Consider the following 143,320-nt stretch of genomic DNA (forward strand, 5'->3'; position numbering starts at 1 on the left):
ACACCACCTGGCACAATCCCAATATTGTTGGGCACAGTAAATTAAATGGAGAAGGGATAGCTTATGCCAGAGCACCGCTCAACATCATTAGATTACCGCCTGACACCACCTTAAACATCGACATTTGCCAGGACCATCGCTTGTTGTTGTTTATCCACCACCCTGACGCTAACAGCCACTGCCTGATGTCGCCAACCCCCTTCTTCATGTCTCGACTAGCGATAAGCTCCTCCGCCCATCAAGAAAGGTGGCACCCAACATGGTTATTTTCCTCAGATTTATTATTGAGTTGTCCAATCAAACTTCCTTAAATTCGAGTTTGTTTTCCTCCACCATAATTGTTTTATATTCACTTATTTTATAAACTTAAATGGAAATTAGATATAAAACTAGCACAAAGTAACTAAACATAACAAAATGCAAAAATAAAATAAACTTAAGAGAATTGATTTTATTCACGAAATTAGACAATCATAAAAGGTATAATTAACGTTCTCAGAACAATGAAAAGTTTTTGTTTTCTTTATAATGAAACAAAATATGTAAGAAATGAGAGCAGAAAAATAAGTTTATGTTTAACATCTTTTTTCTGTAAAACAATATGTGAAGGAGTAAAAAATGAAAAGAAAGCGATAAATAAATCAAGAGACAAATAAAAAATATAAAAAAAAATCTTAATAAATTTTTTATTCTTTTTTATATTTAATTTATATTTTATTACTCAATTTACTTTCCATAAATTCTCATTATACATATACAAAACTCTAAAAGTTTGAAAAGAAGACAACAAGTTCAAGAAGATCTCCTCTTGTATATAGATATTAAAAATTAAGATATATGTAATAAAAGAAGTTCGATTACCAAATGAGAAGATGGTTATAATCATATTAATTATCCTCAAATATAGACGTAGATGTCATAATTAAATCATGATGCTGTCATATTTTCTGAAGAGTTATTACAACTATCTATTATAGATTTTAGTATAATAATAAATGTTTGATTAACAATTTTATTGACTTGCTTCAAGATATCATTTTAAATAACCATACTTAATAATTTAAAGAGAGATCTAAATCAACATCTTTGTACTTTTTAAACTGTTTGTCAAATCCTTATAATTGCATCAAATTGTTGGTATTAATAGTGAGAGTTTTATAATGTACAAATAAATAAGAATAATATATAAAAATAAATTCACAAATTTACTCTTTATCTTCAACCCATAACAACTATAGTGTTTTTACCCATTTAGTAATTTTCAAATAAAAATTACATGAAAGTGGTAAAACTTTCCCATTTCAAAAGTAGTTTACTATTCCCAATGAAAATGAATTTCAAGTTATTCAGTCCAAGAAAACAATTATATTTTTGTTTGTAATTTGGTAACGTTGTTTTCTTATATGTTATTTTCTGTCTCTGTAAGGTTGTATAAAAATGACAAAATTATTTTCTGTAGCAAAATTAGCACTAGCGGTCCATGCAATTTGAACGCATGACAAGTGTCCAATTTGAAGTTATGAGTTTATAATTATATATACTTGCCCTTTGCCCTACTCCATTCAATTTCATCACCTACCTCTCCTTCGCATCAGAAAATTAGATCTCCATAATAAAATTAAGTATTCAAATCCTACACAATTTTAACATAATTAAACAAGCCCACGAAGTTGTTATACAGTTATTAATATTGTTGATAAACATAAATTATAATAATAATAATAATAATAATAATAATAATTAAATATATTTTTTAATATAAACTTTTTCGTCAAATTAAAATTTGTTTTTATCCAAAATCTCAATATATTTTGATGAACAAATTTTAAAAGTATATAAATATAATTCTTTAATCCATTTAGGTTAGATTTTTTTATGTATCAAATTCGTTCTATATTATAATTTAAGTTGTTTATATTATCTAACACTTTCTCACCCTAATATCACATATTTAATACATCAATAAAATTTAACGTAATTGAGTTAAAAAAAATTATATTTATTCATTTTTAAAGTTTAACACAAAAATACATCAAAATTTTAATAAAAAATAAATTTAATTTTATATTAAAATTTAAGAATTAAAATCATTTTAACATAGTAATAATTTATATTATTTCGATACATTAAAAGGTTAAGACAAAAAAATAATTCAGAGAACTTAAAACGAAACCCTTTATTTATTCAAACACGACCAAAAGTGCCAGAGTCTATAAACTAGTGTACCTACATATCACGCGAGCATTTATAATCTTATAACAAAGTACTCATTCTTATTTTCTATTAATCTCTACATTTTCTTTTTTAGAAACGCCTCACTTACAAGTAAAAACAACATCAATAATAATAATAATAATAAACATAATACAATATAAAAGTAATACACTGAAATATAAATAGAGACAGAGAGAAAATAACAAGTACGTCTGTTCCTGCCAACAGAGAATGAAAGTGTTTTCATATGACAAATAAACTAGTTTTTAATTTATGATTTCTTCTTTCATAACTCGTTCATTAGTTTATGATATCTTGTGAAAGAAAGTTAAGTTACTTCAAATGATTGTTTGACGAACTCAGTCATTTGAGCTTATTCTAACACATATCAGAATATAAACACATATTTAATGAAAAAGCAGAAAGAGAAAAATGATGTAAAGTGGAAGAAAGAGGTAGCTGGTTGATGGAAGGTTTAAATCTGCAGTTGTAGAATTGCACATGGAGCATGCCCATGCTACAATCAGTGACCATTTGAAATTGAAAAGGCTGCACTCTACACCACTCTTGTGGTCCATTGAACCTATCTTTGAACATAGACCTAGTGTGGCCATAGCCACATTTTCTATGCAGCTCAAAGCAAGCACAGGGAAAGGGAAAAGGACTGTGTAGTGAGTGGTCCTGGATTCAAAATTAGGACATAATAATAAGCTATTATGCATTAAAAGCAACACTGCTAAGTCAGGTCAAAAATATAAACACTACCATTCTAATTCTGCATCTACTTTTGTCTCAGATGGGGAAGCTATACACATATACATATACAAACGTAAATTCTGTAATTTGTAGGACCTTCAAATGTTGTAAAATTGTACTGCATAAACCTTGAAATAATTAACTTGTCCACGGTTAAAAGATAGAATGAGTGGTGACAGCTAATTCCTGTGCTCTTGCATGTGACTACCACTGCCTTGTGGGGACTCATCCCATAAAGATAAAGCTAGCTCTGTCTCACTTCTGAGAATTCTCTTCTACATCATGCATCAACAAATCATTTAACCTTTTCACCTACCATTTATTATTGCACCATTTCAATGTCTATCTACTCCTACAGTTCAACAATTTACCTCTTTGAGAAACATGTAAGGTTTTTTACTCCATCAACATCTTTCACATACATCACTGGAACAAACACAGTCTCCATTTTGTATTTATTTTCACTTTATTACTATTACACTATACTATGAACTAAACTTGTTAGCAGAGTTCAACAAGTTTTCTCACACAAGTTCTGTTACAAGATTTTCCTATAATGTGAAGTGTCTAATCACTAATCACTACAACAGCAACAAGAACAACAACCATCGACCCTTTCGCTGAGAACTTTTGAAGTGCAGACTCTGTTTTGAATTCAGACACTATCATCTGTTGAGAAAGAAAAAAGTGAAGGCTTTTCAAATACATCTCCTTTTTGGTGTATGTCCGATGTGGACTCTGCAGCATCCAACTAAAACCGTTTCCAAAATGCACCAAACCGAAATTCAAAGAGTTAAGCTACGCAGAATAGCAGTGAAAGTAGCTAGAGTCTATCTTTTACTATATATATATATAGATATATAACCTTGGATATCGGAAAGAGGAAAAGGTACAAAACTCTAAGGATGCATGAATGAATATTGTTGTGAAGGAATGAATAATCCGGAAAAGGGGATCAGAGATACGTGTGCAAAGTGCTACCACCCCTTAATGCAGATAACAAAAAGATGAGTTGGTGATCATTGCCATCGTACTCTTCTTCTTCTTGTACCTGATTTTGAAGGAGGTTGTAGTTGGCGACAACATGATCTGGCAAAACCTTGTGTCTGCAGAGTGGGCAAGTAGCACAGTATTGCTGCAACCACTGGTCCAAGCAATCCTTGTGAAAAGTGTGTCTGCAGTTGAGGTTCCTCACCTTCTCCCCTTCCTGGAACTCAGAGAGACACACTCTGCAGTCTATGTGCTCTGCTTTGAGTCTGGTGGTGCAACGAATTGCGGGGTTCTTCTCTTCGATGAAACTGAGGTATTGGGTGGTCGATATTGCAGGTGTGTTTGACTTAAGGTAGCGAATGATAAGGATAAGTTGTATTAGCATGTATGTTACAAGGACTATGGTCTTGGCATAAAGCTCATACAAGAACTCACACACAGACCTTGTCATGGCTTCTTCTACTTCTTCCTAAGTTCCACCACACAAATTTTCTGTCTCTCTGGGAAATAAAACAGCAATCAATGCACCCACCCGCGCAATAATTTCACTTATCCATTATAACATGCCTTCCATTTTTTTTTTTCCTACATACCCAAACTATAACTTTTTTATCCAAACACGCTTTTAAACTAAATTGAATATTATCGTGCAGGGTAAAACTCTTTTAGTGAAAGATTTAGTGTAGTTAATGCTGGCAACTACTTCTCCACATCACTACTCGTATTAGAATAAACTCGTGTCTACTCATCCCAAACTTAGATAATCAATATTACAAGAAATTAAACCGTCTTTGGTAGAGTTATTAGTGAAGTAGAACATCTAATCTCTTCATTTCCGTATCTCTGTGGACAAGAATATGAAATAAGCTCCGGAGGCCCACGTAGGAATAATGCTTCAATATACAGGTGTTTGTGGCCCAAACCAGGGTCCAACTTTTTCAGCAATTATATCGGGTCTATATCGGATCTATATCGGGTTTATATCGGATCTATATCGGGTTTGTTGTACTGTAACAAGGTCGTATACAAAGGAATTTAGTAACTAGATCAATAGTCTATAATACTTTTCACATGCTAGACAAAGATGTGGAACATTTAGTTATTCATAACATCAAAATCTTTATCATTAATGCGATCTTATAATAAAAGTTGCTAAACATAAATTTTTATTAGAGTTTAGACTTGTTGCTAAGATATTATAACTTGTTATAAAATGTGCTAATACTAGAGAATATATTAGAAGTACATTGTTTAGTGCTTTTACTTTGAATTGAATCATGAAACTCAATTCCAGTGAAGTCTTTATCATATATTGTTGCACTTTGATAAAAAAGAAAAAAAAGAGTTTTATTATTGTTTTTGTGAAATTTGTTGTCTAATTGAGTTATGAATTGCAAGAATTATCTAGTGTTGCACAAGTTTCTTGGAAAAGTGTTGTCAAGAATTATTTATATAATTATAGTGAAAAAATTACATGTATGATAATGAGTTAGAAAATAAAATAATTATATAAAAAATATAAAAGTAGTATTTTACATGATAAAAATAAACAACAAATGAAAATATTAAGAAAATAATCAAATGTGTTTTAGAAACAATTTGAGAGACTATTGAATGAAATCACACAAAGGAAAACAAATGTATAATTAAAGGTATGATAAGATGAAAAACACCTTAGAGATCAAAGAAAACTTGTCAAATATCAACCAAGTCAATGTTAAGAGAACGAAATTATTTTAGTGAAAATAAATAGTTCTTCAAATAATGAAACAAAAATTAATAGTAATAAAATAAAGAAGATAATATAACATAGTAAATGAAAGGTTGGTGCTATTGAACCTTTAAATTTAGAGTATTAAACATTCTAATGCGAAAAGAAAATATAATAAATAAAAGTATTTAAAAAAGTAGAAATATTCAAATGTGAGATATTAAAAATATTTAATTGACATACATCATTTGAACAAAATTACATAAATACTATGATAAGAAGAAAAATATCTTGGAGATACAAATAAGTTTCAAGACAAGTCAAACAATTAAAAGCAATAAAAATAGAGAGTATGTAATGTTTTAATAATTTAAATGGAGATGAGTATTATGGCGGGTACAGAAACAAGGAGGAGAGGAATATATACTTTTTCATCTCATCTTAATACCCAATTGAAAAAATTGGATATTCCTCATATTCATATCCAGTCAACGGAGATAAGTTTAGACAATACCTACAACAACAAATTTATTTATCATCCCTAGTTTGAACATTAAAATTTGACTATTTAAAAATAATTTATATATACTATAAGTGTAATTTCAAATTGTATAGAAATAAAAAATAACAATTAAAAAAAAACAAAACTTTCAAGGATTAAGGAGTATATTATTATTTTATGAATTACTTTGTAATAAAAAGATAGAATATAATACAAAGTTTGTCGTAATGAAACTTCATGGATTAATTGAAAATATTTGAGTCCAATACGTGACTTTATTACCAATAACGTGTTGTGGGACGCGCGCACACACTGATTCAATAAATTCCAACATATGCTAACATTTCATGATATAAATTGAAATGTCAAGTTGCCATGGAACCTGTCTTTCTTCTATTTTTTAGAATATATTTTCTAGACGTATACACTGATTTTTTATTATTAAATTTTAACAACTTTTTCTTATAATTTTAAATATTATTTTCTAATTATTTTTTATTTTTTATTTTCTTTCTCAATATTCCAAAACCATTTAAGAGATTGTATTTCATGAGATTGTATTTCATGTTGTAAGAGAAAATTGTGAAAATTTAGTTATCAAAATATCATTATCCATTTATCTAATACTCCAAACCAAACTTAACGTAAAACAAATGAGACAATTATAAAAAACAAGGTCTTTGGATTTCACGATATGTGTAAACTTGTTATCAAGCATTGGTAGAGCTTTCTCCCGTGCCTATGATCAGCACAAATTTAAGACATGGATTTGTTCTGAGTTTCATCTTAAATTTCATTTTAAAATATAGATTTTATAGTTAATTATTCAACGTTATAAAACTGAATTGAAAAGTGAGATTAATAATAATTATATATTATAAATTTGTTTTATGTTCGGTTGATATATAATTTTCAACATTTTAGGATTATTTATTAGTATCCAAAATCATACAAAAACGGATAAAAGGTTTGAGGAGACAAAGGTGTGAAAAATAAATGCAAAGTCAATCATAATGAATGCATTTGCAAACCTATCATGGTAACACGTAGGACAAATTTGGTGATTAGGATTGCAAAAAAGGTAAGATGATGATGACGGCTTCCAATAATATCCGTAAGAGTTTTAAAGTGTGATGTTGATTTCTGAACCGCTGATTTTTATTTACATATCTTTTATTGCTTTTTGTTGCTTTGTTCATCACAATTTTACACACCTTAAATTTGATGAGATAAATTTGAGATATTATTATTCAGCTTGAATCTACAACTTTTGTTTGTTTTTAGAAAACATCTTAGAGAATCGGAAAAAAAGTGTATTTATATTTAGAGATGGGAAATAAATTCATCCTGTAGATATTGTTTGAATCTATTTCGTTTTGACAAGAAATCTCTACATTGAATAGGAATGGATATGAATATAGAAAATTTTTGATTTTTTCAATTGGATATGAGAATGAGTATGAGGATGTACATATCTCTGCCATAATACATGTCCCCGCTATATATATATATATATATATATATATATATTTATTGTAATTTTTTCACTATAATTGTATAAATAACTTTTATTTACTACAATATAAAAATTTAATGTAATTGTCATAAATATATTTTTTTATCATCATCCAACATATATTGGAGTTCAAAAGATACAAGATCTATGTCAAAATTTTATTATTATATTTATTATTTTTGATCAAGGGATGTATTATAACTTTTATTAATATATTAAAAAGAGGTTCATTAGAATTTAAAAAATTGAAGTAAACAAACATTTAAAATATATTTTAATTTGAATATTTATTTTTCTTTTATATTATTTTAAAAATAATTTTAAATTTTATCAACTCAGTTTCATTAATGTTTGCAAATTTAATAAATGTTTTGATTCTCATGAAGTTTTATTTGGTATTTTAATGTAAAATGTAAACAATTATAATTTATTTTAAAGTATTTGATATTGAAGAAACAACTATCCTCCTAATATTAAATATTTGATAATATTATATTTCTTTTACTGTAATTTTTATTATTTTATAAAATTTTATTAAAATTAATATTGAAATAATAAGAAAACTTGGCCCATTATCCGGTAGAGATGAGGATAAAGATAGAAGAAAAGTTTAATACTTGTTGAATTTAAATAAAAAAATAAAAGAATAAATTTTTTTTATAAAGATGAGTATGAAATAGCCATTCCTACTCTAATCTCTATTTATATTTATCTTTAATGATAGAGGACTATATCCAGGGAAAAAGATATAACGCCTAATAAACAATGGAAAATATGAAAATTCTACGCTATTAAAAGATTGTAATGTCTTAATATATAAAAAGAAAATGAATTAGCATTGTTTTTGCTGCATGTAACTCAACTCACATGAAAAGTTGGGTAACCATATGATATCATTCAAAACTCAATAAAACAACAATAATAATTTGGTTAAAATTATTCTTTTAAGACAAGAAGAAAACTATATTATCTCTTGCATGTAAATGTAATATTATATATTTCGAGTTAAATCACAATCAATAATGATATATGAGTAAAACTTTTGAGTATTCTTTTATGACTTAATTGTACTGCTCTTAATATATTTATAAAAATTGATAAATTGTAACCTTTTACTTATTTATAAATATGATAGAAATTTAAATAACAATAATTGTACAGACGTATAATATTTTATTTGACAATTTTTCATAATAAAATGTTTAACAATTTCATGGTAACTATTATAAAGAAATGATTTTACATAATAAAATTCAAAATGAATCCAAACCAAATTGTAAATCATTGATTTAGTTTATTTTGAATTTTATATTAAATTAAAACTAAATTGAATCAAACTATATTAAACTGTATATTTAATTTAGGTAAACTTAAATAAAAATTAAAGTAAACTGATAAACAGGCCTAATGGTTATTATATATTTACTAAATAACAGTATTTAACAGGAGGAACAAGAGATGAAGAGTAACGAGGAATAAGACTTGTCATAAATGTATTGAATGTAAATTTTTTGAAGGATAAAAGAGTGAGAGTGATTAAAAAATTAAAGAGTTGGAAATGAATTTTATGAAAAAACAAAAAACTATAATCATTATTAGATCACGTATTATTAGATCTTTATTTAACATATTGACATCAAAATTTAATATATCAACAGAACAAATATACATAACTTTTATGTAAGAACTAAAGTGAATTAAAAACGAATTTAAGGTTAAAAATACATTATACCCAAATGGAATTTATCTCATCAAGTCAAACTATAAACTTTTATAATATTTGGTTTTTATTTTCAAACATTTTATGAAAATAAAGTACTTATTTTCCTTATACATAAATTCTCAAACTTGACTTGGTTTGTATGTCATCACTTTTTATTTAATGATGTAAAAGATTTTTATGTTGTGAAATGGTATAAAAATTGTCATATATATATATATATATATATATATATATATATATATATATATATATATTTGTAATAATTTTCTTTAAAATATCACCAAAAAAGATTTATTTTATTATTAAAAATGTAAATTTGTTCGCACGTTCATAGAAATAAAGCAATAAATAAAATTAGTTACAACTTCTATTTTATTTATTACGATTTATTGTTCATCGACATTTTGGACTTATAATTTATAACGTTTTGATCTACTCACGAGAGGACCTAAATATATGTGACGCTAATATATTAATTACTAACATTTATTGATAAATATTAGTGTTGTTATCATTATTATTATTTATTGAAAAAACACTTTTGTATATAGATATATTTTCTTATTGAATCTTCACTTGTTATTTTATAGTTTCTAATAAACTGTAACTAAAAATATTAGAAATATATATATTAAAAGATATGTTACTATTTTTCCTCGAGTGTAGATTCTTTCTATTGTAGTGGCTTGATTCCATTTCATTTATCCATCTTTTCTCACTGAATTGCTGCTAACTTGTGTGTACGTTCTACAGTAGTACCTTCAACCAATGTTGTACTGACACATTCTGGATTTGGCATTTCAATTTTGGTAGATCCCTTAATTGTGATGAGGAATATCACCTTCCAATCTGTATTTTTGACTTAATATCTTTCGATTCATACCTTCTTTTGTGCCTGTAGTTATTTTATTCGAATTTTATATCTTGATATTTAGCATTATCATATTTTTATTTTATTTGTTTTTATGTCTTATTTAATAAAAAATAAAAAATAAATATGTGAATTATATTTATCAAATAAGGGAAAATATCATATATTTGAAAAAACTATCAATTGAATGAGTGAAATATTGAATAGCTAAACATTATCAATAATATTAGATATCACAAAGTTAGTTATTGAAATTACAAGTCAAAACAATTAAAAAATAATTCAAAGATATAAAATCTCTAAAGATTAAAATATATATATATATATATATCTATATATATATATATATATATATATATTCTTACAATTTATTCAAGTATCAAATCAAGTCTAAATTTAATTATGAAGGTCTCACATAGGTTAAAAAACACACATGGAGAGAAAGAAACTTAATATATTTACACTTGAAGCTTGAAGGTAGGAGGACATTGCATGATAATTATTGATTACATATTTATGAATATCTTGGACACAATATTAGAATAGATAATTAATTGATTGTGCATGTAGATATAGTACATCATTGCATTCATAAATCAAAATTTTGATTATTAATGCGAACTCCTAACAAGAAAAAGTCTAAAATATTAGAATTTTTATTAAAGTTTAGACTTGTCGCTAAGACATTAGAACTTGTTACCTAAAATGTAAATACTAGAATAGGACTTACGTGTGAATACTAGAATAAAAATTTGAAGAATATTGTTTTGCATTTTTAGTTTAAATTGGATCATGAACTCAATTTAAAGAAAAAAAATTCAAATATTTTTCTAAATAAGTTATTTATTTCCATTATCAATTCCTTCTAGTCTTTACAATTTAATTCTAAATTCATACCTTCGTTTGTTCTTATATTTATTCTTCCATTATATCCGAATTTCATAATACAATTGTGTAGACCACGATGAAGCATCATCAAACACCATAATCATTAATTCATAAAAATTTACATCACAGCATGCTCACCTCTTATTACTGTAACAGACAAATATGTAAAAAGATCTACTAATCAATTTCCTTTCTCTGAAAGATCGGAAAGAAATTCACCTTTTTAAAAAAAATTAATCACAATAAACAACGAAAAGCACTACTTGTAAGCATACGTGGACCCCCATAGACGCTATCATCAATTATATTCATAATTCAAAATTTCAAAGTAAACCGTAAATTAGTGTGTGCGTTGATTCAGTAATTCTTGTAATTGTTAAGTGAACAATCAAACACAATGAAGATTCATACTATTGAACCTTACCGTGCATGATAATCTGTCCCTTATGAAATGCTTGGCTGAGCTTCCATGGTGAACAGCACAGCACAGGAGAGAGGCATAAGAAATATTGCTAACGGATGTAAAATTGTGACAGTTGCTCCAATCAACCAAACACAAAATTATAGGTGGCAGATGGGAAAGACACTGCCTCAGTTTCCTTTATCTAATATAATCCAATAATTATTCAATCAACTAAGTATATATAGTACAGATACAATATCGTCAAAAAATTTCTGTCAAAATATGATGAGCAAAAACCACTAACTTTGCTCAAGAGAACTTACTGCACAGTCAGTCTAAAACGAATTTGTTTAAAGCATTTAGTATCTTGACAAGTGACACTTTCCTTTTACATCCCAGGGACCAGGGTGCTACCCTGGCTTCCATGTATTTTGCCATCTCAACCCCAGCGACCATACCATAGGGCGAAAAATTAAATAATCTCTGGATTTTGGTTGTTTTAAACAGGTCATTTTGACTAAAATCAACTACTGCATGCAGGGGTATCATATAGAATACTGATGATTGCCATAGTACACCATTCCCGGCGGTTGAAGAGGTCGAAAACTCGGAGGTGCTGGGGCTTGCTGGGTCAATTTTATTGGTTGATGTGGGGGTATCGGTGCTGGCTGCTGCTGACTTATTTGCATTGTCTGATGGGTGAGAGGCACCATTGGACCCACCATATGAGGTGGGGGTGGTCCCAGTGGTAGAGGAGGGACGCTACCATAACCATATGGAGAAATGACCCCTCCAGTCGATTGCAAATAATGGTGCGAGGATGAATTACCAAGCAATTGATATTGACTCTGTGAAGTTGCGGTTGGATTCTGCAAGGTGGGTTGAGGTACCATAACCGGTGGATATGAATGATTTGATGTGGCAATTAACTGTTGTGAAGACATAAAAACATTTGGATCTGATATAGGTATTGACTGCTCAGGTTTTGACATGGACTCAGAAGTTAGACAAACATTTTTTGCCTCTTCTGCTGCAAATGAAGAAAGAACAGAAGTCATGATCAACTGAGATGATGAAGAAGCAGCTAGCTTATCAGCAACCTCAGCTGCAATTGCTGCGGCTGACTTTTTAGTCGCCGGTTCAGATTTTATTTTCACATCAGTAACAGAAGACGTTGCAGTTGAAGCTTGATATGAAGAATCTTCATCAAGTCGCTTCCGCATGTTGCTAGCCTCTTCTACTTGTGCTTGTGCTACCTCCATACCATCAAACTCAAATTAGTTAGCAACATAAGCAGCAAAAGCGTATCAAAGTTCCTGAAAGAAAGCATAATAAAACGCATACATATAATATTAATGCTCAGCACGAACTTAGGTTACTTCGTATTTGTGAGATAGTGCACTAAGTTGTTGCTATTTCAAAACTCAGTTTATTACATCAAACGCCTTTGCGGTTCCTAAAAGGCATTCCTAAAAGGCATGTCATACACTCACTACGTTCAGAAAGGGTTAAATATTTTTTTGTCCTTAGAAGATTTCATATTTCTCATTTTAGCTTCTATAAAAATTTGTCCATATTTGATCCTTCAATCAATTTCAGTCTCAGGGAGGTACTAAAACAAAATTAAAATCAGAAATCTAAACCTTCATAAGGAACAAAAACATGATTCCTTTCAGAAATAACACCGAATTCCCCATTCTCCTTCACAGTTTAAGCTCTAAAAAAGAACAGTAGAGTTTGCGTACACCATGTACACCTCGGGGAAGGAGGGTCTAATTTACTCTCTAAAATGTTTTACGACTGAAAACACTATTTATGAACATTTTACAAACTATACCAAAATATGGTCCAATTATCTTTTATAGATATATACTAATAAGAGACACATAAGAAAGGTAATTAAATAATGGAAAACCTAGATACACGAAAAATGTATATCACATTTTCATCTCATAAGATACTACTCAAAATAGGACAATCTTCTGATAAAAAGAATCACAATAATAAATACCTGAATCTGCGTCCGAACATTCTCCAGCTCGGATTCCTGATACATAAAACACAACTAATTAGAAGATAGCATTGGGGCTCAAATATCAAACAAATATGAAACCTAATAACTGCTGAACTTGAAATATAAAATCTTATGGAGCACATAGAAACCTAATAACTGCTGAACTTGAAATATAAAATCTTATGGAGCACATAGAAACAAATACTTGCCTGCTCATGCAAAGCTTGCTTTAACTGCGTTACAAGTTCTGCTCTACTTGCTTCAACTACTTTGAGATTTTCTATGCATTTTTTCAAAATATTTTCTTCCTCCACTAATTCCTTAGACAAAGTTTTTCGCTTAGGGTCCTTTACTGAAAAAAAAAAGGAAGTATAAGAATCGTATTTCCAAAAATCATGCGTTAATTTCGTTATAATGATAGCTTACCAATAGAACATGCAATATCAACATTTTTTTCCATCTTCCTCACACGTTGAACAGCTGACTTGCATTTACTCATCTCTAAATCTTCATTGGAATGTTCATTAAGCACTGTATGGAAGGCTGAGACTATTTTTTCTGCTGTACCTCCAATGGACAATTTCTGGATTACATAAAATTAATATGGTTAGCTGTGCAAGAAGATTTGCAAACTGTTTTGAAGGGTGTAAGAATTTAAAAAGAATAGAAATGTCGGACAACAACATTGGGGAGGGGAGAGGCACAAAGGCTCCCATCTCACCGTTTTAATGGAACGAGAATCCTTTTTCACAATTCTGACAGATCGTGATCGCTTTTTGTTGAATTCCAACTGTGGAGGTGCTTCTTCTCCAAATATAGAATTTAAAAGGTTCTTGGTGTGAGATTCAAACACTTTCCTCTCTTTCCATATACTAACCTAAAGTAAGATAAGCACCGAGTTAGATCAAACTGCCTACATTGAAATCAAATATCATGGAATGCAAATCATTTCTCAACATTTATATGCCATAGGTATCAGTTTTTGCATGAAGAAATAAGTCTGCAACAACTTCATATCCAAATCTCAAACCATCCAAAAGCCCCTTTTACCACATTTCTAAGGAATGATTTGAATAGTTGTATTCACTTGTAATTGCTTTAGACCCTGGAAAAGAGCTTACCAGTCTAGAAGATGCAAGCTTTTCTTCATCATCACCATTCTCAAAAACATCCTTAAGTGCTGCGGGAAGAACGCTCAAAAACTCAGTCATAAAATCTTCTCCTTTAGATTTGCTGTTCTGAACGATATCATTTGCAAGATACAGAAGGGGGACTCGATGAACCTTTTCTGAATTTTGAAATTGCTTATTCCATGTTTCCACTACCAGCTTTGCCTCGCTCGAGTGAAATATACACCAATGTGATAACGCTATTAAAAAAGTTAAAGATAGCAGAGTATATATGGCACAAACAATCAATCCATGCACTTCAAAAGATCAACTTAGTACTAGGCAGTAATATTTAGTGTATAATGCTTTGCACTGAGAGCGCAAAACAACTTTACATCTTTATCCAATCACAAATCACCATTAATCTAACTTTTAAGGTAATTATTGTAAAAGTCAACAAAATTACCTATACGGTGATTTGTGATTAGATAACAATGTAAATATTTTATACCATATGAACAGAACCCTTTTTCTTTAAAATTAAACCACTTTTAAAGTAAGAAAAATCAATGCAAAAATACTATTTCAGAACAGAAACTCACTTCAATTTATATTGACGAAGCCCTTACAAATACAGCTTTAAACATACCATAACAACAATATTTTTATCCATAAAACATATGGCTTAGTTAAACTATGGATATGTCAGAGGTAAATAAGTTCTCCAAAACTAGGCTGTCAGAGCACTAGGCAAATCCTTTTAAAGATGGACATTGCTATGGTCAATAATGGGTTTAGGGTCTCAAAATATACAAAAATTAAAATAGATGACAGAAGGATGGCAGTAAAAAGTTCAAGATCCAATTCTTCGTGGGCCTAAAAGCAATAGACTTATGTATAAAGCAAAATAGTGAACTTTATTATTACTATAAACCAAAGAAACAACGGATAAACTTGTAGAATTAGAACCTTAGCATAAAGTCAATTTTACATGGACATTAATTTATTCATCTCCTTGGTATATGGATCACATGAAACAAACACATCTGCGTTCACATACTACTCTGATACCTTTAGCATGATTCAAACAGATAGCCCACAAAGTTCCTTTTCAGTACAACATGTGACTTCACAGATAAACTCCCTGTAGTTGCGTAGCAAGTCTAGTTCTACCTACACACATGACAACTTTATCTTTGTACATTGCTTATCCAAAAAACAATAATAACTTTCTTAAACTTTCACAAAGACAACATTGGAAAGATATTCAAGCCATTCAAACACCAAAAAGAGTCAACAACATACAAATCTAGGGCAACAATTCATATGCCCTTCACAGAATCATTAATCAAAAGTAATAATTCAATAGCTTTCTTATTCTTCCCACATAAACTGAAAATATTGACCAGGTCACAATTACCATGAAACCTAAAGACACCTTTACGAACTAACATGGTAATTCAATTACACCAAAAGCTATTTATGCAGGAACCAATTTCCAATTTAACAAGCCCAAAGCATCTCAACTACATCACGCTGTCTATTCAAGAATGTCATTCTTCCTCTCAGCAGAAACTCTACCACAGATCATTTCTCGTATACTAATCAGTTTCACTGACTTGCAACATATATGTATACAAAAAGAGAGAAACACTTCTAACCCATAACCACCAGTATATGCCCCAATTCGGCGAAGTAATTATACAAAATAAGCACATTTATTCGATAAAATAAAGTAATAAACATTTTTTTCTATAAAAGAAGGATACTTTCAATGCACTTCTGGGTTTTATTGAGCTTGGACAGCTTGTCCGCGAGTATCTCGGAGAAGACTTTACTCATACCAGCAAACCTGCGCGAGAAATTCCATGAGTGAAACCCTAAGAGCCAATAGCCCCAATTGATTAAAGAAAAATGCAAGAACTTGTTAGAAAACTAAAACCCTAGAACCTAATGAAAACATAAAGGAAGAAAGACGTAAGGTACTTGAGAAGTAAGGAGTAAATGAGGATAATTAACCAAAAGCATAGAATGAAGGAGGGAATAGGAAATTGAAGAAGCAGCGGCAATACCAGATGTTGAAGAAGAGCGAAAAACGACTGCGTTCTGGGGGAGAAGGTATGTGTATGAAGAAAAGAAAGAGAAAGAAAGATGTTTGTGAATGTTATAGAAGAAGAAAAGGAGAGAAGAGGATGAAGGACAGCACTAGTAGTTAAAGTTTAAGGTTTGGGATTTGGTTTGTCCAATTGCCGCAAACTCTGTCACTTTGTCTACAATCCCCACACACATGTCATCAACATTTGTTTTCTAGGTTTGCTAATATTCCTTTTATCCGGTTTTCAAACTAAAAGAAATAAATATTTTGCTTGATGACAGTTTAAGAAAAAAAATATAATAAAAACAAATTGTCCATTTAGTTAAAAATAAAAATTTATTTATTTAATTCTATTTATAAAAACTTAATTAAGTTTATTCCAAAAATTTCTTAAAAAATATGTTTGAAACGTAAGTAAAAATTTAACGTAATTAAGTTAAAAAATTATATCAATTAATTTTTTAAGTTTAAAATCAAATATGTTCACTAAAGTTCAAACACTAAAAAAATATTTAATCTTTTTTTATTTTTTATCTTTTATGTATCTTTATACATGATAGAAATGTGCCTCAATGCAATTTATAATGAGGAAAGAAATAATAGATAAATATCACAATTGACTTAATACTTTACTGTTAACTTATAAAAAATTAGTGAGAATGAGTTGATTTACACATTAATGATGGACTTAAAGTCGTGGTCAGTCCTCCATTCTAATTGACTTTATAAGTTACCAAAATAAATGAAAAAAAAAATCTTATTACACAAAATTAATAAATTTAGTTGAAGAAACTCTATGTTAATATCTTATCATAGATTTGAATATATAGTCTTCTATTAATGCTAAAAGATTTGACTTTTTTAAATGAACTATCACAAAAAAATTTGAAGAATATTGAAACCTAAAAATATATATATATACAAAATAATTCTAAACCAACTTATTTTAATCTATCAAGAAAATAAGAAAAATAACTTTAACAAATTAGACTAATAAATTAAATTAAATCATCTCCAAGAAGAAAGTTACAATTTAAACTCTTGTTATATTGGCTTAAACATTGTTTTGATCCTTATTTTTGTCCGTTCAATTTGTGTAATGTGATCATTTCTTTTGTGTGTGTTCAAAAAGATCGTAATTTTTATTATTTTTTGTCAATTTGGTTTTTTTTAGTAATAATGTTTAAATCGTTAACAAAATGTGAACAATGTATGTCACGTGTTAAATGGTTACTTTTTTTTTAATTTTTAATTTAAAAAAAAAGTGTCCACATGTGAAGTCAACATCGTACCACATTATGACAGTGTCATTGTCACGTGTCAAGTTAGTATTAATGTCATGTGTCGTATCTTATATTCAATTCAGTCTTATTTTTCGTTAATTTTGTTCAATTCAATCTCTCTCCAACTTCATACCACTTGTAGGGGTAGTCATGGATTGAATTTTTAATGATCCAATACACATCCATTTTAGATCCAAATAATTGGATCAGATTTTCGATCCAAATCTATTTTTTCAATAAAACTAGTTTGGATTTTTTTAAAATTTATATCTAAATATTTGGATCAAGATTTAAATTCAGTTTAAATATTTGCATCAAATTCAAAATCTATAATCCATTTAAAAAAAATTAAATTAATTTTTTTAAACTTATGTCCTTAATGTCCAACCCACAGGTCTAGGTCCTAGCTCACGTGGACTAGGGCCAAAAAGCCCATAGGGCAAAAAAGCCCCGTTCAGGTTGTTAGACCAGGTCAAGCCGACCCGTTTAAGTCATCAGACCGGCTCGGTCTGGTCTGACTCATCGTGCTGACCTGACACAATTTAGTCGTTGTGCCGGCCTGACCTCACACGGTCTGGTCGGGCTTGCCTGATCTATATAAGTCATCTAACTCGATCCGTCCGAGTTGTCGGGCCGACTTAGCCTGTCGAGTCAGGATAGTCGGGCATGCCCAGACCTACAACATTTATTTGTAGAAGGACCCGTGAAGAAGTTCAAGCTAATGTTACTAAGCAACCACAAGGAAGCATCACCACACACCTCTCCAAGGAAGCCGTGCCAAAACCCTACCTGTACATCACACTCTCTCATATTATATACCTTGAAGGAGGGGTATTTTTGGGATAGTAATAAGTATAGGGTGCAAGAAGAAATTATGAGGGTGCAGAAAGAAATAGCCATTAATTTATTGTAAATTTTTCTCTTGATAACTGATCTAATGAGCCTAAGAATTAGATTGAAGGAACAAAATGAGCCTAAGAATTAGATTGAAGGAACAAAAGACAATCATTTACTTTTGTAATTTGCTTTTTCAGTTACAATTATATTAATTTATTAATTATTTTTGTTCTATTAGCAAAAATAATATGATATTATTTTAACTATCCAAAATTATTAGTAAAAATCCGTACACAGTAACCAGAAGGGTGTATAAAATTCCCTGATGATACTCAATCACATTTTCTTATTTAAATCTTATAAAATAGAAATAAAGAACTAGGGGAGCTATGCGCCACAACATCGACAATAATACACATCTCTTTTTGTAACCAGAGTTTTGCAACTACCAGATTCTGCTTCTGCATCGAACATATCTTCAAATTACTTCCAGTATTGCAACATGCTTCTGAAAAGTATATAGCATAGGAGATATAAGATGTATGCATCTACTCGCTCTCTTCATCGCTGTTGCCTATACTCAAATGATTCATGTTCTTTTCAAGAGGTGGAAGCCCATCTTCAGAATCAGAAGAGTTCTGACTTATATCCTCACCTTCTAGTGTCGCAACTGTTCACGTAACGGCACAAATACAAAACAAATTAGGATGAAATTCCCAAATAACATATTAAATGTATCCACACATAATTTTTCTTTCGTGACAGTAAAACAACAGCTCCTAAAAATTTCTTAAGAGCATTAAAAGCACATTCAAGGGTTCATGTATCACTTTCCAAGAACCAGTATAAAAAACACGTTCACAAATGACGAAGAGCTTTCTGCTCAATCTGCCTTTAAAAAGTTGATGTAATGCAATGCACATGCAGAACAAATTCAGAAAATTATATTTATTGCATTTGGATCAACAGAGCCAGAATCAAGAAATACCTTCTCTGCAGAACATACATAAACTAGATAGAGAGTATGTTCAAACAGATAGGTGTAAAAGGCTAAATAGAACAACCAAAAGGAAGGGGGAAAAGAATAGCCCAATGCACAAGGCTTCGTGATGGAATCCAGGGTTATCCCCAGAATTAGGGAAGGTGTTTCCGAAAAGGGCAGACCAGGTCACAAGCCAGCAAGCTTACTATGGCACTAAAGCAGCAAACAATGTGGAAAGATAGAATACCCAGAAAAAAATATATATTAATATTGAACCCCAATGAGAGACACCCAATTGCTGCACAAGGCTCCTGCTATGATATGGTATGGAGAATTACATGTATACAGCCTTATGGAGTTCGGTGGAGAAAATGTTTTCACTTGCACCATGACCTTGACAAGGTCGTCAGGCAGCAAGAATACCATGCATCAAGGTTTACTCTCACTTGTAGATTACTTGGTTATGGCCACCATTTTGAAAAAAAGATATTACATTTACAAGCAATACATACCTTCCCCATCAGTAGGAGCTCTTGGAACTTGTCTCTCCTGTGATAGCCAAGCATTTTGAAAAGAAATAATTTCAGCACTATTTTGGCATTTGGAGTAGGCCCTCAGTAATTCCCTGCGTTAATGCAGAATAGTCTATGAAATAACGTGCAATTGAGAAATTAGTCGATTGTGTTAGTAATGTATGTGGAAATAAAACAAAATTTGTAATTGTATTTCCTTACAACAATAAGAATGAATTTGTATTTCCATACAAATCCTTGAATTCACCGTAGCATTATATACAATTAGATAAATTGAATTGTGTTAGTACACACTTGATCTCCTAATTATAGCCTGAATACAATCATTCAATCATAAGAAAATTAAAGGACTAATTAGAGGCAATTTAGAAGCTAATGGCATGCTGGATTGCAGCCTAATAATCACAGCAAATTAGTATATCATTAGGAACCTAGATTAGAAAATAGAAAAAGACAAAATATTTCTTGATTGCAATTGCAAAAGAACAGAACACAGAACATAGTTCCATCCAAGAGATAATCCCTTCACAAGTGGTCCGGACCAAAGTCAAGCCAAGCCGGTCTAGGCCCAAGTTGAGTTAAGCCAACCCGGGCCCAAGTCAAGCCAAGTCAGCCTGGACCTAAGTCGAGCCAAGTAGGCTTGTGCCTAAGTCAAGTCAGGTCGCTCGAGCCCATGAATAGAAAAGTTGGCATGGGCCGAGGCCAAAATTGAGTTTGAGACTAGTTGGTTGGACTTGAGTCGAGCTGAGTCGGTTTGAGTCAAGGTCAAGCAAAAGGTTAAGTTGAACTTGCTCAAACTCATGTTGAGTCGAGTCAGCTTAGATCAAGTTGAGGCAAGTTGGCCCAAACCTAGGTTGAGGCCCCAGACCCAAGTCAAGTTGAGTCAACTCGGAACCATGTCAAGTTGAGTTGTCCTATGAATAGGTTGAGCCAAGTCGCCTTGGGCTAAGGTTCAGCCAAGTCGGCCCAGACCCAAGTCAAGCTGGGTCCTATCAAAATAAAGTTGGGTCAGGTTCAAATCAAGTTGAGTGTGGTCAGGCCAAGTCAAGTTGGGTATGTATTTGGCCAATACATCAACATTAAATTAGGTAGGCACCATATCAACTTTAGTACGGTTTATCCCACATCAGGTCTATTAGATCGATCTCGCACATGATTTAATCTAACTGACAAAGTGGATTTAATCTATATTTAATCCAATTTAAATTGAATTGAAAAAATCCAAATCAAGATGATCTAACTAAAATGGATCTCAATTATAGATCCAATTTATTTTATTGGTTCTGATCTGGATTTTGAAAAATCCAATTCATGATCACCCTTACAATTCACAATTGATGCAAAACAGAAAACCCCCTTTTTCATATCCTCCTATTTATTCCAAATTAACCCCTCTAACTAACAGCTGTAAGAGTTGTGAGCTAAATTTCCTCCTCTCCAAACTCTTAACAAGTACCTAGTTATTTACACACGCCTAATCAATTCTAGCATTTTACATTGTTGAAAGAATTGACAACTCAGATATCCCAACTTAATTTTTACAAAAACAGTCTGTCCAAGGTTACATACAAAGAGAGGTTTTACAGCAGTATTCATTCGCAAGTCATGCTTACTTAAGTGATACACTCAACTGAAAGGATCCAATAAACATCAGAAAGGACAAAGAGATAACATTGTAAATTAAGTTCTATTTTATAATCATAAATTCCAAGAGGGGCCTAGAGTGCCCTGTTGCTTTGTTCATTTAACAGGCAGGGATAAATAAATACCCCAAATGTATCAGAAGTGAGAAAAATATAAATAACAAAGTTACATCAACGAATTAGATCATATTCATACCCATTTAGAGACATAAATGCATGACCCCATTTGAACTTCCCGAGCAATAAATTTGCTGTTTTTTCCTCCCCACTGCAAGACCACAGTAAAGAACTTCAACCATATAGAATAGAGAAATGGATAATCTTTAATAATAAATATTAATTCAAATTAAAAAAAAAAAAACTATAACGCACGTTACATTTTTTATCTGCAAACTGCAAAGTAAGTTCACACCTAACCTAAGTCTTTTATCTGGAAAGTTCATAATTTTACAAGTAATGAACAATTGGGATAGAATGATCCCGCACATTTCTAGCAATGATAGTCTAGTATGGTAGCAAATTAGCCCTTCCAAAGACCAAACTATTCAGTTAACTTTTTTGGTTTGGGGCAGTGGAGTGAAAAAATTATAGAGCACATCAGCAAAAAGAAAAAAGATATCATCTAGTCAGAAGCCAGAGACAAAGCCATCGTGGTACCATATTGTCAAAGCAGCAGATAAGGCCTCCACACAGGATAGTTGACACGGACGACCATAATTTACTGGATTTGCTGCTACAAGCCATGGCACTGCAATCGAATTAAAATATGAGAAAGTATTATTACATTCCATGTCAATATAGGCAACCTTAAACATGAAAAAAAAAAAAGCCTAAATACAATGCCACCAGAAGGATTTTTTAAGCATCACAGGTAACTACAACAGTACCCGACTCCAGCATGGATATTTTCATTCAGAAGGTGTATACACAAGTAAACATGTAATATGAAGTATAGAAAACAAATTTTGAATATATTCTTTTCAGCAGTTAAGTCCTTACAGAGACGAGGAGCAGCACAGCGTAGTCTCACAAAAGGCACATCATCTAAGCGGGCCCATGAACAATCCACAACAGCCAAACCCTTCTTCTGGATTATAGCATAATCTTCTCTTGAGACACATTGATTTCCAGCAGGACTGTCAAAAACAGAATCACAGTAAATCAGTAATCACAAATCAGAGAACAAAGGAACTAGCAATATATATCACTACTAAACAGTCAAAAGAGAATGCATTGGTTTAGAAGTTGGACACCATAAGGCCAATTTGATCTTGTTGAGAAATTTTTGCTTTTTCAAGAATTAGGAATTCAAAAATCATGAACTTGTTGACATGTTACATAATGATAAACCACATTCTAGCAAAAAGTATCATTCTTCATGATATAGTGAGAAAAAAGAAAAGTTCCAACAAGATACCTTAAGACAACGCCTCCAAAACCATTACTCACTCGTAACTCCTGTACAAAGTCAACTAAAATCAGTACTGCTAACATATTGAGCATATTTAGATCATGCAAACAGAGTACACTTAATCATGTGATAAATGCTAATCAGATAACGAAGAAAAAAAGATAACAGATACTTGCCTTTAGCATGCCCAGTCTTGAAAGCTTGCGACCAGTGCACCTTTTGGCATCGCATTGCCCAAAATCCTGAGTCAACATAACAAAAAACCAATTACATTCAAAATTCAAAGATACATTACATGGCGTATGAATATAAGATTAGAACGCAGTGACGACATATATAGTAGTATAGCAATACTAAACAAAATTGAAGGAACATTACCAAAATAATTTCTAGCGTTCAGAACTATGAGGCAGCACAGAAATCAATAAAAATATTTCTAAACTTATTTCAAAATGTCAACTTATTAGTTATCATAAAATGTAAGCATAAAATCATCAGTGTAACAGTATCGCCCTGGAATGTGCACCAAGGCAATGCCATCCTTCAAACAATCATTAATTTACATTTGTGTTTACAAAAAAAATAAAAATAAAATATTTAGCACAATAAAAACCATGCAGTAGCCATTGTCCTGTTCTTACCTAGAAAAATAAACTAATAATGAAAAGCTAATAATCTCAGCTAAATTAAAATTACTAAAACGGTTATATGCATACCCACATTGCAAGCTTTATTTTGGGTTCCTTGAGCTCCTCCTCCTCCTCTTCCTCACCCTCAGCATTTTCAACTGTTACAGAAAATATCAAGCGGCGAACACAAACCATGCTATGTTTAAAAAAAAAGATGGAATCGGGAAGTACCTGGCAAAGAGCTTTGACAATCGTCCTCTCTGAAGCAGAGTTAAGTGAATGAATAAGCAAAAAGCGCGTAAATCGGAATAAAAAAAAAAAGAAGGAATCACATGCAATGGGAAAGAACTTACACTAAGAGTTGTTGGTGTCGACTTGATTGACCGCGATGAGTTCTGAATCTCCTTTGTCTGTTATTCCCCATTTCTGCTGAAGAACGCGAACCGGAAATTTGTCACACGCAGCGTATTTTGCTCGTGACACTGATCGCTGCTCTTGTTTTGGTGTTTAGGTTAATATATGTTCTTGTTTTGGGGTGGTGCTCTCAAACAAATTATTCACTTTAGGGTGAAAATTATCAATGTTGATGAATGTATAACGAAGGGTAAAATATGTTAATTCATGATTTAAGGGATCGCGTGTGATATTAAATATTGATATTTTTATTTAGGGTTGAAATTTTTTATTATTTCTGTAAATAAATAATTCATTTGAAAATAGTTTAATATTTAAAATATTTATAACAATATATAAAGGGGATTCTCCTTTTTGTGTTCACTTTTCAAAATACCGATTTTACCCTTTAAATATAATAATTTATTAAATTTTTAAAAATTGACCTTTATTTTTACAAACTTTTTATAAAATCAGATGTTTCTACTTTTTCTCTTCTTTTTTATTTATCAATGGTTATTCTTTTATTTGTTCTGATATATTTCACTTTATTTTTAATAAATATAATTTATATATATATATATATATATATATATATTTAAAAAATACATATACACATGCGCGATAGCGCCTGTGTTACGCTAGTATTCGTAATGTAAAAGCACTGTTATTTATTTGAATATATGTGTAAACTATGGTTTTTGTTTTCTAAAATTATGGGACATTACGATAATAGCTATTTTTGTGATTATAAAATAGATAAACAAATCTATTAAATGGAATTATACCAATCAAATTGCTTCATATTATTCACATAGTTAGTTGTTCATTAAATATAAACAAGTTATGTCATCATATTAAGAAGTATAATTTAATTTAAGATATTTATTTATTATTATTTTTTTATGGTAAGGATTGGTATGAAAATGTAACTTTTAGGATTAAAATGTTCTTTCTTAGTGACAAAGTTTTCTTTAAGAAAAAATATTATTTTTGTATTATATTATTATTTTCTTTATTTTTTATCTTTTAGTTGTGTTAATGTTAGTTTTGTGGTTTATATTAAAGGTGTTTACATAATTGCAAAGAAAAAATGTTGAAGAAAATGAAGACATGTGTGAGCCTCTTTTCAAACTTATTGATACCAGGCAAATAATGCATATTGAGAGAAATATAAGATCTAGAACTAATTTGCATTTTTTTAAATTTTGATTACTTTTTTTTAAATATCAAATTATTTATTTACTTTTTGTTAATCTTAATTTAATTATAATTTTTAAAAAATTGATACAATTTGATTATTTTCAATAAATTTATTTAAATAGATCGAGAATTTTTCATTAAAATTATACCAGTTAAAATATTAAAATTAATTTTGATGAAAAAATTTTGATTTTTTTTAAGAAATTTAACTAAATTAACCAAATTATATTAATTTTTCAAATACTATAATCAAATTAATGTTTAAAGAAATTAAATCACCAATTTGATATTTGATATTTTTAAACGAAATAATTGAGAAAAAAATAATTAAACCTTTATTAAAATTTTAAATAGTTTCTTAAAAGTTTTAAAAGGTTAATTCTTAGTCACCGAAGTCGTTTTTAAGTTTCCAAAAATCTTATCACCCGTTTATTTTTATTTAAAAGACATTTTAAAAAGAAAAAAGAAAAAGTATATATTTAAATTATTTTTAATATTAATTCTTAAACTATACATAATTATTGAATATATTTAAACTTGATAATAATAAAATTATATAAAAACAAGGTTGAGAAAAATATTAATTGAACATTAAATCATTTGTGTCATATATTTACTTTAACTTGGTTAATGTTAATAGTAACGGGAGCACGATAAAAAAAAAAAAAAAAATACTACTACATGTGTAATTTCTCTTATAACTTTAAACTTTGTTAAGTTTTTAATAGTTACTAATATGAAACCTATAAGAGTAGAAATATGGTCTAGTCTGGCAGGTCGATTCACATGTCTACCAAAAAAATGTGGGATAGACCACGACATTGAGTCCGTTGGTCTGCAGGAGCCCAACATGCATGCGTCTGACTTATAGAAGCCCGCAACCTACACAAAAAAAAAAAGTTGTACTTGTGTATATCAGGTACTTCCCTTCTAAACTTCTGCATGAATAACGTTTCAAATTCTTGTATGATTAAAAATGACAAGTATTATGTATTTTGAATGTGTTAAAATTTGAATAATACATGGTGTATGTCAAATTACAAATATGAATATGATGAAAATGTTTAAATATCAATTTATCATTCAACCTCCCAAAGTCTTTGTTTAATTTTGTGAACTTGTTAAAGTTTCCCAATTTAGTGATCATTGAAAGATTTATCATAAGATTTTTTTATTAAAAAAAAGGCAGGCAGGCCCGCTAGCCCACAAATCTGCATTTATGCGGAACGGGTAAGAATTTTCAACCCGCGGAACAAGTCAAGTGCAAGTCGACCTAAACAAGTCGGAGTGACCATATTGTCATCTCTACTTTGTACATTGTTACAATTATTGCTTTCACTTAACTTTTGTATAGAAGTCTATTCTTATTTGCTTGTTTTTTTCAAATACAAACATGAATTATCCTTGCAAACTAAGTTCAATGTCACATGACATCCAGTGCATTTGTGTATGACGTACTTGATCACATAATTCTACTAGATGATGAATAATTATCTCTAAAACATTGATAATAATACATTTGGATTAATATCCAGGGACGAGAAACACAGAGTAATTATGCAATATCAATTTGTTATTAGTTAAATACCATAGAGAAATGAGTTTTAGAAATATATATATATATATATATATATATATATAATATTAAGAGAAAAACTCAATTAATGATAATAAATTAAGGTAATTTTCTTTATAAAATATATTACTAACATTATTTGTTTATAAAAGAATGTCTAATTGTTATAAATCAATCTTATGTAAAAATTTCATATAAAGGGTTTGTTTAAATATAAAATAAATATTGTTTTTACAAGACTAGACAAACCATGTAAGATCGTTAGTGTTCAAGATCTTTCACCTCATTGATATGTCATTTTTTATAGTCACTCTTAAACAATGTATTTACAAAAATATCTAAACTTTCAAGTCGATGTTTAGTTATGCTCATATTTAGACGAATAATTATAGTATTTAAAAAGTCAATTTATCTTGAAGGACTTGCTTATTTATATTATTTCTTATTGAGTTTGGTACTGTTTATGCAACTAAGGGAAATCTAAGTATGAATTAATCATAATTTATATTGTGTTTATCTTTATTCTTTGCTTGGTCATATGTCTTCTCTCCCAATTACCTAGTATAGAATCAAACATGGGCTAATGTAGAGAGGGTGAGGTTGAAAGATCAAGAAAGCACTCAAGGATGATCACTCATGCCAAAAGACATATAGAAACACAAAAACATGTGGTACATTTGGAAACTCGTGTTGAGAAATTAATAAGTCATGTAAAACATATAGTACACTTGGTCGCTAATGCCAAAGACTCATGGACCAAGTAAGTGTATAATGCAAATATTTTAAAAAGCATGTTTTAAAATAATCACTTATTTTAAATATTGATAAGATTTTCCTATTAAAATAAATAAAAGTTTAATTATTTGTAAAGAACAATAAATACATTTTTTTTAATTACATGTTAAATCCTTGATAGATGTGAGATTTTCAATAGAGTCTGTACTAACATTTTGTACTATATTGAGTACTTAATATATTTAATTTATTTTTAATTGAGTATTATTGTTAACTTTTTTAAGTAATTAGGTGATGTGATTGTCAGGTGGTTATCAATTCACCTTATTAATTTATACAATTATAAAATCATAAAAATATAAATTATAATTTTTTAAAACAATTAAATAAAAAAATGACATGTAATATTATGACATGGCAAAATAATAATCACGTTAACCACTCAACATTTACATTAATTAATTAACAGAAAATTTCAAAAATAATTTTGTTGAGTATTCAATAGACCACAAAAGAAATTTACCAGTGACTCAACTAAAAATTTTCGAAACTTCAAACATATTTAAAGTTTATTTTTCAAACATAATAAATTTTATTGTTTTTTAAGGTACAATTTAGACTCAAAGAGTTTGTATGTTTTAATACTATTATTAAATACCACTAGTAAAGAATATCATATAGTTACTGTTTCAATACTATTAAATACCACTTGTAACAATTAATGTACAAGATGTGAGTACCCCATGTGATATTTATCATAACATAAACAAAAACTCTACATATTTGCATAGATTAGTGATATCGTTAAGGTATTCGCTTAAATATTAAGATTAAATAGCTGAAATGTATAAAAACATGTTATTGTACCTCTTATTGTTTAATTAAAACCTTTAACGTCCTCATGGCATTTTTATTTTCATGCTATGTCCTCATTTTATTTCAATTCTACCTTTAAAGTTAAAAATGCAAAAAAGATAAACACTATGACAATGTCTGTATTCTGCTAGTATTATTAACTATTATTAATAATCAACAACCATTTTCCATTAATAAATTGAGTTAATTTGGTTTCGGGTCAAATTTTGGGGTCGGAGTTAAAACAAACGGGTCATATGTCGTATCATCGTTTCTGAACGCAGAAAATTATCAAAATCACAGAACAGAACATACCTGAAAAATTGATGCGTTCATCTGTGTAGCCAAATTAAGCGTGAGTTGCACCACTCTTGCGGAAACGTTCCCTCCACACTCTCACTCACTGGATCCATTCAACTTCTTCACTCTCAATTTCACCTTTTTCCTACTGCCATGTTGCGCAGGTGGGTACCTTACGACTATCCTATATGAACCAACGCGATTTTTTCCTCTTTTATTTTCCATCTCTGGGTTCCTGCTAAATCGTGTTTTTTTCATTCCAATGATTTGATTTTTCTGACCGCTCTTTTTGTTTTTCTGTGACTTCAATTCTTAGGTCCATTTTGCAAATATATTCTCGCCCAGCTCTAAGAACGAACCCCAGACGTTTTGTTTATCAGGTTCTTCTACATTTTATTTTCAATGCAGTTGATGGAATATGGTCTTTATGGTTACCCATATGTTTTATTATTTTCAAAAGCATATTTTTTTGCTTCTTACTTTTCGACCATTTTGTTATCTGCCATTCATTCCAAATGCATCTGGTATACAGAAAGGCGTACATTGGGGGCTATCTAACTTTGGATTCAGATCTTTATGTGTATAATGGGAAATTAGAAAAAGGATAGTAAGGTTGAAAGTAAGAAGAAGATTAATCTAGCGACCTCACTTGTGGTTGTGTCACATGAACAAACACAAAGCTGAAGGCCAAAATAAACTTTAAGAGCTAGGTAAGACTTGGGAATTACGTAGTCCTAAAGTTGAACCCAAACTAAATAGCCTACCATTAGTGGGCAAAGATCATAGAGGCCTCAAGTAACAGAAACAAATTAAGAAACTGAAGCCCCAAAAATTACCAAGATGACCAAAATGTATATATGATGGAAAACATAGTATTAAATAAATAAGTTTACAAGTCTCAAGGTTAATCCTAATTTTTGCTGCTGCATGGACGACCCTCCTTGGTTGGAGAAAACTGATGTTTGAAGCTATTTGCCGCTGAATATGGCTTTTTTCGAGCTATATAGAGACCAATGTTTTTGTTACTCACTAGGTTAGACTTTTCAAGAGTGACAAAGCATTGACAGAGTGTTCATTATATTCTATAATTGAATCATGAATCGTATCGTGTATCAGAGAGCCTAAATTTTGAATCGTGAATCGTACGATTCATAAACATTTTTAAACATTATAAAAATGTAACATATACTTAAATATATAAGATATATAAATGTGCAAAGAGACAATTAAGAACAAAATAACCTCACAGTGAAATAGAGTGATTGTATACATGTGTATATACCACATTATTTCACAATTTCAGCAACATAGCCTTCAAAAAACAATGTGGTTGCTGGATAAGTTTCCTTTAACTATGGCTATATGCTTCTACAAAAAATCTACATTATAGCAATCCAAAAAATAAGTTGCTTCATCAAGATGTCCCAGCAAGGAATGACATCTTTCTTTGTCCCAGCAAGATGTTGTTTCATCCTTGCTATGCCACCCCAACAAGTATGAGAACAAAACTTACACTTCACTTGTAATTTGTTTGGTGGAACACTATCACAATAATTCCATGTAATATTAACTTCTCGTTTTGTGTTTGATTTACTCATGTTTGAAGCCCAAAAACAGACCCCGAAACATGAGAAACCTCCCTACACAGAACATACACAAAACAGAGGACACCGCACCACGACACAGGCACCACCAAAAGCGCGAACACCACTGCGTCACCACTGCTCAACTACCGCGCCACCACCGTGCGACTACTGCGCGACCACGACACGACTACCACATGACCGCGACGCTCAAACGCAGATAGAAATGAAGGAAGGAATGAGAAAGGAGAGAAGAGAGAGACGAAGGGAATAGGCAACGTGAAGGAGATGACCTGAATTAGCGCGCGAAAATACAAAAGGGAAAAAAATTAGGGTTTCAAATGGGTGGGTCGACCTGACCCAATTCAGAAACCAATTTTAACCCATATCGTGTTTCGAATCGCGATTCGTACGATTCAGGCTTGTATCGTATCGTATCGAACATGATTCATGAACATAAACGATACAACATGCGATTCGTGTCACCAAGCACCCGTATCGTATCGTGAATCGTACGATACTTACTACAATAGGTTTCAATCATGCATTGCACTTCATATTCTCCTGGCTACAAATTTTTTTATTCTTTTCTTCTACATTTTCCATATAGTGCACACACAATTGGTTTGTTTTCTATTAGATTTTGCTCCATATTCACTCATGATCATTTTTATGGATATTTCTCTCTACATAAAAAAAGATACAGATATATGTATATCCAACAATCTATTGGAAGTGTTTACAAATTAAAAACAAAACTATAATGGTGATGGGACCTCTGGCTACTAACTGATGCATAGGATGGATATAGGATTGTTTTGCTTGGGGTAAAGTACTCAATAGGTGGTTGGATTTCAGAGGTTGTATGCTCAAATGTAGATAGTTAATAGTTGTGCTACGTGCAAAGTAGGAAGAGTATATTACCTGGAAAATGTAGTACTTTTGTAGTTACCATAGAAAGAATTGTTTAGTTCAAATAGCAAAATAACCTTGAGGATCTTAGGATATTTTAAGCAGGAAGAGTACTTTTTGGCATTTTAATGGGATTGTCACTTTTGCCTGCATGTATGCCCCTGTTGCTATGTTGAATCACGAGTAGAAGCATTATGCCCTCAAATGAAAAATCTGAGCTGTCTGGATATTTAGTATCTTTATTTTTATATCATACGTTCAGTTTGATTTGAACTAACTTGTAGTAATAATTCCGTAACTACAATCTGCAGCACTGAATGTTGGTTGATGAAATATCAACAAGAGAATGAACTTAATTAGTACAGACGAGAACGTTACAATGGTTGAGTGGACATATTACATAAGTAGACAAAGTAAACTTTGGAACAAATGCATGAAAGAAAGATAGGGCACGTTTTGTTGAAAGAATAGTAGAATCTCGCTTTAGGTAATTAGGATTTGTGTGAAAAGATCAGTAGAATCCCCAATTAGAGTAGTAGATTGTATGGGGACTGCTTAATCTACTAAAGGCAAGGGAGGATCGAGAATAATTGTAGGCGAAACAGTTAAGAAATATTTAGAGACCAGTGGTTTGTCTCTTGACCTTATTATTCCACCATTTAATCCATTTAGCCAACCCCACTTACTGGGATGAAGCTTTGTTGACATTTTTATAGCACAATTATCTATGAATTCATATACCAATGTATTGTAAAATTGGTGCTATTTTTACCGGTTGCTATTGCTATTGTGTTAATTTAATTATAGATATGTATGACAAGAAGGTGTAGTGGAAGTAAATACATTCTTCTTGCTATAAAGGAACAATTTATTGTATTATATATGTACTAAAAACTGCTTAGGTTGTTGATTTAGTAGTCCTTATTTCCAATTTGGATTACATTCAAATTGATTCTATAACAAACAACAATCTATGCCACTGAATATTGATTGTTAATATATCAACAATAGAATGGTTTTAGTTCAATGTTTCTCTCTTTCCTAGAGTTTAACGATTACCTTGTTTTCTTTATTACATAATTCAGCAGATACCTTTACATCTATCTTCACAAAGGAATTTCTCAAGTACATCAAAAGCAGGTGGTGCCTCAGCCTCTGGGTCTCCGGGCAAGCCACCTGAGTCTAGTGGGTCTCTGTCAAAGTTTTTCATTGGAAGTGTAGCTTTAGGTGCTGCTTTTCTGGCAGCGTATCAAACTGGTTATTTGGATGACTATCTTAAGAGAGACCATCATAGTGTTCCACAGGAAGCTCATGTCAATGCAACCATTGAAGAATTGAAGACTGTACAACATTCAACGGACCAGTTAATTTCACCTGATGAGAAATTAAACAATGAAAATCCCACTGTACAGCTTGCAGAGGAGAAAATTGATACCCATTTTTCACAGCCAGAAGCTGTAATAGAAGATCAAGTGGATAAGCTGAGTCCTGTGCAAGACAAATTTAATATTGCCGAAGATGGTATTGCTGCTCCAAAAGAAAAAAAATTGCCTGAACATCCTCAAAGCAGTATAACATCTGATGATCCAAGTAAAGAATCTGTTGTGCAATCTGATGGGATTATTGGAATAAAAAGCATTGAGGCAGACAATACCACAATACCAGAAAAGGGAGTTCAAAATACATTCACATCTGCGCAGATCAGTTCAGTTCCAAATAAAAATGGGACAGAAAATATTCCATCAGTGCAACCAGAAATACAACAATCAGAGGAGAAAAAAGAGGTACTTATGAGTTGGTATAAGCTTGATATAATAGTTTAATATCATGGTTCCCTACCATTAACCAAGGATTTTTTTGCCTGTTAATTTTTTATTTCTAAAATAGATTTTAACATTTATTTCTTTTTATCCATTACAGAAAGCACGAGGCAAATATATAGAGCAACAACCCACCCTCCTTGAGGAGTATCACTTGAGGAATAAGTCAGAAAGAAACCCTGCAGCCTATATATATAGTCATGGCTTTAGTGAAAATAACCATTTCCCTGAAGGAGAAGAGGTATTTCAGAGTCTTATTATTATTTATTTTTTTGTGGTCCATTTATTTATGATCTTAAACATACTTGAAGTCTAACATGTTGAAACACTAGGCACTTAGTGGTGCAATGGATGAGTTGAGAGGTGGTTATGTGTCTAAGGATGGGAAACTGGTTTTTGATTTCTTGCAAGCCATTCATGCTGCTGAGAAAAGACAGGCGGACTTAGATGCACATGTTTTTAATGAAGAGAGGAAATTGTTGAAGGTTTGGCCTATGACATACTATTCTTTGTAACTCATTCTCTAAATTCTTACAAGTGTGTTTACTATTTGTAGCATTTTGTTTTATTGATCAGCTTTGGAATCTTTGTTTAATTAGGAAAAATATGAAAAGCAGTTGAAAGATGCAGCTGCCATGGAACTTATGCTCGCTGAGGAGGCTGCAATGTTGGACAAGGTAAAAAGCCTTTTGGCATTCTCTTTTTAATTTGTATTCAATTTAACATATTTTTTGTTGTTGGTTTTTGTGTCAAATAATTGTCTTGGTATAAAGACCTTGAGCCAGGTTGACTTTTGTCTTGAATAATTGGGTTGGAATAACATGAGTAAGAAAGACTTGTAGAGAGATTGATTCTGTTATTAAAATAGAGAATAATTCCTGTATAAGCGGCGATGGCTGGCTGATGGTTTTGTTGTTCAGTTTATAAATTTAACTCAATCATAATTACTTACTCTTGATTCAGCAAAATAGTTCATACTAAAATTGAAGCTATACTACTATATAATTGTGAAGCTTGTTTTGTAATCAGAATTCAATTTGAAGTCTGATCAAGTTGAATAATTTCTTTTATGTGTTGTTTACCTTTCCTTGACAATTCCTCTCCAGACTAACAGAATCCAATTCCATTAAGTTATTAAGTCTATCTTTCCTCCTTTTTTTCTTTTCCTTTTAATACTTTTCAGGAGCTAAAAAGAGAGAGAGCAAAAGCAGCCCTTGCCATCAAGTCACTTCAAGAAAAGATGGAAGAGAAATTGAAGACAGAACTTAAACAAAAGGTACATATTTAGTTTTTTGTTGGTTTTAAAATACTGTTTTCTCATTTTCTCTGCATGGCTGCTGTTACTCTTATCCGTTATTATATAATACTCCTCTATCCATAATAAGTGTCACCCCAGTTTTTTGGACATTAATGAAAAAGTAATAAATAGATACTAGGAGTATAAGTGAAAATATCACATACAAAACTAAAGTGACGTGTATTTTGGGACTTCTTTTTTTCTTCTTACATGATACTATTATGGGAAGGAAGGAGTATTTGTTAAAATAATGTATATCTTTGATGGCAGGATATTGAAGCTGAATTGAAGTTGAAACAAGTTCAGGAATTAGCAAAGACAGAGTTAAATGCAGCCATAGCAAATGAGAAGGCAGCCCAAATTGAAAAAATGGCTGAAGCAGAAGTTAATGTGAGATTTCTGCTAAAATCAAGCATGTGTAGATCACTTTTAAATTTTCATATCTTGATTTCATTTAATTTATAGAAAAGGGTATAATTTGGATAGGTGTCATCTAGAAGAATAAAATAGCCAGAATAGTTTTATACGAGTATAGAAAATTTCTATAGCTATTATACTAAGACCTTTTAACAAAGGTTTTGGAAATTAACTCATGGCATGCAAAAACAATGTCTAATCTAATTATTTTTTTAGCTGTCTCCAGCAATTTTTATCAGATTATAATCAATTATAACTCTTCTTAGTAGCAACTGCATTCTAGTCATCAGCAAGTTTCTGAATAGAGACAAATTAACTCAATTATAACTATTTGTTTGAGTCTTTTATGATTCCGCGAGACCTTTCTGTACATCCAAAGCAAAATGTTTTCAAATTATTTGCGGAGAGCTTTCAGTACAGCTGCACATGACCTTGAACAGAAATGTGAAATGTATATAAGTGAATTTCATTTCAAATACTTTTTGTCTACGGACCTCTGTTGCTCCATCAAAGGATGAGCCATACAGCTATAGTAAGTAGATGTGATTGTGGTGGATATTTGTTTTGTCAGTTGACACCATTATTTTCTTTTCATCTATGTGTTGTTAGACAAGTACAGCATGGTTTTCTTGAAATTATGGGGAAAATCGTTTGGTTATGCAACCTTAACCTTCTAAGAATTGATCAAGGAACATTCATGTTGATAAGGACAACACACTGGGTAAACTATTATTAATTGACTCCATGTTTTAGCTAGCAAGGCTTGACTTGAAATATTTATTAATTGACAAACTTGTTGACTTTATTTCAGTCGGAGTTACAATTTAACTTGATTACAAAAAAAATTCCTTCCATTTCTGTAGATAAATGCCCTATGCATGGCATTTTATGCTAGATCTGAAGAAGCCCGTCAAAGTCATGCTACACAAAATTTTGCTTTGGTAATGTTTCTATTTACCTGTTTCTTTATGCTGTTTTTATCCATCTTTCGTTCAAAGGGCTTAGTGACAAAATATGGGTTTATATTATTTTATTGATTTTTCCAGCCCTGCTTACCAGTTTCTTTTTTTGTGCTTGGATCCTGCAGAGAGCACTTGCATTGGAAGATGCACTATCTAAAGGATTGCCAATTGAAAGAGAAATAGCATCTTTGCAGGCTAATCTTGGAGGCATAGATAAAGATTCAGTTTTGGATTTGGTGCTAACATCCCTTCCTGAAGAAACACGAAATAATGGCACAGACACGCAACTGCAGTTAAAGCAGAAGGTACGCCGTCTGTTGTTAACTTTGCATGGAGTTTTGGATTATTTGTTTGTTCTATATAAGATAAAATTGGCAAGTTTCTTCTGCAAAATGTTGTTACTTTGACCCCGTAAAACTTTCATTTGATTTCCTTAATTTCCATTACTGATCAATCGCATTGGTTATGTTTTTGACATTCTGTAATGCTCCTATCATATTAACCTTCCACAGTGACGAATTTATACAAAACAATTAGTATTAATCTAATGAAGCAATTTCTGATATTATGTAACTGCATCAATTCTAGAATGAATAATTTACTTCTGGATTTCCATCATAAAGATTTTGCATTTGTGCATATTCTATTGCAGTTTGAGGCCTTAAAAGATAGTGTGCGACACTTCAGCTTTTTCCCACCGGGAGGGGGAGGTATACTGGCACATTCTTTGGCACATGTAGCATCCTGGTTGAAGGTATGTGAATAACTGACCAATATGCTCTTATTGATTTGAAAATAGGTCTCTATTTAGGCACAATACACGTATTTATATTAACTTTGTTTATTTCTTCCCCTTGCCCTAACTCCTCCCATTCTCTCTTCTATTGACCTCATCCTATGTCTGACTTTGGACGATCCTCAGGTTAGGGAAGACGACCAATCGGGTGACGGAATTGAATCTGTCATCAATAAAGTAGAGAGTTATTTGGCCGAAGGAAAACTTGCTGAAGCAGCAGATTGTCTAGAAGAAAGTGTGCGAGGCACAGAAGCTGCAGAAATTGTTGCAGGTTGGGCGAGGCAAGCAAGAAACAGGGCCATTTCTGAGCAAGCTGTGCTACTTCTTCAGTCCTATGCCAGTTCCCTTAGCCATACATGATTCTCAATTTTGAATATTTACAAAACCATTTTGATTCAACACCTAAGGTTGCACAGATTATCTTTGGCGGATTATGCCAACGGAATTAGTGACCAACAAGGATAACAATTAACGTTTTTCTTTCAAAGCAGCTGAAATTCGTTGATTCTGTGATTTCTATGCAACTCCAATGGCTTTGGAGTTTTGACTCAACTGATATCAGGCTCTGTATAATTTTGCCTTTTATTTTCCTCAAAACAACAAAAACGTTGCATTGCAACCTTTTGAGATCTCAATAATATACCAGGGGCTTTCAGTTCAATTCAAAGAATAGTTTTTCTTTTTTGTGTTGACTGATCATATTTTCTTGGTCCTGTCATGAGTTTTACCAGTTCGGAGACAAATGTCGCTTCTGATACTCTTATTTCTCGTTCGATCAATAGGTTTTTACACACGAACCTTTCTGGTTATTATTTAGTTATTGTAATTAATATAGTAATGAAAGTATCATACTATAATATTTTTTAGCAATATACACATGTTTTGTTCAATCCAGTTGATAACTTCACGATGCTAACAAAAGTTAGTATACAAACATGCTTTTATGATTATGGATGCTAAACATGGTGGTTAGAGATGTCAACGTGATCCATGAGTCAATACTAACTCCTATATAAGTTTCCATATTATTGATATGAGTGGGTTGAAAAGGCTTTGATCCCGAGAGTTCCCACATAAAATGTTAAGATTAGAATTAAAGTAAGTTTTACTTCACTACAAGACTTTAACTCTGAATATTTTAAATTATGAATTGATAACTAAATATTTTATGTTAATTTTAAGTTGGTCCTTACTTATTTTTATTATTTAAGGTCTAATCTAACTTGTTCAATTGAGTCAATTCAACTTAACTTGGATTTGAATCGATATAAAATTTTTTAATATGGGTTCAAACTTAGTCAACATTGTCTTAGCCTGAATTAACATGATATGATCTAAACTTAGCCCGACATCAACTTGACATGGGTCAAGTTTGACTCGATCTGATGTTAACCTAACTCAACTTGGTTCGATGTGGGATTCACTTGATTTGATCAAAGATGAGTTTGACTAGCTCAACCAAAGGTGGACTCGATTCAACTCAATTTGAAGTGGACCAAATTGAATCAATTTAATGTGGGCCCAACATTGACTTCATTCGATTCGACCTAATCCTACTTTAGTCAGCTTGACATGGACAAAATTTAACTCAATCCAATGTGGGACTTAACTAGGCTTGAGCCAAGCCTAACTTTACTTGGCTATAGGTGGGCTCAACTTGATTCAAGTAGAGGTGAGCTTGCCTCTACTTAGCATGAGGTGGACTGACTTGACTTGGTTCGAGGTGGACTTAATTCAACTCAATTTGAAGAGGACCCAACCTGACTCAGTGAAAGGTAGGCCTGGCTTCATCGACTATGCTTAAAAGGGCCCTAATACGACTTAGTTATAGGTGGGTCCAACCTATCTAGACCCAATGTGGGTTTGACCTGACTTGGTTCAAGGTGTGCCCGAATCAACTCAATCCAAGTTGGAACTAACCTAACTTAAGACAAGGTAAACCTGACTTAACTGGTTCTAAGGTGGGCTCGACTCAACTTGGCCCAACATGGGCTTGACTTGACTTTGTCTAATGTGAGCTTGATTCAACTAATCATGACATATATCCTATCAATTTTGTTTTGACTTGGACGATGCCTAATTTGAGCCTAACTAGAATGACCTACTTGACTTGAGCCTGATCCAATTCTATCTATCTTGACTTGAAATTGACTCATAATACTAGGTTAGTCTTGGGTCATGAGGTTTTTGTTGTCATTTTTATCTTGTAAACTTTTTCTTATGCAAACTTTCTCATTCTATGGGTCAGTTTAGCCCTAACCTATGTAAGTCAAGATAAAACCTTGTAGACTAGATCAAATTTACAAGTTTAATGGTGTAATGTTTCAAGCAAGTATGTAGTCACTATTTTTGCCTCTTTTAAACATTACCCTAATCATATATCGTTTTAATGCTTTATTTATTTATTTTTTATAAAAAAAGACTAACATTTAATTTGAGATATAATGCTAATTTTCTAAACTTCTTACCACTAAACTAATGATTTTTAAATACGTCGTTAGAAAGTTATTGGATTTTTACCAACATTTTTTGATTGTTTCTAATTTTCTAGTTTGATCCTAAAAAATGAGGGTAAGAAAAAGACTTTAAACCTACTAAACTAACCTTAGCCTTGACGTGACGTGTATGCATTTGATTTAATCCATGTCAACATAATTGAACAACTCATGGATGCTTTTCAAGATTATTGAATTAATTTGTTGATAGTTTTTTTCATTACACTTTTTTCCAAAGTCATTGAGTTGAAAACTAATTTTGCTTGTGGTATTCTGATTGTTGTTGTCTTAATGAATTTTCACGATGGCAAGATAGAAAAAGTTGTGTATTTGGTTAAAGTACATGTCAATGAAAAATACTATCTTTTATCGTATGAATTGTTACGTACAAAATAGAAATTGAGTCAAAACAAATTTTGATTGTGATATTGTGATGGTTATTGTTGGAATAAGTTTACAGGATAAGATAAAAAAATTGTGTATTTCTACATCTTTTGCCCTATGAATTTCAACACAGAAAATAGACAAAAAAGAAGAAGAAGAAATTATCTCCTAGTTAACAGTATTTTCCTTGTAGGCAAATTAATAAAATGTTATAAACTAATTTAGAATTAGATAAAAACACTTGTTAAGAAATAAAAGAAAATTATGGTACTCTCTCCTCACCATATAATAACCAGACATAACAAATATTTGTATTGTTAATTCATTTCTTAACGAGATCCTCAACAATCATTATTTTTTTTAATTATCATTTATATGTACCAAGTTATTGCCCGATTCCGTCAGTAAGAAAAATACCTTATTTATTTATTTTTAATTAAAAAAAATGGTACAAGTCATAGTGAAGATGATTATAAGGATCCTCTCATTTTCCATATCATTATTTAAATTACTTTTCAATTTTTGATAGTTTATAGACAAATCTAAATTATGTTATTCAAGTTAATTCTTCAGAATGGTAAACATTGAAAGTTATAATTAAGAAGAAGATGACAAAGAGGAATAAGAACAACTGCATATTAATTCATTGCTATTTTTTTAATCTAGAAAGACACTGCACATGGCCTAAACTTACCATCCAGCTAAGGAACATGTTTTCAATATAAAATGGAAACTGTGGTTGTATTTTCAATCATTTTGTCACTGAACAACCCTCAAATACTTAATTTCTTATTATTTTGTCATCTCCAAATGCAGATAGAGTAATGAGTCCACTATCTCAATCACTGGTATTCAGTGGTGACATTTCAACTTCTGAGATTAATAATATACTATTATTTAATTCAGGGAATGTTAATAGCAAATGCTTAAGAGTGAGTCTCAAATCGTATTAACATGATATAATAACATGATTGTTTGTTACTTGATTTTCCAACTTCTACAAACAGTGATGATACTAAAGTTTTCAATCTTTTGTAACTTAATCTATTTCAGTGTCTGTATTTTGTGGCTAATAATGACACTGTTTTATGTTCTCCTACAATGCTGTCACTGTTAGCACCAAAATCAAACTTTGCAAATATGTTATCGTTAACCCAAAACGACATCATGTTAATGCATACATCACCATGACACCTCGACCTAGTACCAAACAATTGCATAAAAAAAAGTTAGTGTGAGTGACAAAAAGAATTAGAACATAAGAAGGATCGGTACAACCTTGAGCTGCTTGATTGTTTGATTGAGTATCGAAAAGTTTCATATAACTTCAGATAAATTAAGAGGCGAGTGTTATCAACTATATAATGAATTTTAAGGATTAATTAAATGTTTTTTTGTGTTAAAGATAGTAATATTATGTTAAATATTTTGAAAGAGGATCACTAAAAAGATACAACATCAATAAAATATGAGTCTAATTCACATATAAGAGATTGACAGCAATATCTTAAATCTAAAATCTTAAAGACGATAATTCACACATATAAGTCTTCACTTTTATATAATGCTCAACTTTTTCATTCTAACTCAATATGAAACTTAGACTCACACATAATCGAAATTGCAAAAATTTTATATAACAGATATAACCGATAGAACCAACAGAGAGAAGCAAGGAAGAAAAGACTTGAAAATCGAGACTAGTATTTGATGTTTTAATAGTCTTGTCTTTTAGGCTGGTTTTATAAGTCATACTAATGAGAAGTTTAGTTGAACTCAATCTCACACTTTTATCACGATGAGTTAGATTCCAATACTATAATAAAAGTAAATGTATATAAAAAATTATAATTACGAAGAGTTTTTATTAAAAAAAACAAAATAATTAGATCAATCTTTAAGTCGATCAAATTAGAAGTCAATATGATAATTAGTCTGGTCGTTAAAATAAATCAGAATTTTGTCTGAACCAGTAAGAACTGGTAAATCTAACTAAAATCAGTATACTAAATTTGTTCAAAACGGTGAATAAGAACTTGTCGTTAAATGTGTGTGTGTGTGTTTTTTTTTTTTTAAATTTATTATTAATTATTCGTAAAAATAGGATAAAATTATATGTGATGAAACCTCTGGTCTAAAAATTTTGACTGCGACGTCTAGGTGAGTCAGCTTTGAGGTGGAGCTGAAGTTGCCACTGTCGGTGCTCCGGTGACGACGGTGAGATCGTGAAAAACACCTTACAGACACTTCCTAACGAAAAGTTGAAAACGTAAGACACAATCAAACAACAGAGGCAGAAAGTGAAAATTAATAAAATAAAAGAAAAAGGTGCAACCAACTACATTTGTTCCTCCTCTTCCTTCTCTCGTCTTCTTCTTATCCTCTAACCAACCCACACCATCTTCATCTTCTTCTTCTTCTTCTTCTTTTGTACACACTCCTTCTCATTCCTTCCGATTTCCATTACCATTCTTCACTTCTTCAACCATTCTTCACTTCCTCTCATGTCTTTACTACTTCCTATTTTGGATCTCAACCACTCAGTTCACTGATGCTTTCACTCTTCCAGATCTGAACTCCTTCGACTGAACCACCAGCCACCATGGCCACTACACTCGCTTGGAGACACGCTGGCAACAATGCAAATGATCTGGTACCTTCTTCTACACAACAATTTGATCTTTTTCTTCTCTTGTGACAGAATGAGTGAGAAGTGTTGTGCCATGGTCAGTCTTTGCATAGGGGGAAGTTTATTTATGGATCTTCTTCGTTTGTTCGTTCCCGTTTGGGTGCATCTGGATGCTAAGTCAGTGTTTTGCAGTTTTGTGCTAGACGTTGATTCTAGGAAGTGTCATTGGGGATCATTCATTCATGGATGTTTAAAGGAACTGTGTGATTTAATTGTGCAGATGTGGGGGGTTTACTTTTCTTTTTTTTGATGTGTGATGCGTATGTTAATTGATACACTACAATACAGTCTCTGACGGTTCTTCATAGTGTGTCCGTTTTCATGGATATTATGAATTTGGTGAGTCATGGTTTTTGTACACGATTAACTTTGCAAAGGCAGTAGATCTTCTGGGATGCAGGGCAAAAGTAGAAAATGGAAGGAAGTGAATGGCGGTTGTAAAATTGTTCGTGTCTGTTTGCATATTTTACTTGTCTGTTCATGGGTTTGTAAGATGCGTGGTCCTTTGCTGATATGTCTTATATTGCTGAAGAAGGATTTTCACTTCCTCAGGTTTCCCTCGGGTTAAGATGCAATCCTAAAGGATAATAAATCAATCACCTGTAGTCAAAACAAGACAACAATTTTTGTTTGTTTAGTGCTCTGAAAATTTCATTTTCTTTGTGAGGAATGTAATCAAACTGTATTGGTTCATATCTCTTCCATTAGAGCTTGATTTCCCATTACATCTCTTTCTTTTATATTGAATTACTTAGTTATCCATCCATTACTGGCTTTATGAGTGAGAAAAGAAAAAGAAACAACAAATGCTTATAGGCTGATTCGTTTATGCGATTCCTTTTTCTGTGTTTATTTTTGTTACAACCCATCTTTTATTTGATGTTTTCAGAGATATGGAACATACCTTAGCATATAACATTCTTTATTATTACTCTTTTGATTGCAGGAAAGAAATGGTGATAGGAATACTCAAGATTCAGAGCCCGCAACCCCACATTCTGTTCTGAAGATGGGATTTAGGTCGGTTTGTCACACAGGAATACTTAACAACCTATTAAAATTATTGATTAATTGTTTACAAAGCTGCTACAATCAATGATTGTAACACCTTTTTTTAATACATTTGTTTGTTAGTCTCTGTTATGCTTGCAGCCAAGTAAGCTAACAGTCTAACCTGTGGGACTGAACTAACAACCGTGTGCATTGGTCACTTTGTTTATGAACTATGTGATGGGGACATTCAAATAGGTGCTCACTAAATTTTGGCTTCTTAACATGTTTAACTGGTTGCTATTGCAGAGAGCGTAACAGCAGCATGGAGGATCCAGATGGAACATTAGCTAGTGTTGCCCAATGCATTGAGCAGCTGCGTCAGAGCTCTTATTCTGTGCAGGAGAAAGAGTATTCCTTAAGGCAGCTATTGGAGCTCATAGATATGCGGGAAAATGCTTTTAGTGCTGTTGGATCTCACTCTCAGGCAGTTCCAGTACTTGTTTCCCTTCTCAGGTCTGGTTCACTGAATGTAAAGATACAGGCAGCAACTGTCTTGGGCTCCCTTTGTAAAGAAAATGAGCTAAGGGTGAAGGTCTTGCTTGGAGGATGCATTCCTCCATTGCTTAGTATATTAAAGTCCAGTTCTACCGAAGGACAAATTGCTGCTGCAAAGACTATTTACGCTGTTTCTCAGGGTGGTGTAAAGGATCATGTTGGTTCAAAAATATTTTCAACTGAAGGAGTTGTACCAGTGCTCTGGGAGCAGCTGAAAACTGGTCTGAAGGCAGGAAATGTAGTTGAAGGTTTATTAACTGGTGCATTGAAAAATCTCTCTAGCAACACTGAGGGATTCTGGAATGCAACTATACGAGCTGGAGGAGTGGACGTATTAGTGAAGTTACTGGCAAAAGGACAGCCCAACAGTTTAGCAAATGTGTGCAATTTACTTGCTTCTGTAATGATGGAGGATGCATCTGTTTGTTCAAAGGTGTTGACAGCGGAGGTGACAAAACAACTTCTGAAACTATTAGGCCCTGGTAATGATGACTCTGTTAGAGCTGAAGCAGCTGGTGCTCTTAAATCTCTTTCTGCCCAGTGCAAAGAGGCAAGGCGAGAGATAGCCAATGCTAATGGTATTCCTTCTCTGATCAATGCTACCATAGCTCCTTCCAAAGAATTCATGCAGGGTGAGTGTGCTCAAGCATTACAAGAGAATGCTATGAGTGCTCTAGCAAACATCTCTGGTGGTTTGTCTTATGTCATATCTAGTCTTGGTCAAAGTCTTGAATCATGCACCTCACCTACCCAAATTGCTGACACATTAGGAGCTTTGGCATCAGCTCTCATGATTTATGATACCAAGGCAGAATCAACCAGAGCATCAGATCCTTTGGTTGTCGAGCAGACATTACTCAAACAATTTGAACCTCGCTTGCCCTTCCTTGTGAAGGAACGAACCATCGAAGCGCTTGCTAGTTTGTATGGAAATTCCGTACTTTCAAATAAACTTGCAAATGCGGATGCGAAACATCTGCTAGTTGGTTTGATAACAATGGCTGCAAATGAAGTGCAAGATGAACTTATAAAAGCTCTGTTGACAGTGTGCGAAAGTGAAGGCAGTCTATGGCGTGCACTTCAGGGTCGTGAAGGAGTTCAGCTATTGATATCTCTTTTGGGGCTTTCATCAGAACAGCAGCAAGAGTGTGCAGTTGCCCTGCTTTGCCTTCTATCATTTGAAAATGATGAAAGTAAATGGGCGATTACTGCAGCTGGTGGCATACCTCCACTTGTTCAAATTTTGGAGACAGGATCAGCAAAAGCTAAGGAAGATTCAGCAACAATCCTTAAGAACTTGTGCAATCATAGTGAAGATATACGCGCTTGTGTTGAAAGTGCCGATGCTGTTCCTGCATTGTTGTGGCTATTGAAAAATGGAAGCCCAAATGGGAAGGATATTGCTGCAAAGACTTTAAATCATTTAATTCATAAATCTGATACTACAACCATTAGTCAGCTTACAGCTTTATTGACTAGTGATCTTCCTGATTCTAAGGTTTATGTTTTGGACGCTTTGAGAAGTATGCTTTCTGTTGCTCCCCTTAGTGACATTTTACGTGAAGGTAGTGCTGCCAGCGATGCATTTGATACTATGATAATATTATTGGGATCTGCGAAAGAAGAAACTCAGGCAAAATCTGCATCGGCTCTGGCAGGAGTTTTTGAAACAAGGAAAGATGTGCGTGAAAGTAGCATTGCTGTCAAAACTCTTTTGTCAGCCAAGAAATTGCTCAATGCTGAATCTGAAAGTATCCTGATTGAGTCCTCCCACTGCCTGGCTGCAATATTTCTTTCCATCAAAGAGAACAGGGATGTAGCTGTTATCGCCAGAGACACTTTATCTCCTCTGGTTTCACTAGCAAACTCTTCAGTTTTGGAAGTTGCAGAGATGGCCACATGTGCTCTGGCAAACCTTATTTTGGATGGTGAAATTGCAGAGAAAGCTATTGCCGAAGAAGTTATCTTACCTGCCACTAGAATATTATGTGAAGGCACAATTTCTGGAAAAACTCATGCTGCAGCAGCAATTGCTCGCCTCCTACATTCTCGTGCTGTTGATTGTGCTGTAACTGATTGTGTGAATCGCGCCGGAACTGTTCTTGCATTAGTTTCTTTCTTAGATTCTGCTGTTAATGGATCTGTTGCTACATCGGAGGCTCTAGAAGCACTTGCCATACTGTCCAGGTCGGTAGAGACCGGAGAAAATATTAAATCTGCTTGTGCTGTTTTGGCTGAATTCCCTAAAAGCATAAGCCCAATAGTCTTGTGTATTGTTGATTCGGAGCCAATGTTGCAGGATAAAACTATTGAGATTTTATCTCGATTATGTAAGGATCAGCCTGTTGTTTTAGGAGAGACAATTGTGTCAGCACCTGGATGTATATCTTCAATAGCTAAGAGGATAATTAGTTCCACAAATGTAAAGGTCAAAATTGGGGGAGCAGCGCTCCTTATCTGTACTTCTAAAGCAAATCATCAGAGACTGGTGGAGGATCTGAGTTCATCGAATTTGTGTGTCAATCTGATTCAATCTCTTGTTGATATTCTTGTTTCTGCAGTGCCTTCTTCGGGTTACCTGGATGATGACAACCAGGAGCTCATTAGCATATGCAGGCACGCAACAGAAGAGGCCAACAGTTCTGAATCCAACACTAGCACTGGCATTATATGTGGTGTTGACTTGGCGCTATGGCTACTGTCTATTCTTGCTTGTAATGATGAAAAAAATAAAATTGCAATAATGGAGGCTGGAGCAATTGATGTTCTCATTGACAGAATCTCAAATTGTTTCTCGCAATATTCTCAGGTATTTAAGTAACTTTTCTGTCAATCCAAATAAATGGATAGTTCATGTGATTCTGATCATAGGTAGGCAGTACTTGAAATAGAAAATCATGCTTTAACTCTCTGCTGCGCCCACCCCAAAGTTTTTTCCAGAAGCAAATTAAAATCCTATAGTTCATGCAAAGTTTCAAAATCTCCCATATTATCCCCTTGATAGAAACATTACCTGTGATAATTTTCTAGTATCTCTGTTGTATGAAATTGGACATAGTGGTTGGAGAGACACTGAGATCTTTATAGAATGAAAAATTGTTCAAGACAAAATGAATTTTGAGTAAAAAGTAGAAAACAAAGTGTTAGGATAGGGTATGTACTTTATTTGGCAAATCCGTGTAAAAAAAAATAAATTATCACATGTTTGGCCAATGGCTTATCTGCTTCCAGTTTGAACTAAATCATTATACTACAGTGTTATGTTTCTTCTAGTATTTCACGGCTGGGGAGATGGGGGGAAGGTGAGATAAGGAGGTTAATGTTTTTAAACTTGAATTAGACCAAAATTTCATGTAGATAAACTGTAATTTTCCGTATTAAATGTTTACCTTGTACTTCAAGGCGTCCTTTGCTGTAAAACTTAAACAATAAGACTATTTCTGTATATAAACCCGGTTGGCTCAATATGGTGAATATGCAGATTGACTACAAAGAAGATAGCGTCATGTGGATTCATGCTTTGTTGTTGGCGATATTATTTCAAAATAGAGATATCATACGGGCACATCCAACTATGAAATCTGTACCAGCACTTACCAGTTTAATGAAATCAGAGCCATCAGCAAACAAATATTTTGCTGCACAATCAATAGCTAGCCTTGTCTGTAATGGTAGCAGGGGAACACTCCTGTCTGTGGCAAATTCTGGGGCAGCAGGTGGACTTATCTCTTTGCTTGGCTGTGCTGATACTGATATACAGGATCTTCTGGAATTGTCAGAGGAATTTTCTTTGGTGCGTTATCCTGATCAAGTGGCTCTTGAGAGGTTGTTTCGAGTTGAAGATATAAGAGTTGGAGCCACTTCTCGGAAGGCTATACCAGCCTTAGTTGATCTGCTCAAACCAATTCCAGATCGTCCAGGGGCACCATTTTTGGCACTTGTACTTTTGACTCAGCTCGGTAAAGATTGTCCGTCAAATATGAGTGTAATGGTGGAGTCTGGAGCCTTAGAGGCCCTTACGAAGTATCTTTCACTCAGTCCACAAGATGCAACTGAAGAAGCTGCTACAGATCTGCTAGGAATTCTGTTTAGCAGTCCTGAAATAAGAAGACACGAATCAACATTTGGTGCTGTTGCTCAACTCATAGCTGTGCTACGGTTAGGAGGAAGAGGTGCAAGGTATAGTGCTGCAAAAGCCTTGGAAAGTTTGTTTTCTGCTGACCACATCAGAAATGCAGAGATTGCTCGGCAGGCTGTTCAACCATTGGTGGAGATTCTCAGTACTGGTTCAGAAAAGGAGCAGCACGCTGCCATTGCTGCATTGGTAGGGTTACTGAGTGAAAATCCATCAAGAGCTCTTGCTGTTGCAGATGTTGAGAAGAATGCAGTGGAAGTTCTTTGTAGGATCCTTTCATCAAGTTGTTCAATGGACCTGAAAGGGGATGCTGCTGAATTATGTTGTGCTCTTTTTGGAAATACAAGGATTCGCTCCACAGCAGCTGCTGCAAGTTGTGTCGAACCTCTTGTCTCTCTCCTTTTATCTCAGTTCAGTCCAGCTCAGCTTTCAGTTGTCAGGGCACTGGACAGGCTTGTTGATGATGAGCAACTGGCTGAATTAGTTGCTGCACATGGTGCAGTTGTTCCTCTAGTTGGCCTACTGTCGGGTACAAATTATATTCTACATGAGGCCATTTCCAGAGCTCTAGTCAAGTTGGGAAAAGACAGGCCTGCTTGTAAAATGGAGATGGTTAAAGCTGGAGTTATTGAAAGCGTACTGGACGTCTTACATGAAGCACCCGATTATCTATGTGCAGCTTTTGCAGAATTGTTGCGTATATTGACTAATAATGCTAGTATAGCTAAAGGACCGTCTGCTGCTAAAGTGGTTGAACCATTGTTTTTGTTACTGACAAGGCAGGAATTTGGGCCTGATGGACAGCACAGTGCTTTGCAGGTTTTGGTTAATATCTTAGAACATCCAAAGTGTCGTGCTGACCATTCATTAACTTCTCGCCAAGTTATTGAACCACTTATCCCTTTACTCGATTCTTCAATTTCAGCAGTGCAACAGTTGGCTGCTGAGCTTCTTTCACATCTACTTCTTGAAGAACGCCTTCAGAAGGATCCCGTGACACAGCAAGCAATTGGCCCTCTCATTCGAGTTCTTGGTTCTGGTATACACATACTGCAGCAGAGAGCTGTAAAAGCCCTTGTTAGTATTGCACTAACATGGCCAAACGAAATTGCTAAAGAGGGTGGTGTTATTGAAATTTCCAAAGTGATATTGCAAGCTGATCCTTCCCTTCCTCACGCTTTATGGGAGTCTGCTGCCTCCGTTTTGTCAAGTATTCTGCAGTTTAGCTCTGAATTCTACTTAGAAGTGCCTATTGCTGTATTGGTAAGGTTGCTTCGATCTGGCTCAGAAAGCACGGTTGTTGGTGCTTTAAATGCCCTTCTGGTGCTAGAAAATGATGATGGAACTAGTGCAGAAGCTATGTCGGAAAGTGGAGCTATAGAGGCTCTCTTGGAGCTCCTGCGATCCCATCAGTGTGAGGAAACTGCCGCAAGACTTTTAGAAGTATTGCTGAACAATGTAAAGATTCGAGAAACAAAAGTAACAAAATCAGCTATCGTACCATTATCGCAGTACCTTTTGGACCCACAAACTCAAGCACAGCAGGCAAGGTTATTGGCAACTTTGGCTCTCGGGGATCTGTTTCAGAATGAGGGCCTTGCTCGAACAAGTGATGCAGTTTCAGCTTGTCGTGCTTTAGTAAACGTGCTTGAAGACCAACCAACAGAAGAAATGAAAGTTGTAGCCATATGTGCTTTGCAGAATCTTGTGATGTATAGTCGATCAAATAGAAGAGCAGTTGCAGAGGCTGGTGGAGTTCAGGTTGTACTGGATCTCATAGGTTCAAGTAATCCAGAAACATCAGTTCAGGCTGCAATGTTTGTTAAACTTCTCTTCTCAAATAATACTATTCAAGAGTATGCTTCCAGTGAAACAGTCAGAGCGATAACTGGTACGATTTTCTTTGCTTATCTTGCAGTTTTTACTGCCTGCCTGTTTGAGACATTATTTTTTTCTTTCAAAATTCCTGAAAAAAGCTGCACGATAGCATGCCCTCATTTTAATTTTGGAAGAGGTAGCCTTGGTGCTGGAGTAAATTTGATTAATGAATGCTTTAGAAACTGAAAAAAGTTTTTATTTTTTTAAACAAAAATAGTAAGTTCTTTAACAGTAGGAGTGGATGTAGGTGATGAGTCTGTCTGTGCAATTCTGGTGATAATTTTATGTTGGTTGAGTTATATTTAAAACATAATATTAAATATTTTGGTAAAGCTAAAAGTACACCAAAGGAAACATGTGTCCTTTGAACTTTAACCTATCATTAAATTTGAAAACATGACGGTAGCTGTGCTTATGTAGTCTTGTAGCAAAACTAGGTACTTTTTGCTTTATTAAGTATTCAGTTAATGTAACTTTAACAATTATAGATTGCAGTTTTTCTGCAGAATTGATTGATGAACAATGGTGATTCATTTAAGCAGAAATACATCTCCCCCTCCTCACTTTTTATTTCTAACTAAGGTCTCTTTCGTTCTTATAGCTGCTATTGAAAAAGATTTATGGGCTTCTGGAACTGTGAATGACGAGTATCTGAAAGCCTTAAATTCTCTATTTAGCAACTTCCCAAGACTTAGAGCAACTGAACCAGCTACACTTAGCATTCCCCATCTGGTTACAGCCTTAAAGACAGGTTCAGAAGCGTGTCAGGAAGCAGCATTGGATGCACTTTTCCTGCTCAGACAAGCTTGGTCAGCATGCCCAGCTGAAGTTTCTAGAGCTCAGTCAATTGCAGCTGCAGATGCCATTCCACTGCTGCAGTACTTAATCCAGTCTGGGCCACCTCGGTTTCAGGAGAAAGCAGAATTTTTGTTGCAGTGTTTGCCGGGGACATTGGTAGTGATCATCAAACGTGGTAACAATATGAAACAATCCGTTGGAAACCCAAGTGTTTACTGCAAGCTTACACTTGGCAACACTCCCCCAAGGCAAACCCAGGTCATTTTTTTTAATATTTATGATTTCTTATTTTCTTATTAACTTGGATCTTTTGTGTGTTGTTACGGGGGAAGAGAGGGCTATTTTGCTTTGTCTGAGTATGCACCAGGATCGAGTCAGATTGGGTGTAAAAGTAAATTCGGGTTTTGTCCTCCATGCCAGTTATCTACAAATTTAACCCCTGAATTGAATCTCTTAATATTACCCGCCTTTTCTCACTGCAAATCATGCCTATACCAGAAATACTCAATTAGGATTTACATTTTTAGAGCTGTTTCCTGGAAGAACACCTCTTGATCATCTACCTATTCTGCTGAGGTTTTGCTACGTATTGTATTGGCTGAATAATTGATTCACGTAACCAAAATAAAATTTTTATGGCACTTTTTGCATGCCCCTTTTTGTCAAAAAAAGAAAAGATAAAATCTGCCCTGTTAGTATAGGTTTTTCTTAATTGTTGGTTTTGCAATTTTACTTGTCCCTTGATCTTGGGCATCCTATCTAATGCCACTTCCAAGTTGTAAACTATTTTGACCTTCTTGAGTTTCAAAATGTACATGCAAGTGCTTAAGATTGTTCAGAATCATAAAGGAATGGTTTTTTGGCTGAATGTATATAGAAACTGTTCACTTTTTATTATGATGTCATAGTGTGTTCTGTATACTCTTTTTCCTGCAAAGTCAATATACTGTATTACTAATATCCTTGATAATGGGTTGATCAGGTGGTTTCAACTGGCCCTAATCCGGAGTGGGATGAGAGCTTTTTATGGACCTTTGAGAGTCCTCCCAAAGGCCAGAAGCTTCATATTTCTTGCAAAAATAAGAGCAAAGTGGGAAAGGTAAATGTGCAAAATCATGTTTATTCTACTGTATTCATCTTCAAATATTGGTTTTTTTGTTTCAGGTCTCCTTATTAAATGGATTTAACATTTTTAACATAAACATTTTTAATTAAATACCTTTTATCTTGGTTTCCTTAACCAGTGTAAGAGTTGTTTGGTTAGTCTTTGTTTAACCCCTCTAATGTGATTCGATAACAGAGTAAATTCGGGAAAGTAACGATCCAGATTGATCGAGTGGTAATGCTTGGATCAGTGGCTGGAGAGTACGCTTTGTTGCCTCAGAGTAAAAGTGGACCGCCACGGAATCTAGAAATAGAATTTCAGTGGTCTAACAAGTGATGCCATCCAGCTTTCAAATTGCATAGTTAAAACAGACTCTTCTGTCATATAATATTCTTTTGTAACTTGGTCTTTCATTCCTAGTACAAAACACTAGGGGCAAGAAGATCTGGCCAGCTTCGCTTTTCTTGTATGATTCTTTGAGTGTTGTCAATTTAAAGTTAAATAGCGAGTCTGTTTTATCATCATTTTTTGTATTGGCGCTTGTATTGTAATAAGTCGACTTAGTATAGTTATTTGACAGTAAATTGAATGTAAAATATGAATGAGAAAAACTGTTGTACTTGGAGTGTGGATCTGCTTCTTACTCATCCGTAAGGAGTCTCTTCAATCTCTGGTGGGATCTAGTAGAAGAGACAAAAACTTATGGTGTGTGTGGAATCCTCATACACATTTGGGTGTCACATATACCTCATCAGTGTTTCTCTTACCGACTGAACCCCACTAGTAATGGAGACTCTACCACTGAAGTGGAACTACGTATTGGAGCTTGTGCTTACCTTCACATTTGAGACTGCTTCATGTTTCAGTTTTACGTTTTGTTTTATACATGTACATGTAAGCATGTTCAGTATTCAGTGAGGTAAAAAATAGTTAATTTTGAGTATACAATTATTCGTGGATGATTTTATTTTTGATGGTGCGCTCAAAATTTATTTTTCTTAACATGTATTTGTATAGTGTTTCCGGTAACAGGAACTGAGTGTTCTCCTACACAATTTGTGTTTTTCCACTTCCTAATATAATTTTCCAAACTAAGATATATTATTTGTCCAAACCGGTGATACTTACTAAAGATACATTGACGGCTCAAGTTAATCTAGTATCGAACTGCCATGCAAATTAAAATAGTCTGAGCCGGTAGGACCATACTGCATTCGTCTGAGTTAGTTTTAACTATCGGTTCTGATACCACTTGTTTAAGTTTACAGAGAGAATTTCACTGAAGAAATACAATATCAATGAGACCTGAGTCTAACCACATAAGGCATTGATACCACTCTTAACCCAAAATCTTAAGACAATGGGTTTATGGGTCTTTATCCTTGTATAGTATTCTACTTTCTCATATGGGACTTAGACTCGTACTTGAATTCCTAAAAATATTGTAATCTATTAAACCGTGCTACTACTATATTGTCACAACAAACGACCAAGACCGTTTGTGCACCTTTGATATTTGGTCCAACAATACCTTCCTGCTATGCTAAGCCACATGTACAAACCCTGCATATAGTATTTTAAAAAAGATGAGATTTGCATTTAAATTTTGACAATTTCTATGATGGACTCGTTAACAAGAAGTTCCAACATTATTATAGTTTGAAAATATGACATATTGTTCCCGGTAGGTAGCATTATGGTGGTCGCATGGCAAGGAAAACCCTATTTGGGTGAGGCTATATTTATATGTGATGTGGAGCAATGGCAAATCCATGAACATTGCATTGTTGTACTCTCACCTAATTCTGTTTAATATTGCGTGCCAGCTGAAGTTTACGTCTATTTTATTATGTTGTTTCTTCAATAACAAATAACAAAATGATTCATTCGACAACTGGTTCACAAGACTTAGGAGAAAAGAAATCCATTGAACCAACTTCAATTCCTTGCGCAATATGATGATGACTTGAGATTCATCGAGGTCACACTTACACATTCTGATGTTGACTTCTGTTATTCCATTTTTTTTTCAAGTTAGTTATAAGTCTATTTCATTCTACCGATTGATCTCATATTTACTAAAAATAAAATCAAATTATAGTATAAAAATAAATGTAAAAATTCATCTCACGACTAAATATGTTTAAAGAACATTTAAAAAATTGAATGATATAAAAAAAAACTCAAATAATTACGAAACGAGGAGATATTAAATATTAAACATGACACTTTAGATCAGACAATAAAGAAAATTTTTTACGACTACTAAAAATTCTATATTACATTAAATTTATTTTTTTACAAATTTGCTAAAAAATTTGCAAGGAATTTTTTTTTCTTGTTATTTTTTCTAAGAATCTTAATTGACAGGTAATTTCTTTGTAGATAATTATTTCCTACAAAATTATAAAATTCGTAAATATTTTCTACAAAATTTGTTGTGAAAAGTGTTTTATACAAAATATTTTGCAAAAAAATTGATAGCAATTTTCTACAAATTTTTTATAACAAAATTTATAAATATTTTCTAAAAATGAATCAAAGCAAAATTGGTATAAAATATGAATTCTTTTAATAATGTATGACTGAGAAAAATAAATGCAATATATTGAAAAAGAAAAACACATACACTTCAATACTTTTTTCCTATTATAATATACTTGATTTCAATATATATATATATATATATATATATATATATATATATATTAAGACTTGGAATCGTAATTTTTCTGAACAATTGATGTTTCTGGGAAGAGATAAAACAAAAGGATTGATGCAGCCTTTAGCTGCACCTTCCAACCCCATTTCCTAAAGTGGTTCTTTTTCTCATAATAGGAACCGAATCCGAAAAGGAAAAATAAAACACAGAAAGCTTCTTTTCCATCAAACATGAGCATCAAAATGTATGTCATGAGAGGACAAACAAATTTTCTTAAACTAAAACAGAATATATATGATGAAGGAATTGCTAATCCTGTAAGTATTGAAAATAACTTAAGAAAGATCTCATTAACTTTGACTGAAGTAGTAATCATTATAGTTAATCGTGTTATGACAAGTTTTTGTATGCACTGGATAGCCACCAGCAGTACATGATATTTAAGATAAGTACTACTTTTTAATTATGTAAGTAGAATAATTTTAAGATAAGCCTTAGTTTGATTTTGTTATTTTGGTTAATGTTATTAGATTGAACAGTTCATTCCCCACCTAAAAGTTGCTCATGAGGGACCATATCAATCTTTGTTATCATGATTTTAAAACCATAAATATATATATATATATATATATATATATATATATTTTACGAAAAATGATATTATGAATCTCAATTTTTTATTTTTATTTTTATTTTTTAACATGATTTAGTATGAGTCATTAATTTTTTTTTAAAAAAACGATAGTAATATATTAATCAATTACTTACACTAAATCATATTAAAAAATAAAGAATGCAAGTAAAAAAATGAAAATTATAGTGTATTTTTCTTATTCTAAATGCTTTAACGTATGCATGATCACTATTAGTACGTGGCTATTGTTTTGTTTCCGTCACTAAAAGCTTGCGGTGATGTTTTGGTGTATATTGTGATGCATGTTTCTTTTTCTCACCTACTAACCATACCTATAAGTTTAGCACATTTGCTTTAGTTTTTATTTCTTTCTTTTCCTTTCTCTTTTTCATCACTTTTCCCGAAAGGAGAAGCTTTCTGTGCACAATGCTTTCGAGAGAAAAAGGTTTTCATGCAGTTTGGTTTAATGATTTGATTAATTGTTCCCCATTCGGGCACTTTAAAAAAAAAAAAAATAGCAATGTTATGATATTTCGTTGAACTTCTCGCACCGAAAGAAAAGAAAAGGGAAGATAGTGCTTGATTTTATAAATGTTGGTTAATTTATTTTTTGAAATTTTAGTAAAATATACTATTTTGGTTTCTTAACATATTATATATTTGTCCTTTTACTTTGTATTGTTATACTTTTATAGACTATAAAGTCGTTTATTGCTTAATAATGTCAAGGATTACACTAACACCTTGTAATAATTTTAAAATTAAATTGACCGGTGTTCTTAATTTAAAAAAAAATGTGATCTATTATGAAAAGAAAAAAACTTTGCCATCCATTAGTTATGGGTGTATGAACACTACTAAAAGAACTCATATTTTATGTCAATTTTGTTTTAAATTTTTTTTAGAAAATACTTATAAATTTTATTATGAAAAAAAGTTTATAGAAAATTATTGTCAATTTTTTTGCAAAATATTTTGTATAAAACACTTTTCACAATAAATTTTATAAAAAATACTTACGAATTTTATAATTTTGTAGGAAATAATTATCCACAAAGAAATCACATGCCAATTAAGATTCTTAGAAAAAGTAGCAGGAAAAAATCTTTTCTTATAAATATTTTTAACAAATTTACAAGAAAAATCTTATGTAATATGAGGAATAATAAGAAGAAATATAAATTTTATGAAATAATAAAATGATTAATTTTTTTTTCTGCTTTTCAACGTGAAGAAACTCCTTGATTAATTAGCCTGTATATTATGAAAGATTTGTCATACATAAGAAGAAATTTTCTTGTTATATTACATAAATTGGATAAATTTCTTTAAAATACTCTGAAGAGATAAGAATAAAATAAATTTATGCATAAGCTAATTTGCAGTTACATAATTTTTTAAAATTGTATATGAATTAATTTTAAATTATAAAAAATGTTAATTTCTTTTGTTTCTCTAGTAGTAAATTTATGAATAAATTTATTCAAAGAGGTACTATGAACCATTTAAATCGGAAAAAGAATGGTAACTCTTTTTTTTCGGAAAAAGTTACGTAAATTTATTAATTTTTAACTGTTTTTTTGTATATATATTTTAAAAAAACAATAAAATTGATTATTTAACGCATGAAAATTAAGAGAAGTGACGTGACTTTTTCGGAAAACAATACTGAAGATATGACTAGATGCTTTTGTTTTAAAGGAAAGTAGAATTAAAACTGACCGTTAGTTATAATTAGCATTTAATTTAGTATTAACTCTAAGTTTACTCCAAAGAGGTGAAATTGATAAGTTTTGTCCATAGTGGAGGCAACAAATTAATGGGTGCATATATAGTTGTGAGGAAATGGTTATTTTTTAGGTTTATTGATCCATCAAATAATATATGTATGATGATGTCATGGGGTTGGTGAAAAGAGTTAAATCACATGCATTCATTCAAATGGACATCTATTCTATATATAGAGGCCATCATATAGCTGTATAGGAATAACCAAACAGACAAAACGACATGCATACACATTATACATATCTATTATATCCATCTTATATATTCCAAAGTTTCAAGAGACACACATCAGAACTTGCAATGAGTTCAGCGACACGAATGAATATAAATAAAGGTTAAATATATTTTTTTCCTCAAATCTCAGTGAAATTTGAAATTTTTTTTTTAAACTGTTAATTAATTTAATCTTTTATTTTAAAAAATACGTAAATTTAGTTCTTTTAACTAAATTTTGTTAAGTTGATATGACGTTTCAAGCGCATTTTATGATAGTATTTGAATTGTTTACACCGTTTGACATATTTTCGCTTCAGTGTTAACTCAAATATTATCATAAAATACGTTTAAAATGTCAAATAAACTAAACAAAATTTAGTAAAATGATTAAATGTACGCATTTCTAAGAATGAATAACTAAATTGGTATAAAGTTTCGAAGAGAGACTAATTCTAAAATTTACTAAAATTTGAAAGACCAAAATCATATTTAATCCTATAAATAAATAGATAAAAGGAAAAAACTTTAACAGTTCTTATAATTAAGAATTTTAATGTTTTTTCTTCGATACTAAAATTTGATTTAATTTCTTACCTTGATTATATATATATAAATTAAACTGTTATTTTAAAAACCTACTTCATAATATATAAGTTCAGTGCTCAGTGCTCATTTTCCAAAGGTAGTTTCACCAACCATTAGCCTTAATAAAACATAAGTTATTATATTTTAATAAAGCTAACAAAAAAACTCCGTATAAATATGGTGCTTTGGTACGTGCAAATAAGAAAACTCTACCTCGTAACATGATGAAACATAAAAAATTTCAGGTCTCTAATCCATACTACAATATCACTTCATAACGAAATATTTTATAATATACAAATAAAATAAAATAAATAAAATAGATACAATTTTTGTAAATTAAACTTCCAACATAATAGAGTTGATAAGATTATTGTATTAGAATAACAGTGGTTTTGGAATTTGTGTTTAAAATTGCACCAACTCCTCCCAACAGCTGTGGTGCGTGAAATGTTCCCAACCAAACACCTTCGTGGCTTCTGTCATTTCACCACTGTCTGGAACAAAAAACAAATCATAAAATTAATAACTCTTATTCTCATTGTTAATTATACTAATTAAATCTTAAAATTCACCCAACAATAATGCAAATGCCAAGACTCTAAAAACTTTATTTCACAGACTTTTATTTCTATATATGACAAATTATCAGAAATTTAATTTTAAACTAGTAACTATAAATGCTATTTTGTTTTATGAAATGAAAGAAGTTAAGTTTATTTCTTTTAGAAGCCTTTTTCTTAAGAAAGGCAATGCCATGGAAGGTTCAGAGTTTTACTTTTGTTACAGAATATTTTTCTTTAAAAAAGGGGCACTGTTACTTTTTTATCAGCCAATAACATGATTTTTGTAAATATATAAGAAAGAGGATAAGGGTACAAGGAATCCACCTTAACAAAAAGCTGTTTTTGCAGTCGTCAACCACAAAACTCATTCTAACTATATAGTTCTGTCCCAAAACATCAAAGTTATTTTCATTTTTTATTTTTTATTTTTGAGAAAATTATTTCATCAATCAGAAGAATTCTTTCAATTTAACTCACTTTTGATGAGCAATTTGAATGCAAGAACTTTGAACAAAGTATATAAAAATTAAATTTACAATTGTCTTATCGGGAGACTCACAGTGATCCTAGTGTTGTATGATACATATAATCTTAAATAAAATTATAATTGATGGTAATTGATTAGTGAAGTTTATTTATTTTTTTCATTTGAAATGAAGCTCTATTTTTTTTTTTCTCAATTATTTTTGCATGATGTTTCATACTAATTAAAATTAATTGATAATTTAGTTTCCTATATATCTTTTACTAACTTTCCCATTTTTCTTCATATAACTAACCAAGTCTCAGTGAGAATGAGAAGTGAAAGAAAATGATTTTCACGACGATTAAATAACTAAAATGAACTCCGTTTATACTTTTACTTGATATGCTCTTCTTATGTAAAAAGAAATAAAATACATATATATTGCTATATTTTTGCTTTATATTGTTATTTATAAATTAATGAAGAATATCAAGCTTTTGCATGTGAGATAAGACTGACATAGACATGTTAATATATATAAATTTAAACTTACTCGTACCTTATAACCACCCGTTTAGTAATAATAGAGTGTTTCTTTTCTTCCATTGTATATCATATCATTTCTCCTTTTAAGTTCTTTTTATGTTACAAAATAAGATAACCCATTAGAGATGTTTTAAATTATTAGATTATTGAGTTGCTTAAATTATTAAAAGATATAAGTGATATAGATGACCGACCATATTGAGATGACTAAACATATTTCGAGACATTTCTTAATTTGAAATTCTAAACTTTTATCGCTTACTAAAAAAGACATTTCAAAAATTTTGAGCATACTACAATTTAGGGTTAAGTACAATTTAGAGTTAAATATATTTTTGTTTTTTAATTTTAAGTAAAAATTAAAATTAGTTATTTTCAAAATTTTTAATCCAATTTAATTTTTAACTTTTTATAAATATATAGATTTAGTTTTTTTAACAATCAAATTTTATTAAGTTTATTTGACGTTTTAAACACATTTTTCAACTAATATTTAGGTAAAAATGTCTTAAATGGTGTAAATAATTTAAATATTACCATAAAACGTCAAATAAATTTAGCAAAATTTGATTAAAATGACTAATTTCATACATTTTTTAAGATGATAAATTAAATTGATCAAAATTTTAAAAATGAATTAATTCCAATTTTCACTTAAAATTAAAAGATAAAAATCATATTTGACTATATTTAATTGTGTCAATCTAAATATTTTAATAAAGTGAGATTATTAAATATAGTCTCAAGAAGGTTTTTTTTTTTCCCACTAACAATACCATTATTTTAATTTTAATTCCATTCGGATAACATCGGAAACAAGATCCATTATGTTATGTATGATCTAAAATGAAAGAATAAAAAATTAAATTTTTTAATAAATTTGATTTCATACTGTTAGAGAATATGGAAATAGCATTTTCAAGGGAAAATCTGGGGGTGCGAAAAAGGGTTGTTTTGCGGTGTTATGGGGACCACTACCTTTCCTCTGTTTGAATCTGATTAAACGTCTCTCTATAAGTTGGTTCTAACTCTGTGACTCTCCCTCTGTGAGTCAAACATCTCAAACGTTGTATACAAGTTCTTCACAGCGCATAGCAGAGACCAGTGTTTTTTTTTTTTATTATTTCAAGGTAAAGAAGGAAGGAAGGAATCCATTTCTTCTTCTTTTTTAACAACAAAGAAAGTTCCTTGCATCTTCTTTTGTTTCAGACCTGGCTTCCCTTTTGTTTTCAATATCAATCAATCTGTTGTACCAATATAAAAAGTTCTGTACAAACCGTGTTAGCATATACACAGACTGGAATAAGAAAGGAAAGAGTCTGTAATAAGATAACTAAAGTGACAGAGATATAGAAAAAAAAAAAAAACATTGTATGGAGTTGCAATGGTGTGTGTGCTATATATTTGTGTGTATGTATAATGTATGCTTCCCAGTTTCACTCTCATGATCTCATCAAACACCTCTTTATAGTATACTCCATTCTTGTGTTGTGACACATTCAAGAAGTTTTGATCTTTGTTGCTATATTGTTCATCTTTTGTTTGAACACAGAGAAATGGGAGTTGGAGGCACACTGGAGTACTTGTCTGATCTAATGGGTAGTGGCTACCACCACAAGAAGAAAAAGAAGAAGCAGTTTCAGACGGTGGAGTTGAAGGTGAGGATGGACTGTGATGGGTGTGAGCTTAAGGTCAAGAACGCCCTCTCTTCACTAAGTGGTGAGTTGCTCACATTCTTGTCATTTTTTCATGTTAGCTATGATATACTCTGATTTAATTCTGATACTATATTAGAAATATTCAATCTACGGAACTTTCAACGTAATTGAATTTAGAAACTCTTCCTTTTAACTTTACGGCCAAACAAATCTTATCATTTATTATATATCTATCCGTGTTACTTATCGAAGATGAAATGGTGAGTGCAGGAGTGAAATCTGTGGAGATAAACCGTAAACAGCAGAGAGTGACGGTGAGTGGGTATGTTGAAGCAAACAAGGTGTTGAAGAAGGCGAAGTCAACAGGGAAAAGGGCTGAGATTTGGCCATATGTGCCGTACAACTTGGTGGCTCAACCATATGCAGTTGCAGCTTATGATAAGAAAGCTCCTCCTGGTTATGTGAGGAGAGTGGAGGTTGCTGCAAACACCGGAACAATCACAAGATATGAAGACCCTTACGTCACCATGTTCAGTGATGACAACCCAAATGCCTGCTCCATCATGTAGACAAAATATATGCCTTTCTTTTCGCACAGCATTGTAAATTTTCAAATTTTAATGCAGTGTTTTTGTCTTTTGCATTTTCATCTTCTTGCTTTTCTCGACTGTTGACTTCTTTTCTGGTTATTACATAAAAAGATGAGAACAATGTTGCTGTGATGTGATCATTGTTTTCCTATTTTCTTTTTTTTTCCTCAGCATTTCAGATTGTACACTTGTTTGCCTGTACCATTGGCCTTGACCTTGGGATATGATATGACATCGTTTTTGTTGTGATTCTCTTTCTGCCATAAATGAAACTGGATAGAGAGTAAAAACATCAATACAACCATATCATGTGCATAACAGTGAGAAATAGTTTATTAGATATGCAATTATCTAAATGTACCAGAGATATATTTTTAATCCTCAATGGTACTTATTCGTAGTTTAGTTTTGATCGTTTCTTAAAGTTTATTTCCAATTTTTAGTACATCTTGAATTCAATTTTGTCTAGTTTTCTAAAAACATTGGTTGAAGAATTAAATTTAAATAAATTAGGTGTTTTCATAAACTTTAAAATGTAATGAGAGAAAATTTTTCCTTTTACTTTTGATCTATAATTTCACAGGTCTTCTTTCATTTGTACATACAAAAATATATTTTCTCAAAATTTTCTTAAATTAGAAATTGTCTTCATTAAACTTCCCTGTCTCATATTTTTTCATTATTTTAAACAAGGTTATCAATTTCCACCAAGGATAATATCATATCATCTATTGGAATGACAATATTGACCTTGAACTAGAACAAAAAATAATTAGTTTATAAATCTATTTTTCTTTAGGATTTTCCTAAACATTAACCTCTGCACTACCACACACTATATTAAGTAATAAGAATAATTTTTTCTTGATGTGAAAGACTAAACAATAACATACTATATTAAGATTTTTCTGCAAATCCAAATTACTCTTAACAAAAAAAGAAAAAACAATGAAAGAAGAAGATCTACTGAACTCAAAACATAACATAATTTTATTGTCTAAGAAGTTGATTACAGGAGAAAGCAAACTCTTCTTATATAGAAGAGTCTTCTTATATAGAAGAGTGAAGACTTCAAAAGTGTCAAAGAAATAAAGTGACAACAGTCATAAAGCTGACAGATGTTACGATTGAGTTTGGAACATAAAAACAGAAATTGATTTGCTTTCTTTGACACTGTAGTTGTTTTTACTCTTCTATAAGAGTTTGTTTTATGTTGTAATCAACTTCGTATACCATAAAATTTTGTCACGTTTTCAGTTCAGTAGATCTTCTCTCATTTTGTTCCTCTTTTCTATTAACTCTCCACAACCAAACTTTAACACTGATGCTAAGATTTTGGTTGGTGCAAACTCAAAAAAATAAAGGCATCAAAATTTGCAATTTTTTACAATGTTATCATTCACAAGACATTACCTATTAAAAATAAGGATTGAGGAAACTTCACCATTCCTATTACCATTGAAAAATTGTCCATGGGTTGTGCATAGTTTGATTTGGTGGAAAACATTAATTTGATGTCTTTGTATACATCGGATAAGGTTGAAGATATGGAAGTGAAACCAACACGTAGGACACTACAATTTGTAGATCAATCTGTCAAATATCCATATGTTTTTGAAAATATTCTTTTAAGATGTTTTTTTTTTCCTGCAAATTTTGTGGTGATGGATATGACTAAAAATTCAGAAGTTCCCATAATCTTGGGGGAACTATTTATGAAGATATCTCAAACCATTATTGATGCTAGAAAGAGGAGATTCAAGCTTAAAGTTCAAGATGAGGTTATCACTTTTAATGTTATAGATACCACATATAATGGTGTTTATTTTTTATTAGATGCACTTGCTATGATGGAGGAAAACGTCTGAAGTCAATTGCACGTGTGTTCTACTTTGGAACGAGTTTTACTCAATTCTTTTCAAGAACTCACAGAAGGAGGAGGAGAAAGATGTAGAAAAATTTGAGGCTTGGAAGTGTTGAAGATATAACAAGAGAAGAATTTATGTGAAGAGAAACCTAAGTTAGAACTTAATATACTTCCATCTCACATTAAATATTGAAGAAAATCAGGAGAAGCTGATACATTTTTTACTTAAAGAAGAAAAACTTATTATTTTGAACTTATATAAATGGAAGCTCTAGAGTGACATATTCCCAAATGGCTATTCATAGCTACAATCACTATTATTAAAGTAATTGGATCTACTATAAAGTAATTACATTTTTTATTATTCAATTATAGATTATTATTATTATTTTGCTACTCTTTTATGGTTAAGTTTGTTTTGGTCTGTCCATCTAATTACGTGTTTTTTTATTTCTCAATTGTAATTGGGAAATTACATTGAATTGTGATATAGATAAAATAATTAAGATTTTATATGCTTAGGGATAGAGTGAGAAAGGACAGGGCATAGTTAGAACCCTTTTTCTTAAAACTATTGACTTAATACACTAATTCAAAATATTTTAGCACTTCAGATATTAACGCTAGAAAAATTGTGGGTTGATGATAATTAGATCTTGGATGAGAAATACGTTAATTACATTTTAAGAAGCCTAACTGACTTTAAATCCAAAGATTTGACTCATCCAAATTAAATTCATGGCGCAAAAATCTAAAATTCAAATATCTTAATATTTTTCATTTATTTTATATGCAATGGTCTCTGATATATGGTTATTTTATCATTCAAATTCTCATAGTATAAGGAAACTATACTTTATTGCCCAAACACAAGCATATGTGGATAAAACTTTTACTTATCACTTTATTACTTATAAGGTTTGGTAATTTTGTCAATATTCTTAACCAAGCAGAGAAGAATATCGTTAGAAAGGACTCCAAATTGCTTGCGATTAGAGGCATTGATTATTTTTCCTGTTGTATACATTCACAGTGGCATTGCATTTTGGCTTTGCCGACCTAGTTACGGAACACTTGGCCCCTCTTATCACCAAAAGGGAAATTTTGACAGTGTGCATTGGAGCTATTTTTGAAAAAGCATACAAAATTTAAACCAATTCCAATACGCTTGGTTCCCAGAAGAAGGTGAAGCAAACAGGAACAATAATGTTGAAGGAAGGCATATCCTTTTTCTCTCAATCAACGTGAGGCAGGAATCAGCTTTACTTTTTCATCTTTGGCTTTTTCTATTTCCCTCTCCCTTTACCTGATCCTCACAAAGTGTAAAGGCACATGCAACCTCGGGATAATGTAGAGGATTCAACATAATTATGCAGATGACTATTCTCATTATTATTATGATCACCCCAACCTAACGTCATCACGTTGTAAGAAAATATTCAATGGTGAAAAACGTATACTGACATAAATCCGTTAAGGTTGAAGGTATTCATTTATGCTGTCCGATCTAAAAACTAGTCAGTCACACCAACTGGTGAGCCCATGTAAGTGTAACATGTTTCTTAAGCACTACCAAATTGGGTAGATAAATTTTAGATTTCAAATTTGCGCTGCTTGTTTAAACATATAAAGTTCTATTATGTCAGAATCTGTTCACAGTGAACTATTATCATTCAAACAGAAGCAATAAAGTTTAACTGAGTCATGCTTATATAAAAGCTAGTCAGATGTTAGCTAGTATGACTGGGCTAATTTTCCTCATAAGTTGAACCAGACACAGAAGCACGACTTGCGTTTCAGAGAATTAAAATTTAGGATGCGTTTAGTTAGATCAATAACCCCAAATGGATTATTAATCAAATCAGCATAGAAATCATATTTGAACCTTTTTAATTACTAATCCTGTTTAACTTTCAAATTATGACTCTCCCTTTGCACTGCTTAAGCAAATATAGTCATGCCTATTTCGGACTGGAAGATCAAAAGGGTCAAGCATGCCATGTATTAGAAGTGACATTTATTATATGAAGAATTAATAAATTTTTATCATTCAGAGAGCAGTATTGAAAATTACATTTACACTAAAGATACACAAGTTGCTCGCGTGTCCTGTGCAGAGATACACGTGAATTATCTAATAGATATCCCAGGAAGAACTGGTCCTTTTTCTCGAAAGGGATATCCAGGTCAATCATGTACCACTCCACTAAACAGGAACAATAACTTAAGGTAGCTGGAATCAGGAAGGAGATTCTGCCAAACAAGGTGATCCACATTCTCCTCTATTTCATTGCTCTAAAAACAATAAGAAATTAGAATTGTACCTATTTTAGATAAACTAGGCCAGAGAAGAAAAGAAAGCATACCAGTAAATATCACCATTATCTCTTTAGCAATAATAGCTTTAAGTAGAGGTTTTCACGTTATACTACAGGAAGATATATTAAATTTATTTACCGCAGGTCTGCTTCTACCTGCCATTTAAACAACATAATGTAAAATTCACAAAGAACTCTGTTTGACGCAAGAATCGAAATATTAGGCAGTCTATGTTTTAACTATGATCACTTTTGTCATCAAATTTTAATTCTTCTTATTAGATATGATCAATTCCAACCGAATAAACTACTAAAGCAGTTGATCAATGCTTTATCATGCAGGTGCTTATTAAATATAATGAATGCAAGCCAATTAAACTACTAAAGCATGTGATAAATGTTTTATCAAGAAGTAGCATACATACAGATGCATAGAATCATCTTGTTAGATGGCCAAGAATGGAAGTTGTACTATTTTGATAATTAGGAAAGAAAACCAACAAGGTTTGATGCCCATTTCCAAGCATACAGAAAGTAATTTAAACACAACAATAGTGTTTGGCTACCATTTCAACTACATATTTTAAGAACATAAAAATTCTGAGTTATGGAAACTCACCCAATTCACGTGTGGTTCATATGCATATAGGTATCTGATCAGATGAGTTCGTTCACCTTGATCTGTTCCCCGAATAAAGCTCAACAAAATTAACATCATACAGAAGAGTGGCGTTGGCGGGTATGTTGCAGTCACCTATTCATTGAATCAGTGACAAACTTATCAAAATCTAACAAATTTAACGAATCATCTTCTGATAATAAACCATACACTTAATATGTACAGCTTTTTCTAGAACATAAGTAATGAACTAAAAAACGCATGTTCCATGTAGTAGTTAAAAGAATCCTAAACAAGTAGACAAGAATTTTACACACACACACACATATATAAAATTTTCCCCTCTCTATAGTGTTATTCTACTACTTTATTGGTGTTGCAGGTGCAGTTAAATTTTCCATATGCGATGAAAAGTAACCTGAGAAGCACCCCGCAGGTTCAGGGCCATATGCTAACTGTGGAGGAATCTGCAGTTTGCGTTTCCCACCTGGGTTAAAAATGGTAAATTAGCAAGTCTATAAAGAGACTAGCAAGTGACACGTGTCATGATCTAAGAATTAAATTAATACCTATCCGCATTGGAGGTACTCCTTCACCCCCTAAAATTCCCTGATCCAGTCCCCTGATTACCTGGACACAATACACTCTCATATGTCACAACATAGCAAAAACTGTTACTAAATACCTTAAGATAAAAAATAAATTCTATACCTTGCCAACACCAATGCGCATGGTGAGAGATCTACCACGTTTATAGCTGCTATCAAACACTATTCCATCGGCAAATCTCGCAGTATAGTGAACCTATGTTGCACATACCATTAATATTCATAATCAGAACAACAACCGATAACTAACTAACAAACTAAAATCTTTGCCTGCGTGCAGAAATTGAGTGAGTAACTAACATTGATAAGCTCACCGAGTGGAGCTTCTACACCGAAGCCCTCAACAATATCACAGTAACCGAGGCCAGACTTCACATACTTGTACTCACACAAAGGCTCTCCAACGGTGGCGTAGTATTCGATTCTTGTGGCGTCCGCGTCCAACGCCGTTAAACCCATCACCCAAGCCGTTACCAACCCAATACCCATTCCAACCAATGGATTCTTGTTACTGTGAACTGCACATGGCAACTTAGTAGGCGCTTCGCAATTCTTACCATTTGGTTTCCAAAAACACGAAGGAGAGCAATAAGGAACGCGAACACTGGAACACAGTGAGAGTGCCATTTTCCTTTCTGTTTCACGTTATCTGTATCTCTACCAAACTCTTTCTGTGCCTCACTCCCGATATTAACGGTTAGCTTTTTCATTCCTATTCTTCATTTTGTTTTTTAGCAAATTAAATATCTTCCGTCTTAAGATTTTATAAAAGAAAAAATAAACTCTACATTTTTTTGGGCTATAAAATGACATATATTGGGCCTTCAAAACTTAATTGGGCCAGCAATAGAAATCAGAAAAAAAATAAATAAAGAAACTCAAGAACGCTCGCTCTAACCTCAAACGGCCACGTAACTACCAAGCACGTTTCTCAATATTCCCCTAACGAACTTCTCAAAGCCGTTCACTCGCGCGCGCTCATATAACCATCTCACTGGCTTCATTTCCCACTTGCACTCACTCCCAACTCCGATCTTTGCTTCTTGAATACTCTCTCCGCCATGGAAATTTTTTTCTCCCTGCGATTTGCGCTTCTCTGCGCCGCGTCTTTCGCTGCCATACTCTACGGCACCAAGGCCACGGCCACAACCGCCACCCCTGCCACCAACCAAGGATTCGAAGCTCCCTTCCCGCCATCCAATCCTCCACAAACTCCGCACAATATCCAAGAACACTCGTTCTTTTCTCACACCGCGCTCCTCCCTCCGATCTTATCTCACCTCGGCTTCCACGAGCTGGCAACGGCGGCACCGTCGCTGTCTGACGCAGCAACCACCGCTTCCTCGGCCTGGAATGGTCCTTCCACAATCTTTGCTCCCTCTGATGCCTCTCTCCGCACCTGCGTTTCTTGCTCCGTCCCGAACCTCCTCCGCGAACACATCGTTCCCGGCCTCTTCACCATCGATTATCTCCGGAAACTTGCTTTCGGCACCAAGATTGAGACCTTGAGTGCAGGACGTTGCATCACTGTTACCTCCGAGACGCATCATCTGAATACTAACACCTACACCAACAACAACAACAACAACACCAACTACACCATGGCCGCCGCAAAGGTCTTCCTCTCATGTTGACTTATAGATTAATTCAGTCGGAATCTCTTTATTTTCTGTTCAGTTTAATCACTATGTATTTGTTTCCTCTTTCGCGAAGGTTTTCATCGGTGGTGTGGAGATCACGCAACCGGATCTTTTCAACAACGGCATGGTAGTTGTTCACGGCCTTCAAGGTTTCGTCTCCCCTCTATCCCCGTTCTCTTGCGAGGTGGAGAGGATGACGTCGCTCTCGTTTCCGTTCCATCCGGATCAACGTTCCGGTCACGGTCAGCATCATCTCCCCTCTAACAACCCGGCCGCGCAACCTTCTATGATGCGCTTGATGCTCCGAGACGCGATGCTCAGGCTCCGCAACAATGGCTTCAGCATCCTCGCCCTGGCGATGAGGGTGAAGTACGCGGAGCTCGTGACCCTCAACAACATGACTGTGTTCGCCGTCGATGACATGTCCATCTTCTCCGGTTCGCACACTTACATCAGTAACGTCAGGTTCCACATTGTGCCGAACCATTACCTGTCGATTGCGGATCTCGAGAAGCTTCCGCTGGGAACTGCTCTGCCGACTCTGGAACGAGGTCAGCCGCTCATCATCACGACCTCCGGCGGAGGAGAGGCGTCGGCACCGATGAGGATTAACTACGTGAGGCCTAAGGTTGCGGATTTGATTCGCAACGTGAAGATCGTGGTGCACAGTGTGTATTTGCCGTTTCCACATATCAATCCTGTGGCTGCTGTTTATGATACTATCGTAGGCGGTGAAGGAGCCTCAGAAGGAGAGAGTGATGTTCCAGATTCTGCAGAACAGACGCCGCAGGGAACTTGTTCTGCTATTGATGGACGTGGAAGTTGCGTCACTGGTGTGCCTCCAATGCCTCACGCCAAGGCAATGGTGGAGATTGAAGACCACCATGGCCTGTGAATAATTCCGTCCTCAGATTCACGATGTGATCTGAGTGAAATTTGTAGTTAGTTCACTTTGTTATCGATGTTAGTTCTCATTAGCTTGAGTACTGTGAAATGTACGTTCCTTTAGTTTGAGCTCGACCTGTGTATAGTCTTATTCAGTCAATCTTGTTGATTTTGTTCTTCAATAAAACCTTCACAAACGTTTAAGTCCGTTACATGCATACTTGAGAGATTTTGGTTTATAATACAAATTTAATCAGATTTTTTTTTTCTTACATTTTAACCCAAAATACTATATATGTTTTGGGAAATAATGAAAGATGAAATAATAGAGTTTCCATACCATAATATGTGATTTGGCTTCACCTTCAACTTAAGTTCAAGATGAAATTCCACTAAATATATATAATGTATCTTTCTATCATTCTTTTGTGATCATCTAATACTTGATTTTAGATGTATCTTATTTATCGAACATATGAATGGGTAATATATCACAATATATGAAGAGGTTTGATAATATATAGTAATAGTTTTTTTAGGTCAATTAGTGTCGAGTCATTTCCTTGCATGAATATTATACTGAGGTCAAAACCCTGTGAGTTAAGATTAAAAGATTGATTAATAAAAAAAATCAGAGGGAGATGCAACAAGCACAACCAAGTCGTGACGATGCACATTCTGAACCTGAAGCTAAGTCTCAATAATACAAAACCAATCATCAACCTCATTTTAAAGACCAAAAAACTTGATTGATGAGAAGTAGTCATTAAGCATGAAATGGCTTCCCGGCCTACAGGTTTGCAAACAGATATGGAGTAAAGTTCTAGTATGGCCCATAAGACGAAGAATCTCATTGTCCCGTCATAGATGACATTATACTTCTACAATGGAAACCTCGGTTTTTTTATATTTTAGGGTCGATTTTAAGTAAAATTTGTAAAAATAAATTCGTTGAAATTATTTTTTGTAAAAAAGGATTAAGTCGTTAGGACGGAACATTAGAGGTGAAATCGTCCTCCACTTAACCAGTTTTAAAAGGTGAAATTGTTATGAGAAAAGCCATTTTCTATTTATATGAAAAGTGAAGTCGTCCTCATACGTAACGACTTCACTTTTCAATTTTTTTTTTTTAATTTTAACATTGTATATTTAATGGCATCCATCCAGTTTTTTAAAGTTATCAATATTATTCACCATTGTAGCACGTTGGTCACAACCATTCCTTTCCTTCCATCTTGCTCTCCACAAACTTTCTCTCAGCTTCATTTGTGGGCTCTTTCTTTTTCTGCAAAGTGAGTGCAGCCTGAGGTTCTTTCTTCAAATTCAAACATTTAAAAGGGCCTTTAAGCTCAGCCTTAAGACTACTTGTTTTGTCACAATCGATGATCACGCTGTATGCGATACGTGTTCCGCCACTCACAGAATACCAGTGAGAAAACTCCCAATTCACCTTCTCCTCAAAACTTCTGTTTCCAACTTTGCAAATCACTTTACAAATATTTAAAACTTTAAGGCTAAAATTTGAAAAAAAAAATTGAAAAGTGAAGTCGTTAATTACCAGTACGACTTCACCTTTCATATATGTAGAAAACGGCTTCCATCAATACGATTTTACCTTTAATAAAAAAATAAAAGAAACCGATAAAGTAGAGGACAACTTCACTCTAATATTGTCTTCCACCCTAACAACTTAATTCTTTTTTAAAAAAAAAATTTCAACGAACCTATTTGTACAAATTTTATTAAAATCGATCCAAAAATTCAAAAAAACCGGAAACCTCTGAGCATTTCTTACTCTTTGGTAATCTTTGGTAAATAAAGGACCCACAAACAAAACATATATTACTTCTACCACATCAGCAGCAAGTGGTAGTCAAATAACAAGGTAGTGTCAAACTCCCATTTTCCTGGATGAAATGTAATGGAACTCTACTCAAAAAGTGTTGCAATCCTTTGGTAGTTATTTCTTACATCACTCAAAAAAGAGTTACATTACATAACATAGAAACATATTACTTTTCACTATTTGGAAAATAGACATCTCTTATTGCCAATGATAAAAGGTTGAGTCAAATTTTTAATTATTCATTATTTATTTCACTAAATAGAACGATACTAAACCTTTAAATATAAGGATTGTCCACCAATTTTATAAATTCTTTAGGAAACATGTTCTTTACAGACATGGATTACCACATAAGGTTATCTCTAATGAAGGTAGACAATTTATTGACAAATAAATTAATAAGTTTGTTCGGTAGTTTGGAATCAAATATCAAATCTCTAAATCCTTTATTTTTCAAGCCACTCATTAAGTCATCTGAATAAATTCAATACTTCATAATGGCCCCACATCATTTAACAATTTGACATCAAAAGAATTCGCAACTTAATAACTTGAATGTTAATTTTAACCATTAATTTTTAACCTACTTAATCTTTCTCTTCATATTTTTTTTTGTAAATAATTAAATTTTGGGTTACTCTAAGCTAATTATATCACTGATCTCCATATTTTTTTCGTCTAAATTTTAAATAGAAAACTTTTATATCAAGCCAAGGGATAGACCACTCAGGCAAATAATCACAGTAGTGACCAACGTTGAGCGCCATCTACTCTACGGTAGGTGCCAATGAAATTCAGTAAATGAAAGTTTTCAATTAAAAATGCAATTTTGGATAAAAATATTTGAAGAGTATTGCTATATGTTTGAAAAGATGCGTTTCCTATAATACAAATATGCTTGATTAACATATTTTATTTATCAGGGATATCACTATCAATTTAAGGTGTAACACTATAACTGATTATCAAATTATCAATATCGATGATCTATGATCTTATAGGTTTTTCACAGTGTCAATTATAATTTTGATTATTTTTATATTGAATGTAATATTTTCATGATTTTGGATATATATATATATATATATATATATATATATATATATATATTTTTTTTTTTTAAATTTTAGTGACTTATAATATCTATTTATCCTAATATTTGTATATTTGCTCACTAGTCATTCTTCTCACGTATAGACTTTTGTCCCGTAGTCTTTAGATACAATATCAAAGACAGTGTGTTTTGTACATCATTTTATCAAAGTTATATAAAAGACTTTTATTAAAAAGAAGTATTTTCTATATGATAAATGAGGTTTTAAAGTGAACTACAATATAACTTTTATAAGTATTAAAGAAAATATTTTACTTAATTTTCATAAAATACAAAAATAAAATAAATAGATAATTTAGTTTAGAGAAAAATATAATTTTTAAAAAATAGTTTGAAAATAAAATAAAAAATATTTAACCGCTCATTATTGTAAGCAAGCACCTGGAGTCTGTTGCTTCCTCCACTTCCATAATTTCTTTCCACAGTCCATCCGATAGACCTTCCATTTTGCAATGTGAATACTTTATAAACGGGTTTAAAATTCTATTTATATTTATTTTTATTAGTTAAATATAGTATTATTGTTAAAATAGGTTGTAAAATCATATGAAAAAAATAAATACGTAAAAAGAATTAATGATCTTGTATTTCTATTTTATTCTAAGATTAGATAACAAACACATTAAATTGTCGTAACAATGACAGCTCATTGTCCTCTGAATAATAATAAAAGGAGGTCATTAAATCCTTTAAAAAAACATAGAATTCACATTAAGTAAAAGATTAATAAAAAATATTTAATTTTTCTTGAAAATATTGGAAACAAAAAATGATATTAAACATTTTTTAGAGTTTATTTTATTAATAAAATGAGTTAAATTTAAGTTTGATATTGAGTTGCGTTTAAACAAAATGCAACTACGTAAATGTTATTTATCTGATTTATAAACTCACCCAACGTACACAAACTAAATAACTTTATTTCACAATTTACATAAAAATAAAAAAAAATGATTAATCATTTTTTTTAAATATTAAAATTTAATTTTATATTTGTGAATTACTTTACTCTCTTTTTTTTTATAATTTTTCTTAGAAAGAGAGAATGTCATCGTGTTCTTATATTATATTAAGAGATCACAACATTATTAAAAAAATACACATTTTTTGTTAATTTCTTTTTGAATTTTTTATGTAATATTTATAAATTTTCGTTATGAATAATAATTTGAAAGAAAAAATACTACAACATTTTGTAAAATATTTTGTACAAAATATTTGTTACGTAAAATTTTATAAGATATATTTATGAATTTTATAATTTTATAAAAAATAATTATTTACTAAAGAATTATCTATTAATTAAATTCTTAGGAAAAATAGAAAAAAATATCTAACAAATTTTTTTAACAAATTTTTAAGAAAATTTTCTTGAAATATGAAAAATTTGATGTATTATTGAAAATGATATATACAGGAGATAGTCAAAGGAAAATAACTCCAAGGTAGAAAAAATGAAATTAAGAAAGGGATGTCTACTATGTGCGAATATTCATGGAAGAAAGTTGATACAGATTAGTTGTCAAGGAGAGGAAGAAACGGGAAAGAAGATTTTTCTAAGTGATTTAGTCTGAGAAAACACTTCATATATTTTAAATTAAAAAATATGTCTTTGTTTTTCATTTTATTTTAAATTACGAAAAAACAAATATATATGAGAACAAATATTTAAGTTGCAAGTTAAGTTCGTGATAGAAAATTCAAATTTTGAAAATTTAATCATTTTGTCTTCTTCAACGTGTCGAGCAAAAGTTCCTGTTGCTTGCCTCGTAGTTTCCTTTGCGATTAACAAATGACTTTGTACATGGTTTTGACTTAGAAAAAGTACAAGTTGTAAATTATTATGAACTAACGAAAAGACATTGAAAAAATTAACAAACCTGGATTAAAATAATATTATATAAAATTAAATTCTTAAAACGCACTAAACTTCAACTATTATTATTATTTTTGATATATCCTTATCTTCAGAATTAATAAAAATAGACTACAACACCTTCAAAGAAATTACAATGCGTGTGACATGTATATATAAACTATTAAATATTCTCTTTCGAGATGAACTCGACATGATGATACACCTTATGTATGATTAACTCAACACGTAATTTGAAGGTGAATTTAACAGATAAAATATAGTTTAATGTACTTATAATAATGTTGTTTTGTTTCTAAGAGACAAGCTGCAGTTCTTTTCGTTACAACTTTTAATCAACTCTAATTAATATTACAATTTGCAGATTGACCAGAGATTAGAGTCTTGAAAAGCTTGTCAATTAATTAACTAAAGGTGAATGAGTTAAGATAATCATCAGTGCAGGCCATAGTGATAACAACCAAAAAAAATAACAATTTCACTTCAAGATACCATTTTTATGCTGTGAGATTTAAACCATTCTGCGAATTGACTATTATTTTGGTGATGACTGCGTGATTTATGACCAAACATACGCCAAGATTGCAGTAGGTAACGATACATACTGAAAATGATATAAACTAACATACAATCGGCTTCTTAGTCAAATATATACCAAAGGCATTCAGTGGATGTCAAAAGATTCGTACATCAGTATTCATAGATAAAACCTGTCATGTAACAAATAAATATTGTAAAATGGATATTTGCATATAAACAGATATGTAACACATACGAGTATCATAATGTATCTATTTATGAATACTTGTACATTTTATACTATAATTTAAATTAAATAAAAATTAAAAATATTTTATTAAAATATTAATATATTAATTTTGAATGAGTCATTTTTTATCAATTAATTTTAAAATATTTTCATTTTTTTTAAATTGTCATTCAACATTATTTAAATGAACTATTTACAATTGATTTAAAATTTATGAATGTTATGCACATATTTTTATTTAAATTTATAATTAAAATATGTTGTAAAATGTTAATTTTTCTTTTAAAAATATTTGTAGATATTAAAAAAATATGCAGATATATCCGCACGGATATAAATATGGATATGGAGCACATATATTTATCCAACAAGTAGGAAATTATTACATGTACTCTACCCGTTTCGTTGACATCTCTGTGTATAAGCTTACTCACTCTTATTAATATTAATATATATATATATATATATATATATATATATAATAAATAGTGAGTATTTAAATATCTTTGATATTTATAAACTCAAACTTGTGCATCGAAATAGTTTTCAATTTATCAACTGCTATGACGAAGGAAGTACAACTACAATTTACAGCATAACAAAGGTGTAGTATGTATAATACAGACACATTTGTGGTGTAAAAAACAAATATATGGCATGATAGTTCTGGTGGAAAAGAATTGAATGAAAGCAAAAATGCATGGTAACTATGGCTTATGAAAACCTTTGGTTTGACCACAACCCATGATGGATGAAGGTAGCTTCCCAACCCTTTCTATTCCTTCTTCGAAAACCACTCCCATGCCCATATAGAAGTGAGATTCTATATGGCAATGGAAAGCCCACACGCCAGGGTTATCCGACCTAAACCTCAGCGCTGTCCAACCAAAGGGGTGCACCGGAACCGTGTTCTTCATTATGGGATTCTCCAAATTATACTTTTTCGTATCATTGTTCACGTCAAACCTTCCCTTCCCGTACCCAAGAACCCAAAAGTCGTGCCCGTGAAGGTGCCACGGATGCGTCTCGCTGTTGTTTTTGGTCATGGTGTTGGCATTTTGAAGTATAAGATCCACCGTTGTGTTGAACTTCAGCCTATAAATGCCGTTGCTAGAAGTGGCATTCGCGTTTGGGGACACATTGAAAATGTCGTAGTTGGCAAATTCATGGCCGTCAGGGGGAGGAGTGGGGTCAAATGCGTTGGTTATGTTCTCTTTGAGGGCGATGAGATAAGGGGTGTGAGGGAGAGTGAAAGAGACATTGTTGACAGACCAGTGTCTGTATTCGCTTATGTTGTTCTGTGTGTTGAGGAGTATTATGACTCTATCCGAGGTTGTGGGGGGCTTGTGAATGTATCCTTGGCGTGCCTTGATGGCGAGGCTCTGTGCCAGCCTTGGCTCAGCGTCGTCCCATGCAGGAGGGGAAGGTGGAACCGTCGGAGGGGACCGTTTTGGGTGGTTGGGGTAGTAGTTGAAAATGCCCAACCCTGGTGGGGTGGTTCTGTTTCTGCTTACCACGTTTGAGGTTATCCAATAGTTCCTTGAAGGGTCTTGATCTGTTTTCACCAGAACTGAGTAGGTCTCACCAGAGTATATGAAGAGGTTTTTCACCACAAACGGTTCAACATAGTGACCATCTGCTTCAACCACCGTCATATTATGGCCCTGCAATACAAAATAAATAAACTTTTAGTACAATTTATACTTCAAGTTAAGCTAATTTTGAGAATATGTATGAAAGTTGATCTATATACAAAACCTTTGATTACCTCTATTTGGAAACTAAGTGCAGATAAAGCAGTCAAGCTGGCAATTCTGAGTCGGTATATTTTCCCAGGGATCACAGTTTGTGTAAAGGGAGAACATTTTGACATGTCACAAACATCTGTGGAAAGTTGGGAGCAGTTGAATCTTCCTTTTCCATGAATCAGAAGTGACTGGGGAAAACAAACAAACACATACAAGGAATAAGAATAAAAGCTAATTGAAGAAAGGAAAAAGAAAAGAAGGTAGATTTTTGCATTGAATTTTTAATTTACCTGAGGTTCTCCCACCCATTGAAATGGAATTGAAGACAATCCAGCAGCTTGTTCGTAAGTGCTCTTATGGTACCAATCGTTCAGGATAATGCTTCTGTCAAAGTCATAGGTAAAGGGTTCAGGGTCACGGGGTGCCACACGAATTAGTCCATATAGCCCCGCTTCCCTTTGCATTCCGTAGTGAGCATGGTAAAGATATGTACCAGGCTGTAACACACAAAAGATTCAAGCAAATTAGATATAAGAACTCTTATGCATGAAAGAATTGAACACATAACAGAAGATAAAAACTTACCCTGTCTACGACAAACCGATAAATAAATGTGTCGCCAGGCAATATCGGACATTGAGTTACCCCTTCTGTTCCATCAAACCAAGGAGTTCCAATCTGCAACATACAAAAAACACACGTGAATAAACAATTTTAAACTTATATTTTGATGATGTTTTGTTGTAGAAAATTAAGGCGAACCTGTCTGATCCCATGCCAGTGGATGGAGAGGTTTTCTGTGAGCAGAGTGTTGTTAACTTGAACAACAACTGTGTCACCCTCCTGAGCCTGGATGGTGGGTCCTGGAGTGTTTCCATTGATTGTGATAACCAGCTTCTTAAAGCAATCAGGGGACCTAAACTCATACTTCACATCCCATTTGTAATGTCTATTTCTGGCCTCTGCATTACGGAAATTCCCAAAAATGAGGAAGAAACACAGAAGCAACAATGTCGGAATAGCCCTTGAGCTGAACTGAAACTCAACCATGCCTAACAAGTAAAATATGCCTAAGAAAGAGAGAAAAACTAAATTAGATATAGTTTAGAGATGTTAGTTTTGGTTATTGATTTGTGTACATTGTTTGAGCCAGGATTGTCTTTATATAATGGATATGGAATTACATTATTATATCTTTTATTGTTGGTTCCGCCTTTTCACACTGAGTTTGAGTAGTGAAATTTTGATTTTTCTCACCGTGTTGACCAGTAACCACTTACCCTGCCGCGAAGTTTCTCTGTCATTATTTTTGGCCATTTTGACCGTCTCTCTGCGGAATTCAAAAGTACTACTTCATCATCAGTCTGTAATGTAATGTGAATTCATGTAAAACCTTCATCTTTATTTTCAGAATCAACATGTTTTCATTGGCCTTTTTAACATGTAAGAAACACAAACAATCTTTTATTTTTGGGAATATCTTTGTTAAAGAGGTTTTTCTTTATCCTATTATTATAGTTTTTCCCAGTTTACTGCTCCTGATTATGTTATTTGTATCTTTAAGCCCTTTCGAGAAGAATCATACTTAACTCATTTTAATAATAACCCTCGATTTCATACTTAACTAACCTTGCTTAGTATACATTCCAAAAGACGAAATCGTTAGCATATAATATAAAATATTTCAAATGCCCTTATGTAAGTCTTTTACTGTATTTATATGTAAATTACAAAAAAAATCTTCTTTCAGAATGGACGCGATCCACAATCCACATAATCTCATATGGAAGGAATGTTGAAGATACGTGTAATGATTTTATTTTTCTGAGTCATAATCTTTTATATTTATATTATTTAACTTGTAACTAAATCTTAACAATATAAAATATTATTTTACACAATTGGACTTGGTCAGAGTCTGGAAAATGTTGAGTCAAGGAAGCCATGTGAAAAGAGGAAGTTGAGATAATCATCAGAAAGGAAGTTTTCAGAGAATTAGAAGTTGGTACAAGTTTCTGAATGGTACTCTATAGTTATATTTAAAATTAAAATTATGATTATAATTGTAAACGACTTATAAAATTATAGTATAGATCGAAAATTTTATTATATATATATATATATATATATATATATATATATTAAAATTCATACTCTATTAAAAAGTTAAGTTAAAGGTTAGAAAACATCCTTAACTTTTAATTAGATTTAAAATTTGTTTTAATTAAAACCTTCTTCGTAAAGAAAGCTAGAAGTGTTGCATGAAAAAAAAAAGAATTATAAAATCTATTTACATTATTTTTTTTAATTTTTAACTGGTAATATTGTCATTCATAACATATATGACAAAACAAGGTCAATTTTTAATTACATTAATTTTAATTGAGTTTATATTTTATTTGAACTAAACTCATTTACCAAAAAGATAGATAATGGTGTAGCATATAGTATAAAAAGAATGATGACCTACACGATTTCACACTTTTGTTTCACAATCCTTATATCAAATTAAAAAAAAAATCGTAACTAAAAATACTATACCAAATCCTAATCTCAAATTAAAAATACTAAATGAAAGTGAAATCTAAATTTTAAGTAGTGGGTACTCCATATGGTCAGTGCACATGAAGGCTAGTGGATTTCTTGGTTAAGATCCTTCTTGACCAAGTACGCTCCAACCATGCATTTCATCATCTCAAATACGTATAAAAGAAACACTTTTTCTTTTTCGCATTTTATTCTCCTATAAAAACAATATAATATAACTTCCGCGTTTTAAAATTTTAAAAGCGTTACATTTTTAAACTATTTTATAATGATCACCGATCGGATATACTTTAAGAATAATGATATCTTGATAATTAAATTTTGATAACTTCTTTTTATTATCTGAGTTGATATCTTTTAAATAATTTTAAAATATAAAAAAATAAAAAAATAAAAAATTATTTAAAAAATAAAATTTCATATCATAAGAGAAAATTATCAAAATTTAATCGTCAAAAAATTATTTTCATATGCTTTAATTGTGTAATGTGATATGTCACTTCAAATATAGTAACTAATAAAAAATAATTATTTGTGCCATGTTCCCATTAAAAGATAATAATAATTTTTTTTTAAATTAAGATCAAATTAAACTTTTAAACCATAAAACTATATAAAATTAGCTATTTGGAATTGTGAATTTTATTTATATGGTTCTAATGAAAAAACTTTTTTATAATTCGCTGTTTATTCTTTTTTAATGATATTTTTAAATGATAATATGCATGATCAGTGCTTATATGTATGAAAGTAGAAATTAAAAAAAGAAACTGAATTAAGTTTAGTTTCATAAATTTAAATAATTTTACTTATGTTAAATATTAAAAAAATTATATTTTTTAATTAAATTTTTACCATTAATTAGAGTAGGCTCATAGTTTATTTTTGGGTTAAAATAAAACACTACCAAAAGAAAAATACAATTTTTGAATCTTGTAAGAATCTAGAAAATAGTATTTTATGAGGAGTAGTGTTTTAAAATAATGTGATCTTATTATTTTAACAATAAAATCCTTAACTATGGATGAAAATTTCATAAAAGAATCTAATTACTTAAAAATATTTTATTTCTCTAAAATCTCTTTCCATTTCTAGTTCTAAGTTATCTAATCCTGTGATAATCTATTTTTGAAGATCGGGAATTGTCTGTGTGATCCTTGAGGTGAGATCTTCAAGTCTAACTGATCAATTTTTCCATTTTGAAGTAAGTTGATTTTTAACTCTTCCTTTTATTTAATTGTGTTCATCTTTGCATGCATCTCTTTGAGGTCACATGTGTTCCTTCAATTTTTTTTTTGGTTCTCTGTTGATCAATGGTTATGAAGTTATGATTTGATAATCTCTGTGGTATTTTTTTGTGTAGATAGAGTATCTTGTAGATCTGGAGAGGTTTCGGTGTTGATAGAGTCCATTTGAGTTTTTTTTTTCACAAGATAAGAGAAGCTAGTCTTGATCTTAAGTAAGTTCATCAAATTGATTTTTGCTTGTTGATGCTCTTTTGCATTTGAGATGAATTTGGTAGGGTTTGATGAATCTAGTAAAGTATGTATAGTTGTTGTGATATTGTGTGATTTGGATGATAATTGTGTGTTGAAGGTTTGCAAATTGGTTTGGTATGTGAATGTGATAATAAAAATTTGACCAATTAAGCAATTTGATTCAAGCTTTATTTTATGAAAAAATGTTTGGACACAAAATACTAAAAGAGGAGTATCAAATTGATCAATTGGACAGGTTGGATTTCCCTTAATCGCAACATAAAAATATCCACTACTCCCGGATACTAACTATTCGTCGTAGATTTGATTTGCAGATATCCACGGGCATGGATATTTTTGTCATCCCTAGTCCCAAAGCTATAACATTATAAAACCTTAATCCCAACAAAATCGAAATTTATTTACACTCATGCAGAATACCACATTCATTACACTTCTTCCCTATACATTATTGTCTATGTCACCAACATTATTCAACATTTTCTCTTCTCACCACATTGGCATTCAACTTCTACATACTTGTTTACAAATCGAGTTGACGAGTGAAACTTGTGGATTAGATATATGAGTTGACAAGTTGACTTTAATGGTCGAGTTCATGGGTCAAGTTTACGAGCCGAGTTTATAAGTTGAAATTATAGGTCAAGTTTAAATGTCTTGTTTACGGATTGATTTGAAGGGTGCAGTTTACAGGTCGGATTTTCGGATCGAGTTTATAGGTTGAGTTTCTCGGTCGAGTTTACGAGTTAAGTTTCATTTTTTAATTTCAATGAAAAAAATATGTGACAAACATGTGTCAATATACATGTCAACAATGAAGATGTCTTACTGGAATGCCATTTGTCACGAAGGACAAAATTTAATGTCATTGAAAAGAGGAGACTAAATTTAAAAAATACAGACATACCAAAATTCTCTTCTAGTTAATAAAATTTGAATTCTTACCTTCATAACATACTTAAAAGAAAGTGAAGATTTTCTTGAGTAAAATAAATTTTTAAATAAGTTATAAAAAAAGTATAATTTCTAGTTAAACTATTGATTATATGAAGACAAGTTCAGTAAATAATATCTAAATATTAATAGAATATTTACTTCGAAAGAAGTATGAAATGTTAAAATCACCCAGGAAAAAAAAGTGTAAATTGAGAGATGAGATACTTATTTAGCTGAGATATTGATATATACTTATTTATATTATATCCTATATAGCACGAAAAGAGATTGAGTTATAATACAATGTTGATTAATATTAAAAAAAATAAACCTTTAAAATATTGTTTTTAATTTTTTTTTTGAAACCATATTGAATACCTTGTATGTATGTAAGGACTTAATTCACTATTCATGAAAAATCTAAAAGTTTAAATTCATTTCGATCATTGAGTTAAATATATTTTTCTTCTTTAATTTTAATAATTCATTTAATTTTAATAAAATTGAATTAGTTCATTTTTAAAATTTTATAAATTTAATCTTATATATTTAGAGATAATGAATTTAGTCACTTTAATTAAATTTTATTAAATTTATTTCAAGTTTCAAACATATTTTTTAACTAATAAAATTTAATTAAAAGAATTAAATATACATATTTATAAAAATGAAAACTAAATTAAGTTAAAATTTTGGAGATAGATTAATTTTTATTTTTATTACATATTTATAAAAATGAAAACTAAATTAAGTAAAAATGAAAACTAAATTAATTTTAATTTTTACTAAAAAAACATATTAATATTTGATAATTTGGTGAATACTTAATTTTTTTTATTTTTAAAAAAAATCACATATAATATTTCTTTAAAGAAAAGTATTTTTGACTTATTATGAATATGGGATTCAATTGTGTCAATTATTTTTCACAAATATATTGATGACAAAAATTAAGAGCAAGTTTAACCCTAAATTATGTGTTACCAATTGATATACAAATAATAAAATAAAAATACTTATTTTATACGTTGACGAGTGAAACTTGTGGATTAGATATACGAGTTGACGAGTTGACTTTAATGGTCGAGTTCATGGGTCAAGTTTACGAGCCGAGTTTATAAGTTGAAATTACAGGTTAATTTTAAATGTCTTGTTTACGGATTGATTTGAAGGGTGCAATTTACAAGTCGGATTTTCAGATCGAGTTTACAGGTTGAGTTTCTCGGTCGAGTTTACGAGTTAAGTTTCATTTTTTAATTTCAATGAAGAAAATATGTGACAAACATGTGTCAATATACATGTCAACAGTGAAGATGTCTTACTGGAATGTCATTTGTCACGAAGGACAAAATTTAACGTCATTGAAAAGAGGTGACTAAATTTAAAAAATACAGACATACCAAAATTCTCTTCTAGTTAATAAAATTTGAATTCTTACCTTCATAACATACTTAAAAGAAAGTGAAGATTTTCTTGAGTAAAATAAATTTTTGGGTTAAATATGTTTTTGGTCCCTCAAGTTTCAGCGAAATTTGGAATTAGTCCCTCATCAAAACTTTTGACCAATTTAGTCCTTTATCTTTCAAAATGCGTGAATTTAGTCCTTTTAACCAAATTTTGTTAAGTTTATCTGACGTTTCGAGCGCATTTCATGATAGTATTTAAGTTAACATTGAAGCAAAAATGTGTCAAACAGTATAAATAATTTAAATACTATCATGAAATGCGCTTGAAATGTCAGATAAACTTAACAAAATTTGGTTAAAATGACTAAATTCACGCATTTTGGAAGATGAAGGACTAAATTGATCAAAAATTTTGATGAGGAACTAAACCCAAATTTCGCTCAAACTTGAGGGACCAAAAACATATTTAACCCTAAATTTTTAAATAAGTTATAAAAAAAGTATAATTTCTTGTTAAACTATTGATTATATGAAGACAAGTTCAGTAAATAATATCTAAATATTAATAGAATATTTACTTCGAAAGAAGTATGAAATGTTAAAATCACCCGGTAAAAAAAAAAGTGTAAATTGAGAGATGAGATACTTATTTAGCAGAGATATTGATGTATACTTATTTATATTATATCCTATATAGCACAAAAAGAGATTGAGTTATAATAGAATGTTGATTAATATTAAAAAAAATAAACCTTTAAAATATTGTTTTTAATTTTTTTTTAAACCATATTGAATACTTTGTATGTATGTAAGGACTTAATTCACTATTCATGAAAAATCTAAAAGTTTAAATTCATTTCGATCATTGAGTTAAATATATTTTTCTTCTTTAATTTTAATAAAATTGAATTAGTTCATTTCTAAAATTTTACAAATTTAGTCTTATATATTTAGAGATAATGAATTTAGTCACTTTAATTAAATTTTATTAAATTTATTTTAAGTTTCAAATGTATTTTTTAACTAATAAAATTTAATTAAAAAAATTAAATATACATATTTATAAAAATGAAAACTAAATTAAGTTAAAATTTTGAAGATAGATTAATTTTAATTTTTACTATAAAAAACATATTAATATTTGATAATTTGGTGAATACTTAATTTTGTTTATATTTAAAAAAAATCACATATAATATTTCTTTAAAGATAAGTATTTTTGACTTATTATGAATATGGGATTCAATTGTGTCAATTATTTTTCACAAATATATTGATGACAAAAATTAAGAGCAAGTTTAACCCTAAATTATGTGTTACCAATTGATATACAAATAATAAAATAAAAATACTTATTTTTTTTAGAAGAAGGACATACCATGGTAAGAGAGAAAGCTTGAATTGCTTGTGAAAGTGTTGAGAGAGTGTCACCAACTCTTTCACCCGCAAACCTATCCTACCAAACAACCTCACTCTACCTACCACCCTTCACTCTTCTGCTTTCAAAAACTTTGTCCTCATCAACCAAACACAACCATACCAACTTTCCCTTTCTGTAACTCATCTCTCAAAATCTCTCTCTTTCTCGATCTCCTTTCTGTTCTCTTCTGTTCAGTACTGTTCAGTTCAGTTCTCGTTGCCAATGGCCAACACTCTACATAACGCTGCCAAATGCAGAATCCCTTTGCGGAACCAATCCCTGCCCTTCTCTCGCCACGTTTCCAGATCCCTCTCTTTCCTTCCCAAGTGAGTCTTCTCTTCTTCCCTCCAATTTCACTTCGCGGGTAATTTCTCCTTCTCACCGTTTTCTGATCTCACCTTCGCAGAACACGTGCCGGAAAACAATCAAACACCCTCTCCGTGAAGGCTTCGCAAGCTGACTTCCCCGTTGACCCTTCGATCAGTCCACGTGTCAATGCCGTCAAGCCTTCCAAAACCGTCGTCATCAGCGACCTCGCCACCTCACTCGTCCAAGCCGGTATTCCCGTCATTCGACTTGCCGCAGGCGAGCCTGATTTCGATACGCCGGCTCCCATCGCTGAGGTTTCCTCTCTGCATTCCCCCCTTTCGATCACAACCACTTGTTCTTTCTTTGATAGTTTAATTCTCTGCGTAGGCTGGGATTAATGCAATACGCGAAGGTTACACGAGGTACACGCCCAATGCCGGAACCATGGAACTGCGTCAAGCGATCTGTCGTAAGCTAAAAGGTTGGTTTTTTATTTGAATTTGATTCTTCTTTTATGTTTCATTTGGATTATTGGTAAAAGTAGGTGTTTTGAGTTTTTGGTTTCTGAATCGGTGTTGCAGAGGAGAATGGGATTACTTATACTCCTGATCAGGTTGTGGTTAGTAATGGAGCCAAACAGAGTCTTGCTCAGGCAGTGCTTGCAGTTTGCTCCCCTGGAGATGAGGTAAGTAAAGGGGTTTGGTTTATGCTCAGTAAGCATTAGAGAAACTAACTACTTATGCTGCATAGCCATTGTTTATGTCTGAAAATGGATGGTTGATTTGAACTTTGTTGTTAGAACTATTCTTAATTGTTTATTCTGCCCGTTGCAGAAGCTTGAAATTTCTATGGTTGACATTGGTGTCAGACTTGTACTGGTTTTGGACTTAGATATAAGCAAGTTAACTAATTTCATATTGATTAAGAATGATAGTTAAGTTCATTTAAGGTTTTTGATTTCATAGGTATCTTTTCCAGATTACTCTAGTATTCATATGTATTAGAGATGATACCTAGATTTGAAGATGAGGATACTTTTAAATCATAGCATTAAATAGAGCTAAAGGAGTTGAACTTTTGTTATATTTAAGTCCACTGAACATAACCTACTTTTTTGTTGCTTATGTTTGAGTCTAAAGTGGTACTATAACTATGCAATTTTTCTCAAGTCTGAATAATGACTTGCATTTTGCTTATTCAATAGGTCCACAGCCTTTCAACTTCTAAACCTTTTTCTCTTTGTTTGTTTTATGTCTCTGGTTGTGTAGTCTGATATATATAAGGCTGAGAGAATCAATCCCATAAATTTAGAGATTAAAATCAAGAGTTAGAATGGATATACGTATACAACTAACAGAAAGAGAACAGAATTTTCCTGTTTACATAAATGGACGATGTTTTCCTAATCAACTAATATGTTTCCTCTTGAAAAAGTCAAACAAATAAAAAATGCACTACACTGTGTACAACGTATCTCCTATGTATATTTATGTCTGAATTGTTTTTGGACAACTTATCACATACTTCATATCTAATTTTTCCTTTTTGCTCACTCTTGTGGTTTTTGTTTGTCCTGAGAATATTTCAGGTCATTATTCCAGCTCCATTCTGGGTTAGTTACCCAGAGATGGCGAGGTTGGCTGATGCAACACCTGTGATTCTTCCAACATCAATATCTGATAATTTCCTCTTAGATCCCAAACTTCTTGAATCCAAAATAACTGAAAGATCGAGACTGCTCATTCTTTGCTCGCCATCTAATCCAACTGGATCTGTCTACCCTAAGGCATTACTTGAAAAGATCGCCCAGATTGTTGCGAAGCACCCTAGGCTTCTGGTATTGTCATACAATACATCCACATGATCACTAGTGCTTCAATGTGTTCAACCTAAATGATATTTTCTTTCAAGATCTTAATGGTTGTTTTATGCAGGTCCTTTCGGATGAAATTTATGAACACATAATTTATGCCCCAGCAACTCACACTAGCTTTGCATCTTTACCGGGAATGTGGGACAGAAGTCTAACTGTAAATGGTTTTTCTAAGGTCAGTATGTAATTTATTTTTGTTAGAGTTGAATGGTGTGTTGTTCATTCTTTCGTATTTTATACTCAAATGCTTATGGCCTATTTCACGGTGTGGTTGCAATTAATGATATGACATGGAGGCCTATAAACTTGATTATGATGTTTTTGAGCTGTTTTCATACAGGCCTTTGCAATGACGGGTTGGCGGCTTGGATATATTGCTGGTCCAAAACATTTTGTTGCTGCAATCGCAAAGATCCAAAGTCAGGTATGCTTTATTATTTTTGGTCATTTTCATCAGCCTCATCCAATGCTATACTTCTACTTGTCTTGATTTCCCTTTGCTACAGCCTACAATACATCAAACGGATTCTTAGGTTGAGCGAGATTTAGCATTTCATTAAGCTTTTGGTATTCATTTGGAATCAGCTGGACTATTGTTTCTATACCATATATGAGGTATGTAGTGGCTGATGCATCATATTGAATTTAGTTCACTTCAGGGCCCAGTAGTATTGGCCAGAAAGCTGCAGTTGCTGCGTTAGGGCTAGGTTATGCTGGTGGGGAAGCAGTTTCTACCATGGTTAAAGCATTTAGGGAGCGAAGGGATTTCTTGGTAAAAAGTTTTAGAGAAATAGATGGTGTCAAGATATCCGAACCGCAGGTGCAATTTATTTTCGTGTCAATAATCCACCTCTTTTTCTTTCTCATTCTTTTCTTGTCTGCTTGTGTACTTAAACACGATTCTTCTCTTATTCGCTGGCAGGGAGCTTTCTATTTATTCATTGATTTCAGCTTCTATTATGGAAGAGAAGCTGAAGGATTCGGTAAAATTGAGGATTCTGAGTCCCTCTGTCGATACTTGCTGGATGTTGGCCAGGTATTCATTCTCGTGTAATTGATTCAAAGATTTAATGATTTTTTTGAGTGGGAAATTTTGTAATAATCTTTTATTTTACTGTATTCCCTGTAAAATAGTGGAGAAAGAACTAAAGAATAACTGTTCTTAGCAAAATGGCAGAAAATGTTGTTGTAAAGTATGAGAAAACAAGTGATAGTATCATAACTCTGGGTTTTGTCATTTTGGCTTTCAGGTAGCCTTGGTTCCAGGGAGTGCATTTGGAGATGATACTTGCATTCGCATCTCTTATGCAGAATCCCTTACTACCCTACAGGCAGCTGTAGAAAGAATTAAGAAGGCACTCGTCCCTCTAAGCTCTGCTGCACTTGTTTAATATCGATGCTTCGTGTAATTGGTGTATTTTATTTTTATTTTAATGCTCTGTCTGAAAATAATAGGCTATGGCTATTTTTCCACAAATAAACTGACCAACTGTCTTATTAATGGTTTAAAATTATTTTTGCCCCTTCTATGTTACGTAACACACTAGAGAAATAAGGGAGGGGCGACACCAAGGGATCTCTCAATTTTTCAATTGGCTTCGTATCAGCACTATCAATATATCAATATATTGCATATAAAGTAAAGAGATTAATTCAGAAATTTTAGTTTGTTTTTTAGATAAATAAATTGTTTGTAATCTTCTTAAAGCAGGGAAGATGATCCGAATGAACATTATAAACTAGTGTTTAGACTCTGGATACATATATTATTTTATCAAGCATTGTTCATTTGGTTAGAAATTGTAAGCTACCACATATTTTCTTAATTGGAGCTAATTGGAAGGTTAACTTCTTAACCGCAGGCCTCTTAAATAACATATCTTTTCATTGAGTTTTGAGTAAAATTTAGTTATTTAATTCGTGAAGGGGAAAGGATGAGTTGACAAGCAAAATCAGTTCTTATACAAAAGAAAACATAAAAAAATGTACTATATTGAGACCCACTAAAAATAGTTAGAGTCATTAAAATTTGACATTGAAGTAAAAAGGTACCGAAAATTCTGAAGTTATACGTGACACTAACATGTCGAGTTAGTCTTACAATAGATCATGAAGTAATTTATAACCAAAGCAAACATGCTTGTCAAACCGTGAGATAATCTAAGAATTATTATCATTAATCAAAATTTGAAAATTTAGAAAGAAATGAAAGATATGCTTCATTTCTTTCGTGGTTGAATAAAAAATTTAGGTACAATGAGCCTAAGAAGGTAATTAAAGTAATGAAAATACCATGTTTCAAAAATACATACAAAATATTTATATATTAGCTAATAATAAAATATTTAAACTGACTTGTGAGTTATTATGAAACATAACCTAGATAACCTTTTTGGGCCCGCCATGTTTCTGTTTTGTGAGATTGAAGTTGAGGTGTGTTCATCTTAGAAACTTGGAAGTAGAATTTTACAACTACGTATGGGTAGTTTCTTCCTACACATTCTTCCTGCATCATATAAAAAAACTTTTCATTCTGCTTATTTGGGATTGTAAAATCTGAAAGGTATATTTTGTTAGTGACTTTCAGATTTTGCAATCCAAAATTGAAAATGACTTTTAGATCATATAATCTAGAAATAAAAAATAACTTTAACTTCTGAATTGTACAATGTAGAAATCATTTAAAAAAAATTTGAATTGTGCAATTTAGAATTTTTTTGTTTTCTAGGTTGTACAATCTATAAGTTATTTTTTATTTCTGAATTATATAATTTGAAAATCATTTACTACAAAAGGGCAAAATGATTTTTTTTTTCTTTTAATGTGGAGGTGCATGAAGAAGATGCCTAGGAAGTCAATGCATAGGTTAATGTGGGTGTGAAAAGATGTGCAAGTGTCTCATGCAAGTTGCAACCAATTAATCAGTCTTAGACCAATATATGTATGAATAACCCTTAATTATCTGTCACATAATTTGTTGAGAGCATAATACTCTCGAATCTCACAATAATTTATCCTCCAACAAATGCAATACACCCTTAAGTTGGCCTCCTACATAAAAAGCCCATAAATACTGGATGAAATAGAAAAAAAATTTTGTTCCAGGTATCGTAGGACAATAACAACTATGATAAGTATATAATATAAGAAAAATAATTTTTTAACATTTAAATTTTGATAATTTTTTTTTATAATTTGGAGTGTATTTTTTATGGTTTCGCATTTTTTTTTTATATTTTAAAACCACTTAAAACATATTTGGAAAAGCAAAGTGGTAGTTAACCCCGTCGGGAACAAAGACATGGATTAGTTAATTGATGCAATTTAAAACATAATATATGCTTGTTTTGGCATAGAATATAGAATCAATTCCAAGATAGGAGACAGCTTGAGCTGCCCCAGAACAACAAGTTTTGTAATCTGTAAGGTTAAGGTCTCATTAGAAGTTTCCTGTTGGAAAGGCAATACAACAACACATTAGGGAAGGAAGGTAAGAAGGAAACGCAATCTTAACTCTCTCTCTCTTCAATATTCTCTCTACACCAAAGTTAAACATTCTGAAGAAGCTAAGGAGCTCCTTCCCCTTCATGCAATCTTGCATAGTGGCTTCAACCTGGAGACAATGCAACCTTCACACACAACAATTGGGTTTCCTCTGCATCCACTCTTCTCTCCCACCTTAACTTCATCTATATATACCAAACACATGAACCCAGAAAAATAACACAAGAGCCTTGTCATCATCATGGTTTTCTCTTATTCATGCAACGACCACGCACCCGAGATTGTTTTCTTTGATTTGGAAACTACAGTGCCCAAAAGAGTCGGAGATCGTTTCTGGGTGCTGGAGTTTGGTGCTATTGTTGTTACTCCTCACAAACTCAACGAGGTTGAGAGCTACACCACCCTCATCAAACCCAAAGACTTGTCCGTAGTCGCACTGAAATCTACCAGAACTGATGGAATAACTCGTAAAGCTGTTGAAAATGCACCATCTTTTGAAGATGTTGCAGACAGAATATTCGGTATCTTAAACGGAAGGGTGTGGGCGGGCCATAACATCCAGAGATTTGACTGTCTCCGAATCAAAGAGGCCTTTGAATATATCAACAGGCCACCACCTTTACCTGTTGGAATCATTGATTCTTTGAGGCTCCTAACTCAGAAGTTTGGAAGAAGAGCTGGTAATATGAAGGTATAGCAGCTAGATTAATTCTTCTTCTTCTTCTTCTTCACACAACAAACACAATCCTCGTAATTATTTCAAGTTCTTATTCACTGTTATTTATGAGCAGATGGCATCACTAGCTTCTTATTTTGGTATGGGCCAACAAAAACACAGGTACACATATTTAACTCTAGTACTAGTAATGGCCATATTATACCAACCTTTTGAGCATTATATATGTAAGACTTAATTTTAATATGCAGGAGCCTAGATGATGTTCGCATGAACTTGGAGGTGGTTAAGCACTGTGCAACGGTGTTGTTTCTGGTGTGCAATTAATCTCCATTTTGAATTCTACTTGGTTACCTTTGAAAACAAAATATTGGAGCTCGTAGCATGAATCTTACACATTTGTTATGGCTTATGGGTGATGCTAGGAATCTAGTCTACCAAACATGTTTGAAAGCAAATGGTATGAATCACCCAGCATTATGACGCGAAGCAGAAGCAATGGGAAATCACCCTGCAAGGAAGAGACTAGTAGAAAATCTCCCCCTAGTACACTAGGGAATCGGAGGACTGTGCCCTATGCTAGGGGAAGTTTGGGAAAGGTTTTATTTTATACATTCTTGGCATAATCCTTATTTGATTTTCAAGTGCATGATTATTTTTGGAAATAGACATATAATCTCAAATACTTTGTACCCTCTAACAATGACTGTGGAACTTCTTGAAACGTAGGTGACCGAAAGAGTGAAGGGCTTGTTGTGTAAAGCACAAGGGCAACCACCACTTCAACAACTTCTCAAGCATTCTCATTCATTACTACGGTGAAGAAAGTGGCATCATGGAAGAGAAGAGAGAAGAAGGCCTCACGTTTTGGTTTTGTTGAGTTGGCGTATATTGAAAGGAAGATGTGCATGAACAAGATGCCAGAATGTTTTTCTGGATTCTGAAGAAACCAAGGGGCAGCCCTAATTCATTTGTGTAGAACTCAATTAATTGTTTGAGTTGTGTATAATTCATTCATTCTTTTCATATTTCTAGAATGAAAGATGATCATTAACAACACAGTATCTGTAAATGAAATAAAAATGAATATTAATTAACATCAATGTTTTCCCAACAATTAGTTTCGTATACAAAACTTATCCGGTCCATTGAATCGCAAATACACGTTAATTAAAAGTTTGTTATTGGGAGCAAAGTAAACCAAAATTAAAATGCATGGCGGGCTCAAAAAATGGAAAATTGTTAAATGTTACGAAAACAAATTTGACGAATCCTTTGATGAAAAGTTGTCCTTGACACGTTTTTCAATTTGACATGCAAGAAATTGAATCCTCAAAGCAACATAAAGAAGAGTAAATATTCTGAAAAATATGGTTTATGCTTTCTCCCAATGCATCTTGCGCGAGTTCTACAGTATTAGTAAAACATGAACTTCACACAAGCGATATACTTATTTTATTACATGATGATAGGTAGAAAACCACACAGTACATAGCCCAATTCCACTTCGTGTTGTTCTAACAGGATTGGGAAGATTATTCTTCTGTCCCACCATATTCGACATAAAGTATTCCGGAACAGGACAGGAACTCCAAACACACAAAACAAACATCATGCATGAGTACAATTGTACAACATTCCAACTCAAACCAAACACAACTTGTAAACAAAGAAAGGTACACCACAGGGTTCTGTTATAGTAGCAATTTAGAAATCCAGATTGCAGTCAATAGCTTCCCCAATAGTCAAGAAGACCCTTCCTCCAATTCTTGCGACAAAGTTGGTTGCCTTTAGCTTGTAAATCACTTGCCACCTAGGATTGGCAATTGCTAGCTGAGCGAAAATAACAGTGGGAATAAGAAAACAGACACAAAATGATGATTTGAAAACCGGTAATTGTATTGTAAAACCTCAAAACATACTAGGTAACTTACCTGCTTTCCACTTGAGACCAAACTCTTACGGAGTTCCTCTAGAGAAGCAATTCCTGAGGTGTCAATGCTCACCAAATCTACCGTAACAATGTAATGAAATTAACTGTTCAGAACTTGCTTACAATATTATAAGTGTTGCACTTAACTTTTAGATTAGAAGAAAAACTTACTAGAGGTATCAAGGATTACGAGCTGAACTATGCTTCCGGTGGTGCCTTCTATTTTCCCCTTTGCATCTTCCCGAGTGATCCATTTCAGGATCCTTGAAAACAATCAAAATTAAGTTGCCTAATTAGTAACACTTCAAACTCGGTTAAATTTTATGTAACATCAATCAAAGGCTCAACATGTGCTTGTAGCAACAGTCTACTGCTACTACAATACCTCTCTCTGACTGAATTGGCATTAGAAAAGCAAAGCAATGCAGACTTGACGCGTATTATTACAACCCCAGGTGTCTTAACAGCCATAGGATACTGTTGTACATCGCAGAACAGATCTGTGCCTGGAAGTCTTCCAAGAGTTTCTGTGCCTGCTCCAATCGAGATCCAAATTATCTTTGTGAAAGATATTGCCACCTGAAAATAAATTTAAATTATCTCATTTCACTCTTTTATTTTTCCTCGTGTACTTTTCGTTTATGGTCGGATCAAGTCAAACATGCAACAAGTCCTATTTGATTTTTAACTTATCATCACTTTGTTTTGGTTTGCTGTATTTTCTGCACTTTAATCTCATTCATGCTCTTTTGCTACTAAGCACTACTTTGTTTCACAGTAACCGGATGACAGTACGTAGTGCTATTAAATCACAGAGGGACACTTCAACACTATTAGACCTAATCAAAAGCACATAAATCGAAGGTGCTACAGTGGAGGCATGAGGTGAAATGTTTTCCATCAGGATTTTAATGGAAAAATATCCTCAACGTGAAATGTTATAAACATGGTCAATTATAGTACACACAGAAAGTTTCTAATGATCAAAACTCTTCAAAAATAATTTTTCTGTGGATACCACAACAATCTTTTCATGTCACTGATATCCCGAGGCATTGGAGTTTCCAAACGCATCCACTTTGAGTCACACGCATTGGACTAACAGTCATTACTTTAACAAAAATCAGCTTTGCTGTTATTGTTAAGATAGTGGAAAAGTAAAAGAAATTGCACTTGTTTGATATACTCTCAACTCGGCCACAATATTTGGTTCACCCTCTTTATCACTGGCTCAAGTTTGAGTTGGCAACACAGTCAGTACTATTAGTGACCTAATTTTTTAATTTATAGTGAAGCGTACGTTTTCTAGTGCAGATTCCATGGCATAAAATGGTGATTCTCAACGAATATTCATTGGTGGAGAGGCCCGCCAGGGCGAATATACTGTGAATGAAATCGTAGCACAGTTCATACTTTAGTGCTCCACTTTGCAACATATATCAGTAACAGTTAACATCACGATAAGATGATATGAAAAATGATAAAAACTAACTGAAAAGGATTAACAAGTCAATATCTGAGTAAAATTGAGTTAGGTGTTTCAGGAGAGATTAATCAACAAAGTTAATAGATACTTATGATGAAATATAATTACTAATATCTGACAAAAAGTTGGACTCAAATTCTAAATCATTTTAGTACGTTCTCTTTTTAATTATCTTTTTCATCCACTATTTGATAGTTTTATATAAGGAGATCAAATTCAATATCATCTACCATGCATTGTTTAAATGTATTTATATTGATTAGAAGGTCGATGTAGTTCTGTGTTCACACATAGGTACATTTATTTAGCAGAAAATGTTCAATGTGTGTCGGCATTAATCATATTAATCCAAAATAAGAAAAAGATAAGTACTATATATTAATATGTGATGGAACAGGTAGAGATATGAGTTGAAAAGTGGTGCACTTACGGCCACTAGCAGACCAAGTTCCACTGACGCAAAGATCACCCCGAAGAAGGCTCCAACACAAGCAAGAAAATCAAGCTTATCCACTTTCCATATTTTGTAAGCTTCGTTGATGTCTATGAGTCCCGGAAGAGCTGAAAGGATTATTGAAGCCAGAATAGCAGTTGGTGTAAAGTACAATAGCTTCGTCAAACATTGCAGTGATATGATCACTACAGTGGCCATCACAATGTTTGACGCTAATGTTTCACAACCCGCGGTGAAATTAACCACTGTGCGGGAGAAAGAACCTGTGCAGAATAACTAAGTAAGAAATCATTATTTAGCTCAATAATTGCTTCTGAGTTCATGTTTGTTCTGCATGAGGTCAGTTATAAGAAAAACTTGACACTTAAGAGCATTATATGATACAAATTTGGCTCTTGCTGTATTAATAATGCACCTTTCCCAATAAAAACAAGATTCCCACTAACTAGTTTAATACAGTATTGTGTTTTGTAGTACCTTGCCCGTGACATTGGGTCATGCATATATGCGTTCTTTTTTCCCACTAATTGGTGGACTTACTATATTAATTCCAAATGAAACAACTTCAATAATTCTATGCCAAAATCTTAGCTAATTGATAGGGTGGTAGTTGTAGCTGTTAAGTGACGTAGCATCAACTGATTCCACTATTGTACATGTAGTTCATATTTCCATTAATTTTCATCAAACTTACCAGTTGCAACATAGCAAGAGGACATGCATCCTATGATGTTCATGAAGCCTAATGATACCATTTCCTTGTTTCCATCAAGGTGATATCCTTTCATGGATGCAAAAGATCGCCCAACAGCAACTGATTCCTATGAGAAACAAGATTAGTCTCGTTAGAATATAGATGTATATAATTGGAAGGGTTATTGTGTGATGAAGTATAAATTAGATGCTGACAGTGAGTGCAACTGCAGCAACAAATAATCCAGTTTTGGCCAATGCTCCAATATGTGGGGTGTTCAACTCAATTTGATTGATAGAGCTCGGATTCAATCCTCCTTTTATATGTCTCACAATGTTAACACCACTTTTGTCAGCTCTAGTCAGAAAAACTATAAGAGTTGATAACAGAACTGATAAAAGAGGAGATATAGCTGGAAGCCAGAACAGTTTCTTATTCCTTTTACCCTGCCATGGTGAGTTAGCCCATGTTAGGTTACTAAATATGTTAGAAATAGTGCAGAAAAAGAACGAGATAACAATTTCCTGATCTGTATATAGATATCACTCACCAGAAATCTGGTAACCAGGATGAAAATGAAGAATGAACATCCCAGCACAAAGTTCCGAGGATTCCACTGCAGTTGAACAATTACAAGGATTCTTGTGATTGTTATAATCGATTTTGGTTAAGATTCTAAGACAGCATATGCAGGTGTTGATCTAAAATATTGTTCTAGTGAAGCAAGACAAGTTTCACATCCAACAAGTTATAACTCAGAAGTTTAACTCCCACTACTCTTTTTTTTTTAAAAAAAAAGAAGATAAGTATTATTAATTTGTTTCATTAGTATTCTTCGATTTTGAAGATTTTTCCTGCTTATAAACATCATGTTCTTTTTCAAATTTGCAAATATGTAAGTTGTGTTTTGATGGCAAGAAGTTGGGGAGGGGACATGTAAGATTTTGCGCATGTCTCTTAAATTCGAGTTAATTAATCCTTAAAATATAGTTAGGTACATTATATATTTTCTCTACCCAAGAGTGACATGATCCTCTTGCACAGTTTCCAAGAATTTTTATACAACTTTTTTAAAAAGTAGGTATTAAACTGAATAACACAAAGTATGAACATTCAAGGATGTTAGAATATGACAAGTAGGATTTGTTGATATTTTAAACTATAGTGTGCTTGAATAGGTTGTGAAGTGACACCATGAAAATTTTGGGAGTATCTTTATGTCGCTATTTGCCTTTAATGTTAAGAAGCTAAATTAATTTTGACAGAGGTGTGTGTGAGTACATTCATATATATATATATATATATATATATATATATATATATATATATATATATATATATATATATATATATATATATATATATATATATATTGAATCCATTAAAAATAATTTAATTAGTGAAGTATATTATTTTAATTATGATACTATAAAATATCTAACTTAAAGAAATTTGAATATTGGTTAAAATAATAAATAATTTTTACTATTTATGTATAAAATTAAAGAAAAATATATACGGGCGACACATTTGATGGGAGGATTGACAAAATTATAAATTTGTTTAAGTTTTGTCCTTGAATCAAATAACTAAAAAAATTAAAATCCTTCTTTTGATTAGATGATTTCTAAATAAAGGGAAGGAGACACTACATTCACTGAATGTTAAGAAAAGTAAGTATAGTATTTTTTCCATTTAAAGAATGTTATATAATAACAAAATTAATTTCTAAAACCCAATGATAGAAATTGATCTCGAATCAACTAATCCACGTGAATATGTCAAAGTTCAACCATGCGTTGTCCACTTGTTTTCCCCTAAATGACACAATTGATTTTCTTATTTGTTATTATAGTAAGAAAAAACTCTCTTATGCACCTTTGAACTTATTAAATTTAGTTAAATAATAACATATTTGAATAATTTATGTTAAGCATATGAGTCTTGCCAAACATATCCACCTTCAAATGTTACCCAGATTCCCACTTGCTAAAAACCCACAAATCATGATGCATAGGTCCCCCAAAATAAGAAAATTTGTATAGGTTTAGATCAGTACTAAAAAATATGGAATAACATATATTACTTATATAATATGGTATATTCTTAAGGAATTAAAAAGGAGTTTTGTCAAAAACTAATGGAATGGTATATTTTCTCTTGATTGCTGTGAGTTCAAATTTTTTATTAGTTTTTTTTTTTTGTATTATTTTCTGGTGAACATTAAAAATATATTGTATTGATATTTTAAATATTTTTTTAATTTATTTTAAAATGTTAAAATTAGTAATAATGAATATATTATGGAACACAGTAGAAAAAAAACAGCATTAAAAAACTCAACAAGAGAATCCAAACACGATTGTTGTCTAGTATAAGCTATTTCACTGTTTTAAATTCTTAATCAGTATTCTACAAGTATTCATTAACTTGACCTTAACTATATCCAGAGGTAAAGGTGAGAATTGTCAAGTAAACAAAGCCATAAGGTAAAAAAAAGAACTAAATGGATAAGTGTGACAACATACGGGATGATGAACCGATTCCCAAACGGATTTCATGACAGAGATTATGTCTGTTTTGTTTGTAAAATGATTTATCCCAAACAGTCCCTTCAGCTGTTGAAGACCAATTATTATTGCTGCTCCACCCATGAACCCAACAATGGCTGCATGAGACACAAAATCCACAAGGAAACCCAACCTATACAACAATATCCATTGTTGTCAATGCCAAGTTTAGTTAATCAATCAACACTGAAAAAATCAGATTCATTCACCACTTTATATACCAACCTGAATACTCCAAAAGCAGCTTGAAATATACCAGCAAAGAAAGTGGCAGTGAACACAAGCTTTCTGTACCCATTTGGATCAATGGCAGGGTCTGTTAATTTCTCAATCATTGATGACAAAAGAAGTGACACCACCGCCACTGGTCCAATTGCTATCTCTCTTGAACTTCCCATCAAAGCATACATAAGAGGTGGCACCACACTAGTATCTGATTTGTTCATTCAAACCATTCATTTCAAAAATTCACAATTCAAAATGTGATTAACAACTAAAATTTAGTTTATTTTTCACATGTAGAGAGGAAAGAAACTTACAGAGTCCATATTCAGGATCAAGCTTTGCTAAAGTTGCATACCCTATGCTCTGCACAGAAACAGAAACAGTTCTTCATTATTTTATCAGTGTAATGTGTCATAGTATTATATACGTTGTACCTGAGGAATGCAGAGACTTGCTATGGTTAGACCAGCGAGTAAGTCGTTTCGGAACTTGGTTGGTGAATAATTTGGAGCCCAATGAAGAATGGGAAAAATGCCTCCCAAGAAAGAAAGTAAAATTTTAGGTCCATTTCGGGTTCTTAGAGAAGAACACATTTCTCGGTACTGTGAGATTGTGTTGCTCACAGAACCCTTGAGCTTGTGCCACGTAGTTGGGGGATCAGGGGCATTGAGCACCCACTGTGACCATTCATAGTGTTCTGAAGATACCTTCTCTTCTACCTTGGGGGTTTCAACAGGTGAGAGAGCCATGTTTGATTGAAGTGTTTGGGAGAACTCTGTTCTCTGCATGAAAGCCTAAGAAGTTTTTTCTGGCAGAAAGCTTGCCATGAACAAGGTTTTTCGAAGCTCTGATGTTGAATTGTTTTTGCTAGCAGTGTTTCCGAGTAATGAGAATCAGACACCTTTTTAAAGAACAGAAAAGTTCGTTAGAATTTTTAATTAAGTGAAAAGTGTTATAAAGTAAAGGAAAACTTGTTGTACATAATTCATTAATCTTCATCATTAGTGGGTAAAAAGGCAATCTTAGAGCATCTTCAAACGTACAATTATCTCTTTGCTTTACAATTTTTTTTTTGGTGAACTATGTTCTGTGATACATTAAATCTAAGGATTTTAATAATTGTTTACTTTAACAGGTGTTACTATTTCAAATTTTAAATTTCACACATTATAAGTAGGGTGTGAAATTTGTCTATTATAACATTTTTTATAGATGTAACTAAGAAAATATGAGTAAGAGTGTTAAATAATGTGGTGTCACATGTTGATTAGTTCAAGTGAGATAATGATATTTGGAAGTGGGAGCAGTCTTGTGCACTACTTTTGAAGGCTTGATAAGTGTACTAAAAAACAATGAAACGAGCAAAAAGCTGAAGATATAGAGGATATTAGCGAATGATTATTTCGATAAGCACAAGGTTGTATTCAGTTGACCAAATTAATTTTACAAACAAAAACCATCTTACTGTTTCTAGAAGCAATTTAAGTTCATATTGTCACTAAAGAATTCTTAACCGGAGCGGTAAAAAATCTATGTATTTCAACGTTATTTATAGATATGTCAATGAAGTAGAATAACTTCTTTTTATTTTATTAACTAGATAAATATTCATTTCGTACCAATTTTATATGTAAATTTATATCTTTACATGTATTCGTTATACATGTATTAATATATTTTATTAATTTCTATAAATATTTACGAGTATCGGCGAATATTTATAAAAAAAAAGAATTAGAATATTTATCAACATATTTTAATCATAAATTCAAATAAAATATAATATATAACATTCATAAATTTCAAACAAAGTTTAAATAATTCATTTAAATAGGATTGAATATCAGTTTACAAAGAAAATGAAATTGTATTTTAAGACTAATTGATGAAAAACAATCCAAAAATCAATGTATTAATATTTTAATCATTTTTTTTAAATTAAAGTATAGTGGGTATGGTATCCACATGTACGAATACTATGATATCCATACATGTCCCGTTAACCAGTGGGTATACAAACTATAGTACTCATTACTTGCGGGTATCCATTTATGGTATCCATTTATAATATCCATTTTTTATCCATTGCTAATTTTATCTTCGGATACAGATTTTTTTGACAACCCTTTATTAGATTTTTGGATTATATGAAAGTTGATTTGAAAAATGGGAACCATTTTCATTTAAAAATATGGAAAATATAAGTTTAGGTCATATTATGGAGAATAATTAATAATAGAGCATTTATTTTGAGCATAGGTTAGATTATATTTGAAGTTGCTCAACCGAATTGGGCCATAAAAAACCACTAAGTCAGTATTGAGTTCTATGTATGTTTCCACTTCGGGATAATGGGCCAATTGAATCTTCTCTGTTGGGCTTGGACAAAATCATTGGTCCATGTAACATTTTTGAGTTCTATGCATGTTTCCACTTGCTTATGAGTGCACGTAATTTGTTATTATTTGTCATCTCAAGTACTATTTCATTTAATAAAATCAGTAATCGTACAAATTTATTATGTTAAATTGATTTTTTTATCGAAATAATGAAAAGATTATAAATCTATTTAAGTAGTTAAATAATATATCGATAAATAAATTATAATAGATGAAAAAATGGAAACTTTTCCTAAAAGCCGTCTGCTAAAAATTTACAAACATAACCAGAAAGAGTTTGTAAAGGAGGTCAAAATTCGGTTCTTGATAACCGAATACGGACCCTTTTTAAATAATATTTAATATATAAAAATTAAATTAATAATTTATTTATGATAATGTTTTAGTTAATTAGTTTTTAAAAGTATAGTACGATCATCGTTGGAAGTTCCATATTGATAAGAAATAAAACCAATTTACAATCTATAAGTGATACAATTTTTACCTTATAAATCGATCTTTACCTTATAAATTGATTTTATGAGGTCAAATTAGACTTAAAACTAACTTTTTTAATTATCATCGTAAACTACTGTCATATTTAGAACCACTACAATCATGGTACACTACTATACAAAGTACATTTGATTTAACACACCCTCTTCCACAACATTAACTACATGAAAACTCAACCTACAATTATACTGTATTTCTTCCTATGTTGATTTAAAGAATGACCCATAACGACGTATATGCAAGAACAAAATGAATTGAAACGTGGTGTTATTTTTCCAATTAATTTTTTGACCTGTTTAGTGCCAACAAAGACGACATCCTTGTTTTAAATGCAGATAAAGAGAACAACAACAATGACAATAATAAAGATCATTAACAATCAAAATCACATGCCTACATCACTAACACACACTTTCTCAAAAGAGAACAATCACGAATAATCAGATATCAATATTTGACTTTGATAGACGAACAATAAATTCATAATAAAAAGAATCCTGAATTCAAAAAAGGTGCAACCTACAGACAAAAAAACACAAATAAACTAAATAAAATATAATACAATTATGTGAAGTTCCAAAAGTTTTACTTACTTTATAAGTTAATTAAAATTACAAAGCAGAATAAGTTTTCATATCTAAGTTTAATGATATGAATACTTCAGGTTAAAATCAATGTACAACAAAATAAAATAAACTCTACCTATCACAAGAAAAAACCTAGTAAAAATTCTTTTAGTCAATTCTTAAAAAAGAAACTCTACCTATCAGGTTAAAATCAATTCTTTTAAAAAACATTAATAAAGCTTAAATTAGTTTTTTTTTTTATGTAAAGAAAAGTACAAGTTATTAAATTAGTCATCAAATGTTTCAATTTCCATTTCACTTTACGTTTAACATTATTTCATTCCTATGTATTATAATTTAAAAATTAAGACTATTGAATTAAAAAAAAAAACTGAAAAATAAAGACACATAAACCGACATTCAACATACTAATTTACTCAAATTATTAATGATTTCCTAATACATAAAAGTATACCAATTAATTGAAATGTAATTATAAATAAACTATCAATTTTATACAAATAAAAATGTTTTTTTCTATAGATTTTACTCTTCGAAAAACAGAATTGGGTTGCGTAAAAGTTGAATTTTGATAAATTTTACAAAAAAGTACGTTTCTGCAATTAAATTTGTTTTCATAAACCTTTTGTCTGATGGTTTATTGAGAAAAAAAAATGAAAAAACTTCTTTATACCATATTTCAGAAGTTCATAATTACCACTTTTACACTGTAACGTCACTCATACAGGTTTCAAAGACGTCAACGAAGTATAAAGGAAAAGAGTTTAATAAAGGAAAGTCCAGTTTCATCCACACTCCAAATACTATATGTATCTATATATAAATATTAAAACCTCCATTTTTAAAATCCCATTTCTTTCCCTTTCCTTCTCGAAGAAAGCATAAAAGTTGATGTCAGGGTGATGGTGTGGGTGATACGAGGTGAAAGACCAAGGTGTTTATGGTTTCTACTTTCTACGACATTATTATTTTATGCAGCAACACTTGATAGCAGAGGAACAGTGATTAGAGGGAATAAAAAAGTGAAAACAAATTAATGATGCAGGCAATAATCAGCCCTTAATCCCTAATTAAATGCTGTACTTAAAAATATAGATTCACGTGACCACATCATTTCCTACCACTATTCTGTTTCGGAGATTTCATCAGAGGGATGCATTTCTCTTTCACTCCTCCTCCTTTCACCACCCTCTTCTCCTCCTCCTCCACCACCACCTTCGCCTTCACCTCCTCCATCCCAAGCCTACTTCTCCTGCAAACAACAACAATAACCAATAAATTAATTAATCAAAATTAAACAAAACTAAAGCAAAGTAAAAACCAAACCTTTCTTCGTTGTAGGAATTGGACTTCTTCAGCACAGGCTCCCCCTGGAACGCCACTCGGTTCGCTTTCATTGACTCTACCAAGCTCCCACTGAAGTACTCCTTCTCTTCTGCCTGCAAATTCCCCAACATCCTCGGATTCTCCGACACGCAATTCACTATCTCACTATCACCCTCTTCCCAAAACAAACTCTTCTTCTCCCTTTCCCTCTCTTTGGTCCCCACATCGCTCAGCCGCGGCCCCTGCTTCCCCTTCAACTCCGTCCCCGCGCTCCCACACGCTATCAGTTGCAGCAGAACGGAGTAACGGCTCGATACAGACCCATCCCCATCCTCCCTCCGTTTCACCTTCTCACTCCGCGCGTCACCCTCACCGCCTCCCAAATTCTTATCATTATCGTTCCTTGTTTTCGCACCAACAACTACCTTCGTTGCGTTTCCCCCGTTGTTGTTCTCCTCTTCGTAAACCAGTTCTTCCGTCGACACGCCTCTCGAGCAACGCGAGTGTGGGGTGGTGGTGGAACTCGTGTAGCTTGTTTTCTCTCCCTCCTCGTAATCCTCGTACTCCTCACGCTCCTTCTGCTGCGTCTTGTTGCACACACCCAACGCCTTGCTCCTTGAATCGTAACTATAGCTGTAATTTCCCTCTCCCTGCTGATGGATTCCCTGTTTGTTGCTCACATTGAACCTCTCTGGACCGTCAATAAAAATCCAAAGTCAAAAATTCTTATAATCATAATCACTCTTCAACAATTGAAGACAAAAATATTAAAAAAGAGACTTTTAATTACCAGAGCATCCTTCGACGAGCTCAGAACCTTTGAGCACGTATTCGCCTCCTTCTGCGGGATGTATTATATCCTTCAGAGCCAAGTCATACCACACATAACCGCTCTTGTAGTTTCTGAATTTACCAAATTAAAAAAAGTAACCTTTTTGTTGGAACGTGTGTTTGTAGAACACGAATCAAATCGATTCAATACAAGGCTATACCTTTTACTAGACCATGAATATTGCAAAGGCATGCCACTCCCACGGAGAGCCATGAGCCGATCGAAGACATCTTTGTAGAAACAAATGTAAACAACCAAACGAGCGAATCGAGTTATGGTAGTGCAAGAAAATAAAGAATGATGTAGCCATATAAGAAAAAAAGGTTAACGAGGAAGTTTTCCTTTTCTGTGTTGATGCATGCGTGTACCTTTTAAACGGAGAGGTTGATTAGGCAAAAGGGTGACCTCCATGAAATGGGGGTGCTCCAAAAGGCCGTTTCGGGAGAGGTAGTACACGACTTGAACTTTTCTGGAGGGTTTCACTTTATGCTTCAACCTGCATATTTTGGCACGGTCTGGGCTGGTCTCTCTGTTGCCACCTCTTTGTGAACGAACATTAATATTAACATCCATGCTCCAAGTCGCTTTTGATAACGGTGGCTATGGGAGGAATGAAGGTACCCAGCAGGCCCCAGAATACTCTTTATGCTCGCACCAGAATGAAACTGAACGAGAAAGGACCAGCGAAAGAGAGTGGGTATTAATGTTGTTGCATTGCATGGATGGATAGGAACTCATTTACAAAGTTGGTACCAATTTCTAATAATGCGACAATTATAATGCGACGTGGAATTTAGAAGGTAGAAATGAAGCATTTGATTTTTTTTGGTTGATAAAATAAAAAGATGAATTGTTATGGCTGGGTAGCAGCATGGCATTTAATATTAGTTTACATATATCAAAGCATTGGGGATGAGGCAGTCTATATAGTGCATAGACCTTAAAAAAAGCGTGAAATCAGGATGGTACATGTGGATGCAGAGAAAGATTCCCTTAAAAAAGGAGCGTTAAATGGAAAGAAAGAAAGACACAAAGGGAGAAGGAGGAGTGGGTGAAAAGAAAACAAAAGAGGGTAGAAGGGAAGGGAAAGGGTGAAGGACAAGGTGATGGTCTCAATCACCTTCCTATAATAAATGAATTTAATTTTGACTTTACCCTCTCTCTGTTCCTGATTTGAGACAACAGTCACCTTTGCCAGGCATTGCCTAGTAAGGACAACTTTTTCCCATTTTCACTTCACACATCCTTTCGTTGACGCATTTTTACTTTTATCACTTTCTCTCGTCTTTTTATCTACCTCCACTTTCCACTCTCCATTGCTTCCCCACTAGTAGGGAGGGGACACCACACCTAAGACCAGAAAAATACCTCAATTAAAATTTTTCTCTCACTGGCATTTTATCAAACACTTACCATTCACAGTTGTCCCCTCCTCTAAACTGTTTGCACTTTACGAAAACATGATTTCAAAAACTGCTTTACTCGCCTCTGTACTTTGAAAAGAAAATATTTTAGATTTAGACTTATATATATTATAAGTACAGAAAACTTATTTGTCATACCTCTCCTTTCTTCACTTTTTTTTTTTCAACTCTTGCAGTCGTAGAAACGCAGTTACTGCAGTCTGCTCTTTGCACAGCTTTGCATGCAATTTTTGGGAGAAAGCAAGAAGAATTTTGGTCTCGCACGGATGCTTTTCGAATTTTTGGGTTGATGATTATTAACAAGAAACAATCATGGAATCGATGAATACGTGGAATGATTTTGAAGTGATACATATTTATATCATAATCATTAGACTCAATTATATTAATATAGCCAATTTTTATGCAGTACACAGTATTTTTTATTATTATTATTATTTATAATAAGTCATGTTTTGTTTGGTTTTGAGAAAATCATTGTCAGTCTCTTAATATAATTTTCCCATTTTCTTACTCCCCAACCAGTTTATTGCCTAGAGAAATCATTTTTTATTTCGTCAATACTAGTTATTTAATAAAAGTTTATGTAAAAACACTAACGTGTCTACTAATAAATGTTTTTTACCACGAATTCGATAATCTAACATGAAAATAGAGAACGTATCTTCTATGCATAAACAATAATATTAATGAAGTTGATAAAAAAGGCTCCAACCCTAATTGTTAGAATTAATTTCTGAAACTTTTTACATTCTAAAAATGCATTTTTCTTAAACCTGATAATAACAATTTTATGAAGTTAAGGAGTTAAAAACGGTTTAAATCACAAATAATATATAGTATTTCAAACGATTCTGAGCTAATGGCGACGAAGAATGTTTAAAAAAAATGATCGATTAAAAATAAATAACAGCAATAGAATTTGACTTGTCAACTTTAGGAACTCGTTGAACGTCAATGTTTTTATAGATGACTAGTCATTGTAAAAAGTTTTCTACTTTAGCGTCTTGAAGTTCAGTCATGTTAATGCAACAGAAAGTCATAAACCATGCTTTAAAAAGAATCCTTTTATCACTCGAATTAAGCAATAAATAACTATTTATTTAAAAAGTGTCAATACTTAATGGGACAAAAATATTATTATGGTTTATTTGTTATTATTCTTGAAACTTATACCTTGTTTAGTTGAAGCTAAACTAAAATGCGAGAAGATAAATAATTTTAATATTATATTCCTTTCTTTTGTTTGGTTCACATGTAAATGAGAAGAAGAAACATTGGTGCCAACTATCATAAATTATTGACTCCTTTCAATTTAGAAAAACAATCATTATATAAAATGATAGGTAAAAACAACATCCTCTTCTAAGTTCTATATAATCTCTCTAAATTTATTGATATTAATACCATTTAAGTATATATTTTACTCATTTCAAATATTCTTCTTACCAACCAGAAATCCAAATTTTTCTGTTTTTCTTTCCTTCTCTTTTCTTTTCTAAATAAAGCAAAGACAGGATTTTATTGTCTTGGAATTAATAGAATCATTTAAAATATTGTAAACTTTCTTTTACTTGAAACTTACGAAACGTCATTTTTTTAAATCCTAAATCCTCAAACCCTAATTACATGTATTCTACAAATTCTTTTAAATATTCAATAATTTATTAACTTTAAGACTGGATATTTAATTGACCAGAAAAGCTTGAAGACCACAAGTAAATATAATCCAAACTAAACAAATTCTATGTTATTGTGCAATATTACATATAACATAATTCGGATGTTCCTATTATTTTAGTTTCTTAATGATGATACTAATACAAATTATACTTATTATTTGTAATGAGAAAATCATTAAATACCAATTAATTTAGAGATGAAAAATAATTAATTATTATTATATTGACTAAGTTAGAAACTATTTTATAAACTAAAAATGATTAATATCTAAAATAGTTCTCAATAATTAATAAAATAAATTATAATTGATTATGAATCAAAGTCTAAATTGATCTTCAACTAGAACTATTAAAATTTTGAGTAACTAGTAAAAAAAGCTTATCATTAAGTACTTAAAAAGGGAATTATCTTTATTCTAGATCGTTCATCTTACCGTCAAATTAGTGATATGGGACATTTGTGTTCTATTGAAACTTTGTTGAACATAGTCATTACACATTCTACATTTAACAAAAAAAAAAATTAAAGAAAAAAACAATTCCTAAATCATGAGATTTTAAAATGGAAACCCTTATTTCATTGTAAATGAAATGGACACAACACAATGCAAAAACCCTAATTGAATCGACCTGCAACATTCACTACTAACATATTATGAGTTATGGATATACTTGTCGCTCCACGAGATGAGTTGCAGCTTCGCAGTTGCAAACAGTTTAGGCGAAGCCGACGAAGCAACTGCCAAAATCATCCTTCCATCTCGTGACATTCATAGAGAAAAAACAGTTGTCCTTAACAGAAGATTACAAAAAAACAACAATGTTTACTATGTTTTTTAAATTCAAATGCAAAACCCTAATAAGATTTCACACTATGTTTGTGTTGAACTACTATTTTAACAGTGTCTTAAGTAAAGGTCAAAACGAAAAAGAAGTAATATATATTAGAGTTAAATATTATGGTTAAATATGTTTTTGGTCATTAACTTTTATTAAATTTTAGAATTAGTCTATTTCAAAACTTTAAACCAATTTAGTCTTTCATCTTTCGAAATATATGGATTTAGTCATTTAATAAAATTTTGTTAGGTTTATTTGATATTTTGTACGCATGTTAGGGATTTTATTTGAGTTGTTTATATTATTTGACACATTTTTCTTTAATGTTAAGTCAAATACTATTATGAAACGCGCTTGAAATATCAAATAAACTTAACAAAATTTGATTAAAATGAATAAATCTACATATTTCGAAAGATGAAGAGCTAAATTGGTCTAAAATTTTGAAATGGACTAATTCCAAAATTTAGTGAAAATTAAGAAACCAAAAACATATTTAACCCTAAATATTAATATTTCTTTGAAATTTTGTCTTAATTTAATTTTTCGATTTTAGAAATATGTAAATTTAGTTTTCAAACGTATTTTATGATAGAAATAATTGGATTATTTTGTTCATTTTATTTGACGTTTCAAACGTATTTTATGATAGAAATAATTGGATTATTATACTGTCTGACATATTTTCGCTTTAATATTAATAAAAAAATGTATTTGAAATATTAAATTAAATCTACGCATTTTTAATGATATAAGACTAAATTAGTTGAAAGTTTAAAAGAAAAAAAGTTAGTGAGTGGGGATGGAGGCCGGTTTTTGGAAGCGAGGTTGCAGGCGGGTGCATTAATGAAGGGAGGAGGAGGAAAAGCGAGAAGAGTGTTTGGGTAGAAAGAGATATTTGATATGTATTGCATGTTGGGTCTTGGAAGCTCCTGTGCCTGTGGTTGCTGTGACATGCATGCATCATCCCCTACACCACGTGAAACAGTTTTCGTCAGAAGAAAAAACCCCTTTTCTGCCTCTTTGCTTCATCTACCAGATAGATCCTGCCCCACTACTTTCAAATTCTATCACGCCAAAAACAAAACCTATATTATGTAAATTTTCTTTATTTTTGCAATGTTTATCGTTTATTATCTATATAATCTTAATGTCATGCTTTCTTATTTATATTCTCACTATTTAGTTCTTCCTTTACAACATTAATAAAATAGATTTAATATTTTGCTTTCAAATATATAGATACCTCAGAAAAAACAAAATAGACTTATTAGAGCTAAATGTTGACTCAACATTGGTTATTTCTTGTACAGTTATAACGGCCACAAGTGACTATAACTTGTTGGCATGTAGATGAAGATTGCTTTGTTTCAAGCAAAGTTTTGAAGAGGTTATCTCATCACAAAGAAGTTTCACAAAATAACACTTATAGTAAAATGATAGCAAATCCATTTTATATGATGTGTTATATATAAGTGAGATGTAAATTTCACCTTACAAACTGATTTTGTGGGGTTTAATTAGATTTAAAATTCACTTCTAATATGATATTAGAGCTAAGTTAGAACCTATAAGAAACTTTTTTGGACATTGCATGCCATTAGTTTTGAAACGCAGTACCTAACATGTGGTCTGTTGTGTTATTTATAGGCTTAGGTTTTGGTTTTGTTTTGTTATGCTCTATGGTCGGCCTTGTGTTTCTCATTTTTGGGTCATTTTTCTGGTTGGCCCATTCACAGCAAAATCAAATGTGTGACTGCGTACTACTGTGGCAATTGCTTCCTACACCCATACAAAATTCTTCCTGCACCATATCATTCAAAATAAACAATTCTGGAATATTTTTTCTGGAGCCTCTTTTACTACGGATCCGAGAAGAGTTTTGAGGAGGTGGATTAAGAGATGTGATGTGGTGCAAGAAGCAACACCCTACTACTGTGACTAAAATTTATTCGATTTATTAAATATTAAAAGTAAAAAAAATGAAAAAGAAAATGAGTTTAAATATCTGGGTTCAATTTTGATTAGTTAATTTGAGAATATTGAATAGTGGTAAATTGTTGTATGAGTTCCATGATCAACATGTCTCCAACACAAAAGTTATTAGCAACTTTGATTTGTTGAAACACAACATCACCTGTTGTTGACTCATGGCTAACCTTTTAACACCCCTCATATATGACGTATGTTGTCGGTGAGATAGATTGAAAATTATGGCACTCTTTGGTAAGTGAGTGGTACTTATCTGCGCCTAACTATTTCTTCTTTTAATTCATTCCAAAGCAAAATATTCAACCAGATTCAACTGCTACTCTTCCATCTGCAATTTACCATCAAAGGAAAACTTTTAAATCTATGACTGTGACTGCATCACCATTTTACATGAATACGTGTTTTTATATTTGCTTTTCTGGAACAGAACATGTATGACATCAATGCAACTTTATTGTCTGTCACTGATTATTAAAACCACTTGGCTCTGATTTTTAGCTTTGGAAATACATGAGATCGCTATTAGATTGTATTTGTTAAAATTATAATTTATACTTATTCAATTACAATAAGCTTAACATGCTATGTTCTCTGATTTCCTTCAAATAAAATGTGGTTTACATCAAATTAAATAATCACACTAATGTATGTACATCTATTATTCAACACTTTTTTTTTTATTAAAATCAACATTATTTTTAAATTATTAAAAAATATCCCTGCTGCATTAGTGAGGTTGTAATTCAAGTTACTTGAAGGAATGAGCAAGGTGTCATGTTAACTAACAATTTATTGGCCACAAATAGAACGAAATTTTGAATGGTGTGTGTTTGTTTTAATTTTAATTTTTGACATGATTGAACCAACAACGCTTATATGTCATGCATGTTAAAATTAGAAATATAGATTTAAAGTTTAAATAATTTAGTAAATTTGAGTATTTTTAATTGAATTTTTATTAATTTTTTTATTTGTTGGATACTAAAAGATGTTGTAGTTTTTAACTGAGTTTTTATCATTTAATTTTTTTTTATTAATTGGGTGACAATTTTTATCTTATCTCATTATTATATTTTTTTACTCCACATGTTAAAAAAACATGAACTTTTGTGATAATATAAAATTATATTGTGGTTAATACAAGAGAAGTTACTTTTATTATTTTCTAAGAAAACACAGTGGATAACGAGATCATTATGATTTCGATGACTTTTATGTCATCACCTACACTAAGAAATTATCGTTATTACCACCATTGATGTAAGTATATATGGAGGTCGTCATGCTTCTTATGGCTAAGGATGACAATGGGGAGGGGGTGGATATGAATTCAACTAATTCTCATATTTAAAGTAAAAATTTATTTTCATCATCATACTTAATGATTATAAAATTTTTGTTTTATTCTCATTCCTATGAGAGAAGTGGTAAGCACAATTAAAAATACATAATACTTGTCTTTTTCACTCATACAAGAATTTGGAACGTTCATGTAAAAGTCTAGAAATAAAGTAACCGATATTCATAAATGCAAGTTTTTTTTATGCGGGTAACAGATCAACCCGTGCGAGTTGCGGGTCATGTAGACTAGGTTTTTGCAGGTCGGCCTGTCGGGTCAAGCTCACATTGTCACCTGGTACCCCATTTAAAAATTGAGTGTTACCTATATCTAGTCATGTAAAAATCTCTAGTTAAAATTGGGACAAATTCAAATAAAGTCTGTAGCAATGAGTTCATTTATCATTGCTATTGATGATTTCCACATCATCATCTACTGCGACTACGTAATGTCGTTGTCACTGTCGTAGATGTAAGTGACAACAATAATACCTTATTATCCAACATGTTCTCATTTAAAGAAAAAAGATCACTTATCATTTTATATTAACCATAAAATCATTTTATCTTAACTAGAAAATCTCAAATCTCTTGGAAACAATTAAGTAAAATGAGAAAGTAAAATAATAGTCATATTACCTAGTTAATTAATAAATAAGTTAAACAAGATAAACTCAATTGACAAATATAAATATTTTAAATGCTAAAAAAACATTTTTTTTTATAGAAACTCAATTAAAAATATCAAAACTTAGAAGAGAATTAAACTTTACTTATAAAATGTGATTCATATTCAATTAAATAACTACACCAATATAATACTATATATATATATATATATATATATATATATATATATATATATATATATATATATATATATATAGAAAATACATCTTTTACTTTGATTCAACAAATTTTGTTTGAAATCAATATTATTAAAAAATACATCAGCATTAGTAAGGCTGTAATTGAAGTTACTTAAAGAGAATGAACAAGGTGTGATGTTAACTAATAACTTGTTGGCAAAAAAATAGTATAAATTTATAGAGGATGAGTGTATCTTTCAATTTTAATTTTTGGTATGATTGAACCAACATTACTTACATGAAGCATCACTTGAAATGTGAGAAAGATAAAGTAAAGATGTTGAGAGGCAAGAAAATCTTGTGCAGAATCAATGCCTCTACTCTACTCTATAGGGATTGCAAGTTCTAAGCCAAACAAACTCAATCATTATAGTCTTTTCATGCACCAATACTCATTCAACTTTTCAACAAACATTTTTGGCTGCTTCTTCTGTGGCGTAGGAATTTCGATATTTTTTATAACAAGTACAAACCCAAGTTAAGAAAAAAAAAATATGAACGAATCAAACGTTTCCTAGAACATATAAAAAAAAAAAACCCTTGTGACTAAGCTTTTTTAGAAGTTACGTAAGAAAATTTTACAAAAATTTGTCAATAATTTTAATAGATGGTAGCAAAGGAGAGGTTTGTTTGAATGTTTGGTTTAACTCGGAAGGAAGAAAAAGTGGTCATATTTTGGATCAAAGGAGAGGGACAGAGCACATGTGGGTTGGTATCAGTGTTCATGGCATATAAATATAATAAAGAAAATAAATAACATCAATTCATATGTCACACACACATACACCATTATATTTTAAAAACTATATTAAAAACTAAAATGATACTATTTATGCGAAAGTGCTGTATGAACAACAGAAAAATGATGCTTCAACAAGAAGAAATAATATCTGAGAGGGAGAATATAAATGTAAAAAATATTTTTTGTTAAAGTGTCATTTTTTAAATAAAGAAATAAAAAAAAGGTGATCTAAATCCACAAATGAAATTGAGATCCTACTTGTATATGGCAATGGCGAGTGAGTTGATGTAAAACATTGAGTGAAACATACTACTCAGACTGATATTTAAAGGAATATAATTGAACCTTTTTCTCTATGCTTTTTTGCTAATTTTTAGGGTTTCTAAATCTAAAACTTAGGTTCCAATCTTCAGATGGAGACAGAAAATGATGTATGGTCATAGACAAACGAAAACGGTATGTTGAGTATCGATTCTAATAACTTTTTTTACCATCGCATCCTACGTCAATATGTAATTTCATTTTATAATTTACTTCTTAAAATTTACACGGACATTTGAGAGGAAGAAAGTATCGTTTTCATTAAAATTGAAAATACTCACTTTTTCAAATTCCCTCCAAAATACTTTTTTCTTATTCTTTTTCGAACGTTAAATTATTAATTTATATATTATACATTATTAATTATTAATTAAAATATTATTAATAATTTCAATTAATAAATCATCTTCATTTAATTTTAATAAAAATAAATATGAATTGAGATATAAAGATGATTAATGATAAACTAACTATTTTTAATAATTGATTTAATGTTATATATTTACTCCAAATTACCAATTTTCTATTATAGATTTAAAAATTTTCTATTATATATTTAAACTATTTGATTTGATGTGATGACATTATACTGTAAATGAATTTTTTTAACAAAAGAGAAGTAACTAACTAATAAAATAAATTATAATAATAGTTTTAATTTCAATTTATAATTAATAATTTATGCTAAAACTTAATAATTATTAAATATGAATTATTTAATAATATAATAAATTGTAATAATAGGTTTAAAATTGAAAATGATATATATATATATATATATATATATAATATTTAATGAATTATGTGAATTTAAAGCATAATTAAATATGATACATTTTTTTTATTTTTTTTATCATTTTACTTTATTTTTTACAAGGAAATAAAATAAAAACCATAAATTAGTTAAAACAGAATAACTATCTAGAAAACTAATTTAAAGTTGAAAAATTAAATTAAAAAAATTTAATAACTGATTTAATTTTATATATTTAATCTAAATTATTAATTTCATGTTTCAGATTCAAACTATTTAACTTGAAAACATAACACTACTTAAATGAAAATTTCCAATAAAAAAGAGTAATTAAATAATACAATAAATTGTAATAATAGTTTTAATTTAATTGTAATAATAGAAATTCTAAACATGATGAGTTTGGGTTGATTGCTTAACTTAAATCTCATTGCACAAGAAAGTAAAAATAACATGTTACAACTAATCTTCAACTCATGCTCTATTAAGTGTATATCTGTGGTACACATTTTTTTCACAACAATAAATCCTGTTGTGCAATAACACTTAAACATCAACCAAACCCAAGAAGTTTGAGATTACTATACAAACTTAGAGTTAGTAGGCACTTAATGGATCATGAGTTAAGAGTTAGTTCTAACATATTATTATGCAATAAAACTTAAACTAAGTGATCAACTAAATCCAAGATGTTTGAAATTGTTATTATTACAATTAAATTAAAACTATTATTACAATTTATTATATTATTTAATTACTTTTTTTGTTGAAAATTTTCATTCACATTATAATGTTATCATTTCAAGTTAATTAATTCAAATTTAGAACACGAAATTAGTAATTTAGATTAAATCTATAAAATTAAATCAATAACTAAACATGTTTAATCCATTTTTTTAACTTTAAATTAGTTTTCTAGGTAGCTATTCTATTTTAACTAATTTACGATTTTTATTTTATTTCCTTGTAAAAAAAATAATAAAATAAAGTAAAATGATAAAAATAAAATAATAATAATATTTAATTATTCTTTAAATTCATATTATATATATATATATTATTTCCAATTTTAAAACTATTATTAAAATTTATTACATTATTTCCATTTTATTATATTATTAATTAAAATTTCATAATTACTAAGTTTTAGCTCGAATTATTAATTATAAATTGAAATTAAAACTATTATGATAATTTATTTTATTAGTTAATTACTTTTTTCCGGTTGAAAATTTTCATTCATAGTATACTGTCATCACATCAAATCTAATAATTTAAATTTGTAATATGATATTTTTAAGTCTATAATAGGAAATTGGTAATTTGGAGTATAACATTAAATCAATTATTTATATTAGTTAGTTTATCACTAATCATCTTTATATCTCAATTCATATTTATTTTTACTAAAATTAAATTAAAATTATTTATTAATTGAAATTATTATTAATATTATAATTAATAATATATAAATTAATAAATTAATAATGTGACGTTCGACAAAGAATAAGAAAAAATCATTGTGGAAGGAATAGGAAAAAATGACCTTGTACAATTTCAAACAAAACAACACTTTCTCCCATCCTGTTGCTAGTATGAATTTTAAAAAGTAAATTATAAAATTGAATTAGAATTTCACGTGAGATGCCAGATCAGATAATAAAAAAAGTTGTTAGAATTGATAGTCAACATTTGGTTTTCGATGGGCAAAACACAACATCTATGTAAAATTCATGGCAAAATATTTGTAGAGTTTGAGCTCTATATATATGTTACACACACTATACTCTTGCGTAGCACTCACTCCAGGCAACAAAAAGTGTAGTAAGATGAACAACCAATTATTCTATGCGAACCTTGTGCTAGCTTTCTACCTCTCATCTTACCATGCTCTTGCTCAGACTCAAAATTTCAATTTGCCACTCAAAGCTGTGAATCTTGGAAATTGGCTCGTTATTGAGGGCTGGATGAAACCTTCTCTCTTTGATGGAATACCCAACAAAGATCTTTTGGTATGTTCTTAATCTTTCTTTTGATCTTTTCTATCACAAGTCAAATTATTTGTTTATAGATAACATTCTTTTGGTGATTTCAGGATGGAACTCAAGTGCAGTTAATGTCAACCAAGTTACAGAAATATCTGTGTGCAGAAAAAGGGGGAGGAAGTATTGTTGTTGCCAACCGCACCAGAGCTAAGGGTTGGGAAACGTTCAGGGTTGGTTCCTCTATTCATACATTCACTTTCAAGAGTTTTATTTCTTACACGATTACGATTTTATGTATTTGATTAGTGCCTTTTTTTTTTTTCTGTAACCATGAACAACGCAGTTGTGGAGAGTCAATGAAACGGCCTTCAATTTTAGAGTTTCTAGTAAGCAATTTGTGGGATTGGCAAATCAGGATGAAGGAAACAGTTTAGTGGCGGATTCTGATTCACCAAGCGACAGGGAAACATTTGAGATTCTGAGGAATGATGATGAACCAAACAGGGTTCGCATCAGAGCATCAAACGGTCTATTTTTACAGGTACTTTGTTGGTGTTATTAATGTTACTGTTGAACTAACTCTCGTGACCACTTTGTAATGTTTGTATGGTGTTGATATTGTTTTTGTTTATCAGGCCATATCAGAGACTGCGGTGGTTGCAGATTATGAAGGATCGAGTTGGGATGATAATGACCCTTCGGTGTTCAAGATGAATGTTTTGACAGGAAGCATCATAAGAGGGGAATACCAAATTACAAATGGTTATGGCCCAGACAAAGCCCCAAAAATCATGCAGGATCACTGGAACACGTATATCACTGAAGATGATTTTAAGTTCATGTCAGAAAATGGGTTAAACGGTGTGAGAATTCCCGTGGGGTGGTGGATAGCTCAAGACCCAACACCACCAAAACCGTTTGTTGGGGGATCCTTGGAAATGCTGGACAATGCCTTCACATGGGCAGAGTAAGACCATTTAAGGGTCAATTTCGTTACCATGTAAAATTGGAAAAAAACCACTTTGTCTCAATAAATGTCACTCTTTAATGTCATTGCAGAAAGTATGGAATTAAGGTAATTGTGGACCTGCACGCTGCTCCAGGCTCCCAGAACGGAAAACCTCACAGTGCCTCAAGAGATGGATTTCTAGAATGGGGTGATTCATACATATCTGACACTGTTGCAGCCATAGACTTCCTAGCTCAAAGGTTTTACTTTTAATCTTTAGATAACTGTCACCGCCATTTAGTACTTTTCGTTTAAATTTAATAAATCTCACATCGATCAAAAGTTGAGGTCAGTTTAAATACTTCTTCTTACTGAAATATCTTTTTAGGACAACTGAAAAATATTTGTGCTGATTCTGTTTCAGATATGCAAACAGATCGGGTCTGGTAGCAATTGAGCTAATGAATGAGCCTCAAGGTGTGAATTTGGAAAGTCTGAAAAGCTATTATCAAGCAGGTTATGATGCGGTTCGAAAACACACGTCGAGTGCCTACGTGATCATGTCTAACCCTTTGGATAGAGAATCAAAAGTGCTTTTGTCCTTCGCTGGGGCTTTCAATAAAGTGGCCATTGATGTGCACTACTACAATCTCTTTTCCGATAGGTTCTCCAATATGAATGTGCAGCAGAACATTGACTATATCAGAAAACAAAGAGCTTCAGATCTTAGTTCTCTCACCACATCTGATGGACCCCTCATTTTTGTAGGCAAGTTTTCTACTTTTTTGACATAAATGCTTTATTATATTCTTGGATTCGGTTATGCGAATTTCTTTTAAAACCTTGTGTCCTAAGAAATCTATAGCATATGATGGTGGAATGTGCAGGGGAGTGGAGTGGTGATTGGAAAGTTGAGGGAGCATCAAAGGAAAGTCAACAAAAATTTATGCAAGCCCAGTTGCAGGTGTACTCTGGTGCAAAATTTGGATGGGCTTATTGGGCATATAAATGTGACTCTAACTCCTGGAGCATCAAGTGGATGATTGAAAATGGTTATGCTAAGCTTAGTTAGTGTGCCCTATGCTCACAAAAGAGTGTTGGGTATCCCAAATGGAAGTGTAATTTACAAAAATAAAGAAAACACAACAACATAGGAAGTTCAAGTTCGTCAAATACTTAATTAGTGACTTCAAAAACTCACACTCCCTAATATTGTTAATTGTACGCATGAAGCAACTGCACCTTTAAGTTCTTGAAATTCTTATACATTGATCCTTGTTTCATAAGGAATGGGTATTGTAGTAGTAATAAAAACTTTATTATGGTCTCTTGAAACTGTGTTGGGCTTCAAGATAAATTTCCATAAAACCATTGTTAGAGTCGAGATGATAATTTAGACGAGTGTGATATAAAATAGATGAAAAATTCTAAATTTTAAGAATTAATTAGCACTAAAATACTCATGTTGAGAACGAGGTTTTACAATTGTGTGACGTAATTGTTCAATTAATATCATATCTATTGTTTACTTGTAATCATGCATTTGAAGCCCAGTAGAGTTACTATAAGTGGACTAGTGGTAAGGTGTTCTTGCTAATAACACTGGACATGTTTAAAAACACACGAAAACTATAATTAGATTTGAAGATATAGATATTTAGAATATACTGCAATTTCTAATATTATGATCGGTATAATAATAAAAAAATGAACAATTTTTTTCAGAGATACATAATTAAGTGTGTCAAAATCATAATTTTTAGTCTCTCTAATGATAACACTTACACTTTTAGACAAGAAATTATTTTAAACAAGTCTCATTTTTTTCTCTGAGAGTGACAAGTACAAGTCAATATGATATCAAGTGTATATATTGACTGGAATGAAGAACTACTAAAAGGAATGGGGTTTTCATATTTCTTTAATTTTTTTTAATATGTAATATTTCTTTTTTTTTTAACATGTTACATATTTTTCAAGTCAATTATAAATTATGCATAGGGGAGTGGTTTTTTTTTTCTTTATCTTTGCTGAATAAAACTTTGAATTTAAAAACCATTGCCTTTTGAAATCAAAATTTATAATTTGTGCAATATTCTTTGAATTGAGATTTAGAATATATGTTTCTTTTATGTAATACTTTCTTTAAAACTTGTCACCTTTACATTCATCTCATTGATTTAAACGGCTAAATAAGACCATTGATTGATTAAGTACTTAATTTATGTTAGAGGACATTTTGTGAAAACAAAGGAATTGGATCAATTACTTTAATGGGAAAGTTTTTTGTATTATTATTAAAATGGGTTAATTTGCATTCGATATTACATTTCTAGATTTAAAAAAAATTACTTAAAGGGTTAAGTTTTGTCTCGTATGATTTCATTTTAAAGAAGTTTTTAGAATCATATGACCTTAATGAAGTCGTGAAAATAACGAACGAATTCTTCATTAATATGAAGTCGTAGGGGTCAGAGGTGACTTCCATCAAATTACCTTCACTAAATCATGTACTTAAATTTTTAATTAAGGTGAAGTGGTGACTATGAGACTTCTTCCAAAGCTAAGTCGTGATAAGCACCGGTGACATTTTTGAAATAAGATGCATTGAAGTCGTCATTAGGTGTGGTAACTTATTTGAAATAAGATACATTGAAGTCGTCATTGGGTGTGATAACTTCTTTGAAACAATTTTAACTAAAGTCGTCATTGGGTGTGACAACTTTTGCCAAAAACTAAGTTGAACTAAATTTGTTATTAAGTGTGACGTCTATGAAAAACTGAGTTGAACTGAAGTCGTGAATTGGTATGACGTTTTAGTTAAATTGATTTTGATTTCAAGTCGTCCTTCCATGACGACTTCAGTGCAATTGAATTTGAATTTGAATTCAAATTATATTTAAAAGTGGCGACTTCATATTTTCAAGATTAAAAATTTAGTGTAATTATTTTTGCTCCTAAAATTCTTACACGACTTTATTATTTTTTAACTTGGTGTAATTTTTTATAAAAATGAGAGTTATAATTATTAATAATGTTAAAAGATAATATGGTATAAAATTTCCAAGATTTAAAAAAAAAAAAAACACTCACACTCAAGTCTTAATACCATACTCGAATTCTTAACAAACATATAATTTTGTAATGAAATTAGCCTTCTTTAAAAGAAACAAATAGAGAAAGATGAATTTAAATTTTGAAGTCTATATTTAAATCTCATTAAAATTTGATACACTTATAAAATTAGGTGCCATTTTTAATGATGAAATAAATAATTTACTGATTTTCTATAAAAACATATAGTGAGGTCTAAGAAATTAAATAAATTTACTGCCTATCTTGTGAACTTGGGGCCACTTCATTCAAGTGTGCCCCATGCAATGTTTATCCACTAAAATGTTTGAGGTTATTTGCATCAATAATGTAACCATACTTCATGCACCTTTCAACAATAATTCTGCATTATTTGTCAATTTTGAGTTCACTTTTTTTTGGGGCCACAACAAGATACCTATTTTATTAGCACATATATGACTTTCAACCATGCCCCCAATTATCTGTTACTAGAATCTACACAGATTCCATTCAATTATTATGGATTCACAATAAATATTTTAGTCCATTAGAAAAAAAAAAAAAAAAAAAAACCAGCACGTGAAGAAGACACATGCTGCTATTGAGATATTTAAGAAGTGTAAAAAATTATGAATGAGTCACATAACAATCTAAATTCACCTAAGAATTAAAGAATGTGATAAAATAATTTTTAAAATAAATTCCACCATATTAATAAACAAATATTTATAAAGCCTTGAAAATGAAAATGCCAGGTATCGATCCTGTGTTTTTCACATAGGAAATGAGTTCTCTACCATCTGAGCTACTTCCTCAAGCTTCCAAGGTAAAAAAGTAATTATATTTATAAAATATATTTACTAGAAATAGAAAAAAAAAACTTTTGGAGATGCGGGGTATCGATCCCCGTACCTCTCGCATGCTAAGCGAGCGCTCTACCATCTGAGCTACATCCCCATGTCTTTTAATTCATAAATTTATTATAAGTAGTAATATTTATGTTATTTTCTGATTCACTGGTGCAACCTGTTATCTCAGAGTCTGGTTCAAACTAAAAAAAACGTGTCGTATTTTACTTGTTGAGAGGAATAATTGCACTGGTAGTGTGAAATTCATGGCGAGATGAACAAAAAGTTCCTTCACACATTATAACAACATTGAAAACTTCAAAGTAAACTCATCCCACTAAAGAAAAAAAAGATTTTAAAAGGTGATGATCAATGAGTGCTTTGATTAAAAAAAAAGAGAGGAAAAATGATAGTACAAAAATATGAACAAAAAAAAGAAGATCTGAGAATATTTAAACTGTTGTTGCATCTCTTCTGAAAATAATTTCACACAGTGAAATCAGATATTGAAGAACAGGTGATTAGAGAATATTAATAATGCAAAAAAAAACATGATATAGTTTAAAATTATTATATATGAGAAAAAAAAATTGGTTTGATGAAGTGGAAAAAATTGATGTTGTAGGCTTATGTGAGAGACATTATAGTGATTAAAATGTGGAGAATATCAGTGTTTATGGTATGGATTGGGCCAAATGGTCCAATTGTAGAGAGTGGACTCGTACAATAATGGTAACATCTATGCATTATGGATCCATTCCATTTTCTTCACGCGTTTATGATGTTGAAACCACCCATTTAGCTATCATGATGCCATGCTGTCTCATGTCTCCATCCATTATTGCTTATCTCTCTCTCATCTTCATTTTATTCTTTTTTTTCACAAAAAATAGGGAATAAAACTAATATTTATTTCATCCAAGCCTTGTAAAATATTAAGGATATTTAGAATTTAGGATTATCACGATCAAACATAATAGAGTACTAACTTTGATCCATGAGAAATCATGTGAATATGAGTTTTTTAAATTTGTAATTTTGTGTATTCTTCAACCACCGTTTCCAATTTATCTCTTTGCCTTTCTTTCTCTTCTCACATGTTCTTGATGGGTTATAGTGAAAAGAATCTTATGGTCATATAATCTTTTTTATAAAATAACGTCATCAAGTTGGTTTTTATTTTATCTTATCTTTGTTTTATTTTATTATCACTTCCCATAATAATAACTAATAAGTTTTTAAATTCTATTAAATCACAATTGACCCATCATAATATTTCAAATGAGTCATTAATAGAATTAATTCAACAATTAATTCTAACATTAGCAACATTTAAATTTGATCAATTTTTTATTTATTTTGGGTTTTGCAAACATTACACTCAAATTATTATATCTTGCAAATTTAGCATGTGTTCGCATGGGAGTAATATTAAATATTATGATTTGAAGCAACTAAGTCTATTTCCTGAATAAATACAATGTAACACAGCACTGATAGAACCTCTGCCTTAATAATGGGGAACACCCATTCATATTATTCTACACTATGAAGTAGTTCCCTTCTAAACAACAATCAATAGTGTTAACCATTATTCGTTTTATATTTCATTATTCATTCAGTTCATTTAGACAAGCAAATAATTCATTCAATACAACTATTGAAGATCCCAACTTTGTAGTCCTTTGAAACAGTACTACAAATGTTTGTAGATGGACCAAGTATCTCTAGTTTAAATGTTTGTATTCCAAATATACTCCATAATTGCCATTACCTTTTATGAAGAACTGTGGGTGATTATTAGAATATGTTTGTTCATGTGATGTGTGGTCCAAACCAGTTCTAGAAGTTAACACTGAATTATCAGTTCCAAGAGAGGCTCTGTTCAAAGCTTCCAAATACAGGTGACAGAAAAAGGTTAGAGAAAGTGAATTAAGCACAAGACACTTGAATAACTTGTATTATTTTACATGCGTAGATAGCCTGCTCTCAAATAAGTCTCAGGAACACAGACACAGAGATCGTAAGATCTTCAAATTCACATTTTGCAATAGATATCAGAAAAAGAGGGTATGGGATATAAGTTCAGTTTTAGGCACAGTTAACCAAACTATCCCAAATCGTTACTCTCTTCTCCCTACTTCACTTGTACTCCAGTATCATGTTGTTCTCGGGAGCTAATCCAACACAAGCCCTCATGATATTTTCCAGCATAGCTCTCTGCTTTGATAAAGCATTCACCACTGGGGTACCAGGTGGAACCTGTATTGTTGCCACCACAATAATTACTTTTGCAACCTTCCAAAATTTCATATTATGTATAGATAGAGAATTTAAACTTACAAGAGGGGCCTTGGTCAGGTAACTGAGGATGGTGGCAACAGGGTGGAATGAGTGAAACTTGCCCTGTTAAAGCCATAATTGGTTGAGTCTTGGAAAGCGGAATATAACGGAAGTTGGAAATTGGAAGGTTAAGAGACATAATATGCATACCTCATTTTCAGCTTTAAACTGGATTCGAGTGCTAAGCTCAGCAAGAAGAACCAGGTCCAAGATAATAGGAGCAGCTAACAGTGAATCCTCACAGGTGTTGTGCAACACTATTGTGTTCTTTCCACCCATGAATATCTCTGAAGTGTACTCATCCATCGCCCTCTTACTATCCCCAACGTAAGGCACATACTGCAAATTCAATAACCAGTAAACAAAAGAATCAGATAAACAACCGATTAGAGTGAGCATTAAAATGTGAAACAAAAGTTACCTTAATAACAACAACATGGTCAGGATGTTCGCCAGGTTCATAGAGGATGGCATTGCTGTTGACCATGTCGTCAACAACATTGCTCTTGGAGATTTCTTTAGAGCGGAAGGTTTGAGGGGCTGAAAGATTCATGCCATCATTGTTTCCCAGATGGTTGTAACTCACTATTGATGTTGGCTGTTACTCATCACCAAGACAATAATGAACATCAATTTGCTTCTACTTTATTAGCAAGCATAAATAAATAAATAGTCCAATACAATACATTATTTTAATTCCAGTTAAGCATGAAAACAAAACGATTTAATAAATGATAGTCTGTCCTTAACCGGTGAAAGTAGGACCACGTGATAGGACATTAGTAAGAAAAACACCAAAAGATGTACCTTGATGCCTGCCCCCACAAGGAAATCCACCAACACAGATTTCATTTTGGTCTGTCCACTCTTAAAGTCATCTCCTCCAATCAAACTGTTCCTTCTGATGGCCAGATCAATCAGCCCTGATGACAACACACCCAAAGTTCATCATCAATTTTACTTTTGCTTAGATAAAAAAATTAAAGACCCACATAATAATAATAATAATAATAATAATAATAATAATAATAATAATAATAATAATAATTAATAATTAACAAGGAACCTGGGACAAAGGTGTTCTGAGGGCTTCCATTGATGAAGGGAACATTTTCCATGACACAAGCAATGGCATACAAGGTGGAAGGGGAAATTTCAGCCTCGTTCCTGTCCAAGGAAGCCAAGAGGTTTTCCTCGGTGTCGTTTAAACCCACAACTACGTTGCTGTACCTCTCTGTGTTGGCTGTCCAGAGGACAACCACCTTGTCAACCTTGCTCTTTTCCTTAAACTCCCTGAGTTTTCATGACAAATAGCGGATGAAACAAATTCTGTGAGTTTCAAACAGAGTATACAAGATGCTAACTAGTATGTGCAATATATACATATAGATGTAGTTATTTAGTTAGATTGATGCTGTTGGACTTACTTAATGTCTTTGATGATTTGTTGAACTTGTTCTTTCTTTGTGCCCTTGATGACGTTGTTGGCACGGTCTCCTTGGTTGGCAGCAATGAAATCGGGGTCAAAGATTCCAGGGAGTGGAGTCATGGATTCCATGTAAGGCCTCAACTGTTTCTGCAGGTCGATGTCAAACACCTTGGCCCTGGCCATGGCATCAGCCAGGTTCAAGTTGCTGATATCCCATCCCCCGAACACAATATCATCAGGGTTTACCTGCATAAATTAACACTCATGATCATGCATGGTTGGAGAAAAAGGTATAATTGATTTAAGAAGTTTTATGTTTCGACATGTTAGTATTATTAGTTCATGTCACTGTTGTTTCCACCTTGTGTGGTCACATGTTTATACTGTGATGTACAGGGTATTTATTTAATCTATACAATTTAAAATAATTATATATTCACTTTAGTATTTTTTTTTTTAAGAAAAATATGAGTTAATATTGAATTGTCAGGAAATTTAAAACAACTGTAGATATAATTTTTGAAATAATTATAATAGAAGTCAACGACAATAAAAAAAATACATTTACAATGTCGAACTTTTAATTAATAAATGGAATAATTTTGAATACTTTAGGTTTTAATACTTATTTTTATTAAATAAATTAACAATGTTCATCTCCAGTTATTGTTTTCCTTTTTATCCTCCCTGGCTCAGTACTTTGTGGGCCTTGTTCACTTTTCCTTGATAAAGAAGCATTTCTCAGACAATTGAACTCGACAAAGGAAAATAAATAAAATAAGTGGAGTAGATAAAAAGAAAAAAAAAAGAATATTATTCAGATGATTTCCTATAACATTTTAATAATATTTTAACAACAAGACTTTAGTGTGATATGATTAACTGCTTTTGTTTTTATGTGGATAATTTATGTTAATTTCAATGGTTACTTTTTTAAAAAAAATAAAAATGTTTTATTAGTATATTTTTTCCTATATCATCTTTCGATCATAAACACATATCTAAGCGTCTCAAAACAAGATATAAAAATATTTATTTTGTGCACTTTAATCGTGCAAAACGGTTTTAGTCACAGAACATGCATGTTTATTAACCTATCGGTTTTTAATGCGCAAGAAAATACACACCACCAGTTATCCCTAATTTATTTTTTTTTCAACGTTAAAATTTAATACAATCTAAATTAAATATAATAATTAACATATTTTAGTTTAGTCTTAATTTCTTTTGATAGTTCTGAATTTTTGCACTCAGAAGTATTAACTTAATAGCAGAGAAAAGACAAAGAGTGATTAATTTCATTCCCTAAAGAGATGGTAGTATACCATTGGAAGCAGAGTCTTGAAAGGAGCATATATTTCCTCTCCTTGGAAAGACCCTACTCGGATGGCTGATGCCTGGGTCAGGGACCCAAAGTAATTGGCCTGTTGAATCTTGTCCTTTGTTGCCCATGAAATACCCCTGAGAATCATAACAACACGTTCATTGGTCACCATAGCCACAAATAATAATAATAATAATAACAACTTCCAAAAGTAATGGTTAGGAAAATCAAACTAACTCTCTGTTAGCAATAACACCACCGGTGAGGGTTGAGCCATTGTTCCCACCCCAACCCACAAGCATTACCCTAACAAACATCAAACAAACCAAATCAACAAAACAATCAATACAAATGATTCAAAATCAAAAGGAAAAGAGGGAAAAGGGAAAACGCAGAGAACGAACGAACCCTAGTTTAGGAACACAAGTGTTAGTTTTAAATTCATATTTCACAGTTTTGGGCTTCACAACCCACTGATAAGTGCCATTCTTGTTCTCGTGAACAAGTTCAGTGGTTTCATAGTTGTACACAGACTCAATCTCACTCTCTGTGTACTTCACGTTGGGACTCTCGACCTTGAAACTCTGGATGAACATTTTTCTTGCTTCCAAAGGTGGAAAGAAAAAACTCTCTTAGGAAGAAGAAGAAGCTGATGGGTGGTTGTGTGCAGTTTCACGTAGCGCATAACCTCAATATATAGACGAAGCTCAATAGTATGCTTCTTCACATGTCACAGAACGAGTGGTTCTCAGACCCAGACTAACACAATAATTGTCAAAAAAATATATGTGCACTATTTTACAATTCAACAATTTCATTTAGTTATAATACAGTTACAGTATGTCAGTGTCGATTTTTGTACCTTCTCCTCATATTCGATATTAAATTATTCAAATTTATAATAATTATCTAAGAACGATATCTAATGGAAAGATGAGTGAACTAATAATATTTTTTAATTGACTCCATTATTATTCTGAAGATTGTAATGAATGTTAACGAGTTATTTTTTATAACTATGATATTTGTATAAAATACTACAACAATCATTTTAGTATCTAATATTGGTTGAAAATTTTTAATTTTTTAACTAGATTCTTTTTTCGTCTACGAATGACTATTTTTTTTTTTTTCGTTTTTAGTGAGTTCTCGTATATTTTATGAAAAGTAAATTAAATAACACATTTTTAATGTTTTAAAATTTTGAATAAGACTTGTAATATTATTTCTATTCCGCATTAATAACTATTTTTTTACGTGGTTTCATTATTTAAAATTTTAATGTTTTAAAATTTTGATAAGACTTCTCATTTTGGTAATATTATTTCTATTTCGCATTAATAACTATTTTTTTACGTGGTTTCATTATTTAAAATTTTAGTATAGAAAAATGTCAAAAATAAAGTATTATTTATTCCTAAGAATGTTTTAACTCAATAAATTATGCTATCCTTTTCGTTTTAACTCAATAAAATAATATTTTAAAAACCCTAATTACCTTCTATTAAAAAAAAACTACAATTTCACTAGCAATATAAATATATTTTCACAAAAAATCATTTGATCGGAAATCATCACTTGAAATAAACATATATATATATATATATATATATATATATATATATATATATATATATATATATATATATATAGTTTTATTGAAGAGAAAGAAATTTTATCTTCTTTCTATCGGCACCCTCGCATTAAGCTTACCTTTTTTCTGCTTTGGGAGCCCATCCTTATTTTTTATTTTATTTCGAACACCTCCCTTAATTACCATTCTTACTTAAAATACAATTCAAAACTATGTAGTGTCTAAATTAATCTCATATATCAAATACAAGTCTTAAATATTCAACTAAATTTGATTGTCACTTTTAAACTAACTCATACGCATATTTTATTACAGGTTTTCATATAGTAATTATCCATTATATTTTTCATCTTATCATAATCTTGATGTAATTATGTTCAAAATATGTATGTTAATTAAAAAAATTTATGTCTCACATTTGAATATTTCTATTAGTTTTTAATATTTTTATTTAATGTATATTTTTCTTTCACATGAAAATGTTTAATACTCTCAATTTAAGTATTTAATAGCACAAACATTTCGTTTACTAGGTAATATAAAAAAATTATTTACTTATTATTCTTATTATTAGTTTTTGTTTCATTTGAATAAATTTTTTATTTCACTAAAACATTTTTTGTTATTTCACTAAAACATTTTTTGTTATTTCTCAACTACTAAGTATATATGTTGATATTTGAAAAGTTTTCTTAGATTCTAAGATATTTTTCAACTTATCATACCCTTAATTATACATTTGTTTTCTTTTGTGCAATTTATTTCAATAGTCTCTCAAATTGTTTGTAAACATTTGTTAATTTTTTAATATTTTTATTTCTTGTTTATTTTCATTATGTATAATACTATTTCGATATATTTTATTTAATTATTTTTTATTTTTTAACTCATTATCAATCATATTGTAATTTTTTCACTATAATTATATAAATAACTTTTATTTACTACAATGTAAAAATTTATTTTTTTATCACCATCCAACATAATTGAAGTTCAAAAGATACAAGATTTATGTTAAAATTTTATTATTATGATTATTATTTGTTCTTTGTATCATTTTGATTAAGTAATGTATTATAACTTTTATTAGTGTATAAAAAAGAGATTCATTAGAATTTAAAATATTGAAGTAAACAAACATTTAAAATATATTTTAATTTGAATATTTGTTTCCTTTTATATTTTTTTTAAAGTATTTTTAAATTTCATCAACTAGGTTTCATTAATGTTTGCAAATTTAATAAATGTGTTGGTTCTCATGAAACTTTATTTGGTATTATAATCTAAAATGTAAATAATTATAATTTATTTTAAACTTTTATTATGATTATTATTTGTTCTTTGTATCATTTTGATCAAATGATGTATTATAACTTTTATTAGTATATAAAAAAGATATTCATTAGAATTTAAAATATTGAAGTAAACAAACATTTAAAATATATTTTGATTTGAATATTTGTTTTTCGCTTATACTTTTTAAAAAATATTTTTAAATATTATCAACTAGGTCTCATTGATGTTTGTAAATTTAATAAATGTGTTGGTTCTCATGAAACTTTATTTGGTATTATAATCTAAAATGTAAACAATTATAATTTATTTTAAATTTTTATTATGATTATTATTTGTTCTTTGTATCATTTTGATCAAATGATGTATTATAAATTTTATTAGTGTATAAAAAAGATATTTATTAGAATTAAAAATATTGAAGTAAACAAACATTTAAAATATCAATTATGTACTTTGTATCATTTTGATCAAATGATGTATTATAACTTTTATTAGTGTATAAAAAAGATTTATTAGAATTTAAAAAATTGAAGTAAACAAACATTTAAAATATATTTTAATTTGAATATTTGTTTTTCTTTTATATTTTTTTAAAAATATTTTTAAATTTTATCAATTATGTTTCATTAATATTTGCAAATTTAATAATTGTTTTAGTTCTCATGAAATTTTATTTGGTATTATTATATAAAATGTAAACAATTATAATTTATTTTAAAGTATTTGATATGGAAGAAACAATCATCATTCTAATATTGAATATTTGATAATATTATGTTTCCTTTATCATAAAAAATTTATTATTTTATAAAAATTAATTAAAATTAATATTGAAGTAGTAAGAAAATGGGTATGGGTATGGGTACGAGATTATACCCGTTATCCGGTGGAGATGGGGATGGGTCAAAAGTTTCGTTGGGTTTGAGTATGTGGATGATGATGAATTTTTTTTTCAGGAATGAGTATGGGATAGCGAAACCGTGCCCATTGCCATCCCTGAGAGAGAGAGAATTTTTATGTTATATTTTATTTGTTTCATACAACTACGAGTCTATGGACTAAATTCCTCAATTTTAAAAAGAAATTGATAAAATAATTAATACAAATATAAAAAGTTAAATAAAAAAACTTAAAGATAAATTATTTAAATTACTACGTACAAGTAACTAAAATATATATAATAACAAATATTAAAACAGAGGCTTTTTTTTATGGGCATTAAAGTACAATACAAAATAAGATTAAAATGTGTACTGACATATGATATTAATGAAGTAATAAACAAAAAATATGTAATTGTATTTAAAGTGTAGATAAAGTATTAAAAAAAAAAACTTATGGAACGGATCTTTCGTTACTTTATAAATTACTTATGGGTTTATACATATTTAAATGCTTAACTTTTTCCGTAAATATTATGATCTAGTTAAGAGAATCACTTTACATTGTTATTCTATTTTTTTTTTAAACAAATTTATATAACTAAATTAATTTTATTCAATCTAGACAAACTTGTGATTATTTAGATTCATTTGATATGAACCTTTGAATTACTTTTTAAATTTTGAATTCATCTATATCCATAACATAATTAGAAAGCAATTCATGTAAATGGGTTTTAACATATTTGTACAAACATAACACTTTGATATTGGCAACCTAAAATTCCTTAAAAACTTAAAAAAGAATCTTCTACCAAACACTCCGATATTGAATTGTTGGACGTTAAAAGGAAACTTGGCCAAAGTATACACAAAAAGGAAAAAAAAAAGTTGTAAGAATGTTTGTTGGTTTAATTTTTTTTAATTTAAACTAATTTTTTAACTTCCAAAAGTCCATTTTTCATATTCTATTATCCTTAATTTTTTAATTTAAGTAATGTAAATTATATGCATTAGTTTGTGGGTGTGAATCACGGGGAAGGTGTGCTATAAAGTGACATTGGTTTCAAATTGTAGTGGTTAAATGGTCCACATTCAAAGTGTAACAATGGTGAAAAAAGGACAATAGTGATAAATGTTGCAATGGTAGTAATATAAGTACAAAATCAAAATTGACATGTGGGATTAGATGATTTAATATATTATTTTTAGGGTTAGGGTATCCAACTCATTCCTTGACCCTCAAGAGAATGGACTTGCAATGGGATGGATCCAGCCCACCAAGCTTTCAACATTTTTTTATTTATTTAAAACAGGTGAAGGCATTGTCAAAGGTGGGATTCAAGATTTTATGTTTAAAGTCAATGAGGGGAATTTATGTTAATATTCATGATAAAATAATTGAATGGGACAGATTGAATAATGCAATTTAAAACAATTAGATTAAGTAGTAAATTGAATGGTCATTATAAGAATTGAAAACAATGTTTCTATTTGTTTTTAGATTTTTATCCGATCTTTAGTTTGATTTTTCTGTCTTAGTAACTCAACTTTAAACTACATTAAATCACACACACCCACATGACGTTTATAACGGGTTAGACTAAATAAAATACTTAATGTACAAAAAAATTTAACTATAAATCAACTATTTTTTTCATCAAATAAACATGACTTTTCTTACTATATAAGAATCATTTTATAAAGAGCCTTATTTTTTTAATAGTAGAAAAAAATTATCTTCAATGTTTTTATTAAATAATGTTAAGAAGTAAACTTTAAATGTAACTTAATCTTATAAAATCAGTTTATAAGATAAGATTTGTAATTTATATATATATATATATATATATATATATATATATAGTGACGTGAGGTATCTAATGCTTCTTATACAGAGACATATATATTTTAAGTATGAGACTAGACATTAATAAAAGGTTCGACAACGACTCGATGGCTGGTGAAATAATAAACCCAACAAATAACAAATTTTCTATGATATACTCTAACTTGACTTTGATACCATGTTAATAAATTAATTTTAAGTCTAATTCATAATTCAACCTTACAAAACATGTTTGTAAAGTAAAAATTACACCCAATTATATATTATAAATTTATCTTATGTCTTGTACATTTATGATCTCAAATAAATGAACAAGACATTAAATGAATTAGATGAAGAAGGTTGCAACTTCTGAATCTTTAATCTTAAGTTTGATATATGTGTTTTATGCATTTGACAACTTCATATAAGATGTCATAATTAGATTAATGAATACCACAACATTTCTCATTATGTCTTATGATTCTTATGCTCAAATAGAAATCTCATACTTATCTACATCTAAATAACTTTAAGAATGTTTAATCTTCAACACTTGTGTAAATATCAAAGTGTTTAAGTGGATCTACCTATTGATAGTTTGAATAAACTTCTATGTTCATCCACCGTATTTTTTATGGTGGTTTTATATAACCATTGAAGGAAACAATATATAAAAAGGAGGTAATACCTCCTCCACCCTTGATATATATTAAATATTGTTATAATATAAAATAAGTCTATCTAACTTACATATGTTAACATTTTGTTTCCATTAAAATTAAATTCGCAATATATTGTATTAACAAAAAGAAAAAGAATGAAAATAAACATATCTATTAAGTATGAATGAGATTATGTTCATATCTTAATGCATTAAATTCTTAAAGTTAAAGATCAATTTAGACTAATTTAGAATCAATAATAATAAATTATTAAAATCTTTATAGTTAATATTTGAGACCAATTTAGATTATTAATTTACAAACCAATTATAAATTTTTATTTATAATAAATACTATTTTAAATATTAATTTTTTTTAGTTTATAACATGATATCTAACTTAGCCAAATAACAATTAATATAACAACTAATTATTTTGAACTTAAAATTAAATATTCACATTACTTTTCAAGTAAATAATTTATTTTAATCTCTCATGTTACTTTGATGCATTCTACCTTATTGAGATAAATACATACATACACAAACAACTGATATTTATTGATACTAATATGAATACGCACATACCAAAGAATAAACTTTATTTATGCTATTTATAACTTGAAAATTAAGTATTCCAGATATATAAATATGTATGAATATGGCATGTGAATTAATTTAAGAAAGTATTATTTTTTTTCGTAAACAAAATAAATTAAATATAAAAATATATAATCTCAGTCTTAGAATTGTAAAAGTTCTAAAAAATTAAATTAATGAAATTTCATTTCAAATATTAAGTACAAATATATTTATATTTACTATTTTTTCTGTAAAAAAGATATTTGTATGGAAGAAATAGTTAAACAAACTAAACAATATTTTTCATTAGAAATTAGTAAACAACAATTTATCGTGGATATTTATGTTAGATCTAAATTTTCTAAGTAAAACACATTACAAGAAAATCATTAGTTATCGAAGGATATAATCGGTTGATAATAACAAAAATTCGTACGTAATTCAAGTTTATTGATAGATTACCGACGACAAAAAATTCACAGTAAAATGGTCATCGATATTATCAATAACTACAAATTTGTTGACAAATATTAATCGTTAAATGTTGCAATTTGATCTTCTTCCTTATCTTGTTCTTTTCCTTTTTTTTTCCCTCTTCTTCATCTTCTTCCTCCTCCTCTTCTCCTCTCATCCTCTCCTCCTTCACCCTTCTTCCCCTCCATCGTCGATGTCATGTTCTCATCGTCAACTACTTTTCCCACTCCTCATTCTCCACCCCTCCTCCAACTTTGACCACCACCATGTTTGCCCCTCCACCTTTGTGATCGGCTATGGCTTATCTTTTTTCTCTTTCTCATCATCATCATTCTCTTCTTCTTCTCACCCATCTCTACTTAAGTTATGAAAAAAATCATCAAACTTGGCGTAAAATTTGTCACTCATCTTACTGATAAATTTAGCGATTAAAAGATTTGTCGCTAATAAGAATTATAAATTACTGATAAAATTTATTGATGAAATTTATCCTCGAATATGTTATAGACGAAAAAAGTTATCAATAATATTTATTGACCTGATAAATATTTTTGTCAATAATTTAAATTTTAAATATATGTTGATAAAATATGTCAATAATTTTGGTTTCCCCAATAAATTTATTTTTGTCAATAAAATTGTCATTAATTACAAAAACAACTTTTGGAGTGATATTTTAACGAAAAAGTTAAAGTGAATAACTTGGCATTGCTAAAAAAAACCAACTAATAATATTATATGTCATTATTCAATATATATATATATATATATATATATATATATATATATATATATATATATATATATATCACTGTCTTTTATAAATAATATATAAAATATTAGAAATTTAAGTTTTTAAAACTATAAATTTAAACCTATAACCATAAAACATTCGTCTTAATTTTGTCAAATTTCTCCTATCACCATCTGCATGTATGATTACAACAATTCATATGACTTAAATAATCATTTGAAAGTAATCATGGAGTGTTTTTATCTAATAATTATATATATCATTCACATTATACTAAAGTATATAATAAATGATAACTGAATATTTTTTATCCAATATAATTATATATTGAACTACATATTAATAATATTATTATTTATCAACTTGACACATGTCAGAAGATTCGTAATTAGCATAGCTTACTAAAGACAAACACATAAGTCATTTTAAATTATAGTTTGTAAACTTAATTCTATGAAAATTAGGTAATTATTTCACAAACATTATTATCATAATAGTAGTCGAAAAACTTCTATAAACTTTTCACTACTTGATTTGTTAATTTACACAGTTTAACTCACCAATAAGGTAAAAAAATATTCTTTTCTTTATGGATTCTTATACTTAATGATACAATCTTTATGATCTCATTTCATACAAATATTATATACAATATACATCGCAATGTACATTATATAAACATGCATGTATCTCATCATCATCAATCATACGCATATGTATTGACATCATTCATCATTAGATATGCATGACTAATACCATCTTCACATGATGATCGCAAATTCGTCACTAAACATATGTCGGTAAATATTCGTCAATAATTATCGATGTATTTTGATTGTCGATAATTTTTGTCTTTAGATGAAGTGATATAATCTTCTTATTCCTCCTTCTCTTCTTCTTTCTCATTTTTTTTTTCTTCTTCTTCCTCCTCCTCTCCTTCTCACCTACCTCCCTCTCCACTATGGTCATCACATCCGACTCCTTCTCCTTTCTCTCCTTCTTGTCCTTTTTTCTCTTCTTCTTTATCCACCTCTTTTCTCCAACTTTGACGTCACCACCATCATGCCTCGGTCATCACTACCAATTGTGACTCTCTTTCTCTTTTCTCCTACTCTTTCTTTTATTTTCTTCTTCTTTTCAGTTGTCTTCCCTTAATATATAAAAAATATAATCAATTTTGTGAAAAATTTAATGCTCGTTTTACTGATAGATTTATCAACAAAAAAATTCGTCAATAATAAGAATTGTAAATTATGAGCAAAATTTACCGTCAAATACATTGCGATGAAATATATGAAATTTGATTTCTCAAATTTAGAATGATAATCGAACCATTCATTAAATTTGTGTATTAAGCAGTGGAACTTGTATAGAATCATGTCATGCTTTCAGCGAGGGTTCTTATATAAAATATTAGATAATGAGAAACCGAAGGAGAATTTATTGTATATCTAGAATGTCGTTTTGCATCCCTTAAATCCTAAATCATAAAATTTAGATGCTTAAATTATTTAAACATTACACTTAATACATATCCTCTTTAAAGCGTGAATAAATATTCATTCATAAATATTCTTTTGTTCATATAGATTTATATGTAATATATTAAATTCAAATAACTTATCATTTTTTATTTGTCACCGTGTGAAGACCTATTATAAATGCACTATGTGCATGGTTAAACATAAATTTTAGGTTCACGAGAGTTAGGTTACTAAGAGTAAACATATGTATAATTGTTTTTAGTTTCTCTTATAGGATAAATATATATATATGTTTAGATGTTTCGATGTTAAAAAAACTGCATACCTACAAAAGCAGCAAGTCCAAATTCAGAGAATAGAAAAAACACAGATATGGACATGACAACGCCTTCCTTTCTTAGTACATACAAGCATTGTAAAATTATTTTAATTCAATTATAAATGACCATTCATTCATTATTGATTTTTATAATAACTATGCTGAATTATACAATAATAATTATTGTTCATAGCCCAAAAGCTTTTTTCACTAATAATGTATATCTTACAAATAATGCTTTTTTTGGTGAAGACTTGCAAACAATAATTGAACGCTATAGAAAAAAAATTTACATCTACAATGCGCCCACATAAAATGTCTTCAATGACATTCACATATTATATTGAATAATATTATAATAGTATAACAATTTGAATTATTAACAATATGAAAATCATTACATTGACTCCATACGAAAACTAGGGTAAAGAAATGTTTAGTGTACTAGCTTTAGGTTTAAGCAGTATGCAATTGCTATAAACAGTATTGCATTAATATTAGGTTAAAAAAAAAGTGTATTTTCCATTTTTATGATAGAATCGAGCTATTTAAAATTATCGTTTAAGAGAAGGGATCAAATGCATGAAAGTCCCACGTACAAAGAAGTTGTACTTTGTAGAAGTCATAAGATAATAAGCTATATCCATTCATTATGAAGAAAAAAAATTTTGCCTCGTCTCTCTTACATAACTTGAAGTATTTATTTAACACTAAAGTGAGAATTACTAAAACTTAATTTATTTTAATTATAAATAAAATAAAATTATTTATAATAATATTTTACTTTTAAAAAAAAAGTATTACAATCCATTTAGTTTGGAGTGTGTGGAGAAAGAGTAAAAGTGGTCCCACATGGAAAGGGTGAAGGAAAGGATGTTTCTCCGAAAGAGAGAGAGACGAAAGAAAACAAGAAACAGTTTAAAGGTGGCAGAAAGTGGAGGGTCCCACCTACCATTTTTCCAAAGCTGTCACCTTCATGTTCCTTTCGCTCAGTCCCACTCTCCCTCATATTAACTTTGAACCACGTGTCCGTAGGACACTTGTCAGATCCTGCAACTCCCACCAACAATTTTGAAGCGTGTTCACACGCCATCTCAATCGGAGCGTGGAACAGACCACTCCAGAAAACATGTTACGTTAGTACGTTGCTGATCCCACTCAAGAGTCACGTCACCCTCACTCTTTTCTCGTCAATTCTAGCATCTTCCTTTCAAGCCTGGGCCCCACATCACTTACACTTGGCCACTCCATTCGACTGCCACGACTATATACACTTTTCCTTTCTTTTTTATTTTATAATAACACTTTTCTTTTCTCATCACCCAATAATACATTTTAATTCATTCAACAATTATTTTTTTCTTTTTCAAGTTTTTTCTTTCGCGTCCTTTCCTAAACTGTTATGTTTCTCGTGATGGATGCTCCCATGTACGCACCTTTTTGTCGTCTTTAGTGTTTCGAGGTTTCAAATTTAACACCGTTACCCAATTCATCATAACCAATTTCTAGAAGGCGTGATTTATGTATTTTATATCACCAATTTATAATTATTATTACTATATTTGTATTAAACAATTTAATGAATTGTTTTCATATATAGGTTGTGATGCTTTAAAACATTAATTTCTAGCCTCTTATATTTTATTTATTTTTTTGTCTTAAAGATAGTTATTATAACTTTTTATCATTTTCTATATCGGACATACTTTTTTTATCGTTTCTCTTCTAAGATAATAACGAATTGTATTATATTTCTATTTTTTATACTTGATAACATATTGATAATGATGGAAAATGGATTTATACTTATTCTATTAATTTAAAAATTCAATCTAAAAGAAGTTAACTATTACAAAAACCACCATAATAAACGTATAATATCTACACAAGTAAAATGTGTCTTATTTGAAGATATAGTATAATATCCCAAGAAAACAACAAAGATTGATTAATTTATACGCTAAACAATATAGTAAATTTTGTCATTTTTTATGTATTGATAACTCTTAATATATTCATCAAAGTTACACGTTAATATTCTAATTAGATTAATCAGTAATATGATAATATGACTTTGGACTTAATTTAATTATGATTTGCATCATACATTCTCCATTCATGACTATTATTTTATAATGTTATATGATTTCTCAATATATAGATATAGGAACTAAGAATATCATTTCCATGATTTTTCTTATCTTTCATAAAGATTTAAGTGGAATTAGGAATTTGTCTATGCGGTAGCTTGCAATTAATTAAAGTTTATATATCTATTTAGCATAATTTGTTGCAAGTGACCGACTTCATATTTCCTCAGAGAAATCATAAAGTTAATTCAATATTCACATAGGACTCAAATCTGATTCAGAAAACAAACAACAAAATAAAGAGAGATACAAAGTTCTAAATTCTAACATGGACACCATTAAATACATCATTCATCAACTAAAAACACTTCAAATGGAAACATTACAAACTAAACCATCAATTACAATTTTTTTAGCACAAAAATTATACAAAATATAATTTTAAACGTCCAATATACAATAAAAATAAATTTCATTTTCTCCTCTTTCCTTTCTGCCTCTAATTTGAGCTTCAACTTTGCATTCTTCCTGACTGATTCCACCATCAATTTATAGTTAACAGCACCGATGGAGGAGTATTCCACAAAATAGATATAAACTTTAATTAATCAACTTTGCAATTCATAAAAAACTTAACATTATCCAAAATGGAGGAGTATTCCACACATTTCAAAAATATAAAGATGTTTTTTTATATAAACTTTCAAATAGAATCAAATTTTAATTTTGCGTGAAAATCTTTTTTTTTTCAACTTTTATTGAGATTGATCGAAACATTGGGATGAATTGATATGCTTATTTGTTTTTAAAACTCAAATGGTATGCTTTTAAAAAAAAAAAAAACTGTTTATTAAAAAAAATTCATGGCCAGCTTAGATAGATGTAGAAGGAAAATGTCACACAGAATATTAGAGATTCAACATCTCAGTATTATCACATAAAAGTAATATATGATCCTCTTACATTGACTTAAAATTTCATTGTTTTTTTTTTAATTTTACTTTATTTTATCATTTAATACATTAAACAACTCACACATCACCATCATGATCTTCGATAATTATGATTTAACCAAGATAAATAAAATGAATCACGGATCTGTACATTCACAAATTCAACAACCAACCTTTTCTTTAAAATATCAATTCAAACCATGGTCCTTATTGAATAGATATTTTATGAATATCTTTTCTTCCTCTAGATATTTTTATAAAAAAAAAAATGTAATGAAATCCATCTTAAAGCTATATGGAGCAAATGGTGTAACTGAATTTTGGAATTATGTATTGGAATCTCAATCTTCCTTTTTTCCTTTTTTTTTTTCTCAACTAAAAACTAGAAAAGGAATGATGTATATGTTTTTTGGAATTGTTTAATTAACTTATTTTCTTGGTGAAAATTTAAATTCACCTCAAAAATAATGTCTAAAAAAATCAATTTTTTTCCGATGGAAGAAATATGTAAGTAATATATGAAATCCAAGGATAATTAATAAAAAGTAATTTTAAAATTAAAAAATATTTTAAAGTAATATTTAAAATTCTTAAGCTAAAAGCATCCTCATAATAGAGACTGGAAATATAAAACTGAAATTAAGTTATAGTTTATAAATCTTAGCTAAAATATGTAAAATATATAGTTAAACTTGATGTATAGTTAAACTATGCAATAAAATAAAATATAAAAACTAATTTAAGCTATATTTAATAAACATAAAATTTAAATTTAATAAATTTATTATAAATACAAAATGATGTTATGTAAAATACTGTTTATTAGACAAAAAAGTTAGTAATATAAAATAGTTAAAAAAAGTATAATTCTACAAAAGTTTAATTCGAATTAAATTGGGATAATTCAAAACATAATTGTAACTGGTTCTAAAATAATACATCATACTTATTTTTAAAAGGACAATGATACTTTAACCTACTTTTTTTGACCCACTTTTAACCCACCACTTCAATCACCATTAGATCATCACATCACATCACTAAAAAGAATAAAAAAAGATGATCTAATGGTGATTAAAGCAATGGGTTAAAAGTGGATCAAAAAAAGTGGGTTAAAATATCATTTTCCTTTTTAAAATTTAGACTCGCTTTAATGAACTTCAGACTTGGTGGATACTCACTCCTAGGAAGGTGAACATGGTGGGACTAATAAAAAGATATTGGTGGGACATACAGAATCTACTGGATAGATGTGTGGAATAATTATTTCAAGACATTGCTATAATATAATAATTTTAATGTAAAATTAAAATTCTTACTTTCTTTATTAAATTTTAATTATTTTAGTTTATAAATTTGAAATTATATAAATATAATTTTATTAATTTAATTATACTAAATTGTATCAATGAATTATATATGTAGTTTTAAATAAATATTAAAATATAAATATGTCAAACAGAATCAATAATTTAAATATTAATATAGAATGTGTTTAACAATATTAAAAAAAAATAATTAAATTAAAAAATATATTTATTTATTTTTAAATTTTGAGAAAAAAAATATCAAAAATTTATACAGAATTATATTATAAAAATTTAACTAAAAATATAATCAATAATCCATGTAATAAAATTAAGAGGGTAATACAAACTGATGTTTAACATATCAATAGCAGAATCAAAATGTGATGGAGTTACTATTTTGTGATCCTAATTTGAAGATAGGTTATAATTAAAGAAAGGAAAAAATATATAAAAAAAACAGAAGAAAAATGGATATAATTAATGAATTTCACTTTATCATTATTAATATATTTTATTTTTTGTTGTGTTACACATTGCACCAAACTTTAAAACCTGACTTAACTTCCCAACGTCCACACCATGAACTACCAATGGAGACAAATTATCAAAGAAGACAAAAACTTATTTTGGCGTCATGTCTAGCTGGAAATCATTTTATTTCTTTTTTCCCTGTTTCGATAATAACAACAAAAGAATAGGGACTATAATAGAAATAAATGGAGGAGTTGATTGGTTAAAAAATATGAGAGAAAGATAATGGAAAAATTAGTTTTTCAAATTGTTTAATTTAATTTTTTAATTTAATTATTATTATTATTAGCGAACAGTATCCGCATTTTTTATTTTTTATAAAATCAATAATATTTATTTTTAAAACATATATAACAAATTTTAAAATAATTATTAAATAAAATGACTTTTAAAAAGATGATTTTGAAATATTGGTCAAAATAAAAAATATTTAAAAAAACAATTAAAAATAATAATTATAAAATAAATAATTTTTAAAATATAATTAAAAGTAAAATTGAAAAATGAAAAGTGAACACAAAAGAGAAATTCCTTTACATATTGTTATAAATTCTATTTATTATTAGTGAAAATCATGCATTATTTATTTACAATAAAAAATTAATAAATAGTTTCTATTATAAATTGTATAATTTAAAAATAAATAAAATGGTTAAATTTAAAAAGTGATACAAATAATTATTTAATTTAAAAAAATTTTAGTACGAATGAAAAAAGTCCTTTATAAATAGTAGTAAATGTACTATATTAAAAAGGTAAAAAATATATAAAAAATACCATGATCGATTAATTATGTAAATTAAGAAATAATATAATTTATTCTTTTGAGAACATAATTGTTATGTGTTTTTTATTTAGACTTAAAATGAGTAGTTTAAACTTATGAATAGACAATTTATATATTTTTTTAAATAATCAATTTCAAAATAAAATTATTTACTAAAGAAACATATATAAAAACATTATTTAGTCAAAGAAAAAAAAGGGTCAATATTTTGAATTTTTGTAACTTATTATGAATTTATTTTATTATTGCTATTATTTTATTACTTATATTAGTTATTTTAACTAGAAAAGCATAATTAGAAAATAAAAATTCGTATAATCATCTAAAATGTATAATACAGCGGACTGTACTTTTTTATTTTATTTTTATATTTGTGCATGAAAATTAAATAGGCTTAATTTCTTTTATCTACAAATATCAATTGTTAGTTGATTAATTTTTATCAACTAAACTAGTTATACTATTTATTTATATCATGATTTCTTTATTAATAAATTGTTCAACAAATAATAATTGTAATAAATTATATTTGATAATAAGTTAGTTTACTTTGTTAGAAAGTGATCAACGAAGTTGAATTAGTAAATACACAGTTCAATTTTTTTCTTCTTTTCATATGATTAGTACAATTCTATTAATTTAAGAATTATTTTTTATTATTTTTATTATTGTTATTTTATTATTATAGCATCAAAGTTTTCCTTTACAAAGTTCTATTATTCATCTTAAATAATGTTATTGTATAATTTTAAATGAAAGTCAGTCACAAAATGTTATAAATCCTTATTTTTTCCTCTATTGTAAAATATTTTTAAATGTTAGTGAATAAGGTTATTTGAGCAGAAAACTATACATCGTGTACAGGCAAAGTAATGAAAAGGGATATTAATTGCCAGAATCGATTCAAGTTTGTTCACATAATGATGACATTTCTAGATGATTTTTTATTTTAACAAGATGTATAAGAAAGATGTAATAACGTGATTTTTTTTTCAAATCATTAATCCAGATTCTCTTTACTTAGTGGAGAATGCGAGATCTATGAAAAAAATGCATATGATGTATGTTAGAAATTAAAAATAAAAATTGCACAAATTGGTTGAATTAGGATTATAAAACTACAACACGGTAACAACTCGATCAATGATCATTGATATCTTTTAATATAATAATGTACAATTTAAAATCATTTAGAAGAATTAGAAGCATATAACCAATTTGACATGTCTGAGATACCCAGAAATTATAAACAATTTTAAAAGAAATTAAGCCATCAGGGTTTCAATCAGTTGTTTTAATGAGTTTCAAAAACAACTTATTATGATAAGTCACAAATATAAGTGATAAAAAAAAATTATCACAAATGTTAGTTGTTAGTATTTTGTTAATAGGAAAGTTGAAACCACATTATCTTCTTATATCCCTTTCAATTATTAGTGATGAATTATAGTACACCGATATTTTAATTTTGATAATGTATCTGTGTTCAACACATATTAGTGTCCGATATTTTAAGACATTTTATTAATACTCTCAGAAATATTTGATCTATCAGACAATAATACTTTCTATGATGACAATAATTTATAATTTTTTTAGTTTGATATCGTTTAATACATATGAATTTAACTTGGATTCACACAATAACAATCATCTATTTATCATGTTTTTAAGAAATTTTCTACATTTTTGAAT

General features: G+C 30.7%; 15 protein-coding genes and 1 non-coding gene across 22 annotated transcripts; 7 read left to right on the forward strand and 9 right to left on the reverse strand.

Annotated features, from left to right (window-relative positions):
• Positions 1 to 3,397: 3,397 nt before the first annotated feature.
• LOC114177219 (E3 ubiquitin-protein ligase RHA2B-like) lies at positions 3,398 to 4,549 on the reverse strand. The gene has a single exon (XM_028062486.1). The coding sequence runs from the start codon at positions 4,409 to 4,411 to the stop codon at positions 3,926 to 3,928; it is 486 nt and encodes a 161-aa protein (XP_027918287.1). The 5' UTR covers positions 4,412 to 4,549; the 3' UTR covers positions 3,398 to 3,925.
• Positions 4,550 to 11,859: 7,310 nt separating this feature from the next.
• On the reverse strand, positions 11,860 to 16,979 carry LOC114178496 (regulation of nuclear pre-mRNA domain-containing protein 1A). Its single transcript, XM_028064433.1, has 8 exons — positions 16,770 to 16,979; positions 16,467 to 16,549; positions 14,710 to 14,957; positions 14,310 to 14,465; positions 14,015 to 14,171; positions 13,798 to 13,940; positions 13,586 to 13,621; positions 11,860 to 12,830 (listed from the first exon to the last, which is right to left on the reverse strand). Exons 2-8 carry the CDS (start codon positions 16,537 to 16,539, stop codon positions 12,120 to 12,122), a joined length of 1,524 nt encoding a protein of 507 aa, XP_027920234.1. The 5' UTR covers positions 16,540 to 16,549; positions 16,770 to 16,979; the 3' UTR covers positions 11,860 to 12,119.
• A 2,259-nt stretch (positions 16,980 to 19,238) lies between these two features.
• Positions 19,239 to 24,701, reverse strand: LOC114176476 (ribosome biogenesis protein TSR3 homolog). Its single transcript, XM_028061524.1, has 10 exons — positions 24,464 to 24,701; positions 24,342 to 24,370; positions 24,198 to 24,268; positions 23,658 to 23,723; positions 23,488 to 23,528; positions 23,070 to 23,206; positions 22,728 to 22,818; positions 22,267 to 22,338; positions 20,407 to 20,519; positions 19,239 to 19,582 (listed from the first exon to the last, which is right to left on the reverse strand). Exons 1-10 carry the CDS (start codon positions 24,532 to 24,534, stop codon positions 19,461 to 19,463), a joined length of 813 nt encoding a protein of 270 aa, XP_027917325.1. The 5' UTR covers positions 24,535 to 24,701; the 3' UTR covers positions 19,239 to 19,460.
• A 4,400-nt stretch (positions 24,702 to 29,101) lies between these two features.
• LOC114178603 (MICOS complex subunit MIC60) lies at positions 29,102 to 37,626 on the forward strand. 2 transcript variants are annotated; one of them, XM_028064608.1, is made up of 12 exons: positions 29,102 to 29,336; positions 29,489 to 29,552; positions 32,753 to 33,451; positions 33,588 to 33,728; positions 33,820 to 33,972; positions 34,087 to 34,164; positions 34,671 to 34,763; positions 35,055 to 35,174; positions 36,065 to 36,142; positions 36,289 to 36,468; positions 36,816 to 36,917; positions 37,086 to 37,626. In XM_028064608.1, the coding sequence occupies exons 1-12, from the start codon at positions 29,326 to 29,328 to the stop codon at positions 37,317 to 37,319; spliced, it is 1,953 nt and encodes a 650-aa protein (XP_027920409.1). In that variant the 5' UTR covers positions 29,102 to 29,325; the 3' UTR covers positions 37,320 to 37,626. The 2 variants fall into 2 exon arrangements, with proteins under 2 accessions (XP_027920409.1, XP_027920410.1); XM_028064609.1 differs by having other exon boundaries at positions 32,756 to 33,451.
• Positions 37,627 to 42,001: 4,375 nt separating this feature from the next.
• Positions 42,002 to 52,961, forward strand: LOC114177885 (protein CELLULOSE SYNTHASE INTERACTIVE 1-like). The gene is made up of 7 exons (XM_028063474.1): positions 42,002 to 42,491; positions 43,474 to 43,547; positions 43,827 to 46,884; positions 47,557 to 50,101; positions 50,690 to 51,144; positions 51,869 to 51,985; positions 52,187 to 52,961. Exons 1-7 carry the CDS (start codon positions 42,441 to 42,443, stop codon positions 52,325 to 52,327), a joined length of 6,441 nt encoding a protein of 2,146 aa, XP_027919275.1. The 5' UTR covers positions 42,002 to 42,440; the 3' UTR covers positions 52,328 to 52,961.
• Positions 52,962 to 60,496: 7,535 nt separating this feature from the next.
• Positions 60,497 to 61,953, forward strand: LOC114176909 (heavy metal-associated isoprenylated plant protein 23). Of its 3 annotated transcripts, none has more exons than XM_028062105.1 (3): positions 60,497 to 60,584; positions 61,007 to 61,173; positions 61,383 to 61,953. In XM_028062105.1, exons 2-3 carry the CDS (start codon positions 61,011 to 61,013, stop codon positions 61,679 to 61,681), a joined length of 462 nt encoding a protein of 153 aa, XP_027917906.1. In that variant the 5' UTR covers positions 60,497 to 60,584; positions 61,007 to 61,010; the 3' UTR covers positions 61,682 to 61,953. The 3 variants fall into 3 exon arrangements, with proteins under 3 accessions (XP_027917906.1, XP_027917908.1, XP_027917907.1); XM_028062107.1 differs by lacking the exon at positions 60,497 to 60,584 and adding an exon at positions 60,632 to 60,875; XM_028062106.1 differs by lacking the exon at positions 60,497 to 60,584 and having other exon boundaries at positions 60,882 to 61,173.
• A 3,617-nt stretch (positions 61,954 to 65,570) lies between these two features.
• On the reverse strand, positions 65,571 to 67,821 carry LOC114176937 (photosynthetic NDH subunit of lumenal location 4, chloroplastic). 2 transcript variants are annotated; one of them, XM_028062143.1, is made up of 7 exons: positions 67,415 to 67,820; positions 67,218 to 67,310; positions 67,076 to 67,136; positions 66,925 to 66,993; positions 66,507 to 66,641; positions 65,936 to 66,043; positions 65,571 to 65,864 (listed from the first exon to the last, which is right to left on the reverse strand). In XM_028062143.1, the coding sequence occupies exons 1-5, from the start codon at positions 67,739 to 67,741 to the stop codon at positions 66,559 to 66,561; spliced, it is 633 nt and encodes a 210-aa protein (XP_027917944.1). In that variant the 5' UTR covers positions 67,742 to 67,820; the 3' UTR covers positions 65,571 to 65,864; positions 65,936 to 66,043; positions 66,507 to 66,558. The 2 variants fall into 2 exon arrangements, with proteins under 2 accessions (XP_027917944.1, XP_027917945.1); XM_028062144.1 differs by lacking the exon at positions 65,936 to 66,043 and having other exon boundaries at positions 65,572 to 65,864; positions 67,415 to 67,821.
• Positions 67,822 to 68,140: 319 nt separating this feature from the next.
• Positions 68,141 to 69,851, forward strand: LOC114174905. Its single transcript, XM_028059641.1, has 2 exons — positions 68,141 to 68,730; positions 68,828 to 69,851. The coding sequence occupies exons 1-2, from the start codon at positions 68,176 to 68,178 to the stop codon at positions 69,647 to 69,649; spliced, it is 1,377 nt and encodes a 458-aa protein (XP_027915442.1). The 5' UTR covers positions 68,141 to 68,175; the 3' UTR covers positions 69,650 to 69,851.
• A 5,920-nt stretch (positions 69,852 to 75,771) lies between these two features.
• On the reverse strand, positions 75,772 to 78,134 carry LOC114175883 (L-ascorbate oxidase). Its single transcript, XM_028060725.1, has 5 exons — positions 77,755 to 78,134; positions 77,578 to 77,670; positions 77,283 to 77,489; positions 77,013 to 77,180; positions 75,772 to 76,908 (listed from the first exon to the last, which is right to left on the reverse strand). The coding sequence occupies exons 1-5, from the start codon at positions 78,040 to 78,042 to the stop codon at positions 75,952 to 75,954; spliced, it is 1,713 nt and encodes a 570-aa protein (XP_027916526.1). The 5' UTR covers positions 78,043 to 78,134; the 3' UTR covers positions 75,772 to 75,951.
• A 6,661-nt stretch (positions 78,135 to 84,795) lies between these two features.
• LOC114179800 (bifunctional aspartate aminotransferase and glutamate/aspartate-prephenate aminotransferase-like) lies at positions 84,796 to 88,554 on the forward strand. The gene is made up of 10 exons (XM_028066259.1): positions 84,796 to 85,126; positions 85,207 to 85,423; positions 85,497 to 85,590; positions 85,691 to 85,794; positions 86,698 to 86,946; positions 87,044 to 87,157; positions 87,323 to 87,406; positions 87,632 to 87,802; positions 87,905 to 88,018; positions 88,233 to 88,554. The coding sequence occupies exons 1-10, from the start codon at positions 85,023 to 85,025 to the stop codon at positions 88,371 to 88,373; spliced, it is 1,392 nt and encodes a 463-aa protein (XP_027922060.1). The 5' UTR covers positions 84,796 to 85,022; the 3' UTR covers positions 88,374 to 88,554.
• A 1,962-nt stretch (positions 88,555 to 90,516) lies between these two features.
• On the forward strand, positions 90,517 to 92,267 carry LOC114179273 (protein NEN4). Its single transcript, XM_028065544.1, has 5 exons — positions 90,517 to 91,177; positions 91,278 to 91,324; positions 91,414 to 91,477; positions 91,588 to 91,761; positions 91,892 to 92,267. Exons 1-5 carry the CDS (start codon positions 90,728 to 90,730, stop codon positions 91,982 to 91,984), a joined length of 828 nt encoding a protein of 275 aa, XP_027921345.1. The 5' UTR covers positions 90,517 to 90,727; the 3' UTR covers positions 91,985 to 92,267.
• Positions 92,268 to 92,582: 315 nt separating this feature from the next.
• On the reverse strand, positions 92,583 to 99,414 carry LOC114179795 (sulfate transporter 2.1-like). The gene is made up of 12 exons (XM_028066253.1): positions 98,959 to 99,414; positions 98,839 to 98,887; positions 98,525 to 98,732; positions 98,258 to 98,432; positions 96,280 to 96,345; positions 95,945 to 96,175; positions 95,730 to 95,856; positions 95,012 to 95,298; positions 93,481 to 93,674; positions 93,267 to 93,358; positions 93,097 to 93,173; positions 92,583 to 92,995 (listed from the first exon to the last, which is right to left on the reverse strand). Exons 1-12 carry the CDS (start codon positions 99,310 to 99,312, stop codon positions 92,870 to 92,872), a joined length of 1,986 nt encoding a protein of 661 aa, XP_027922054.1. The 5' UTR covers positions 99,313 to 99,414; the 3' UTR covers positions 92,583 to 92,869.
• Positions 99,415 to 103,038: 3,624 nt separating this feature from the next.
• LOC114177355 (protein UPSTREAM OF FLC) lies at positions 103,039 to 105,913 on the reverse strand. 3 transcript variants are annotated; one of them, XM_028062658.1, is made up of 6 exons: positions 105,726 to 105,913; positions 104,532 to 104,828; positions 104,324 to 104,393; positions 104,122 to 104,234; positions 103,332 to 104,022; positions 103,039 to 103,257 (listed from the first exon to the last, which is right to left on the reverse strand). In XM_028062658.1, exons 2-6 carry the CDS (start codon positions 104,734 to 104,736, stop codon positions 103,116 to 103,118), a joined length of 1,221 nt encoding a protein of 406 aa, XP_027918459.1. In that variant the 5' UTR covers positions 104,737 to 104,828; positions 105,726 to 105,913; the 3' UTR covers positions 103,039 to 103,115. The 3 variants fall into 3 exon arrangements, with proteins under 3 accessions (XP_027918459.1, XP_027918460.1, XP_027918458.1); XM_028062659.1 differs by lacking the exon at positions 105,726 to 105,913 and adding an exon at positions 105,577 to 105,634; XM_028062657.1 differs by lacking the exon at positions 105,726 to 105,913 and having other exon boundaries at positions 104,532 to 105,180.
• A 9,987-nt stretch (positions 105,914 to 115,900) lies between these two features.
• On the forward strand, positions 115,901 to 118,387 carry LOC114176403 (probable glucan 1,3-beta-glucosidase A). Its single transcript, XM_028061446.1, has 7 exons — positions 115,901 to 116,137; positions 116,221 to 116,340; positions 116,454 to 116,651; positions 116,746 to 117,077; positions 117,170 to 117,319; positions 117,484 to 117,827; positions 117,947 to 118,387. Exons 1-7 carry the CDS (start codon positions 115,955 to 115,957, stop codon positions 118,129 to 118,131), a joined length of 1,512 nt encoding a protein of 503 aa, XP_027917247.1. The 5' UTR covers positions 115,901 to 115,954; the 3' UTR covers positions 118,132 to 118,387.
• A 2,631-nt stretch (positions 118,388 to 121,018) lies between these two features.
• On the reverse strand, positions 121,019 to 121,091 carry TRNAA-AGC. Its single transcript has one exon. It is a non-coding gene; the product is annotated as a tRNA-Ala (tRNA).
• Positions 121,092 to 122,900: 1,809 nt separating this feature from the next.
• On the reverse strand, positions 122,901 to 126,821 carry LOC114176050 (inositol-3-phosphate synthase). Its single transcript, XM_028060955.1, has 10 exons — positions 126,487 to 126,821; positions 126,316 to 126,384; positions 126,080 to 126,215; positions 124,753 to 125,000; positions 124,392 to 124,618; positions 124,133 to 124,248; positions 123,747 to 123,923; positions 123,476 to 123,664; positions 123,326 to 123,388; positions 122,901 to 123,244 (listed from the first exon to the last, which is right to left on the reverse strand). The coding sequence occupies exons 1-10, from the start codon at positions 126,672 to 126,674 to the stop codon at positions 123,125 to 123,127; spliced, it is 1,533 nt and encodes a 510-aa protein (XP_027916756.1). The 5' UTR covers positions 126,675 to 126,821; the 3' UTR covers positions 122,901 to 123,124.
• Between the last annotated feature and the right edge of the window lie 16,499 nt (positions 126,822 to 143,320).

This window comes from Vigna unguiculata, chromosome 3, assembly GCF_004118075.2.
Source record: "Vigna unguiculata cultivar IT97K-499-35 chromosome 3, ASM411807v1, whole genome shotgun sequence".
In the NCBI taxonomy this organism is placed as follows: Eukaryota; Viridiplantae; Streptophyta; class Magnoliopsida; order Fabales; family Fabaceae; genus Vigna; species Vigna unguiculata.

Coding starts and splice junctions, on each gene's coding strand:
- LOC114176476 (XM_028061524.1), bottom strand. CDS start 24,534: ATGGGGAATAACAGACAAAGGAGATTCAGAACTCATCGCGGTCAATCA. Junction 22,819..23,069: donor CTGTGCTGCTCCTCGTCTCT/GTAAGGACTTAA, acceptor ATTCGATTGCAG/TGCCATGGCTTGTAGCAGCA. Junction 19,583..20,406: donor AGCTCCTACTGATGGGGAAG/GTATGTATTGCT, acceptor TTACGTGAACAG/TTGCGACACTAGAAGGTGAG.
- LOC114178603 (XM_028064608.1), top strand. Junction 29,553..32,752: donor CCAGACGTTTTGTTTATCAG/GTTCTTCTACAT, acceptor TACATAATTCAG/CAGATACCTTTACATCTATC. Junction 36,143..36,288: donor CTACACAAAATTTTGCTTTG/GTAATGTTTCTA, acceptor TGGATCCTGCAG/AGAGCACTTGCATTGGAAGA.
- LOC114177219 (XM_028062486.1), bottom strand. CDS start 4,411: ATGACAAGGTCTGTGTGTGAGTTCTTGTATGAGCTTTATGCCAAGACC.
- LOC114177355 (XM_028062658.1), bottom strand. CDS start 104,736: ATGGATGTTAATATTAATGTTCGTTCACAAAGAGGTGGCAACAGAGAG. Junction 104,023..104,121: donor GCTCGTCGAAGGATGCTCTG/GTAATTAAAAGT, acceptor TTGACGGTCCAG/AGAGGTTCAATGTGAGCAAC. Junction 103,258..103,331: donor AATTCCTACAACGAAGAAAG/GTTTGGTTTTTA, acceptor TGTTGTTTGCAG/GAGAAGTAGGCTTGGGATGG.
- LOC114179800 (XM_028066259.1), top strand. CDS start 85,023: ATGGCCAACACTCTACATAACGCTGCCAAATGCAGAATCCCTTTGCGG. Junction 85,424..85,496: donor CGCCGGCTCCCATCGCTGAG/GTTTCCTCTCTG, acceptor TTCTCTGCGTAG/GCTGGGATTAATGCAATACG. Junction 86,947..87,043: donor CGAAGCACCCTAGGCTTCTG/GTATTGTCATAC, acceptor TGTTTTATGCAG/GTCCTTTCGGATGAAATTTA.
- LOC114177885 (XM_028063474.1), top strand. CDS start 42,441: ATGGCCACTACACTCGCTTGGAGACACGCTGGCAACAATGCAAATGAT. Junction 42,492..43,473: donor GCAACAATGCAAATGATCTG/GTACCTTCTTCT, acceptor TTTTGATTGCAG/GAAAGAAATGGTGATAGGAA. Junction 51,986..52,186: donor ATAAGAGCAAAGTGGGAAAG/GTAAATGTGCAA, acceptor ATTCGATAACAG/AGTAAATTCGGGAAAGTAAC.
- LOC114175883 (XM_028060725.1), bottom strand. CDS start 78,042: ATGGTTGAGTTTCAGTTCAGCTCAAGGGCTATTCCGACATTGTTGCTT. Junction 77,490..77,577: donor ATCGGTTTGTCGTAGACAGG/GTAAGTTTTTAT, acceptor TGTGTGTTACAG/CCTGGTACATATCTTTACCA. Junction 76,909..77,012: donor CACTTAGTTTCCAAATAGAG/GTAATCAAAGGT, acceptor TTTGTATTGCAG/GGCCATAATATGACGGTGGT.
- LOC114176050 (XM_028060955.1), bottom strand. CDS start 126,674: ATGTTCATCCAGAGTTTCAAGGTCGAGAGTCCCAACGTGAAGTACACA. Junction 125,001..126,079: donor TCAAGACTCTGCTTCCAATG/GTATACTACCAT, acceptor TAATTTATGCAG/GTAAACCCTGATGATATTGT. Junction 123,665..123,746: donor ACCATGTTGTTGTTATTAAG/GTAACTTTTGTT, acceptor TTGAATTTGCAG/TATGTGCCTTACGTTGGGGA.
- LOC114176909 (XM_028062105.1), top strand. CDS start 61,011: ATGGGAGTTGGAGGCACACTGGAGTACTTGTCTGATCTAATGGGTAGT. Junction 61,174..61,382: donor CGCCCTCTCTTCACTAAGTG/GTGAGTTGCTCA, acceptor TGGTGAGTGCAG/GAGTGAAATCTGTGGAGATA.
- LOC114176403 (XM_028061446.1), top strand. CDS start 115,955: ATGAACAACCAATTATTCTATGCGAACCTTGTGCTAGCTTTCTACCTC. Junction 116,652..116,745: donor CAAACGGTCTATTTTTACAG/GTACTTTGTTGG, acceptor TTTGTTTATCAG/GCCATATCAGAGACTGCGGT. Junction 117,320..117,483: donor ATAGACTTCCTAGCTCAAAG/GTTTTACTTTTA, acceptor ATTCTGTTTCAG/ATATGCAAACAGATCGGGTC.
- LOC114179795 (XM_028066253.1), bottom strand. CDS start 99,312: ATGCAGAGAACAGAGTTCTCCCAAACACTTCAATCAAACATGGCTCTC. Junction 98,733..98,838: donor TGATCCTGAATATGGACTCT/GTAAGTTTCTTT, acceptor TGAACAAATCAG/ATACTAGTGTGGTGCCACCT. Junction 95,299..95,729: donor CTCTTGCTATGTTGCAACTG/GTAAGTTTGATG, acceptor TATTCTGCACAG/GTTCTTTCTCCCGCACAGTG.
- LOC114176937 (XM_028062143.1), bottom strand. CDS start 67,741: ATGGCACTCTCACTGTGTTCCAGTGTTCGCGTTCCTTATTGCTCTCCT. Junction 67,311..67,414: donor CACTCGGTGAGCTTATCAAT/GTTAGTTACTCA, acceptor TGTGCAACATAG/GTTCACTATACTGCGAGATT. Junction 66,642..66,924: donor ACCTGCGGGGTGCTTCTCAG/GTTACTTTTCAT, acceptor TTCAATGAATAG/GTGACTGCAACATACCCGCC.
- LOC114174905 (XM_028059641.1), top strand. CDS start 68,176: ATGGAAATTTTTTTCTCCCTGCGATTTGCGCTTCTCTGCGCCGCGTCT. Junction 68,731..68,827: donor ACACCATGGCCGCCGCAAAG/GTCTTCCTCTCA, acceptor TCTTTCGCGAAG/GTTTTCATCGGTGGTGTGGA.
- LOC114179273 (XM_028065544.1), top strand. CDS start 90,728: ATGGTTTTCTCTTATTCATGCAACGACCACGCACCCGAGATTGTTTTC. Junction 91,178..91,277: donor GAAGAGCTGGTAATATGAAG/GTATAGCAGCTA, acceptor ATTTATGAGCAG/ATGGCATCACTAGCTTCTTA. Junction 91,478..91,587: donor GTGCAACGGTGTTGTTTCTG/GTGTGCAATTAA, acceptor GGGTGATGCTAG/GAATCTAGTCTACCAAACAT.
- LOC114178496 (XM_028064433.1), bottom strand. CDS start 16,539: ATGAGTAAAGTCTTCTCCGAGATACTCGCGGACAAGCTGTCCAAGCTC. Junction 14,958..16,466: donor AACCCAGAAGTGCATTGAAA/GTATCCTTCTTT, acceptor CTTTTTTAATAG/CGTTATCACATTGGTGTATA. Junction 14,172..14,309: donor ATTCTCGTTCCATTAAAACG/GTGAGATGGGAG, acceptor TATGTAATCCAG/AAATTGTCCATTGGAGGTAC.